We start from the raw sequence: 144,179 nt of genomic DNA on the forward strand, positions 1-144,179 counted from the left end.
GTCTGTGTGCCAGCCAAGTGATGTTCGTGTAACCTCCATGTGATATCTGTGTGATGTCCGTGTGGCATCCATTTTTAACATAACCTTTTACATTAGAAAATACTCTATGCACTTTTTAGATTTAGCACTAATAACAAAACTAGTAGATAGGTAGATAGATGGATAGATAGATAGATAGATAGATAGAGGGATAGAGAGAGGGATAGATAGATAGATTAGATAGATAGATAGTGGGATGGATAGATAGATAGATGATAGATAAATAGATGATAGATGATGGATTATAGATAGATGGATGGATAGATGATCGATAGATAATAGATAGATAGAGAGAGGGATAGATAGATAGATAGATAGATAGATAGATGATAGATAATAGATAGATAGACAGATAAATTATAGATAAATAGATGATTGATAGAAAGATAGAGGGATAGATAGATAAATGATATATAAATAGATGATAGATAGATAGAGGGATAGATAGATAGAGGGATAGATAGATAGATAGATGATCGATATCGAAAATAGATAGATAGAGAGAGGGATAGATAGATAAATAGATGATAGATAGATTGATAAATAGATGATAGATAGATAGATAATAGATAGATACATGGATAGATGGATAGATAGATACATGGATAGATAGATAGATGGATAGATAGATAGATAGATAGAGGGATAGATTGATAGATGATAGTTAATAGATAGATAGTTTGTACAACTATTTAGCAGAAATAGTAAATATTTTAAGGAAAAAAAATGATGTGGTGTCCCATCTATTTTTGGTAGCCAGCTAAGTACACCAGGGAGCTGCAGCCTGCAGACCGCGGCTGGCAGGTTTACCTTGGCTGGTAATCCAAAACAGAGGGCACCCCATGCTGTTTTTTTAAAATTATTTATTTTAAATTGAATATATAATAAATAAAAAAATGGAGTCCCCCCAAATTGGATCACTAGCCAAGGTGAAGCTGACAGCTGGAGTCTGGAATTCTGTAGCGTCACCTTTTGCTGCGATTACAGCTGCAGTCGCTTGGGGTATGTCTCTATCAGTTTTACACATCGAGAGACTGAAATTCTCGCCCATTCCTCCTTTGCAAACAGCTGGAGCTAAGTGAGGTTGGATGGAGAGTGTTTGTGAATAGCAGTTTTCAGCTCTTTCCACAGATTCTCGATTGGGTTCAGGTCTGGACTGTGACTTGACCATTCTAACACCTGGATACATTTATTTGTGAACCATGCCATTGTAGATTTTGCTTTATGTTTGGGATCATTGTCTTGTTGGAAGACAAATCTCCGTCCCAGTCTCAGGTCTTTTGCAGACTCCAACAGGTTTTCATCAAGAATGGTCCTGTATTTGGCTCCATCCATCTTCCAATCAATTTTAACCATCTTCCCTGTCTCTGCTGAAGAAAAGCAGGCCCAATCCATGATGCTGCTACCACCATGTTTGACAATGGGGATGGTGTGTTCAGGGTGATGAGCTGTGTTGCTTTTACAGCAAACATATCGTTTGGCATTGTGCCCAAACAGTTCGATTTTGGTTTCATCTGACCAGAGCACCTTCTTCCACATGTTTGGTGTGTCTCCCAGGTGGCTTGTGGCAAACTTTAAACAATACTTTTTATGGATATCTTTGAGAAATGGCTTTCTTCTTGCCGCTCTTCCATGAAGGCAAGATTTGTGCTGTGTGCGACTGATTATTGTCCTATGAACAGACTCTCCCGCCTCAGCTGTAGATCTCTGCACTTCATCCAGATTTACCATGGATCTCTTGGCTGCATCTCTGATCAGTAATCTCCTTGCTTGAGATGAAATTTTTGAGGGATGGCTGGGTCTTGGTAGGTTTACAGTGGTATGATACTCCTTCAGTGACGCCCCTGGACTATCAGGTCGTCACAGGGTACTGCACGCTCTTTCTCTTCAGTGCAGTATTCAAATCCCTCATGGTTGCAGGGGATTGAGGCAAAGGTGCCTGGAAATGTTAAAGAGAACGGTCAGCAGCCTGGTCCTATCACCAGTCCGGGGCCGAAGGCACGGCGGGGTACACGGACCCTAGGACGGGATGAACCTTCAGGCAACCCGGCAATTAACCTGTGGACAACGGAGCCTTCATGGACTGTTCCCACTGGCTCCAGAATCGGGGCACTAGCACAACGAGGGGGATAGGGCCTTCCATATAAGCAGCCCACTAAAATCCCAAGCGTGAGCCCTGAGAGCAGGCTCCCACACTTAGCCATAGTGGGGAGCAGGGCCCGGCAAGTTCCAGATTACCGGGCCACTACGGTGAATTTAAACTTTGTGCCAGGAGGCAGGTTACGGACCATCAGGCAGCACTGCAGGGGATGGGACCCGGACGAGCTCCCCTTGAGCGGCAGCAGCGCCTAGAGACTTGGTTTACCCGGATGTCAGCGTCTGCTTACTGGCTGAGTGAGTACAAGAGTGATCACCCAGTCACGGCACCCAGAATCATCATCCAGAGTCCAGGGGCTTACCCATACCCGTGAAGGGTAACGACATCTTGCTGCCCCATTCCATCACCCCGGGTACTCCCAACGGCAGCGGCGGTACTCCCGGTTACCGCACACCACGGGTGGCATCACTAACTATACTTATCCCCTGTAAATATCCCCCTTTTACTTTAGACTGTGGCCCCTGAGCCCCCAGGTCCGGAGACCCTTGAGCCGCGAACGGACACTACCCCCGGATCCGAGCGGTTCGATCCGCTGCTGGGGCGGCACACTTCCATTTCAATATGATCGCTTGGACAGTGCTTCTTGGGATGTTTAAAGTTTTGGAAATCTTTTTGTAACCAAATCCGGCTTTAAACGTCTGCACAACAGTATCACAGACCTGCCTGTTGTGTTCCTTGGTCTTCATGATGCTCTCTGCACTTTAAACAGAACACTGAGACTATCACAGAGCAGGTGCATTTATACGGAGACTTGATTACACACAGGGGGATTATATTTATCATCATCAGTGATTTAGGACAACATTGGATCATTCAGAGATCCTCAATGAACTTCTGGCGTGAGTTTGCTGCACTGAAAGGGGATGAATAATATTGCACGCCCTAACTTTCAGATTATTATTTTTTTAAAAAGTTTAAAATAAGCAATACATTTCGTTCAACTTCACAATTGTGTCACACTTGTTGTTGATTATTCACCATTACATTAAATTTACATCATATAGGAGGCTGAGGCTGCAGTATATACATTGCAGACTGCAACTGCTGTAAATACATTAAGAGAGTGTGACTATGGTGTTTACATCATATAGGAGGCTGAAAATGCAGTACATATGTGAGAGGGTGAGAGTGTATTAGTAACCTTTATCCACTATGAACTGCTGCAAAACGCTTATTTACTGTTCATTGTATGCATTGTTACTGACCAGCCACAAGAGGCCGCTGTTTTGCATCTGCATTCGACTAATTACTATAGTAACATCTCAACGGATTTCTCCACTGGACTTCGAGGGCTGAAGAGGCGGTGTGTGTGAGCTGCAGGGAAAGCGAGAGGTGTGCATAATGGAAAGGAGCCGCCGCAGAAACACTTAAGTGAATTGGGAGAAGACTCGTGATGAAGTTTAGCGAGGAGGACCGCGACAGATGTGAGCAGCATCCAGTGCTGGAGATCACCATTCTGCAGTTGCTGGCTATACTGGTTGATCAACAAGACAAAACAATCACTGATCTCAGGGAAACCAGCCAGAGAAAACACTGCCAGCAGCCAACGAGGGCGCTCAACACAGTGAAATCCTAGGTGCATTGCCCCCTGGGAAATATGCAAATTAAAAAGTCAGTGGGGCCTCTGTTAGGAGTCTCGACACAGAAACTAGCCAGCCAAGAAGTGGCTCTTTTTAGCAGACCACCATAACCACCATATTAAGTAGCCCTTAAGAGGCTCCACGGACTTTTTTGATTTGTATACTGGTTGATCGTGAGAGGACCTCCAAATCTCTTACTATGGCAGCTGGACACCATAATACCCGGGTACGGTAGGCTGGGCCCAAGACTACGTGCACGCTACACTTTATGTTTTGGTACCAAAACACCTATCTGTTCTGGTTAGGCCGACAATAGACACAATAAGACTTGCCGGCTCTGCTGTGTCAGTTTACAGTTACATTTAAAACCTTAAAGGGACAGCGCCACACGTTTGCATTGACTGTTGCTTTATAAGATTTCCAGGACTGTGTTGCTGAGCTGCGTGCTTTGCCTTCCCACTTTTACTATCTGCCTTCTCTGTGAGGCTTCAGCAATTAAGGGTATTCAGGGGATTTATGGGATTTGTTTATGTTTAGGTAGATGAGGTGTAAGCTCTTGTGCTGCACCACTGGTAGATCGTGTCCGCACACAATTACTCCTGCTTCCCAGAGGGATTACTAGGTATTAGGCGACTGTTCAGACAGTCCTTGGTTGAACAAAAGTTGGTAAGAGCTGTGGAGGCGCAGCACAGGTGTGTCGGACTTAGGCTTTGTATTTATATTGTTCTCTCTTATGGATGTTTTTCTGTTTTTGTAAAGTAAAGCAATCATTCACATTCACATCAATTCTGCTGCCTAGAGTCCTTTTCCTGGTGCGTGGTTTTGCTGTATACTGGGGAGCCCACCCTGTACACGACTTACAAATACATAGGATACTGAGAGTGTGACATACACATAATATAGGGGGCTGTGACTAGGGCATATACATCATATTGGGGGCTGTGACTGGGGCATGTACATCATATTGGGGGCTGTGGGGCTGTGACTAAGACTTATACATCATATAGGAGGCTGTGACTGGGGAATACACATCATATTGGGGACTGTGACTAAGGCATATACTGTACATTGTATTGGGGACTGTGACTGCAGGGCATTGGCCCGTTGCATTGGCCGCTCGGCTCAGCCCGGCCACGCCCCCCGCACGCATTGGCCGCTCGGCTCGGCCTGGCCACGCCTCCCGCACACTGTGCCCGCTCAGCAACTCCCCCCAAACACATTGGGCACCTATACACCTCCCCCCAGGACTACTCCTCCTATTATCCTCCTCTCCCCCAGGACTACTCCTCCTATTATCCTCCTCTCCCCCCCAGGACTACTCCACCTATTAGACACCTCCCCCCAGGACTACTCCACCTATTAGACACCTCCCCCCCAGCACTACTCCTCCTATTATCCTCCTCTCTCCCCAGAACTACTACTCCTATTATACTCCTCTCTCCCCAGAACTACTCCTCCTATTATCCTCCTCTCCCCCCAGGACTACTCCTCCTATTAGACTCCTCTCTCCCCCGGACTACTCCTCCTATTATCCTCCTCTCCCCCCAGGACTACTCCTCCTATCATACTCCTCTCCCCCCAGGACTACTCCTCCTATTATAGTCCTCTCTCCCCAGGACTACTCCCCCTATTATACTCCTCTCTCCCCAGGACTACTCCCCCTATTATACTCCTCTCTCCCCAGGACTACTCCTCCTATTAGACTCCTCTCTCCCCCGGACTACTCCTCCTATTATCCTCCTCTCCCCCCAGGACTACTCCTCCTATCATACTCCTCTCCCCCCAGGACTACTCCTCCTATTATAGTCCTCTCTCCCCAGGACTACTCCCCCTATTATACTCCTCTCTCCCCAGGACTACTCCCCCTATTATACTCCTCTCTCCCCAGGACTATTCCTCCTATTATCCTCCTTTTCCCCCAGGACTCCGCCTCCTATTATACTCCTCACCTCCAGGACGACTTCTCCTATTATACTCCTCTCCCCCCAGGACTACTCCTTCTATTATCCTCCTCTCTCCCCAGGACTACTCCTTCTATTATCCTTCTCTCTCCCCAGGACTACTCCTCCCATTAGACTCCTCTCCCCCCAGGACTACTCCACCTATTAGACACCTCCCCCCCAGCACTACTCATATTATCCTCTTCTCCCCCCAGGACTACTCCTCCTATTATCCTCCTCTCTCCCCAGAACTACTACTCCTATTATACTCCTCTCTCCCCAGAACTACTCCTCCTATTATCCTCCTCTCCCCCCAGGACTACTCCTCCTATTAGACTCCTCTCTCCCCCGGACTACTCCTCCTATTATCCTCCTCTCCCCCCAGGACTACTCCTCCTATCATACTCCTCCCCCCCCAGGACTACTCCTCCTATTATAGTCCTCTCCCCCAGGACTACTCCTCCTATTATACTCCTCTCCCCGCAGGACTACTCCTCCTATTATCCTCCTCTCCCTCCAGGAATACTCCTCCTATTATACTCCTCTCCCCCCAGGACTACTCCTCCTATTATACTCATCTCCCCCAGGACTACTCCTCCTATTATACTCCTCTCTCCCCAGGACTACTCCCCCTATTATACTCCTCTCTCCCCAGGACTACTCCCCCTATTATACTCCTCTCTCCCCAGGACTACTCCTTCTATTATCCTTCTCTCTCCCCAGGACTACTCCTCCTATTATCCTCCTCTCCCCCCAGGACTACTCCTCCTATTATACTCCTCACCTGCAGGTCTACTGCTCCTATTATCCTCCTCTCCCCCCAGGACTACTCCTCCTATTATCCTCCTCTCCCCCCAGGACTACTCCTCCTATTATACTCCTCACCTGCAGGTCTACTGCTCCTATTATCCTCCTCTCCCCCCAGGACTACTCCTCCTATTATCCTCCTCTCCCCCCAGGACTACTCCTCCTATTATACTCCTCTCCCCCCAGGACTACTCCTCCTGTTATACTTCTCTCTCCCCAGGACTACTCCTCCTATTATACTTTTCTCCCCCCAGGACTCCTCCTCCTATTATACTCCTCTCTCCCCAGGACTACTCCTCCAACACAAACACACTACACAAAATATACCTCCCCCAAAACACACACACACCCACACAAACCGCGCAACACACACACAGCACCACACACACAAAATGCTGCAGACACACAGCGCTCCACAAACAACACCGCTCTCACACACCCCCACACCCAGACAACACCCAGAACATTTACAGCGCCCTACACAAACACTTGGTAACTACACACAACAACCTCGCTATATATATATATAACAAAAATCATACATTAACTACACAATAAATTCTAGAATACCTGATGCGTTAGAATCGGGCCACCTTCTAGTATACATAATATAGAGGGCTGTGACTGCAGCATATACATCATATAAGGGGCTGTGACTGCAGCATACACATCATTTAAGGGAGTTGTGACTGGGGCATATGTCGCGGGCGGAGGAGGGGACGCTGCACTCTCCCACTGCTCGGGTCCGGCTGCTGCTGCCGCTGCTCTGTGGTGGCTCGAGCGGTGGGCCGGATCCCGGGGACTCGAGCGGCGCTCCTCGCCTGTGAGTGAAAAGGGTGGGGATTTGATTGTGGGGGATTTGAGTATTGTCCGTGACGCTACCCACGGTTGTGGTGATATTGGTGACACCACCGCTGCTCTGGACGGGGATCCCGGGAGCGGTGACAGGGAGCAGCTTTGTTGTTAGTTCTCCCCTCTGTGGGTAGGGGGTTGGTTGTCCCGGGGCCCGGGGATGGGGTAGGAGTGGATGGCAGGTGGGTTACGGGGCCTGGTGAGGTGCAGGGTCGCGGGGGCAGCGCTGTGCCGCACGGCATGGTGGTACTCACTCAGCCAATGATGAGGACACAGTTCTCGGTAAAACACACGGCTGGATGGACGGGTCCCACAGGCGGCTACGGTGTTGTTTCTCCCGGCAAGTTGATGGTGACTGCCTTTCACTGCACCTATGTACGGTAGATGGTTCCAATGGGTTCCCACCGGTAACCCGCTCCCCAGCTTGGATATGGGTTGGAGGAGCCCCTTTTGCCCGTAGGCTCTGGCCCTGGGAACGGTAGCCTTGGCGGTGGCTGTGTTTCCCTCTCTCGGTTGGACTGTTGCCTTCTGTCTGGTCTTGGCTGCTGGGAAACCCAGGAGGTCCCCTTCGCTAACGAATTTGGCAAATTCACGGCGCCTCCTAGCCTTGCCGGGGTCCGTAAGCCCCTGCCAGATGGTGCTGACTTCTCTTTGTGTACCGGTCCGGTACCGCCGGGCCACCGCCCGTCCACGGTCCTTACGGTAGACTCCGATAGGCCACTCCTGCAGACGGTCACCACCGTCTGCCAACCTTGCTGTACCGCCCGGGCCACACACCCGGACACTGTCAGTTAGTTGCTCCACTACTACTTTCCTCCCTTCCACTTTCACCTCCAAAACTAAACTGTCTGCTTTTCCTTTTGAACTCCTCGGTGGGGGGGGGCCAACCGCCTGGCCCACCCCCTGGTGTGGACATCAGCCCCTGGAGGAAGGCAACAAGGGTTTTGTGTCTGACTTCGGTGTGCCTGACCGGGAGTGTGGGGTGTGGTGGTGTTGTTCTCTGTGGCCCCTGGCTTGTCCAGGGCGCCACACATACACATCATATAGGTGGCTGTGACTGGGGCATACATATATAGGTGGCTGTGACTGGAGCATACACATCATATAGGTGGCTGTGACAGGAGCATATATGTAACACCCAAGGATATGGGGTACTCGGTCTCGGCCAATGTCTCTCTTTGGGCATGTCATGGTGGTGGTAGCTGCCCGGTTCCGTGCCCTGGGCCCTTTTTGGAATGGGGATATATTTACAAGGGGTTGGATTTGTGTTCATATGTGACGCCACTTGCGGTGTTGAGGCTAGAGGTATGGAGCCGCCGCTGCAGAATGTCACTACTGGGGCTGGTATTATTTGCAGCTTGGATGGTAGGCCCTCCGTAAGCAGGGCCGGGCCCCAGTGGATAAGTGTTGTGATGGGTGCCACACCAAAGTTCAGTGCAACTAGTTTTACTCACTGGTGGCTGATAATAACTGGTTGCCCGAGGCCGGCTGGTTTCACCTCCAGGTCCCCTTCGTTCCAGTGACAGTTTGGTTCTCTGGTACCTTCTTGCCCTGCACCTGTCTTTGGTAAATGGGTCCCCGTGGCGTCGCGCAACTGGGGGTGCCCGTCTGGTGGTTTATCCACTTCTGTCCGCCTGACAGTAGCATGGACCCTATGGTCATGGAGTCTCTGGTCCTATCCCCGACTCTCCCTTTGCTACTGAGTCTTCGGATTCTTTGGGTCAGCAAGGTTCTTGATGGTCCCCTCGCTGTCCAGGTGTTAACAGGTCGGCTTGGAGCTCTTTCCTGTCCTAGGGTCCTATACCCCGTCAGTGCATAGTTCTGGAACTACTCCACTGTACTCCACCGGCAACCACTTCTCCTGGGTAACAGGTCACTGTTAACCCGAGTCAGGATGTCTCCTCACGTCCACCTTCACTGCTCTCCTGTTGTCAACTCCCTCACTGTGTCTGCTCCCTTTCACTGCAGACTCCCTTATCATGCCTGTCTTTCTGTGTTCTAACTCTCCACAGTCTGCCCCTCCCACCTGGTCAACTAGTGGAATGGTCTGGCTCCACCTCTAGGCGGCCATCTATTGGTCCGACCCTAGCTAAGTACCATTGTATGGAGAAATTGTTGGGGAAACTGGGATTACCTGGGTTTTTGGTGTTACCGGCACTGGATCTCTGGGTCCCTAAGGGGTAGGCCCTGCATCCTTGTGGGGATGCAGAACCTTGTAGCACCCTGAGGCCTTCAGGGGTGCTACATTTCCCCTTGGTTAATTCCAGCACATCCTCAGGCTGCAAGTGAAACTGGTTACACTTTTTATTATTAACAAGTAAACCTCAACAGGTCTTCCCACGCAGGGGAGGTTCAATCTTTAACGTTTCAAAACCTGGAGTACCCCTCCCCGCACCCACCACCCCAAGGTCCTGGTCCCAGAACCCTGTCAGGAGGCAGGTCACCGGTTTCATTGGTGACCAGGTCTCGGCCGCCTCTGCTGCAGACCTTTCCTTCACCTGGCCTTTCCTGGTGGCGGTGTGCATTGGTTGAGTGTACTCTGATGGTCACTTCTGGTGCAACTATTTACAATCACACACGTTTGTATTGGCTGCTGCCAGTCCTGCAGCCTGGGTCCATTTTTATCAAAACATGAAAACTGGTAACTTTCTTTCAATTGTCCATTTTTCAAAAATATTCAAAAATTCAAAAAGGCAGTTTAAATCAAGACTTTTAACTTTTCAGGAACAGTTCAAGCAATCAACAACAAACAACAAACTTGTAGCACAGCAGGTCATGGCTACCAGGGGGTTGGAAAGGGGCCTTCTGGTTCACTTGGCCTCCTGGGATCATCACTTAGGGTCTGCGTGCACTAGTCCTGTGCACCTGCACTGCCTCCTGGTGGCAGCTGAGGGACTGGTGCTGCGGTGAGTGCTGAAGTGGGAGCGGGGGTTGGCTTTTCTGCAACAACCTCCACATCAAGGGCATACCAGCCCCGCTTTCCATAGTGCCGGGTGTAGGCCACTTTGTCTCCCACATGCAGATCCCAGTCAGGGTGTCCTTTGTGGAGATGGGGTCTCACATCCCGGCGGGAGATGAAGACTCCCTCATTCAGACTGGGTTCCACAATGAAACCCCATCCCCTTTTTAGGCTGAACCACTCCACAACACCCTGGTACATCAGGCCACGGGCGCGGTAGGTGGTGAGCCGCAGGCGCTGCTTCTCCTGGAGGTCTCTGGCCTCTGCCTGTGCCCGCCACACCTCCCACTGTTCCCGCTCCTGGGCCAACTGGGTGATAATAGCCTGGCAGCTTCTACGGGTGTCCTCCTCGACACGTGCACACTCCCAGGTGACGACCACTGTTTTCCCGCTACCTGGATCATGGTAGCTCGCTGCCGGAGCCCCGACAGCGACTGGGCACAGTACCTGGCGATGGTCATCACCACCAGCGGCGGCCTCCTCTGCAGCTCCCGATGACACGGTAGGCTGGACGATCACCACTGGTGTAGATGGTGCTTGCTCCTTCTCCAGCGAAGAAGGTAATGTGACCGCTTCTGGTCTGGCAGGGGAAACTCGCAACACTTTGTCCTTCTCCAGCGGAGAAAGTGATGCAACCGCTTCTGGTCTCTCTGGCTCTGGCGGTGACACGGCCTGGTCGAGGACGGATCCCGGTAGCTGGGTTGGTGCAGCCTGGTCAAGCGGCGCTCCACTTTCTTGAGCCCGCATGGCTGCCACCACCTCCATCATCTCCGCCTTCCACTCCTCAACTTGCTGCAGGTGTTCCGCACGCAGAGTCCAGCACAGTCGCTGGACCTCCGCTACTAGCCTCTCCGTGGTCCAGGTCCCTGGGTGACCTGGTGCGCTGGTACAATCCCCTGGAGCAGACATGTTGCTGGATACAGTACCGGAGGCATTCTGGTGCAGGGCCTCTGGGCTCCCTGCTTCCGGTTTCGTTTTAGATTCCGGATACTCCCAGGGGACAAGGCTTTCTTTTTCGCGCCTTTTGGTCTGCTGTGGCACAGTTATTTTCACAGCAAAATGGCGGCAGTTTTGCAAACAATAAAGTACAGTCCATAAAGTAAAATCTTTAAAGCACACGTCACCCGGTTCAGCCGGGTCCAGTTCAATCCTGTTCGTGACGCCAGGAAAAAAGGGGTTGTAGCACCCAGGGATATGGTGTACTCGGTCCCGGGTAATGTGTCTCTTGGGGGATGTCACGGTGGTGGCCGCTGCCCGGTTCCGTGCCCTGGGCCTTTTTTGTAATGGGGATATATTTACAAGGGGTTAGATTCGTGTTCATATGTGACGCCACTTGCGGTGTTGCGGCTAGAGGTATGGAGCCGCCGCTGCAGAATGGCACTACTGAGGTTGGTGTTATATGCAGCTTGGATGGTAGGCCCTCCGCAAGCAGGGCCGGCCCCCAGTGGATAAGTGTTGTGACGGGTGCTAGAAGAAGGGAGCCCACACCAAAGTTCAGTGCAACTGGTTTTACTCACGGCTGGCTGATAATAATGTGACACCCCTGGACTATTCAGGTCGTCACAGGGTACTGCACAAACTGCCCTACCTGTGCAGTATTCAAACCCCCATGGTTCTGGGTCTCTATCCTACAGTACTGCCTCCATCAGCATTCACAAATCCTAGATACACTTTGCACCACACCTGTCAGGCACACCAGTGGGCTGCTTAAGCAGGAATAGGGCTGCCCACCTGGGAATCAGAGAGGGAGGTGGGAGGTGTCAGAGGAGTGCAGTTGGAACCCTCGAGCTGTGAGGAGCTCTGAGGAAGCTGGGAGTTGGAGCTCCCAGGGGAGAAGTACACTAGGTCGCAGACGGTGGTCTGGACCTAGAGGAGTCGGACCCCCTGTTGCAGGGGATTGAGGCTAGGTGCCTGAGACCTGTCAAGGAGGATGGTCAGCAACCTGGTCCTATCACCCGTCCGGGACCAAAGGAACAATGGGGTACACGGACCCTAGGTCGGGGAGAAGCTTCAGGCAACCCGGCAATTAACCTGCGAAGAACGGGGCCTTTATGGACAGTTCCCACCAGCTCAGAGATCGGGAGCACTAGCGCAATGAGGAGGATAGGGCTTTCCTAGCAAGCAGCCCACGGAAATCCCAAGCGTGAGCCCCTGAGAGCAGGCTCCTCCACTTAGCCACAGTGGGGAGCAGGCCCTGGACAGCTCCAAGCTACCGGGCCACAACAGACAATCTAAAACTTAGTGCCAGGAGGCAGGTTACGGACCACCGGCAGTACTGTGGGGGATGGGAACCGTACGAGCTCCCCCCCGAGAGGCAACGATGTTCAAAGACTTGGTTCACCCTGTTGTCAGCATCTGCTTCATTGCTGAGTACCCGACTGACCCCTGCACTTCGTCCCCGCATCTCCCACCAGAGTCCCGAGGCCTACCCCTACCCGTGGAAGGCAACGTCACCAAGCTGCCCCACTCCATCACTCCGGGTACTCCCAACGGCAGCAGCGGTACTTCCCCATTACCGCACACCACGGGTGGCATCACAAACTACACTAAATCCCCTGTAAACACTCCCTTTCCGTCTGAGTGTGGCCCATAAGCCCCCGGGTCCGGAGACCCTCAAGCCACGAACGATCTACTCAGGCATTCATGCAGAGGAACAATTACAATGTTCTGGAATGGCCATCTCAGTCCCCAGACCTGAATATCATTGAAAATCTGTGGGATGAATTGAAGCGTGATGTCCATGCTCGGTGACCTTCAAACTTAACTGAACTGGAATTGTTTTGTAATCAGGAATGGTCAAATATACCTTCATCCAGGATCCAGGAACTCATTAAAAGCTACAGGAAGCGACTAGAGGCTGTTATTTTTGCAAAAGGAGGATCTACAAAATATTAATGTCACTTTTTGCCCATACTTTTGCACCGGTCAAATTTTGTTTAAATGTGGATTGCACATTTTCTGTTATTACAATAAACCTCATTTCAATCCAGAAATATTACTCAGTCCATCAGTTATTAGATATATGAAACTGAAATAGTTGCTGCAAAAACCAAAATTATTATAAAGAAAAAAGGTTAACATTAATAGGGGTGCCCAAACTTTTTCATATGACTGTATAGTGCTGCCATCACTACCATACAGATTAAACTTGGATTCATTCGACCACAACACCTTAGACCAATCTGTCTCTTTCCATTGGCTCTGTTCTTTGGCAAACTCAAGTTAGACTTTCCGGTTGTTTGCAGAGATGAAAGGCTTCTGAACTGGAATTTGTGCATTCAAGCCTTCTGCTCTTAGCTGTCACATTTTGACTCCATATTCTTCGTTCATTTTGTGCGGAATCTATTATGGACATCAGATACAGAATTTTTCTTAATAATGTGATCACCTTTGGAGGAAGTTTTCCGTGATCGTCCACTTCTAGGCTTGTCAGCTGTTCCATAACCTTCTTTTTCTTTCTTTATTATACGTGACACTTTGACTCTGAGAACAGTTGAATTTCATCGCTGCCTTTTTTTTGGCTCTTGCCTGACTTAAATCTCAGAATAATAAGCTAAATGACATCTGGTGATAAATTTGGCTTTGTCTTTGCCATGTTTTATCCAAAAAACACACAAACAAACCAAATAACAACAACTTTTTAGGCAAAATTAGACTACCAATGACAAAATATGCAAAACATATGGCCTAGAAAATGTGGAAAACTAACACATATAGGGATAAAACAATGTCAAACACAATTTTTGCATTAGAACCGACAACCATTTGCTTCCAAATTACTAAAATCACAAAAAAATAGCATCACAACATCCAGACAGAAGTAATCACACTATTAAAAAAAGGCAAAACTTTTGGTCGCTACTGTATTTTAGCTGGGTTTCTCACTTGAAACATTAAGCATTTATGAGATACATTTTAAAACACTAAAAAATAATGTGAGAAGAAGCATAACTGGCACAGGGTGTGACACGGTAACTAAGAATGGGGGCCCCTAGACTGGCCCTCTGACTAGGGATCCTAAGCTATCCCTTATCCCAGAGGTACGCCTGATGGTGGCTAGCTCTGGACTGCCAGCATAGCCCAGACTCCTGCTCAGGCCCAGGTCAAATACCATCCTCCCCCACCCGAGGGGAGGGCCGGGACAGGAGTGTTGAATAGTGGTAAAATTGCATTTGTTGTGTCAATTTACCACTGCAGGCAATCATCAGATGTAGCCTTTAGTGTTCCATCAGGGTTGACTTCTGCTGTAATGGAGTAGAGAAGACTTCAGCGACAATGATTACACAGCACAAAATTGTCACTTGACCACTGGACAGTACAGTGTCATTGGAGGTGCGGTGGCGGTGTGGGATGTAAATATGGATTTTTTTTTATGGGTTTCTTCTGCAGCTTAGTGATATTAAGAAGGTGTTGTCTAGTAGTAGACAACCCAATTAACCTCAGATACACGATAAAGAAGATCTGTCCACATTACTGATTTGTCTTCTATTCTTCATTAAACAATTATTGATATTATTGAAAAACATGGGATCAGTGGGGATTGATCCATGGTATCTGGACGGATGTTGGTCCCCATATAATCTATAGGGACCATAATTCGGTGTAAAGGGGTAGGAGCAAGTGCGTCATACTCACCGAATCACTGGCGTGGCCTCTCATTCTTCTTCTGAGATTGCTCATTAGGCTCATGCATATTCACTGCTTTCTTTGCCCACCGAAATCTGTGATTGGTTGCAGTCAGACAGCGTCCTCACACAGCTAGAACACCCATATCAAAAATGGACATCTAAAGGTGGCCTTATCCAAACCCATCCATATGTCCAAGGGTATTTTGGCAACCTCATGTCCAGCACAACCTTTCGTCTGTTGGCATCTTGGATTTTAGGAGCATTTACACGCATTTAGTGCTGTAGGAGGGAGTGGTATTATTACAATGTCAAGCCACAAATTGGGTTACATTTTGGAAATAATGATTTTATGTAAATAAATGTAGAAATCCATGGATTTTCTTAACACACAAGAGAGACTTTTTCTTATTATTCCAATCACTTTTATGACAAAACTACAATAAATATAATTGAAAATAAAATAACAAGGTTTCTATAGTAACCAGTAATGCTGGAAATGTATTTCTGTTAATGAAGCAGCTATAGTTCAACCGACCATGTGCACAGACGGAAAGAAGATTAAAGTAAGTCAGGGTTAGGAGAGGCCGCTGACACAGAATAATGCCGTGGCAGATGAGCTTAGGAAAAATCATCCAGAAAAATCAGACAATTCTCATCTGCATTGTCATCAGTGTGTCCTTGTCCATACTTTACATTTTTGTGACATCTGTATTTATAAATCAGCATTTTAAAACATACACAATCATAGGTTAATAATGTAAATGTATCCATGAAAAAACAGATAATCCGTATGAGATCCATTTTTTTTTGTGCTCACCCATAAACTTGTATAATTGAGTCTCATCTGTAGTCCAGCAGACAATAGTCTATGATGCCATTTTTAGCCTAAAGTATATAGTGTACATAGTGAGAGCAAAATACACTCCCTCTATGCCATTTGAACTCCAAATTGATAAGTTTTATTTTATGAGCGCTCGGGAAATCAATACAGCACACACAACTTTGTATGGTGTACTGGAGATTTCTGCTTTATTAGCACATGTGACTAGTTTAAATATCGTCACAAACAAAGAAGGTCCCTCTGAACAATGCACCAATAGGAACAGTAGGGGCGTGAATAGAAATGTGAAACTTCCCCGCCCATCGGTGCCACCCGATCACCGTGACATCAAGGATACTACTGGAACAAAATTCGTTTTATTCTCTCACATTAGTATTCACATGGATCCTTGTTATAGTCAGTAATTTAAGGTGCAAAACTCTGGATCCTGTCCTTACTGGTGCTAGGAGCTGTTATTCCATATTTACAGTAGATTATTTTAGTATTTTGCCTTAAAGCGCACCAATCACAAGGATTTTCCTGTATAACCTAAAGCCAGTGCTATACTGGCGCTAGAAGACCAAAACATATATATTAGGATGCTCTTAGTTGTTAGACCATTAATTTATATGTCCACGTACAAAAATCTAAACTTTATTAATTAACTAGCTGTACTACCCGGCTTCGCCCGGGTTAATAACTGCTGTTAACAAAATAGAATGTATTAACAAAAATGTATTCTGCACACAAAAACCACAAAACAAATAGATAGAAATGTAATTATTAAAAGGCAAAAACTAAGCTAATAGAAGCATTTTACAACATATATTTCAACATCACAGATATTCCACACAGATTTCACTAAATTGGCCAAGTAATGTGCTCCGTCTCTTTCCAGATCTGTCTCTTTCCAGATCTGTCTCTTTCCCCGTCTGTCTCTGTCTGTCTCTCTCCTCGTCTGCCTCTTTCCCCATCTGTCTCTTTCCCCGTCTGTCTCTTTCCCCGTCTGTCACTTTCCCCCATCTGTCTCTTTCCCCCTCTGTCTCTTTTCCCCTCTGTCTCTTTCCCCGTCTGTCTCTTTCCCCGTCTGTCTCTTTCCCCCTCTGTCTCTTTCCCTGTCTGTCTCTTTTCCCGTCTGTCTTTTTCCCCGTCTGCCTGTCTGTCTGTCTCTTTCTTTGTCTGTCTCTATCTCTCTGTTTCTTTCCCCATCTGTCTCTTTTCAGGTCTGTTTCTTTCCCAGGTCTGTCTCATTCCCCGTCTGTCTCCCCGTCTTTGTCTGTGTTTTTTCCTGTCTATTTCTTTCCCTGTCTGCCTGTCTTTGTCTGTCTCTATTTTTCTGTCTCTTTCCCCATCTGTCTCTATCAAGGTCTGTGTCTTTCCCCATCTATCTTTGTCTGTCTCTCTGGCTGTCTCCTCCTTCCCTGTCTCTGTCCCTGTCTGCATGTCTGTCTGTCTCTTTCCCCATCTGTCTTTTTCACCGTCTGTCTCTGTCTGTCTTTCCCTGTCTGTCTCTGTCTGTCTCTCTGTCTGTCTCTCTCTATCCGTCTCCCCACCGACATCTTATTACCTCACATATAAGCTTCTTATACTATGAATGTCTTTTGTTCCTATAGCAACCAATCACAGCTCTTACTAATAACCTGTAGTTCCAGGCTCCATTTACTTTAATGGAGCCATGTTTTTTGGAGAGTAACTGTAAAGTGTGGGGTTACATTTTCCTGTCAAAACATAGTCTATGAAGTTCCCTGGGTCACATGAGGTGTCTGTGCAAAATTTCGTGATTGTAATGCGACGGTGCGGATACACTTTTTGTTTCACTTTTTCCCTATTATGTAGATAGGGGCAAAATTGGTTGGTAAATTGGAACACATGGGGTTAAAATTTCGCCTCACAACATAGCCTATGATGCTCTCGAGGTCCAGACGTGTGAGTGTGCAAAATTTTGTGGCTGTAGCTGCGACGGTGCAGATGCCAATCCTGGACATACACACATACACACATACATACACACACACACACACACATACACACATACACACACACATACACACACACACACACACACACACACACATTCAGCTTTATATATTAGATTGATTAAAAATCAGACAAACAACAAGAAACACACAGTGTGCATGTCATGTGTGATTGATGCACACGAGGTAGAACAGTGTTTGGGGTAAGTAATAAGGGACCAATGTGCAGTGGTGGAATATACGTAGTATAGATGTTCAGAGCCGGGGATTCTGGGGGTTAATAACTCTCCCTCCACTCGGTCCTGCCTGACAATGGGGCTCTAAGCACCCTGTATATGTGGTGCCCCCATTCCACGGCGGCTATTCCTTTTATCCCTAACTAGTAACTACCTTCTGAGATACCTACCACAAACCTCCATAAAGTGCAAAGTGAAATAAATCTAGCACACAGAAACTTACACATCAGAGAAGGTTATTGACATGGTATGAAAAATTATATACCCCTCCCAGATGAGATTCTCGTCATGCAGGAGACAATAATAGGTGAAGTTAAAAGTAGCCCTTCCAGTAATTGACTGAGATATATCATCAAAGCATACACAGATCCAAAATTAGATTAGAGAGTCCAGGTATTGAAAGAAGCCTGGTCACGATGTCCCGTGAGGCTCAGCAGTTACATCCAGATGGGTCCTATGTGTGCTGAGGCTCACAGGACATCGTGACCGGGCTTCTTTCAATACCTGGACTCTCTGGATAGGGTGGCATTTCTGGGCAATCGGGATGCGATTGAGCTCCTGATAGCCATCTCCAATTCCCCTGATGAACCCCAATAATCAGTGGGGGGAAACGCGTTGGGGAAGGGATTAGGTCCTCTTGTTTATATAGCACCGGGATCCTTCTCTAACTGGGACCTGGTTTTGGGAACGTACTACTAATTAACTCTGGATTCTCCTTGTAGCCCAGGAGTACTACCACCTAATTGTAAAGTACCCCAATAATCTAATTTGTCTGATTTTTTATCAATTCATTAATAAAGTTTATATTTTTATGGGTGGCTATACTGGCGCTATCATGCTGTCTCTATACATACCTTTAGTTGTCAGCTCGGATGTATAGGTTTTGAAACACATGCAAGTAAAGTTTATAAAATGAGCAGTTTTTTGATTGACAGCAGCTGCCGATTAGCTGATAGCTGGGGTGAGCATTCATAGTGATTCCCGCCCCCTGCCTGTCCGTTATTTATGCTAATTCTATTATAGAATTGTTTTACTGCCTGATGAGTATGATAGTGCCAATATAGCACTGGCTTTAGGTTATATAGGGAAATCCTGGTGATTGGTGCACTTTAAGGCCTATTTTTCAGGCAAATTCCACCTGTAATCCACCTGAAAAAGAGCTCCAATATTGCGCCATAATACAGTATGAACATAATGCACAACAACAATGTTAAAACAACAATTGATGTCCACCTGCTCTGTCTTATATTGTATATTTTAACCTAGCAGAAGCTGTCTGCTTCCTATACCTGAAAGCATAGATTAAAGGCGCAGGGTAGCTATGGCTGCTTTCACACATCCGGCTTGAGCTCTGCGGCTCAATCCGGCTGTGCAAGCTATGCAACGGATGCGGTGAAAACACCGCATCCTTTGCATACGTTTTTCCTTTGTGGCCAGTCCGGTTTTTGCCGCTTGCGGCATGCTACTGAGCATGCGCAGTGGCAAAAACCGCATGAGGTGGCCGGATGCGGTTATTGCCGCATCGCGCCGCATCCGGCCGCCATAGGCATGCATTGAAAAATGCGCCGCATCGGCCGAATGCGGCGCAATGCGGGTTTTTTTGCCGCACGAAAAAACGTGCCAGGCAACGTTCCATCCGGCCGCCGCATCGGCTAAATCTGCCGCATGCGGCAAAAACCGGATAGAACGCAAGGCCATGCGGCACAATGCGGCACTAATTAAAGTCTATGCAGAAAAAACGCAACCGGCAGCAAAAAAAAACGGTTGCGATTTTCCTGCAAAGTGCCGGATTGTGCCGCATTGCAGAAACCGGAGGTGTGAAAGCAGCCTATGTCAGAAAAACGACCGCTGGCATTTTCTTGACTCGGCGGCTACACATAGCCTAAAACTGGTTGTGAAACACTGTATATTGGTCTTAGATCTTCCCTCATTTTGCAGACACTGGACAATGTTTCACCTTTTTTCTCACTGTTGGCGATGGGTCCAGATAAAGCAGGAACCAGTGAGGTAAGAAAGTGCCATTTAATAATGTTGCCATGTTGTTATACTGTCATATTCTTAGGTCACGTTCACGGCATTGCAGGACCTTAGCTATAGATGGGTATGACCACTAGCAACTAACTAACTGTGACTATATGTGTAAGCCGTGTACCTCTTTAGGATACAGCGAAGTCATGAACGGGAAATAAACAGCCCCAAAACTAGATTAACTAATGAAAGTACTTTACTACAATTTGGATATGAACGCAATAAAAACAGGGGAAAACACTCAGCAAAGAAGCTGAGACCCTTGTGCTATACAGCATGGCACCTTACAATATGTCAAGTACAATATATACACTATGCATTACCTACAGGCATGACTGGATAATCCAACCGCCATCTACCTATTAATGCCGTTAAACATGAAAAAATTGGACGGGTGTGAAATACAAGCTGCCCGCAGTAGAGCACAACAGCTTACAGACTTAAGATAAATTTACTCTAACCCCCATTTGACTATTCCCCTGCCCCAATATAAATAATAACTTAATAAAAAATAAACTTAAAATTAATACATATAATGTTCAACACAAGCTTCCTCCTGGATAAGCTCAATTATGGCCTAAAGTCTGTTTGCGCTCTGCTGTATCAGTCACCTGATCATGTTGTCTGCATTCCCAGTGGCAGGAGCTTTTCATTCCATGCCTCGTTCCCAATAGCTCACCACTTTATTAGGACGTCCCCTCCATCATTACGCTGCCAGTTATAAATCTGCTCTGCAGTGTGCTCAGCTTCAGTGCCTGCTCCTGCTGCTCTTAGTCCTGTCCCTCTGCCCCCTCCTGCGGCTTGCTCTCCCTGTTACTGACCTCTGGTTTGGCCCAGACCCTGACTCCAACTCCTCCATTGTACTGCGCTCCCCTCTCTTGGCTCTGACCCGGCTAGTACAACTCCTCTTAACAACCATTTAGTTGCCTAGGTCGCCGTGTGACTGGGCTCTCCCTAGTGGTTAGAATCGTTACAGACAGCTCTGGTTCTACAGTGTGGTGGCTCTCATTACACACACTGTGTGCTGACTCCCCTAGTGGTGATGTGCCGCCCCGCCACTCGAATAAAAAGGGGGGTATTTACAGGGGGGTGGTATATTAAGAGTTTGTGACACCACCCATGGTGTGTGGTAAAGTGGAGTGCCACCGCTGCGGCTGGGAGTACCTGGTGGAGATGGAGTGGGCAGCCAGGTGTTTAACCCCTCCACGGGTAGGGGGAGATGCCCCGGGATTCGGTGATGGCGACTGGGAGGTGTTGTTGGGGAGGTAAGGGTCACTTGCGTATGTCGCGGGCGGGGAGGAGGGTGTCAGCACACCGCGCTCACCCCTTCTGCTCGGGTCCGGCAGTTGCTCCTGGTGGCTCGAGCTGCGGGCCGGATCCCGGGGTGTCTCGAGCGACACTCCTCGCCCGTGAGTGAAAGGGGGGGTGTTTGTTGGGATTATAGTTCGTGACGCCACCCACGGTTGTGGTGATGGCACCACCGCTGCTCAGTGTGGGGGTCCCGGGGATGGTGATTGGAGCAGCCAGGTGTTGTGTTGCCCCTCCGTGGGTAGGGGTTGGTGATCCCGGGGCCCGGTGAATAGGTGTAAAGTGTAGGGCCTGGAGGGCACAGGGACGCGGGGGCCGCGCTGTGCCTTGCGGCACTGTGGTACTCACTCAGCCTCAGACACGGACACAGTTTGTACGGTAAACCAACGGCTGGTAGGACGGTCCCACAGACGGCTGCACCTGCACTCCCGGTAGGTGACGGTGATGTCTCTCTTCCTTGCACCTGTGTTGTCTGATGGTATCGGTGGATTCCCTCCGGTTACCCGCTCCCCGACTGCAATCTGGGCCGGAGGAGCTCTACACTTTGCCCGCAGGCGCTGGCCCTGGGGAAACTGGTGCCTTGGCGGTGGCGGTGTCTCCCCGGTAATGGTCGGGCTGTTGCCGTCAATCGGGACTTTGTTGCTGGGGGATCTGCGTCCCCTTCGCTGACGGATTCGGCAAATTGGGCGACTCCTAGCCTTGCCGGGGTCCGAGAGGCCCCTGCCCTGGTGCTGACTGTCCTTCGGAACACTGCTCCAGACCACCGGGCACACAGCCAACGGGGTCCTTCCAGGAACTTCCGAACCGTCCCACTCCGGACAGTCACCGCCGTCGCTGACCTTGCTGTTCTAGCCCTACACACAGCTGGGCTCTCAGGCTTTGCACTCTCTGCGCTCTCTCCACTTCTTGCTTTCCTCCTTTTCCACTTTCCTTTCCTTCACTTTCACTTCTGGTTGTTTACTCTAGCCCTCAGCTAGACTGCACTCTTCCCCTGCCCGGGGCTATCTGCCTGGTAACTTCCTGCCTCCAGAGTTGTGAGCTCCTTGGTGGGCGGAGCCAACCGCCTGGCCCACCCCCTGGTGTGCATCAACAAACTCTTGGAGGGAGGCAACAAGGATTTCTGGTTAGCAGGTGTGCCTACCTGGAGTGTGGGGTGTAGTGGTGTTGTTACCCGTGTCCCCTGGCTTGCCCAGGGCGACACATTCCCCCTTAGCAAAATGCAGACCGTCCGCGGGCTGCCGTCCTACACCGGTTTTATTTTTCTGTAAAAAGGGGATAACAGGGTTAAACAAAACATACATAACATTTTTAATCAACTCTTCCCAAGACGGGAGGCACATTTTCTTTTAACGTTTCAACGGTATACGGTCACGGTTTCCGCTCTCTCCCACCCAAGTAACCTGGCCCTGATGCTGCCCCTAAAACCCAGGCAGCACCCCTTGACCCACAGTCCAGCACACGGTACCCGAGCGGGATCTGTCCTTCCCTCCAGAGGGTAGCCACCGGTCCCTTTGGTGGCTGGGCCCTGGCCTGCTCTGCTCAGGGCCCTCCCTCCAACCTGCCTCTCCGGAGGCGGCATTGCGGAAACGGTAACGGTACCCAACATATTTACAAACCACTAACGTTTGTGGTTGCCCTGCAGAGTTCACGGGCTTGTCCATGGCTAGTTCCCATGCATAAACTTTTAACGGTCCCCACGGGGACAACGGTGCCGGCTCCAGCCGGTTGCTAATCACACAAAATCAGGTGAAAACTCGGTTCAATCAGTGTTTTTCCATTTTTCAAAACTTTTCAACTTTTAACTTTTTCAACAAACTCACAACACTCTTTTACATTGGCGGGCCCCTCTTACTCATAGAACGGTCTCCCTGTACCTAAGTGGGGGTCTACCTAGGTTGGAACGGGTGGACCTTCGGGGCCCGGTGTCAGTGGTGCTAGACAGTAGGGTAGAGGGAACAATCGGTTCCTCCTCCCTGCTAGAGTGTGGGGCAGGCGGAGGTGCAGGGGGGCTGGGTACAGGTTCATCCCTGGGCACTGGCACTGGTTCTGGCTCACGGTTAACCGCTTCCACTACTTCTTCATCCACGGGTTGTGGGAACAGTATCACTGGAAGTATCACCGCGCCGTTCTGTGTAGGCCAGTTTGCTGGGAAGTCACCCATGACAGTGTGGATTACCTCTGCTGCCTTTTCCACCGGTGGAGGAACTGGTACTTCAGCCTCTGCTTTCAACGCTGGGGGGCATTTTTTTAGATGGTCCCGAGAAACTGTGGCCAGGGTGCCCCCTTGGTCACGACTGATCTGGTAGGTCTTCCCATTGTCCCACTCGGTGGGTTGTACGACATAAGGGACTTGCTCCCACTGATCATCCAGTTTGTGGGCTTTTCTCTTCCGTTTCAGCACCACATCTCCTGGCTGGAAAGGACCTGCAGGCGCCTTCTGGTTGAACCGGTGCTCTTGCTGTTCTCGACTTCGACTGAGGTTGTTCTCCACATACTCCTGGATTTGCCGGTACTGGGCCCTCCTCCGACTTTCCCACTCTGCCGTTGAAGGGAGTGCTTCCGGAGCCTCCAACCCCATCTCCAGATCCACCGGCAGGCGGCCAGGCCGGGCCCTCATCAGATACGCTGGGGTGCACTTCGTCGAGCTGGATGGGATATTATTGTACATGTCGACCAAGTCGGGTAACTTTTCCGGCCACATGTTCCGTTCTTCCAGCGGTAGCGTCTTGAGGAGCCCCAGGACCAAGTGATTCATTTTCTCGCACATGCCGTTGGTTTGGGCATGGTATGGAGTGGTCCGGATCTTCTTGCAGCCGTACAACTGGCAGAATTCGTGAAACACTTCTGCTTCAAAAGCCGGGCCTTGGTCAGTCAGCACCTTCTCGGGGTACCCATGGGGTCGGCAAAAATAGGCCTGGAACGCTCGAGCAGCGGTTCAACCAGTCAAGTCATTAACGGGGACTACCACCATAAATCTTGAGTAGTGGTCTACCATGGTCAATGCGTAGGTGTACCCACTTCGGCTAGGGGTGAGTTTGACATGGTCCAGGGCGACCAGCTCCAGCGGCTGATGGGTGACGATGGGATGTAACTGTGCCCTCTGGCTAGTCTCGTCCTTTCTCCTCAGTGTACAGGGACCGCACTCTCGGCACCAGGCTTCCACCGATTCACGCATCCCACTCCAATAGAACCGCTCCCTCAACAGCATCTCCAGCTTCTTCCACCCGAAGTGGCCAGCACCATCATGGTATGCCCGCAGGACAGTAGCAACCTCAGCTTGAGGAACGATCAACTGGCATATTTTCTCATGGGTCTTTGGGTTGATCAGCTCACGGTACAGCCTCCCTTGGTGTAGGTAGAGCCGTTTTCGTTCTTTCCACAAGCGTTGGGCTTCGGCTGGAGCGGCAGGATCTATTCCCATAGCACCTTGTTCCACCAGGGTCTTGACAAGGCGGACAGCCGGCGCTTGGTCCTGGGCGTCCTGCCACTCTTGACTGGGCCGCGGGTCCAGATCCACCCTTTGCTGACATACTTGTACTCTCTCAGTAGGCGGCTGGTGAAACGCAGGCAACTCAATCTCCTCGAGATCATCATCCTCACACCCCTCTTCTGACAAATGGGGCATCCGGGAGAGTGCATCTGCATTGATGTTGACACGACCGGCTCGGTACTTTATGGTGAAATCATAGTTGGCTAACCGGGCTACCCACCGCTGCTCCAGCGCGCCCAACTTGGCCGTGTTCAGGTGAGTTAGCGGATTGTTGTCCGTAAACGCGGTGAATTTTGCCGCCGCCAGGTAGTGGCGGAACCGCTCTGTGATAGCCCACACCAACGCTAATAGCTCGAGCTTGAAGGAGCTATAGTTCTCAGGGTTCCTTTCGGTCGGCCGGAGTTTTCGGCTGGCGTAGGCAATCACCTTCTCCTTCCCATCCTGGACCTGGGACAAGACCGCTCCTAACCCCACGTTACTGGCGTCCGTGTGGAGGATGAACGGGCGCCCATAGTCAGGGTACGCCAAGACCTCTTCTCCGGTCAAGGCCGCCTTCAGCTGGCCAAAGGACTCCTCATGCTTGTCCTCCCACAACAGTGGGGTTCCAATGGGTCTACCACCTTTGGTCTGTCCCACGAGGAGATCTTGCATGGGGGCAGCCATCTTCGTGTACCCCTTTATAAAGCGCCGATAGTACCCCACCAGACCCAGGAACTGCCTTACTTCCCTCACTGTGGTTGGTCTCGGCCAGCTCTGGATGGCAGTGATCTTCTCAGGGTCGGGGGCGACACCATCCGCACTCACCACATGTCCTAGATACTGCACCCTGGGTTTCAGCAGATGGCACTTCGAGGGCTTCAACTTCATCCCGAACTTGGCAAGGGACGCGAACACCTCGGCCAGGTGCTCCAGATGGGCCTCATACGTCTGGGAATAAACAATCACATCATCCAAATACAGCAGGACGGTCTCGAAGTTTAAATGTCCCAGACAGCACTCCATCAATCGTTGGAAGGTCCCGGGGGCATTGCACAGCCCAAACGGCATGCTATTGAATTCGCAGAGCCCCATCGGGGTGGTGAAGGCGGTCTTCTCCCGGTCCTCGGGGGCCACGGCCACTTGCCAGTATCCGCTGGTGAGGTCAAGGGTCGAGAAGTAGTTTGCAGTTCTCAGTGCAGCCAAAGATTCTTCAATACGAGGCAATGGATAGGCATCTTTATGGGTTATCTGGTTGATCTTCCGGTAGTCCACACACATCCGCATGGTACCATCCTTCTTCTTGACCAGTACCAACGGAGCGGCCCAGGGACTACAACTGTCCCGAATAACCCCTGCCTCCTTCATATTCTTCAGCATATCTTTGGCACACTGGTAATGTGCAGGGGGAATAGGTCTATACCTCTCTTTGATAGGGGGATGTTCACCTGTAGGAATGTGGTGTTGGACCCCCTTGATCTGCCCAAAGTCTAGGGGGTGCTTACTGAAAACCTGTTCGTACTCCTGCACTACCCTGTGTACCCCTGCCCTGTGATGTGTAGGGGTATCATCAGTGCCCACATGTAACTGTTGGTGCCACTCCTTGGTGTCCCCCTGGGGTGGGGAAGTGCTGGTGGTAGGTGGGAGTGTGGATGGACGGGCTTCTTGGATAGTGTGAGGGTCCAGGGTGAGCAGCTTGGCAATGGTGGCATACCGGGGGAGCCTGACTTCTTCCTCCCCACAGTTCAACACTCTCACAGGCACTCTCCCCTTCTTCACGTCTACCACCCCTCGGGCGGCCACTACAGTGGGCCAGTGCTCGGAAGGCATGGGCTCCATCATCGCAGGGTAGTCACGCCCCTGAGGCCCTACTGCTGCCCTACACCAGATCATCATCTCACTCCTAGGGGGCACAGTCAATGGAGCAACATCCATCACTCGCACTCCACCAATCTCCCCTCCGGTTGAGCTTACATGCTGGCGGTACATCAGGGCGCAGATCTCACGCTGCACAGCCCTCTGTCGGCTCCCCGCCGCCGTGGCGGCTAGCTGCTGCAAAAGGTTCAGCACATCAGCCATGCAGTGTTCCATCACATTGGTTCCCAACACTATTTTCGGGTTATGATCACTAGGCTCATTCATGATCACAATCATACCCTGGTGTTGCAGTTCAGCTTGCCCCACTGTCATAGCCACCTCTTTATACCCCACCTGGGTCAATGGAAGTCCATTAGCGGCAATCAAATTTATACTATTGTCTGGAGGCGCCAGCTCGTCTGTGGCCCAATATCGCTGATACAATGTGTACGGTATGGTAGTTACCTGCGATCCAGTGTCCAAGAGAGCCATCACGGGTATGCCGTCCACAGCCACAGGGATGATAGGGCGGGCCCCGACGTATCGGTCTCGCCAGTCCGGGGGGCCACGGTGTTCTACTCCTGAGGATTGGCCCGGGGCCCCAGGGGTTGCTCGTTTAACGGGCACTGTCGGTAAACATGGCCCGGCTTACGGCACTTGTAGCAGATTGAAGGTCTGCTCCGCAGGTGGTTAGCGCTTCTCTGCTGCATCCAGGGAACATCTTCGGGACTGTCAGCAAGCTGTATCTGCGCTGGGGGGTGAGATCTGGTCAGAGGTTGTAGCGCAGCAAGGATTTTGGCAAGGTCTCCGTCCAGGCGACGGACCTGGGCTGCCAGTTCTTCCACTGTGCTGCTCGAGGCTGCGGGTAGTAAGGAGGCTGGTTTGGCTGGGGCCGCCACAACGGGAGCTGTCTCGACGGGCCACAGGACGGGTTCCAGAGCTTCAGCAGCTGGGGGCTGTAGTGCTTTGATAGCCCGCTCCTTTAACACAGCAAAGTCCACATCAGGGTGTTCCAGGGCCCACAGCCGGAGTTGTTTACGATCCTCAGGGGACCTCATCCCGTGCGCAAATTGCTCCACTAACATCTTATTGCTATCCGCCTCATTAATGGAGTTCACCCGCTTCAGCGTGCGGAGGGCGGTCTGCAGACGTAGAGCATAGTCCCGAATGCTATCCCCAGCTCGTTGCCGGCACTGGTAAAACTGCATCCTCAGCTCAGCTTCAGTCCGGGTCTCGAAGGCAGTCTGTAGCTTCTCGAAGATGGTGGCTACAGAGAGCCGGTCCCCCTCGGCCCAGGTCTCCGCTTCCTGCTCCGCCGCACCGGTTAGCTGGCCTAGCACTATCGCTGCACGTTGCTTATCAGTCAGGGGGTACAGCTCTAGCAACGGGTTAAGCTTTTTCCGGAAGGCCTGCAAGGCATCCGGTTTCCCGTCATACTGCGGTAGCCAGGCAGCTCCGGGCGCATAGGGCAAGGAAAACGGCATGACCTGAGCAAGCGCGGGGGCCGCGGCACCTCCCGCCAGTACGGCCGGGACCTGGGCAGGCCCATTCCCATCCGCGGGTGCCGCTGCGGCTGCGACCACGCTCCTCCAGCGGCTTCGTCGGGCGCAGACATCTTGTTTCCGTCCCCCTTAGCTCTTTCCGGCCCCTCCTCTCTCGGGGCGGAGTTTTGGCCTTCGCGCCTCTACTGCTCGAGAAGACGCTCGAGCGGGAACTTTTCGCGCCAAAGATGGCGGCTTCTGAAATTTTTCTGCCGGATACCTCCGGCGGTAACAAGGCGCACCTCTACCAGACGGCAGAGCGGTAAGATCCTGTTCGTGACACCAAGTTGTCGCGGGCGGGAAGGAGGGTGTCAGCACACCGCGCTCACCCCTTCTGCTCGGGTCCGGCAGTTGCTCCTGGTGGCTCGAGCTGCGGGCCGGATCCCGGGGTGTCTCGAGCGACACTCCTCGCCCGTGAGTGAAAGGGGGGGTGTTTGTTGGGATTATAGTTCGTGACGCCACCCACGGTTGTGGTGATGGCACCACCGCTGCTCAGTGTGGGGGTCCCGGGGATGGTGATTGGAGCAGCCAGGTGTTGTGTTGCCCCTCCGTGGGTAGGGGTTGGTGATCCCGGGGCCCGGTGAAGAGGTGTAAAGTGTAGGGCCTGGAGGGCACAGGGACGCGGGGGCCGCGCTGTGCCTTGCGGCACTGTGGTACTCACTCAGCCTCAGACACGGACACAGTTTGTACGGTAAACCAACGGCTGGTAGGACGGTCCCACAGACGGCTGCACCTGCACTCCCGGTAGGTGACGGTGATGTCTCTCTTCCTTGCACCTGTGTTGTCTGATGGTATCGGTGGATTCCCTCCGGTTACCCGCTCCCCGACTGCAATCTGGGCCGGAGGAGCTCTACACTTTGCCCGCAGGCGCTGGCCCTGGGGAAACTGGTGCCTTGGCGGTGGCGGTGTCTCCCCGGTAATGGTCGGGCTGTTGCCGTCAATCGGGACTTTGTTGCTGGGGGATCTGCGTCCCCTTCGCTGACGGATTCGGCAAATTGGGCGACTCCTAGCCTTGCCGGGGTCCGAGAGGCCCCTGCCCTGGTGCTGACTGTCCTTCGGAACACTGCTCCAGACCACCGGGCACACAGCCAACGGGGTCCTTCCAGGAACTTCCGAACCGTCCCACTCCGGACAGTCACCGCCGTCGCTGACCTTGCTGTTCTAGCCCTACTCACAGCTGGGCTCTCAGGCTTTGCACTCTCTGCGCTCTCTCCACTTCTTGCTTTCCTCCTTTTCCACTTTCCTTTCCTTCACTTTCACTTCTGGTTGTTTACTCTAGCCCTCAGCTAGACTGCACTCTTCCCCTGCCCGGGGCTATCTGCCTGGTAACTTCCTGCCTCCAGAGTTGTGAGCTCCTTGGTGGGCGGAGCCAACCGCCTGGCCCACCCCCTGGTGTGCATCAACAAACTCTTGGAGGGAGGCAACAAGGATTTCTGGTTAGCAGGTGTGCCTACCTGGAGTGTGGGGTGTAGTGGTGTTGTTACCCGTGTCCCCTGGCTTGCCCAGGGCGACACACGTACTCACTCAGTCCAATAACGCTGACACCGACAACTTTAGTAAACCAAAGTTCTGGACACCGCTGCCGCTGAGAGGAAGCACGTTTGGGTCCCGTTTCTGTTGGTGTTGCTTGTTGATCTGTGACCTTTCCCTTGGCACCTTGTTTCCTTCTGGTTGGTCCCTATCTTGAAAATAGTCGGGTCCCGCTCCCCAGTGTGGCTAACTGAGGGAACTTGCTCTCAGGGTTCACGCATGGGATTTTCTGGACCATATGTGTGGAAAGTCCTATCCCCCTTGTTGCGCTAGTACCCTGATTTTGGAGCGGGTGAAGAGTGGATCTTGAAGGCTCCGTTCTCGTCGGGTAAAATGTCAGGTTGCCTGAAGGTACTCTCTGACCTAGGGTCCACGTACCCCGTCGTGCCCTGGTCCCTGCCCAGTGATGGTACAAGGCCGCCTGCTGTCCTCCTGCCGTGCCCCTTGTTACGATGCCCTGCGACCGGGGGTCCAGCTCCTACCATGCCCAGACCAACGTCTGCTACCTAGTAGTTCCAAGGAGCCCGGCTCCTGACCTCCTCTTACCAACCCCCCCAAGTGGGCGACCCTATTCCCTTCAGGCTGCCCATTGGTGTGTCTGGTGGGTGTGGTGCAGAGTGTTCCTAGGATTTTAATTAGCTGGTTTTGGCAACACCAATGGTTAGGGACCCGTAACCAAGGAGGAGGTGGATATTGCACAAGAGGCAGATTGCATGATGCCCTGTGACGACCTGATAGGCCAGGGTGTCACAGTGACATCACACGTGATAAGCCTTAGCAACATCCAGGTATAACTGAGGTTGCTGTGGTCCACACAGAATCCTCAATGGCGAATTAGATGACGTCATGGAAACTATGGTCCCAAACGATGATTGTGCAGTAACTGCGGCCTGACAGAGTTACTATGCCTACCTAAACTAACTACAGGCCCTGACTCATTCTCAAATAGGGCGCCAAACTGGTGTGAGGTGCGTGCATGGTTATCCACTGTGATGGTGCAGTGGGCCTTACTTATCTTACCGACCCGGGTCTGCTCTGGACAATATGTCTGAAGTACACAGTCAGATGAGAGGCCTTAATAACAGATGAGCAATACTGTTTGTAACTATGGCTTGTCTGCTTGGCAACGTCCTATCAATTTCTCAAAAGCGCAAAAGCGTCCTTTCATTAATCTTCTCCCATCTGGTAAGGATTCAGATACGGGTAGGATCAGCTTCGCTTTGTCATGGCTCTGGTCAAGATGATACATTTTTACTCTCAAATATTATCTCTTTCTTCTTCTGCACGTCCTCTGTCTCTAAGGCGGGCTTTACACGTTGCGACATCGCTTCCGAAATATCGTCGGGGTCACGTCGTTAGTGACGCACATCCGGCGCCGGTAGCGACATCGCAACATGTAAATCCTAGGTGCGATGATAAACGATCGCAAAAGCGTCGAAAATCGCTGATCTGTATAGCGTCGTTCATTTCCATAATGTCGGGTCGACCGCAGATACGATGTTGTTTGTCGTTCCTGCAGCACCACACATCGCTGTGTGTAAACCCGCAGGAGCGACAAACATCTCCTTACCTGCGTCCCGACGGCAATGCGGAAGGAAGGAGGTGGGCGGGATGTTATGTCCCACTCATCTCCGCCCCTCCACTTCTATTGGCCGGCCGATTAGTGACGTCGCTGTGACTCCGAACGCACCTCCCCCTTGAAGGAGGGATTGTTTGGCAGTCACAGCGACGTCGCTGAGCAGGTATGTGCGTGTGACGCTGCAGTAGCGATAATGTTCGCTACGGCAGCTATCACCACATATCGCATGTGCGACGGGGGCAGGTGCATATCGCGCTCGGCATCACTAGCCGATACTAGCGATGTCGCAACGTGTAAAGTACCCCTAAGTTCATTCACTGCCAACTGCCAATGGCTCCCAAGATGGCCGCCATTGTACTTCCTGTGATGTACATTTTATAGCAGCTTGTAGCTCTGCCCCAGCTGCCCCGTATTGCAGTCTTTCATCTGTGCTGAGAAGTGGTGACATTTTGTCCCTTGTAAAGTAGTAAAGTATTATCACATCATTACAGACAACAAGCAGGTGGTAAAGTTACATACTTATTGTATGTAACTTTACCACCTGCTTGTCTGTAATGATGTGATAATACTTTATAAGGGACAAAAATGGCACTACTTCTCAGCACAGGTGAAAGACTGCAATACGGGGCAGCTGGGGCAGAGCTACATAGACAGAGATATATATTTATGCAACACAAATATATACGTCTTAAGCCTGCTTTACACCTTACGATATCACATACGATATCGTATGCGATCGTACCCGCCCCCATCGTATGTGTGGCACGTCCATTTTGTTGACCATGTCGCACAAACGATTATTTCCCGTCACACGTACTTACCCGTCTATACGACCTCGATGTGGGCGGTGAACATCCACTTCCTGGAGTGGGAGGGACGTTCGGCGTCACAGCGACGTTACGCAGCAGCCGGCCAATAGAAGCGGAGGGGCGGAGATGAGCGGGACATAACATGCCGCCCACCTCCTTCCTTCCGCATTGCCGGCGGGACGCAGGTAAGATCTGTTCATCGTTCCTGGGGAGTCACACACTGTGATGTGTGCTGCCTCGGGAACATTGAACAACCCAATGTGCAATTTTAAGGAAATGAACGACGTATATGCGATGAACGGTTTTACGTTCAATCGCAATCGCACATAGCTGTCACACGCTACAACACCACTAACGATGCCGGATCTGCGTCACTTACGACGTGACCTCGCCGACACATCGTTAGATTTGTTGTGGCGTGTAAAGCCCGCTTAAGCCATGCTTGTGAGGTGGTACAGGGGCTTGTATATGTACATATTTGTGGCCATGAACAATGGGGGCTGTTTCACCATCTCACAAATGAGTGATAATAACTAAGGTCCAGCAATGCCCTGCACATGAGGTAAGTGACATAGCTAATCAGAAGAGCTATACTACATTTCTAATTGGAGGTATTTGCTATTATTATTACTATTATTATTACACCTACTACATATTGGGATAGGATCTTGGAGATGGGAATAGCCCTTTGACCCATCGAGTTCGCTCTACTGGAGTTACATTTGAGATATCGTTCAGATGGTTTCATGTGAGGCACAGTTCCGAGCAGTTTTTTTTCATACCAAAATCTTCTCACCAGTCACATTTTGGCACATTGTGCCTATAAAAAGTCTACACACCACTGTTAGACTGCCAAGATTTTGACATTAAAAAAATTATACCAAGAAGAATAATTTTGGAAGTTTTTTCCATTTTTATTGTCACATATAATGTCACGCTAGGTACAGGGAAGTACCCAACATATGGCGAAAGGGAAGGGAAACATTGTGTCTAGGGAGGAGGGAGATGGTGACTCGTGACCAAACCCTGGATTCCCTCCCCGTCCTAGATAGGTTCCTCACCTATGCGCCGAGCTGGATACCTGACCCTAGGTTGACCCTGTATCCGGGCCCTAGGTGGGGAGCGAATGGGATGAACACTTTGTCAATCCCAGTGAGCACTAAAGAATACACAGAGATAACAAACAAGGAAAGGAAACAACAACTTATCTCCAGATGCCTCAGGAAGAGGAACTGGAAACAACCAGGTTACACCAGAAGAATGCGAGCCGACTGCTTGCACTGAAGACTTGTAAAGGGTAGAGGACTTATCACCAGCACTAAGTATGGGGAAATGAGGAGATATATATATAGACACGAAGGAAGTGCCGATGAAAAGCAGCTGAATGGGTGAGGAACTCCGCATGGTCCTTAAGGGGAAAGGGATGAAAACAAAACAGAGGAGATACATAGAATACCACATACATCAAGCAGGAATAATAGAAAGTCAGTGAAAGGATGAAAATAAAAATAACAAAACTAACATAATGTGGTTGCATAACTGTGAACACCTTCTTATAATTTGGGATCTGATTGTATTAAAAAAATTAGACAATCATATTTAAGCTCAGATTAAACAGTAGCCAGTACACGGCTGCCATCGGTTACAGTGATTTTGATTAATCCCATGCAAAGTTTAGCTGTTCTAGTAGGATTCTCCTGACATTTTCTTAGTTTTATTTTTGAACAAAAGCCATGGTTTGTAAACAGCTTACAACACAGCAAATGGATCTCATTGTTAAAATTAGTCAGTAGAAGGGTACAATCGTTTCATAGGTATTACATATACCATGAGACACTGTGAAGCCAATCATCAAGAAATAAAACACCACACCAGCGGTTTTTTTTAATTTCACAGCTAGAGTGCTGCTATAACGCGCCACTCCAGTGTTGAAAAAAATCTAAATGTTGGAGTGGAGCTTTAAATTTGACCCAACAGTGACTTTACCTTCAACTGGAAGTCTCTCAAAAATTAATAAAAAGAAAAGAAAATTGGTCAGGGAGGCTGTCAAGAGGTCTACAGCAACATTAAAGGAGCTGCAGGATTTCTAGCAAGTACTGGTTGTGTACTGAATGTGACAACAATCTCCCGTATTTTCCATAAGTCTGGCCTGTGGGGTTCCATGACAAGATGGAAGCCTTTTCGTACAAAGTAAGATATCCAACCCTGGCTATTTTTTGCCAAAACCTACATTAAGTCTGCCAAAAGCATGTGAAAAATGTGCTATGATCCGATGAGACCAAGTTGTAAGTGTTTGGCCATAATTCGAAAAGGTATGTTGGGCGCAAACACTGTACATCACCAAAAGAAAGAACATCATACCCACAGTGAAGCATGGTGCAGACAGCATTGTGCTTTGGGGCTGTTTTTCAGCAGCTGGAACTGGGCCTTTAGTCAAGGTAGAGTGAATTAGGAACAGTTCCAAATATCGGTCAATTTTGCAAGATAACCTTCAGCCCTCTTCTAAAATGCGGAAGATGAGGACGAATTTCAGGTTTCAGTACAACAATTATCCTAAGCATAGGTCCAAATCAGCAAAAGAATGGCTCAGCCAGAAGAATATAAAAGTTTTAGAATAGCCCATCTGTAGCCCAAACCTAAATCCAATGGAAAATCTGTAATTTGACCTGACAAAGGCACTGTACAAAGATGTCTATAACACCCATACCGGTGTCCCCACGCTGTCCTGCCTGCCCAGCCCAGAAGGGACTCCGGTACTCCCATCTTCCCTACTGCCCAGTGGTGACTGCTCTTTCCCTAGTTCATGCTTCTGTCTCCAAGGGTGTGCACATGTTGCACAGGCCTCCTGGGAATGCCTGTCGGGGGCATGCAATGACATGCCCCTTTTTTTAAAGAGCCAGTAAGCACTGACCCGAAAGTGCTTCTCAGCTCAGCTGAGAGGCATCTGGTATTTAAGGCACCTTCCCCTGAAGGGAGATGGCTGGGCAGCAAGTTCTATCTGTTGCTAATTCTCAGGCCCCTTTGTGCTGACACTACTGTTACTATGCTATGTGCTGTTGCTGGTTCCTATCCATGTTTCACTGCATGACAAGTCCGCTACTGCTTCTGCAAGTATCCACGCTGGCCGCCTCCTACGATATTTGCTGACGTTGCTGCAAGTATCCACCCCTGCCGCCTCCTACGATATCCTCTGCTGCTGCTGCACCCATCCATCCCGACCAAATCCACGACACCGGCTGAAGCAGCTGCTTGTACAACCGAAGACTGTTTGTATCCTTGGCACCATCTACTAAGACTCTGCTGATCTCCTGGGGCTGCCCTCTGTTGGCTACCAACCAGCGTGTGTGCCTATCGCCACGTCCGATGGCTTTAGTGAAGACTTGGTAGCTGATATAGTTCGCTCCTCCAGGCCAGTGATCGGTACCTTCGATTTAGTGGATCCACTGACCCTGTGCTCTTCTGGGAAGCATAACAATGCAGATTTGAGAGCTACTGCAAGGAACAGTGGGCACATACTGCCTATTCTACACTATGTGCAGAATTATTAGGCAAGTTGTTTTTTAGAGGATTTTTTTTATTATTGATCAAGAACTATGTTCTCAATCCACCCAAAAGACTCATAAATATCAAAGCTTAATATTTTTGGAAGTTGGAGTGTTTTTTTTTTAGATTTGGCTATCTTAGGAGGATATCTGTTTGTGCAGGTAACTATTACTGTGCAGAATTATTAGGCAACTTAATAAAAACCAAATATATTCCCATCTCACTTGTTTATTTTCACCAGGTAAACCAATATAACTGCACAAAATTTAGAAATAAACATTTCTGACATGCAAAAACAAAACCCCCAAAAAATAGTGACCAATATAGCCACCTTTCTTTATGATGACACTCAGCAGCCGACCATCCATAGATTCAATTGTCTTTTGGCCAGTGTGAACATGGTCTCACAAGCTCCATGTATACCATCTCATACTCCGGCTCACTTTTTTGTTTTTATGTAGTTTTTTTGTATTCAGTACAAACAGGGAGTGGCCCCCTTTTCAGTGAGCTGGGCATTTTATTCTGTGCATCCCCTGACTGTGTGTCCTGTTGGGACCCGGTCACTCTCAGCCCTTAGCCATATTGAGGCCTATTTTGGACCCATGGTAAGGTTTTAATATTAGAGAGTGTAGGTACTATCCCAACTGGGTACACCTTGACGTTTGGTGGGATAGCTTTATACTTTTTTTGATCAAAAACAGTGTTTACTAAGTACCCTATGTTTATATACACTAGGCTTTTATTTAGTTACAGCAGGGTATGTTTTCACAATTTTTTCCTTGGTTTCTCTTTGTCTTTTGGCCAGTGTGAACATGGTCTCACAAGCTCCATGTATACCATCTCATACTCCGGCTCACTTTTTTGTTTTTATGTAGTTTTTTTGTATTCAGTACAAACAGGGAGTGGCCCCCTTTTCAGTGAGCTGGGCATTTTATTCTGTGCATCCCCTGACTGTGTGTCCTGTTGGGACCCGGTCACTCTCAGCCCTTAGCCATATTGAGGCCTATTTTGGACCCATGGTAAGGTTTTAATATTAGAGAGTGTAGGTACTATCCCAACTGGGTACACCTTGACGTTTGGTGGGATAGCTTTATACTTTTTTTGATCAAAAACAGTGTTTACTAAGTACCCTATGTTTATATACACTAGGCTTTTATTTAGTTACAGCAGGGTATGTTTTCACAATTTTTTCCTTGGTTTCTCTTTGTCAGTTGCTTGATCTGTTTACGATCAACATTGCGTGCAGCAGCCACCACAGCCTCCAGACACTGTTCCGAGAGGTGTACTGTTTTCCCGCCCTGTAGATCTCACATTTTATGAGGGACCACAGGTTCTCTATGGGGTTCAGATCAGGTGAACAAGGGGGCCATGTCATTATTTTTTCATCTTTTAGACCTTTACTGGCCAGCCACGCTGTGGAGTAGTTGGTTGCATGTGATGGAGCATTGTCCTGCATGAAAATCATGTTTTTTTTTAACGATACCGACTCCTTCCTGTACCACTGCTTGAAGAAGTTGTCTTCCAGAAACTGGCAGTAGGTCTGGGAGTTGAGCTTCACTCCATCCTCAACCCGAAAAGGTCCCACAAGTTCATCTTTGATGATACCAGCCCATACCAGTACCCCACCTCCACTTTACTGGCGTCTGAGTCGGAGTGGAGCTCTCTGCCCTTTACTGATCCAGCCTCTGGCCCATCCATCTGGTCCATCAAGAGTCACTCTCATTTCATCAGTCCATAAAACCTTTGAAAAATCAGTCTTAAGATATTTCTTGGCCCAGACTTGACATTTTATCTTATGTTTCTTGTTCAAAGGTGGTGGTTTTTCAGCCTTCCTTACCTTGGCCATGTCCCTGAGTATGGCTCACCTTGTGCTTTTTGATACTCCAGTAATGTTGCAGCTCTGAAATATGGCCAAACTGGTGGCAAATGGCATCTTGCCAGCTTCACGCTCAATACATGGGCAGTTATTTTGTACCTTTTTTGCCCAACACGCTTCTTGTGACCCTGTTGGCTATTCACCATGAAACGCTTGATTGTTCGATGATCACGCTTCAAAAGTTTAGCAATTTCAAGACTGCTGCATCCCTCTGCAAGACATCTCACAATTTTTTGACTTTTCAGAGCCCGTCAAATCTCTCTTCTGACCCATTTTGCCAAAGGAAATGAAGTTGCCTAATAATTAAGCACACCTTATATAGGGTGTTGATGTCATTACACCGCACCCATCCTCATTACAGAGATACTCATCACCTGATTTACTTAATTGGTAGTTGGCTCTCAGCCTATACAGCTTGGAGTAGGACAACACGTATAAAAAGTATCATGTGATCAAAATACTCATTTGCCTAATAATTCTGCACACAGTGTAGCTGTGCCATGTAATAGACTCCTATATAAAAAGACTGTATGATGTCATTAATTAAAAGGGGACTTCAACAAAGTATAAGTTTAACAATGTGCATATTTATGCGACCACAATGTTTTAGTTCTTATTATTCTTTTTCCCCCTCAAAAGGTGTTCAATTTGTTTCTGAAATTATTCTTCTTGGTATGATTTTTGTACATGAAAAAAAATTTGACTTTTTAACAGGAGTGTGTAGATTTTTTTATACCCACTATAAGTCACCAAAAGATCAAACATTTATTACCACATTACCTCATATGACTGACTTAGAAGGAAGGTTTTCCTCTGTTGTTTCTGTGCTTGGGCTGCAATAGGGAAAAATAATTCAATCGGAATAGGCTGCTTTCACACTACGTTTTTTTAACGCAAAAACAGATCCAGTGCAAATGCGTTTTAATTTCAATGCATTTGCAATGGACTCGCGTCAACATGCGTTCACCTGCGTTTGCGTGCGTTATAGTGAGGATCCAGTGACTTGCAGTTTATTAACTCTTTTCAAAAAGCTGCTTGTAGCGTTTCTGAGCTGCGTCCAAATACTGCAAATTGCTGGATCCTGACTAAACAGCATGCAAACGCATGTGAACGGTGGTATGCTGATAGACAGGATCCTGTTTGGCCAGAAACCAGCCTGGAGTGATCGCAGTCTCTCTCTCTCTCTCTCCTCTCTCTTCTTTATCTCTCCTCTCTCCTCTCTCATCTCTCTCCCCTCTCTCCTCTCTTCTCTTTCCTCTGTTCTCTCTCTCTCTTCTCACCCTCTCTCCTCTCCTCTCTCTCTCCCCTCTCCTCTCTCTCCTCTCTTCTCTCTCTCACTCTCTCCTCTCTTCTCTCTCCTCTCTTCTCGCTCTCCTCTCTGCTCTCGCTCTCCTCTCTTCTCCTCTCTTCTCCTTTCACCTCTCTTCTCCTCTCTGCTCTCTTCTCTCTCCTCTCTTCTCTCTCCTCTCTGCTCTCTCCCCTTCTCTCCTCTCTTCTCCTTTCCTCTCTTCTCTCTTCTCCTCTCTGTTCTCTTCTCTCTCTTCTGCTCTCTTCTCCTCTCTTTTCCCTGCTCTTTCCTCTCTTCTCTCTCCTTTCTTCTCTCTGCTCTCTCCTCTTCTCTCCTCTCTCCTTCTCTCTTCTCTCTCCTCCTCTCTTCGCCCTCCTCCTCTCTCCTCTCTTCACCTCTCTCCTCTCTTTTCCACACTTCTCTCTCCTCTCTCTCCTCTCTTCTCCTCTCTGCTCTCTCCTCTTCTCTCTCCTCTCTTCTCCTCTCTGCTCTCTCCTCTTCTCTCTTCTCCTCCCCTCTCTTCTCCTCTCTCCTCTCTTTTTTTCCTCTCTCTTCTCTCTCCTCCTCTCTTCGCCCGCCTCCTCTCTCCTCTCTTCACCTCTCCTCTCTTTTCCGCTCTTCTCTCTCCTCTTTCTCCTCTCTTCTCCTCTCTGCTCTCTCCTCTTCTCTCTCCTCTCTTCTCCTCTCTTCTCCTCTCTGCTCTCTCCTCTTCTCTCTTCTCCTCCCCTCTTCTCCTCTCTCCTCTCTTTTTTCCTCTCTCTTCTCTCTCTCCCCTCTCTCCTCTCTTCTCTTTTTCCTGTCTCTCCCCTCTCTCTCCTCTCTTCTTTCTCTCCTCTCTCTCCCTCCTCTCTCTTTTGCCCCCAGCTGCGTCTGAATTTCCAGTCTGTCACATTTAGTTCCCCTCACTCCCGATCACATGACTCCAATACCCGCCCATAAACTTCAAGTGACAGGATCCTGCAAAATAACACATGCGTTTCTCTTTGCAAAAACAGGATCCGCTTTTGCAGCTAAAAATGTTCATGAGGTATGTTAAAAAAAAGTAGTGTGAAAGAGGCCTAACTCATAGGTTCAGCGATCGAGATGAGATTTGTAAGCGATGGCGATGGTTTTCTGGCAGATCACAATCAGATCATTGTTTATTATACAGGATGTGCCGGGGTAGTAGATCTGGGTTTGTGGACTTTTTATGCTTTTATCCTATCTTTATGACAGTACTTATAAATATTGCCCATTGTAGTTTAGAACTGGTAAGTTTTTGTCTTCTCTATTTATTGCTTGTCTTTTATACAGAAGTGTGACTATTCTCTTCATGGGATTGGAAGGAGCTGGAAAAAGTTCAATAATCAAAGCTATAAAAAGAGGTAAATGTTTGCAGATTAAATAACATTGTCATGGCTGGAGCCAAAATACTTCTAGTTACAAAGCAATCCTGAGATCACACATTGTGGTCTGAGCTAATAGATCGGGCACAAAACAATAGAGATACATCTAAGGCTGGGTTCACACATAGCGACAGAGACAACGATGTCGCTGTTACGTCACCATTTTCTATGACATAACAGCGACCTTGTAAGTCGCTATTATGATCGCTACTTAGCTGTCAAACACAGCGACGCAGCAGCGATCATAACGTCGCTACATGTGCAGAGAGCAGGGAGCCGCACACACTGCTTAGCGCTGGCTCTCTGCTCTCCTAGCTACAGTACACATCGGGTTAATTACCCGATGTGTACTGCAGCTACATGTGCAGAGAGCAGGAGCCGGCACTGGCAGCAAGAGCGGCGGAGGCTGGTAACGAAGGTAAATATCGGGTAACCAGGGAAAGGGCTTCCCTTGGTTACCCGATGTTTATCTTGGTTACAGCTTTCCGCAGCTGCCAGACGCCGGCTCCTGCTCCCTGCTCGCTTCATTTCGTCACTCTCTCGCTGTCACACACAGCGATCTGTGCGTCACAGCGGGAGAGCGCCTTTGAAGAAAACGAACCAGGGCTGTGTGTAACGAGCAGCGATCTCACAGCAGGGGCCAGATCGCTACTCAGTGTCACACACAGCGAGATCGCTAATGAGGTCACTGTTGCGTCACCAAAACCGTGACGTAGCAGCGATTTCGGTAGCGATCTCGCTATGTGTGACGCACCCCTAAGTCAGGACTGGTGAAATTAAAGGGAACCTGTCACTAGATTTTGGCTCCGAAACTAAAACTAGCACCTTAGACAGCGCCTGTGCTACATTCTATAAAGGTGCATGTTACCCCCTGACCCCCCCCTGTAGACCCTACAAATACCTTTATAAAGTCTCCCGCCCTGTATGTAAATTGCCCTGTTCAGTCTGATGAGAGTCCTAATCTGTGCCTCCTGTCCCTTCTTTTGCTGTCCTCCTGAGCTGATTGACGTGGATGACGCCTCAAATGCAAAATTTTGCCTCTGCGCAGTCACATTCCCGGCTCGCGCAGGTGCACTATAGGTGTGCCTGCATGAGCCGATGAGTTCTCTGCACATGTGCAAGATTTTGCCCAGCGATGTGCAAGATGCAGGTGACATCATCCACATCTCCGGGCAAAATGTCACGCCTGCGCAGAGAACTCTTTGACTCACGCAGGCTCAGCTGTGTTTACGGCTCCGTCCACAAAAGGGAAGAGCGAAGTGTGGCGGGAATGTGTCTGCACAGGTGCGCAAATTTGTCAGCTACATGGATGGCGCCGGAGGCATCTGAGGCAGATGAGGAGGGCGAAAGGAAGGACAGGAGGTGCAGATTAGGACACCCATTGGACCGGACAATTTACATATAGGGCTGGAGATTTTATAAAGGTGTTTGTGGGGTCTACAGGAGGTGTCGGGGGTAACGTGCACCTTTATAGAATTAAGCACAGGCGCTGTCTAAGGTGCTAGTTTTAGTTTACAAGGCCAAAATCTTGTGACAGCTGATGTGATTTATTTGGACTTTGCAAAGGCATTTGATACTGTACCACACAATAACCTTAAGACCGCTTTACACGCTGCGATATTGGTACCGATATGGCTAGCATGCGTACCCACCCCCATCGGTTGTGCGACACGGGCAAATCGATGCCCGTGGCGCACAACATCGCTCAGTCCCGTCACACTACTTACCTGCCTACCGACGTCGCTGTGGCCGGCAAACCGCCTCCTTTCTTTTGTCACTAAGCGGCCGCCCAATAGAAGCGGAGGGGCGGAGATGAGCGGGATGTAAGATCCTGCCCACCTCCTTCCTTCCTCATTGCCGGCGGCCGCAGGTAAGGTGAGGTTCCTCGTTCCTGCGGTGTCACACATAGCGATGTGTGCTGCCGCAGGAGCGACGAACTACATCGTACACGCAGCAGCAGCGATAATCGAGAATAGGGGGGCATGTCACCGATGAGCGATTTTGACCGTTTTTGCGATGATTCAAAATCACTCATAGGTGTCACACGCAACGACATCGCTAACGCGGCCGGATGTGCGTCACAAATTCCGTAACCCCAACAAGATCGCTTGAGCGATGTCGCAGTGTGTAAAGCGGCCTTTATACTAAAGCTCCAGAAGCAAGGACTAGGGGACACAATATGCAACTGGGTAAGGAATTGGCTAAAAGATAGGAAACAAAGTAGTTAGAAATGGTACATTCTCTAAATGGGCTATAGTCAGCAGTGGGGTGCCGCAGGGATCTGTGCTAGGACCAATTCTTTTTAATCCCTTTATTAATGACCTTGTGGATGGGATTGATAGTAAAGTGTCAGTCTTTGCTGATGACACCAAACTATGTAGGATATTAAAAACAGACCTTGATAGTACAATATTACAAAAAGATCTGGATAAGATGTCAGAATGGGCAGATACTTGGCAAATGAGGTTTAATGTTGATAAATGTAAAGTAATGCACCTAGGACGGAGTAATCCTATAGCTGCGTATACATTAAATGGAAGTAAACTCGGGACTACAGAACAGGAGAAGGACTTGGGTATTCTCATTACAAATAAGCTGAGCAGCAGCACTCAATGTCAGGCAGCAGCTGCAAAAGCAAACAAGATTCTAGGGTGTATAAAAAGAGAGATTAGATCCCGTGATCCCAACGTATTGTTACCCCTCTATAAATCACTTGTAAGGCCACATCTGGAATATGGGATCTAGTTTTGGGCTCCACATTTTAAAAAGGACATTCAGAAGTTAGAGTCAGTTCAAAGGCGGGCAACTAGACTATTACAAGGAATGGAAGGCCTCACATATGATGACAGGTTGAAAAAGTTAGCTATGTTTAGCTTAGAAAAAAGACGTCTCAGAGGAGATCTCATTTATATGTATAAATACATGTGTGGTCAATATAAAGGACTGGCACATGACTTATTTCTTCCAAAGACAGTACTAAGGACCAGGGGGCACTCACTGCGAGTGGAAGAAAGGTGATTCCGACACCTAAATAAGAAAGGGTTCTTTACAGTTAGAGCGGTCAGACTGTGGAATACACTACCACAAGAGGTAGTAATGGCAGATACTATAACAGCTTTTATATCAGGGCTGGACGATTTCCTCAGTACACACAACGTTTTTGGTTATAAATGACTTAGTGACCAAATGTATAATTGGTGGAGGAAGGGTGAACTAGATGGACCTAGCGCTTTTTTCAGCCTATGTAACTACCGGTATGTAAGTCAGTGATCCCCGGGTTACTGTTTCCTATTTATTAAGACATTTTTTTTTAATTTAGATTTGTTCAATACTAGGTCCCAGCTATTCTGAGACAACAGGGCGAGCGATAACTTAGGCAAAGAGCTGTACACTATGAAAAGAAACATCTTTTTAAAAAAAAAAAACCCAAAAAAAAACAGAGGTAATTTTTAATACGGAGTAAACTGCAAATTTGCTTGGTTAAGAGCGTGAGACAATTCCTAAACATGGCAAAGCTGCTTTTCAATGGACTGGATTGGTCACGTGTCCCTCCGTTAGCAGTCTTTTTGGGAGCAAGAGAGCTGTGCATTCTGTGGAATACCAAGGAGGAGATCCTGATAGCTGTATAACTGTAACTGCCACAAAATAATGCCCCAAAATGTTCAATGAAATAAAGATAACATGCAGAACACATTTCATTAAGAAGTGGAATCTGACTCCAGGTTTTTGCCACCTAATCTGTCGCGACAGGTACCCTCAATCCAGCACTGTGTCACTTACTGGGCTGCTTGCTGTAGTTTTGATAAAATCCCTGTTTTATTAGCAGGAGATTATCAGTAGAAGACTAGTAAACCTGCTGCAATGCAGTCCTACATATTCATGAATTCTGTATAATCCCGCTCCAACCACTGATTGGCAGCTTTCTACCAATCAGTGGTGTGGGCGGGGTTATACAGAGCTCAGCATTCAGAGAACTGCATCAGATAAGACAGAGATTTTATCAAAACTGCAGCGAGCAGCCCAGTAAGTGACACATCTTTGGAATCGGGGTCTCTACCCCTACATTTTACTGCTCTCACATGGAGTAGGAAAAATTTGATGACAGATTCCCTTTAAATGATACAACATGGTCTATGATGCATTAATTTAATATGCAGAAATAAAAAGAATATTGATCTTGATGTTATAAATTGTAACAAATAGATGTCTCCTTTACCCTCCCTAGGTCCTCCTGGTCAGATGTCTTCATTCAGTGACCCAGTCAGAACCGAGCTTCGTTTTGACCAGTTTGAGCTCACTCTCCTGGAACTTTCCAGCGGACAAAAGACGAAGGCAAATTGGCGTTCGTACTTCTCTCAGGCACACGCTTTTGTCTTTGTAGTGGATGCCAGCGACCATGGACATATTCAGGATGTAGCAACTGTTCTATCCAGTGTCCTAAAACACCCTCGAGTGTCTGGAAAACCACTTTTAATGTGAGTACTTTTTCCAGTAACATTTACAATATGTAATTATTAGGGATGATCGAATACCTCAAATATTCGGCTTTGCGAATATCCGACGAATAGGTCGCCGCTATGCGAATATTCGATGCGCAATGTAAGTCTATGGGAAGCCCGAATAGTTCCGAATAGTTGTTATTCAGGTTCCCCATAGACTTACATTGCGCATCGAATATTCGCGAATAGTCGAATAGCGGCGATTTATTCGGAATATTTGAGGTATTCGATCATCCCTAGTAATTATCATTATCAAAGATACCGTCTGAAGAAGAGCAGCCATGGAAATTAGCATTGAAAGTCAATATATGCTTTCTAATTTATCTAATTCCACTCTTTATTTACCCCTATTATGTAACTATTTTGTTCATTAGTAACATATTTTGCCTCACATTGTCTAATTTTCTACCGCTTTATGTTCACACCCCATACGGTAATTACATTTGTCTGTTGTGTATGTCCCTTTAATGCGGGCTCACGCTGTGAGTCTGCATTGTTTTTCACTCATGTCAGCTGACCTGGTCAGTAGACGTACCTCTAGCAGGCGCAGGTAGATCAGAGATCTACCCATGCCTCTTAACTAGCTAAATCCCACTGTCAATCCCTGACAGTGGGATTTAACAAGCATCGGAGGGAATTGCATCATTTTCTGCTGCTATTGGCGGCCCCATGACGTGATCATGGGGTGCAGATAGGATGTCATGACAGTTGGTCAGCTGATGACCCCTGTCACTGTCACAACGTAGTTCCTGTGAACGTCATCAGAGTGCCAGCATTCACAGGAGATCAGCATTTCTGCTGTACAGAGTGGTGCTAAAGCTGATACTGATGACCTGCAGAGTTTATGCCAGGGCTAAGTGCTCTCTCCATTTCTAATCGGGTCTAATCTCACCTATCAAGATTCCGTCACGACCCAGTACTCACTTGACCAGTGGCGCAACTAGAATCCGATGGTCCCTAGTGCAAAGTTTGAGCCTGGACCTCTCCTCATGTTGGTCAGATGTATGGACTGTTGTAGTGTTCTAAATCCTATAAAGACATACGAGTTGCCCCCCTCCTCCTTCATTGTGTAGTACTGACCCCCATCCTGTATTAATGTCCCCCATCCTGGGCCACTTCCTATTAAATATGTCCTCCATTTTGGTGTATGACCTCATCAAGGTTATATCCTGAAATATATAGCTCCATCCTGGTATTTATATCTCCATTATGGCCCCATTTTGGTATATACTGTATGTCCCCATCATGGCCCCATCCTGGTATATATGTCCCTATCATGACCTCATCCTAGTATATATGTCCCCATCATGGTATATATGTCCCCATCATGGCCCCATCCTGGTATATATGTCCCCATCATGGCCCCATTCTAGTATATATGTCCCCATCATGGCCCCATCCTGGTATATATGTCCCCATCATGGCCCCATCCTGGTATATACTGTATGTCCCCATCATGGCCCCATCCTGGTATATATGTCCCCATCATTACCCCATCCTGATATATATGTCCCCATCATGGTATATATGTCCCCATAATGGCCCAATTCTGGTATATATGTCCCCATCATAGCCCCATTCTGGTATATATGTCCCCATCCTGATATATCTGTCCCCATCATGGCCCCATCCTGGTATATATGCCCCCATCATGGCCCCATCTGAGTATATATGTCCCCATCATGGCCCCATCCAATTTTTACTTGCAGAAGAAACACCCCTCTCTCTTCTCTTGTTTTTCTGTTCTGTCTTTTATTTGGTGAGTGACTGCTAAGATGGCAGCAGCTTATAAGTATCATGAGAAAGCGGTGATCACATGTACGTGTAAAGAGCGAGGTCTTGATGGGTACAGCCAGATGTAGCCAGAGACGTGCCTTGGTGCAGAATGACTCCAGGGACCAGCACAATGTCGTATTAGTATCCCGTGTATACTATTCTTAGATTAATGACAATGTAATATACCAATACTGACGCTAAATGTTCCCTCTTTTTCAGCTTGGCAAATAAACAGGACCGAGCTTCTGCACTTCTAACTGGTGAGATCATTGAATTGCTGTCATTAGAAAAGCTGGTGAATGAGAATAAGACCCTGTGCAGAATTGTAAGTTTTACTTTCTTCCATTTTTTAAATATTAAAAGGAACTATCAGCACCTATTGTATCTTAGTTATATGATACTTACTGTAGTTTACACATGAAAAAGGTGCTGGCGGATTCCCATTAAATGTTTCTCAAGCTTCACGATTAGTAGAAGTTACCTGAATAATATTCTATTTTATAATGGTGAAGTGAATATTCATTCACCTTAACAGCAGGCACATGTGTTTGCTCAGCACCAGCTTCAGTGCTGAGAGAAGGGTGGGATTATGGTTATGGGGAGCAGTGAATATTCATTTTCTTTATTAGCAGGCACACTGTAAGCCCCAGCTTTTGCCTCTGCCTTCTGTGACCTTGCTTTTACCTCTTGTTATCTGCTTCTTAAGACGCAGCCTCCACTTTCCTCCAGAATTTTAGGAGAGAAAAGTGCGTCTTAATGCTCTCTTTCCGACAGTACATTATTTTACAGCAGCAATACAAAAAAACTAAGGTCAACTGGATCCTGCCGTTTGCCTCTTCTCATTACCACGATGTCGCTGTTACTTCACCATTTTCTGTGACGCAACAGCGACCTTGTAAGTCGCTGTTATGATCGCTGCTTAGCTGTTAAACACAGCGACGCAGCAGCGATCATAACGACATGCGTCGCTGTGGAAGCCATGCTGCACTTGGTAACTAAGGTAAATATCGGGTAACCATTACCCGATATTTACCTTGGTTACCAGCGCACACGCTTAGCGCTGGCTCCCTGCTCTCCTAGCCAGGTTTCACATCAGTTAATTACCCGATGTATACTCCAGCTACGTGTGCAGGGAGCAGGGAGCCGGCACTGGCAGCGTGAGAGCGCGGTGCTAGTAACTAATGTAAATATCGGGTAACCAAGGAAAGGGCTTCTTGGTTACCCGATGTTTACCGTGGTTACAGCTTACCGCAGCTGCCAGACACCGGCTCCTGCTCCCTGCTCGCTTCAGTTCGTCGCTCTCTCGCTGTCACATACAGCGATGTGCGCTTCACAGCGGGAGAGCGACGAGCAAAAAATGAAGCAGGACATTCAGCAACGACCGACGACCTCACAGCAGGGGCCAGGTCGTTGCTGGATGTCACACACAGCGACAGCGACGGGACGTCGCTGCTACGTCACAGAAAATGGTGACGTAGCAGCGACGTCGTTGTCGCCGTCGCTGTGTGTGACACCACCTTTAGTCTGAAAAGTTTCCTCAAATACTTATAATTAACAAACCAGATAATTTCCCTCGTTACTGGGACACAGGATTTAATTCATTTTACCAGAGTTACCACAATCCACGGTGAGATTGTTTTTCCTGGGTGATAGAAACTGTGGTAGGGGTGAATCTATACATTATATGATTGGTAAATGGGGCCTTGTGCTTAGATCTTATAGGATTTGGGGCTGTTTTGCCATCTTGTCGTAGATTCAGTGCTCAAATAATACAATGGGAGAATTGATTCACTGATTGTCTCACAAATACACCAAAAGTGAAAAATGAAAGCGGTAAATTAAATCTCCAGTTCATCTCTTGAATATGCAACTATTCAGCAAAACACATATCTGTTGCAAATTGGCCTCACCTCCTGTCAGAAGCCTGAACATCTTACTGCTTATTGTTATTTAATGGCCATGTATAATGCAGCCAAAGTAAAGGAGGAGGACAAATCTGCTTCTAAAGGGTAATCAGCAAAAGGAGGACTATGCTGCTTCTAAATGGTTACAGGGGGACATAGCTGCTTCTAGTGGCATTCATATTACAATCCATTTTTTTTCTTTTAATAGTAAATTGAGAGATTTTTTGGAGCCTTTCCTACCACAAAAATGTGAATATGCCCATTGCGGGCTATAAGCTTAACAATGTGGTAACAAAGCCTAATGGGTTTATCACTACATACATACAGTGCCCATAGCTGATACACTGAGCTGTGACAAGTTTTACCACTGAACTGTTTCTCCCATCGTTCGCCTTCCGTTTCTGCTCTATATTACACAGGGAACCATCTTAGGGCTCATTCAGATGTCAATTTTTCACATACTTGTTCTGTCTGTGTTTTTCACAGATAAAATTCTATGGGGCTCTTCACATGTTACCAGAACATAGTGGATCCGAGTTCACGAATCAAGCTCACCAATGCAATTCTATGGATCCATGAAAAAAACTAGACCATCCGAGCACCATAGATGTGATGTCTGATTTTCCTATTTGTTTGATAGACGTTTGATTAAAAAAAAACAACTGACTCTAACTTGTTGTTTTAGGAAATGCACTTGAACATTAGCAACAGATAGACTCCGACCCTATTGTTTGTATTGAAGCATCTAATGAGCGTGTGCAGAGATCATTGCGCAGGGAGAGAGAGCAGAGATCGCTATGACATTGTATATTATGATTTGTGGATCCCGTGTTATCAACAGTGTATAGAGGTGTTACCTGTCATCCTTCCTCTAATGATAAAGAACCTGCTGAAAACGCTTTTTGAAAGGACAAAATATAAGTCTAACTTTTTCTTAAGGACTATTTTGAAAATAGCTTCATTTTTAATGCAAAACGTGATATGTAGAGATGAACAGACCCATGGAAGTTGGGGTTCTGCAGGTTCAACCAGACTTAAAATTCTGTTCTGGACCCGAACCTCAAATGGGCAGACATTGTAGGCCAGATGGAGCGACGGAGCTCCAATTTAAACATTACTGCAAGCAGCAGTGAAATGATGTTTCAAGTGTTATCGGGTACAATTCAATATAAGATGAACCAAGAGCAGAGATGACAATATAAGTGATAGGAAAAAATATAGGGATTTAATTAAGGTGCTCTTCACCTCTATTGATCACTGAATTGCCGAATTTGACTTGTATCCCAGCACTAGGGATACCTAGGGTCAGGTATCCGGCTTGGCGCATAGGCGCGGAACCTATCTAGGGTGGTGAGGAAACCCAGAGACTAGAAGTAGGTTCGGTCAGGGGTCACCATCTTCCCTTCCCTTTTGCCGTTCACTTGGTACTTCCTCGTACTTAGTGTGACAGCTGTCCATAGCGTCACATCCGCAGTGGTAACCGGAGCGGTAGAGTGATCAAGAGGTGATGATCAACTTGGAGAACATTATTTTTGAAAATAAATTGTCCAAGACTAGCAATTATAAAAGTTTACATTGGGAGGAGTGCTGATTCAACAAGTAATGTGGTAGATGGCTGTTTACCGCCGCCGTGGAAGCAGCCAAGTTACTCAGATCCGGGTGTGGCTCGAGGGTCTCCAGACCCGGGGGTCGTGCGGCCACTCAAATTAAAAGGGGGTATTTACAGGGGAGTTATAGTTCGTGATGCCACCTGTGGTGTGTGGTAATTAGGAGTACCACCGCTGCCGTTGGGAGTACCCGGGGATGATGGAATGGGGCAGCAAGGTGTTGGTACCCTCCACGGGTAGGGGATGCCCTGGTACTCGGGGAAGGGGGTAGTGCTGTGGGGATGAAGGGGTAACTCTCGTACTCACTTAGTTCATAAGCAGACACCGACAACCAGGTAAACCAAGTCTCTGGGTACCGCTGTCGCTGAGGGGAGCTCGTCCGGATCCCGTCCCCAAGTGGTGCTGCCTGGTGGTCCGTGACCTGCCTCCTGGCACTTAGTTTAGACTTCAACTAGATGGGTCGGTAGCTTGAAACTAGCCGGGCCCTGCTTCCTACTATGGCTAAGTAAGGGAGCTTGCTCTCAGGACTCACGCTTGGGATTTTCTGGACCGTTTTGGTTGGAAAGTCATATCCCCCTCGTTGCGCTAATGCCCCGATTCTGGAGCGGGTGGGAATGGATCGTGAAGGCTCTGTTCTCCTCAGGTGAATTGTCGCGTTGCCTGAAGCTACTCCCCTACCTAAGGTCCGTGTACCCCGTCATGCCTTTGGTCCCGGACCGGTGACAGGGCCAGGCTACCGGTTGTCCTCCTCGACGGGTCTGAGCACTTCGCCACAATCCCCTGCGACCGGGGGTCCGACTCCTCTAGGCCCAGACCACCGTCTGCAACCTAGGCAGTACTTCGGGAGTCCCACTCCCAACTTCCTCTGAGCTCCTCTCAGCTCGAGGGCTTCTTCACCTCCTTCTCCACTCACTGATTCTTCTCAACTCTCTACACACCTCACCTCCCCTCCCTGACCCCCCAAGTGGGCGACTCCATTCCTCTCAAGCCATCCACTGGTGTGCCAGGTGGGTGTGGTGCAGGGTGTATCTAGGATTTTGATTTGCTGTTAGAGGCACCACTTAAGTAGGGACGCAGAACCAAGAGGGAGGCGGAATACTGCATGGAAGGGCAGGTAGTGCAGTACCCTGTGACAACCTGATAGTCCAGAGGCGTCACAGCTGCAAAGCCATTGCCATTCATTGCATAAATGTTGTGATGGTCACAAATTATGAGAAGGTGGCACAGTAGCATTACTGTGAAAGTGAGGGTAGGGCACTGGCTCTCAAGTTATTGACAGCTTTGGGGATAAGTCTGACCACATTTGACCACTTTGTTTGTGACCTCTCATAGTCTTGTAATATATAATTGTTAAATGTAAATGGCTTTTATGGCACTGTTTTTTTTTCAGTCATTCGGTGATTGTCATTGGTTTGAGAACTGTTAGAATCACGTGTGCTATTTGTATCTTGCACAATGAAGATGGATATTAATAATAACTACTCGGATAACTATATTACATAAAATATGTTGACAACTTTTTTTGCCTCTGTTTTCATCATATAGGAACCATGTTCGGCAAGCACGGAGTTTCATTCCAGCCATGACTGGCCTACCATAAAAGGTCTACGTTGGGTGTTACGATCTGTGGCCATCAACTATTCTATACTCAATGCTCGTATTTCACAAGACTGTGCAGAGCAGAAAGAAAGCAATCACCACAAAACATCCGTGAGGCCACAAAATCACAGGTAAAAAAATATTTCATAGACCTTATTATGGCTCTACAACAAGGCTGTATAATGTGTGACCAAGAGAAATCGATTAATATGTTTCCACTATCTGTAGTACCCGGCTTTCACCGGGATAGTCACTGTCTCTCTGTTTCTCTCCCAGTCTCCATCTGTCTCTCTCTCTCTCTTGCTATCTGTTTGTCTGTCTGTCTTTTTCCCTGTTTGTCTCTCTGTCTCTTTCTCTGTCAGTCTCTCTGTCTCTTTCTCTGTCTCTTTCTCTGTCAGTCTCTCTATCTCTTTCTCTATCTCTTTCTCTGTCTGTTTCTCTGTCTCTTTCTCTGTCTGTCTCACTATCTCTTTCCCTGTCTGTCTCTTTCCCTGTCTGTCTCTTTCCCTGTCTGTCTGTCTCTTTCCCTGTCATGCAATCATGTTGGAACAGAACTTGTTTCCAATATGTAGCAAAATTGAACGGCCCCATGGCGGCCATGTTTGTAGTCCTGGAATTTGTTTCTCGTTTTCCAGTTCATTGTATGGTAAAATGAAGGGTGTCATTCAAGACTACAACTTGTCCCACAAAAAGCAAATCATAATATGGCTAGGTTGATGGAAAAAAGGAAATATTTATGACTAGTGATGCGCGGACTCGCAGATAACTGGGAGCGGCGGGTCCATGTTATCTGGTTTCTAAAATCTGATTCCGATCCATATTCCAGTCCCCATATAAGTCTATGGGGACCAGAATACGGTGATTAAAGATGTTGATAGAAGGGATAGAGGGATAGGAACGCGCACGCTTGACTTACCAAGCATCCATCATGGAGGTACACTGCTTCCATGCAATCATTTACTTCTGGGGCCGATAATTAACCCTCATTGAATATTCACTGCTTTCCCCGCTCACCGGCGCCTGTGATTGGTTGCAGTCAGACGCACACCCACCCAGACAGTCAGCATGTCAGCTGACTGCAACCAATCACAGACGCTGTGTGCATCTATATGGTACAGTAAAAATAAATAAATAAATAAATAGTCATAGGGTCCCACTGTATTATGATACCCAGCACACATAAAGCCTATGGCTACAGGCTGCAGCTCCCAGCCATGCGCTCATCTTGGCTGTGTATCCAAATAAGAGGAACTGCCTGCACCTTTTTTTTTTTTTTACCTCATTTGGTCTGGAGGCAGGGATTGGACATGGGGCTCGCGTGACGTCACCCTGATCACTGACAGTTGTGGAATGGTGCCAGAATGGGAGGTGAATACAGTGTCTTTTATTTTAACTGGGGGAAACAAGTGGAATCAGGAGGGGTTGTCGTAGCAGTAGACAACCCTTTTAAGTGTTTACTACATATGATCGATCCTTTTCTTACATGGAACCCATCATGTGAAAAAATGAGCGGCTGCTGTAATCACACCCCTGTTAGTGACTGACAGCTGGCTCAGTATTAGACCAGGCTGTCAGTTAGTGCTGGGGGTGCGGTTAAAGCTGCCACTCACTATAAATTGAGCAGTGACTGAAACGGTGCCACCTCGATGACTGGAAGCTAAATACTATAGGGAGGAATAAGGTTTATTTCTTCCTGGCAGTGTAGAATTGAGTTATTACTGGATATGGAAGAATTCTTCATGTTTTTTCTTCTTTTCCAGTGATTTGTCAGGGTGCGACGTGACTCATGACAGCAGCTCGGAGCTTCTGAAGTACAAACATTCATTTCCAGGGGGCAAGAGAAGACCTCTAAAACCCATCCAAAACCTCTTGACTCAGGTACGCTAATGTACAAATTGCACATATAATATCATTGCAAAACGATTTATTCTTCAAATCGGATGCCATACGGAGCCATGGTAAGAAAGTCGATTTTTATGGAGACATTTAGATGGGAAACTGTAAATGGTCCTGTAACAATTAATAGCTGCTGAGTGAAAACTGATTGTATACGGATGACAAGAGAGAAAAGTCATCTCACTTTTCTGGATGAATTCCTATTTCATAGGATATTAACCTGAAAAGCGGAATCCAGTATAAGAATTTTGACTTTTCAGAATAGAATGGAGTAGTATAACTGGCATTCCAAGCATTTTTGATTATTTTGCCAGGTGAGTGTAGTCAAACTCCAGTCCCACCCCAGCTATGGCCGAAAAAACGCCAAAAACCACAAAATGTGTGCACATCTCCCTGTTGCACAAAACTTTAGCCTCTATTCATAGCTTTTGCCACAGTTTTCTGGCGCAAAAGCATTGGTGAATCAGACCCTTTATGAATAGGATACAGAGAACATTTTTTCACAAATATCAGAAAGGTAAATTTTGAGCCGAATTATTCCAAGCATTAAAAATAAAGTGCCGATGGTTTAATTGCAGTAAGGCCGGGGTCACATGAGCATATGACTCGGAAAAGTGCAACCCAATAAAAAAAATCGGATTGCATTTGGCCCAATGTTATTCAATGATGCAGGTCAGAGCTGACATTTTTTTGCTCAGCTGTATTCGGCATTTTGAAAAAATTGCAGCATGCTTGAATCAGAAGATACCCGCCAATACAAGTCTATGGGTATGAGAAAAAAACGGACGCACACAGACCATCAATATACTGTCTGATTTTTACGGATACATTACTATTTTGTAGCATAGAACAGTGTAAATAGTCCTGTAAATGATTTTAGAATAATAGCTGCTGAGAAACAAAATGTATTGCATGCCAATGCTAGGCGAGAAAAAAAATGAGAGTGGAGTTTTTATTTGATGGTCAGCAAATTGTAGAGTTAGAATAGCAGAAGCTATGACCTCAGGTGAACTCAATTGATCTCACTTCTGGAGTACCGGAATGCATGCACATTCTGGTAATCCAGGATTTAGTTCAATAATGCCGTATTATCGAATTATAAACTTCAATGGTGCCGGTAATCCAGGACCATTGAACTCAATGCCGGATTACCGGATTTCTGTTCAATGAGTTCACTTGAAATTACTTCACCTAAGTTCACAGCTGGGGTACTGTGGGAACCGCCAACTGTGACCTCAGGTGAACTCATCGACAATTCACAGCTGACATCAGGGTGTATGCCACACTTTCGCCAAAATGACAAAATGTTGATTTATATCAATATCCTTTTTAATTCAGGTCTATGAATCTTGGAGAAACTCAGTCTCCTTCATGAGGACAAAAGAAAAATCAATAAGCTATGATTGTACAGAGACAGCACCTATATCTACACATATATGAGACACACCTACTATAATTCAAAAAAAGGAGGGCAAAATGGCTGGTTCAGTAAAGGAGATAGGTTCTCTGCTATATTCAGAAAAACTGAGAAAAAGTCAGAAAAACAACATTTAGTCATTCTGGCAAAAGTGCAGCATATACCCCAATTCTACTCTCCAGTATTGAGATCAACCCTAAAAGTATTACCCCCATTGCTATCTAATGGATGCGGCACTTCTGGGATGGCTGCAGGCTGGTATATTTAGGCTGAGAAGGGCCAAATATCCATGGCCTCCCCAGCCTGATAATAGTAGCCCCCAGCTGTATGCTTTACCTTGGCTGGTTATCAAAGTTAGGGGGGGGACTCACTCCATTATTTAAATAAATAATTTTAAAAAAATGGTGTGGGATCCCTTCTATTTTTGGTAACTAGCTAAGGTAAAGCAGACAGCTGAGGGCTGTCAATCACTTTTTGCTAAAACACTGACATAAAAAAGACACACATTTTTTCACAACACATAAGTGAGCAAACATTTTATTACTTTTGATGAAAGTCTCCAACAAATTTTTGAATAGTAGGTGGAACTTAACAGGAGGGATGTCATCTAGACCAGAGCCACAGATCCATATGACTTGAGTCCATTTTATGACTCACCAATTAATGAATTTGGCACACCTTATTCCGTTGAACTCTGTATCAAGGCTGACGTACAAAACATCAGTCTTGATAAATTCCCCATAGGCTGTGACTGTGTGACTACGATTTTTCAGCATTTTTGCTGCATTTTCAATGTATTGTATTTGGAGTGTAAAATTTGCGTTACTTTACAGTACCACTATAATCTATGAGATTTCTGGAATCTTATGCACATGCAGTTTTTTCCCCCGGCATATTTTGAACTCTTTTGTGTTTTGCCAAAATAAGATGAATGGGTGAAAACGCAAGGATAAAACCTTAAAAATGCACCTAAAAACATAACAAAAACATGCGTATTGTAAACACAAATAAATGCAATATATTAACATATTTCTATTATAATTTCTAACATATCTAGAAAAACAAACCTGATTTCTGTCACTTGTGGTGATATATTTACTTTACTGACAATATGAGAATGTTAGAATAGTAACAATGTATCATCCAACAGTCATTGTGGCAATACTGACACCTAGTGTCCAGAACTCTGTATTGTCATTATTAGACTGACACAAAAACTATATTCAATACAACTTTGATTGCCCATGTACAATATCCAGATTTTTCATTAGATTAAGTTTTACTTTAACAGAAAAGATGAGTTTATTCTTAACTTTAACACAACATGTTGGTCAGATGTATGGGTCCTTGTAGAGTTTAAATCGTATAAAGACGTGTACATGTGTTGCCCCCTCTCACCTTCATTATGAAATAATGTCGCTTATCCTTGTAAATATGTCCCCCATCCTGGGCCACTTCCTGATAAATATGAAACTCATTCTGGTATATATGTCCCTATCCTGGTATATGTCTCCATCCTGGGCCCCTTCCTGGTAAATATGTCCTCCATCCTTGCATATATGTCCCCATCCTGGGATATATGTCCCCCACCTTGGTATATATGTCCCCCACCTTGGTATATATGTCCCCCACTTTGGTATATATGTCCTCCATCTTGGTAAATATATCCCCCATCATAGTGTATATGTCTTCCATCCTGGTATATATCCACCATCCTGGTGTATATACGTCCTCACCCTGGTGTATATGGGACCTTACCTGGTATATATATATATATATATATATATATAGTCCCCGTTCTTGCTCTGGTGCATATAAAACCTGAAAAAATCTTTCTGCTCACCTCTTATATTTTCACGTCACATGGCGTCCGTGCTGTCTATGTCGCGGGCAGAGGAGGGGACACTGCGCTCTCCCACTGCTCGGGTCTGGCTGCTGCTGCTGTTGCTGCTGCTCGGTGGTGGCTCGAGCAGTGGGCCGGATCCCGGGGACTCGAGCGGCGCTCCTCGCCCGTGAGTGAAAAGGGGTTTGGTTTTGGGGATTTATTGTCCGTGACGCCACCCACGGTTGTGGTGAGATTGGTGACACCACCGCTGCTCTGGACGGGGATCCCGGGAGCGATGGCAGGGAGCAGCTTGGATGTTGGTTCTCCCCTCCGTGGGTAGGGGGTTGGTTGTCCCAGGGCCCGGTGATGGGGTAGGGATGAATGGCAGGCGGGTTACGGGGCCTGGTGAGGTGCAGGGTCGCGGGGGCAGCGCTGTGCCGCACGGCACGGTGGTACTCACTCAGCCAATGAGGAACACAGAGTCTCCGGTAAAACAAACGGCTGGATGGACGGGTCCCACAGACGGCTGCGGTGTTTCTCCTCCCGGCAGGTTGATGCTGACTGCCTTTCCCTGCACCTGTGTAGTGTAGACGGCTCCAATGGGTTCCCACCGGTAACCCGCTCCCCAGCTTGGATATGTGCTGAAGGAGCCCCTTTTGCCCGCAGGCTCTGGCCCTGGGAACTTTAGCCTTGGCGGTGACTGTGTTTCCCTCTAACGGTTGGACTGTTGCCTTCTATCGGGATTTGGCTGCTGGGAAACCCAGGAGGTTCCCTTCGCTAACGGATTGACAAATTCAATGGCAACTCCTAGCCTTGTCGGGGTCCGTAAGCCCCTGCCGGATGGTGCTGGCTTCTCTTTGCATACCAGTCCGGTACCGCTGGGCCACCACCCATCCACAGTCCTTACGGCTAGCTCCAATAGGCCTCTCCTGCAGACGGTCACCACCGTCTGCCAACCTTGCTGTTCCGTCTGGGCCACACACCCGGACCTCGTCAGACTGCTCTTTTGCCACTTTACTCCTCTCACTCCTCAACTGATCTGCCCTGCCTTTCCCGCCTCCAGGAGTGTGAGCTCCTCGGTGGGCGGGACCAACCGCCTGGCCCACCCCCTGGTGTGGACATCAGCCCCTGGAGGAAGGCAATAATGGTTTTGTGTTTGGCTTTGGTGTGCCTGACCGGGGTGTGGGGGGTGTTGGTGTTGTTCTGTGACGACCTGGCTTGTCCAGGGCGCCACATTCCCCCTTAGTAAAATGCAGACCGTCTGCGGGCTGCCCGTCCATCACCGGTTTTATTTTTACAACTGAAAAGAGATAAAACGGTAACATATAAAAATAAGCATTCTCAATCTTCCCGCATCGGGAGGTACATTACTTAAACATTGCTAATGGTAACGGCTTCCGCTCTCTCCCACCCAAGCAACCTGGCCCTGATGCTGCCCCCAAGCAAATGGGCAGCACCCCTTGACCCCAGTCCAGCACAAGTTACCCGAGCGGGTTCTGTCCTTTTCAGGGGACCCACGTCCATGTGGAACTCCTGAAACCCCCGGAGGATCGCCACCGGTTGTGGTAGTGGTGGGCCTGGGCCATCCCTTTCTTCCAGGCCCATCCTCCAAATCAGCCTCTCCGGCGGCGGTCACGGTAAAGCCATAAAAACATTTTTATTTACATACCGCAAGTTCGTGGCTGCCCTGACAGTTCTCGGGCTTGTCCATAGTAGTTTCTACGCATAACTTGTAAACAGTCCCCACGGGGACAACAGTTGCCAGCAACGACCGGTTCTAATCAGGGTTGGTCAATCAGGTAACATTTTCGGTTAATCATTCCTTTTGTTATCATTCATTAAAACTTTCAAAACGGTGCTTTGGTGGTCCCAACGGGGACAACTTGCAACGGGACTCCGCTGACTTTGGGGCAGCTACCACCGCAGGGGGTCGGCCCACTCGGGGACCCGTCGGTACATCGGGTTCTCCTTCCACAGGCAGTTCAGTCCAGAACCACTGACGGCCGTTAAGAACGGTGGCGGGGGCAGCGTGGTCGGAACCCCCTCCTCCATCAGCGACATTCTCTCTGGACCTCCGGCTGCGGTGCCGGCCCCCGGCTCCCATGCAATCAGGGCTGGTTCTGGGGTTTGGGTGGACTGGTCGCGACGCGGCACAGCCGCAGCGGCCCCTTGCTCACGGGCCCCCAATACGGCAACCATCCTGCGCATCTCCGCCTTCCAGTCCAGCAGCTGCTGCAGGCTCTGCGCCCTCACCTTCAAGCAGAATCGGCCCAGCTCCCGCTCCAGCCACGCAGCGGTCCCGGCGGGGAGCTCACCCGGGCCGCAGTCTTCAAAGGCTACTCCTCCTCGGTTCACCCAGAGCTTAGACGCTCCGGTAGCGGGTACTCCCGCGCTCCAATTCGAGGACGCCGCCATCCCTCCATCCGCGTCCCCCTTAGTCTCTTTCCGGCTCCTCCTCTACAGGGGCGGGTTTAGGCCTTCGCGCCTCCACTGCTCGAGGAGACGCTCGAACGGGAACTTTTCACGCCCAAGATGGCGGCTTCTCAAATTTTTCGGCCGGACACCTCCGGCGGTCACAAGGCACACCTCTACCAGACGACAGAGCGGTAAGATCCTGTTTGTGACGCCAAGTTGTCGCGTGCTGTTGCTGCTGCTCGGTGGTGGCTCGAGCGGTGGGCCGGATCCCGGGGACTCGAGCGGCGCTCCTCGCCCGTGAGTGAAAAGGGGTTTGGTTTTGGGGATTTATTGTCCGTGACGCCACCCACGGTTGTGGTGAGATTGGTGACACCACCGCTGCTCTGGATGGGGATCCCGGGAGAGATGGCAGGGAGCAGCTTGGATGTTGGTTCTCCCCTCCGTGGGTAGGGGGTTGGTTGTCCCGGGGCCCGGTGATGGGGTAGGGATGAATGGCAGGCGGGTTACGGGGCCTGGTGAGGTGCAGGGTCGCGGGGGCAGCGCTGTGCCGCACGGCACGGTGGTACTCACTCAGCCAATGAGGAACACAGAGTCTCCGGTAAAACAAACAGCTGAATGGACGGGTCCCACAGACGGCTGCGGTGTTTCTCATCCCGGCAGGTTGATGGTGACTGCCTTTCCCTGCACCTGTGTAGTGTAGATGGCTCCAATGGGTTCCCACCGGTAACCCGCTCCCCAGCTTGGATATGTGCTGAAGGAGCCCCTTTTGCCCGCAGGCTCTGGCCCTGGGAACTTTAGCCTTGGCGGTGACTGTGTTTCCCTCTAACGGTTGGACTGTTGCCTTCTATCGGGACTTGGCTGCTGGGAAACCCAGGAGGTTCCCTTCGCTAACGGATTTGACAAATTCAACGGCGACTCCTAGCCTTGTCGGGGTCCGTAAGCCCCTGCCGGATGGTGCTGGCTTCTCTTTGCGTACCGGTCCGGTACCGCCGGGCCACCGCCCGTCCACGGTCCTTATGGATAGCTCCAATAGGCCTCTCCTGCAGATGGTCACCACTGTCTGCCAACCTTGCTGTTCCGTCTGGGCCACACACCCGGACCTCGTCAGACTGCTCTTTTGCCACTTTACTCCTCTCACTCCTCAACTGATCTGCTCTGCCTTTCCCGCCTCCAGGACTGTGAACTCCTCGATGGGCAGGACCAACCGCCTGGCCCACCCCCTGGTGTGGACATCAGCCCCTGGAGGAAGGCAACAAGGGTTTTGTGTTTGGCTTTGGTGTGCCTGATCGGGGTGTGGGGTGTGTTGGTGTTGTTCTGTGACGACCTGGCCACATCTACATCAGCTATGTGACTGAAGACTGATGAATCCTCCCAGTGTACACACTGTGCTCTGTGAAGATTCGCCGGTTTCTGGGCCAATAACGGAGGTCACATGACTGCAATTGTGTGATAGGCATGTTCCCAGCCAGACCCTAACTAGCGGCCTCACTCCATACAAGTATATAGAGAAAGGCCGTGCCCACTAGACGACCACACCTACTAGTCGGGCAAGCACATTCAATTCACTTGTATTGAGTGAGGCCATGCTCACTAGTTAAGTTCTGGCCAGGAACATGCATAGTGCTGCTCCCGGCTCAAATCGGCAAATCCTCGTAACGCATGGTACGTATGCTGGGAGGATTCATAGCTGCAGTCCCATAGAGTGACACACAGAGTGTCTACATTCTTATCATCTTAGACCGGACAACCCTTTTAAAGAGTGAAGGTCGGGGTTTTCTGTGATTCTGTGATCTGCCAGACAGAGTGGCTAGCTCCAAGTTTGTCCAAGGTTACCTTTTTAATCTAAAGGTACTGTCACACATAACGAGATCGCTAGCGAGATCGCAGCTGAGTCACCGTTTTGGTGACGCAGTTGCGATCCCGTTAGCGATCTTGTTATGTGTGACACTTACCAGCGATCAGGCCCCTGCTGTGAGATCGCTAGTCGTTGCAGAATGGTCCAGGTCATTTTCTTCAAAGGCGATGTCCTGCTGGGCAGGACACATCGCTGTGTTTGACACTGTGTAACAGGATCACAGTGACTGCTGAGATCGTTATACAGATCGCTACTGCGATCTGTATTGTTCTGCATCGCTGGTAAGATCTGACTGTGTGACATCTCACCTGCGACCTCCCAGCGACTTACCTGCGATCCCTATCAGGTCGCATCGTTTTTGGGATTGCAGGTAAGTCGTTATGTGTGAAGGTACCTTTAGGTCTCTGAGAGACACCAGCAATAAACAATACTTTACCTCTAGATTCATTTTTTCTATCAACAACCCCAACTAAGCAACTGAATTCACTTAACAGCAATGTCAAATTAGGTATAGAGCAACAAGCATAACTCTGGATCATTACCATCGTTAACCAACATACATTTTTGGGAACAACAAACAATGAATGAGCTGAAACTTTTTTGGTTCCTTTATTGGCACCAACTCCAAAGGTAACTCATAATTCTACAAGTAGCATACGGTATCTTTATACAGCCCAGCGATACCCCCCTATGCATGTCCTCTGCACAGTGGCAACTTTGGAAGATGCCTGAATAAGACCTATGGCCCCTGCAGCAGCTCCAAAACTCAGGAGTGAACCCACTGCAGATCTTTTGCCTTTACAGCACTCCTCAACTGTGTTTATATACCTTTACCATTATAATGACTGAGCTCTTGATTAATAACTGGACTTTATTGATTACTTCTCCAAGGCTACACCATAAAATTACTACGAGCCTTCTAACGACAGCCCCAACTTTTGTTTTATTCCCATACTCTTAACCTCACCTAAATTCACTCTCATGCCCTGTTATGTTGACCATCTTTTAGCTTGATGCCCTTGTTCAGCCTCTTCATTCCTACAAGCACTGTATGGGACAGTTCCTGTGAGCAATGCATGGTCCTGTTCATTATGGCACCGTACCCCAATGTTTGAAGGAGAGGGCCACCTAAAGGGCGGAGCCAGACCAGGGGGACTAGACAACCTGATGGGAGGTGACAGCAGTCAGTCTAGAGAAGTCTAGAGTAGTAAGTGAGAGTGGAAAGACGTGCCTAGAGCTGGGTCATGTAACGGTGGCCCAGGGCACAGGAGAGTGGTCACCAGGGCAGGTACACCCAAGTACCGCTGGAACCAGAGCACCGACGGGGCACAGGGCCCTAGGTCAGGCAACAGTTTCATACGGCCTGGAAAATGCCTGCACAGTGAGGGGACCTCCACAGACCTCACTGACTCATCCGGGGGCACCAGCAGTAAAGCAAGGATCAGGGTTCGGGACACAGACCAGACCTACAGGGTCCACACTGCCCACCATATGGACAAGGAGACTGCCACAAAAAGGGACAGTTGGGCCCCAAATCGCTCCATGCTACGGGGACCCAACCACACTGAGGGTGCCGGGGACAGAGCACCCGAGTCATCAACTGGCACTGGAACTACAGGGACCAGAACCAGCCGTCTGAGGGTCAAAAGTGATTAGAGACTGTTAACTGCAACCCACGGTGTGGCTTCCATTATTAACGGCGAAGGACTCTGTCACACCCTGGGCTCAGCCCTACCTGCGGATGGCCTACCACCATTGCTGCCATTATCACCAGCCCTAGGGGTAACCAATCCAGCAGCGGTGGTTTCCCCATATTAACCGCAGCCCGCAGGTGGCGTCACACCAATGACTTTAAACTCCCCTGTAAATACTCCCCATTAAAAAGCACCCAGGGCACGGGACCGGGCAACGGCCACGAAAGTGACACTCCCCAGTGTTACACTGCCCTGGACCGAGTACCCCATTCCCTGGGCGACACATTTGTACCTAGATCTCAAAAGTTGGCCGTTATAGCATAGCAATTAGTATTATCAAAAAGTTGGCCTTGTGGGATCTAATATCGTAAAGTTATCCAATTGATGTGTAGATGTCTTGAAGCTCCACTAGACATTCTATCCTTTCTTGAACGATATTTGAAGCATTTAGTAACCTGATTGTATCTTTTATATTTTTCATTGCTCCGTCTACTTTTCCATACCTTCTCATTGGGACTCTATCTTATTTTTTATTTTGTATAAATAGACTAGTCACAGTCTACGCAGCGTGAATAAAAAAAGAAAGAGGAAAGTGAAAGTTACAGAAAGTGCACCACCTCAAGTTCTGAAGGTAAATCATGGTGGGGAAGGTGACCAAAGGGCTGAAGATAAAACATTGTCCTCCAGCGGAGCTCACGTCTGCCATACTCTGGGACACAGAGCCGTAATCATGCCAGATACCCAAGATAATCCACAAGCAGCTGCTAAAGGTAAAATAATATGTTGAAAAATGTATTCCTCTTAACGGTTATTGCACAATGTTACAGAAGGCATACAGTTGTGCTCAAAAGTTTACATACCCCGGCAGATTTTTTGCTTTCTTGGCCTTTTTTCAGAGAATACGAATGATAACACAAAATCTTTTTTTCCACTCATGGTTAATGGTTGGGTGAAGCCATTTGTTGTCAAACTACTGTGTTTACTCTTTTTAAATCATAATGACAACCAAAAACATCCAAATGACCCTGATCAGAAGTTCACATACCCCAATACCGTATATTTCCCCCTCTAACATCAATGACAGATGGAAGTCTTGCGGTAGTTGTGGATGAGGCTCTTTATTTTCTCAGATGGTAAAGCTGCCCATTCTTCTTGGCAAAAAGCCTCCAGTTCCAGTAAGTTTCTGGGCTTTCTTGCATGACCTGAGCGCTTGAATTCTCCCCATAGTGGCTCAATGATATTGAGGTCAGGAGACTGAGATGGCCACTCCAGAACATTCACTGTGTTCTGCTGTAGCCAATGACAGGTCGACTTGGCCTTATGTTTTGGATCGTTGTTTAGTTGGAACGTCCAAGCACGTCCCATGCACAGCTTCTGGACTGATGAGTGTGTTGCGGGCGGAGGCCGCTGCTGCTTTTGGGGCCCGCTCGGATCTGGGTACGCTGCTGCGGCTCGAGTGTTAACCGGACCCAGGCTTACACAGCCATCCGTCCTCACAACCGTCGGAAAAGGGGATTATGTACAGGGGGGAGAATTGTCTGTGACGTCACCCGTGGGTTGCGGTGAGGGATGGTGACACCGCCGCTGACTGGTGATGGGACGCCCAAGGCTGATGGAGCGGGGCAGCAAGATGGGATCCCCTCCATGGGTAAGGGAGGTGTAGTCCCGGGGCCTGGTTTCGGTACACAGGAGTGATGGCTGCTGGAGATGGCACGCCGGATTGGACCGGGGAACAACGGTGCACTCACAGTTCAGTAATTTCACACAAGTCCAGTGGTAAGCCAAATTGTCAGTGACCGGCTGCCATTGGAGGGTGTATTCGGGTCCCACACCCGGTATAGTGAACAGGTGTCCCTTCCTCCTGCACTCTGTGTTTCTCTCTCCTGTTGGACGACTTTGCATGGAACGGAGAAGTCCACTCCCGCTACTGTATGTGTGTTGGGAGTCGTGGCACGCGGAATCTGACCCGTGGGATCTCTGCTGGTTCTGGTGGACACCCTATCCCCAGCGTTGGGCTTCTGTTTCGCTCTCTGGGCTTCTGGAGAACAAGGCCTGAAACCTTGTCCTCTGCTGGTTGATTAACAAGGGGCATGCAACCTTCCTCATCCTAGGGTCCAGGCACCCCGACTGTGCACGGACTACGGACCGGATTCCCGCTGTCGGCACCGGCGGGCTACGACCCTGCCCAGGTCCACTTAAGGTCTCCCGCGACCGGATCTCCGTCGCCTGTGGCCCTGTTCACTGTCTGCCACCTAACCAGGTCATCCAGGGTCCCCTACCCCTGACACCACTGCAACCGTCATATTCCTCTCCACTGCACTTTAACTTCAACTCGACTTGCCTGGATCAAAGTTAACCTTCACTGACGTGTTCCCGCCCCTGACACCTCAAGACCCCTAGGTTGGCGTTCTCATCTGCCTGATCACGCCCACTGGTGTGTCCTTATTATCATGAGGGTGTGGTTAGGCTTTTATGGCTGTGTGTTGTACCTGAGTGTGGGTTTCTGGTGGTGACAAGGAGGATGTACACTTTTGTCACTACCTGGTTTTGCCAGGGCTTCACAAGTGCAAATTTGTCTCCAGCATTTGCTGATAACATGCTGTATTCATCCTTCCTTCAACTTTGACTAAGTTTCCTGTGCTTTTGTAGCTCACACATCCCCACATAATCAGTGATCCACCTCCTTCCTTTACAGTAGGAATAGTGTTCCTTTCATCATAGACCTTGTTAACACCTCTCCAAATGTAACGTTTATGGTTGTGGCTAAAAAGTTTGATTTTGATCTCCTCACTCCAAATTACCTTGTTCCAGAAGTTTGGAGGCTTGTCTCTGTGCTGTTTGGCGTATTGGAGGAGAGATACTTTGTGACATTTGCGCAGTTATGGCTTTCTTCTGGTGATTCGACTATGCAGCCCATTTTTCTTCAAGTGCCTCCTTATTCTGCATCTTGAAACAGGCACACCACTAGTTTTCAGTGAGTCCTGTATTTCAGCTGATTTTTATTTGTGGAGTTTTTTTGCATCCTGAACAAATTTTCCTGGCAGTTGTGGCCGAAATTTTTGTTGGTGTACCTGATTGTGGTTTGCTTTTTCCAGAGCCCCTGATTTTCCATTTGTTAATCACAGTTTGAACACTGCTGACTGGCATGATCAATTTCTTGGATATCTTTTTGTATCCCTTTCGTGTTTTATACAGTTCAACTATCTTTTCCCATAGATCCCTTGACAATTCTTTTGCTTTCCCCATGAGTCACAATCCAGAAACTGGATGAAAGATGCAAGAATCTGTCTGGATCCCAGAAACTCACTCAGCTTTTATGCACACACTGATTACGAGCAAACAGGTCACAGGTGAGGATATTACCTTTATTAGCTATTCAAACTCATTTGTGTCAACTTCTGTGCATGTTATCAGGCCAAAATCACCAGGGTATGTAAAATTTTGATCAGGGTCATTTTTGGTTGTCATTATGATTTAAAAAGAGAAAACAGAGTACTGTAGTTTGACAATAAATGGCTTCACACAGCCACAAACCATGAGCGGAAAAAAATATTTGTGTTATCATACATATCTATCTATATATATAATTGCCTTATTCTGTCTCTCTGTCTGTCTGTCTGTCTGTCTTGCTCCAAAATTGTGTCCTTACGGTGACACAAAGCGGATTGGTCGCTGGGCTTGCCATGGCCCCGCCCCCCGCACCGATTGGCCACTCGCCCAGGCTCCGCCCCCACACGGATTGGCCGGCCGCTCGCCCAGGCTCTGCCCCCCACTCGGATTGTCCTCTCGCCCCGGCACCCTGCACGTATTGGCAACTCGGCCACGCCCCGCCCCCCTCACGCAATGCACGCTCGCTCTGGCCACGCCCCCCGCACACATTCCCCGAAGCGACATGGAGCCACGACTCCCAGGTGAGTACTGTACCCCCGGGAGCCCACATCAGCGTACGCCGCCAACCCAGCCAACACATACCCTCGCATTGCTGGGGTTGCCGCCGTATGCTGGTGTGGGCTCCCGTGCGAGCGGGGGACGGGATACGCTGGTAAACATGGTAGCATAGTTACCAGCGCATCAAGGTCCTGCAGCGGCGGAACATACACACACACACACACACACATAACAACACACACACACATCAGATCACACTCACTTTCACACACACCACACACACATCACATCGCATCCACACACTCACAACATCCTGGGATATCGCTTGCTTCTCGGCGGCGATACTGTGCAGTGAGCTTCCAGGACCTGCCGGAGGATCACATGGCCAGAAGCATGTGGTATCTCCGGATGTTGGGAGTGAGAGCGCGTATGTGCAATATCGTCAGTGTGTGTGTGTGTGTGAGTGTATGCAATTGGGTGTGTGTGAGTGTATGCGATCGGGTGTGTGTGAGTGTATGCGATCGGGTGTGTGTGAGTGTATGCGATCGGGTGTGTGTGTGTGTGTGTGTATGTGTATGCGATCGGATCTGTGAGTGTCGGCAGAGGAGCACGGCGTGCTGGAGGAGTCTTGGAGGAGAGAGGCTGATGCTGGGGAAGGCTAATGCTGGGGGAGGCTGGGAGGAGAGAGGCTGATGCTGGGGGAGGCTGGGAGGGTGTAGAATGATGCTTGGGGAGGCTGATGCTGGGGGAGGCTGATGCTGGGGGAGGCTGGGAGGAGAGAGGCTGATGGTGGGGAGGCTGGGAGGCGGAGGCTGATGCTGGGGGAGGCTGGGAGGAGAGAGGCTGATGCTGGAGGAGGCTGGGAGGAGAGAGGCTTATGCTGGGGGAAGCTGGTAGGAGAGAGGCTGATGCTGGGGGAGGCTGGGAGGTGGAGGCTGATGCTGGGGGAGGCTGGGAGGCGGAGGCTGATACTGGGGGAGGCTGGGAGGGGGAGGCTGATGCTGGGGGAGGCTGGGAGGGGGAGGCTGATGCTGGGGGAGGCTGGGAGGAGGGAGGCTGAGAGAAGAGAGGCTGATGCTGGGGGAGGCTGAGGCTGGGGTAGGCTGGGAGGAGAGAGGCTGATGATGGGGACAGAGAGGCTGATGCTGGGGACAGAGAGGAGAGGCTGATGCTGGGAGGAGAGAGGCTGATACTGGGAGGAGAGAGGCTGATGCTGGGAGGAGAGAGGCTGATGCTGGGGGCAGAGAGGCTGATGCTGGGGGCAGAGAGGCTGATGCTGGTGCAGCATGGGGGATGGAGCACGATGGGGGGTGCGCAGCATGGGGGATGGAGCACGTTTGGGAGTGCGCAGCTTGGGGGATGGAGCACGTTTGGGAGTGCGCAGCTTGGGGGATACAGCACGATGGGGAGTGCGCAGCATGGGGGATGGAGCACGATGGGGAGTGCGCAGCATGGGGGATGGAGCACGATGGGGAGTGCGCAGCATGGGGGATGAAGCACGTTTGGGAGTGCGCAGCATGGGGGATGGAGCACGATGGGGAGTGCGCAGCATGGGGGATGGAGTACGTTTGGGATTGCGCAGCATGGGGGATGGAGCACGATGGGGAGTGCGCAGCATGGGGGATGGAGCACGTTTGGGAGTGCGCAGCATGGGGGATGGAGCACGATGGGAAGTGCGCAGCATGGGGGATGGAGCACGTTTGGGAGTGCGCAGCATGGGGGATGGAGCACGATGGGGAGTGCGCAGCATGGCGGATGGAGCACGATGGGGAATGCGCAGCATGGGGGATGGAGCACAATGGGGAGTGCGCAGCATGGGGAATGGAGCACGATGGGGAATGCGCAGCATAGGGGATGGAGCACGATGGGGAGTGCGCAGCATGGGGGATGGAGCACGATGGGGGGTGCGCAGCATGGGGGATGGAGCACGATGGGAGGTGCACACCTCCCCCCAACACTCACACACGCGCACTGCACAACACACCACACACACACACTGGGAACCACAAACACCGCCCTACACAGACACCCACACACACAGACAACGCTGCACACACACAACACCCAACACACAAACACCGCGGCATACATAAATATACGCACATACTGCACAACACACACTGCACAAAACATACCTCCCCCCAAAACACACACACACACCCCACACCCATACAAACCGCGCAACACACACACACACAACGCTACAGACACACAGCGCTCCACAAACAACGCAACACACGCAACACACATACAACACCGCTCTCACCCCCCGCCACACCCAGACAACACTCAGAACATGTACAGCCCCTACACAAACACTTAGTAACTACACACAACAACATCTATATTTATATATATATATATATATATATATATATATATATATATATATAACAAAAATCATACATGAACTACACAATACGTAAATTCTAGAATACCCGATGCGTAGAATCGGGCCACCTTCTAGTATATATATAATTGCCTTATTCTGTCTGTCTGTCTTGCTCCAAAATGACGTCATTACAGTGACAACCGTCGCATTGGCCGCTCGGCTCGGCCCGGCCACGCCCCCCGCACGCATTGGCCGCTCGGCTCGGCCACACCCCCCACACACTGTGCCCGCTTGGCTACGACCCCCACACACTGTGCCCGCTTGGCCACGCCCCACACACACTGTGTCTGCTTGGCCACGCCCCCACACACTGTGCCCACTCGGTTACGCCCCACACACACATTGGGCACCTATACACCTCCCCCCAGGACTACTCCACCTATTAGACACCTCCCCCCAGGACTACTCCACCTATTAAATACCTCCCCCCAGGACTACTCCTCCTATTAGACACCGGCCCCAGGACTACTCCTCCTATTAGACACCCCCCAGGACTACTCCACCTATTAGACACCTCCCCCCAGACTAATCCACCTATTAGACACCTCCCCCCAGGACTACTCCTCCTATTAGAAACCTCCCCCTCAGGACTACTCCTCCTATTATCCTCCTCTCTCCCCAGGACTACTCCTCCTATAATCCTCCTCTCTCCTCAGGACTACGCCTTCTATTATCCTCCTCTCTCCCCAGGACTACGCCTTCTATTATCCTCCTCTCTCCCCAGGACTACTCCTCCTATTAGACTCCTCTCCCCCCAGGACTACTCCTCCTATTAGACTTCTCGCCCCCCAGTACTACTACTATTAGACTCCTCCCCCCAGGACTACTCCTCCTATTAGACTCCTCTCTCCCCAGGACTACTCCACCTATTAGACACCTCCCCCCAGGACTACTCTTCCTATTAGAAACCTCCCCCTCAGGACTACTCCTCCTATTATCCTCCTATCTCCCCAGGACTACTCCTCCTATTATCCTCCTCTCTCCCCAGGACTACGCCTTCTATTATCCTCCTCTCTCCACAGGACTACGCCTTCTATTATCCTCCTCTCTCCACAGGACTACGCCTTCTATTATCCTCCTCTCTCCCCAGGACTACGCCTTCTATTATCCTCCTCTCCCCCTAGGACTACTCCTCCTATTATATATAAGGATAAGGCTGCACATCAAACTTAGACAATGGTATAATGCCTCAAGCATATGGAAAAACATTGGAACATACAATGAAAAATGCTACTTGCTAATTTGAACACGTGAATAATGAATTGCATACCTGCCATGAATATAAGGAAAAAGGAGATATTTAGCAATCGCATTGATCAATGTAACTGAGCCCCAAGACCTCGTCAAGGTATATCTCTATATTGGGGTCCCTAGCTCTGTGAACCTAACTGTGTGTCATCTCATTGCAATTAAAAACTGCTGTGGGTGAAGAGGGGTAACTAAGGACTTTCTTATATAGGAGATGGAAAAAACATGGCCGAAAGGGGCGGAGCTGTGTTCACATTCAGAAAAAAAACTACATATAACTGAATAGGATAACTGAAGTGAGCACTAATATATATATATATTAAGAGTGCAAGCCAAAAAATACATACTATATCAGGATAAGGCTGCACATCAAACTTAGATAATGGTATAATGCCTCAAGCATATGGAAAAACATTGGAACATACAATGAAAAATGCTACTTGCTAATTTGAACACGTGAATAATGAATTGCATACCTGCCATGAATATAAGGAAAAAGGAGATATTTAGCAATCGCATTGATCAATGTAACTGAGCCCCAAGACCATGTCAAGGTATATCTCTATATTGGGGTCCCTAGCTCTGTGACCCTAACTGTGTGTCATCTCATTGCAATTAAAAACTGCTGTGGGTGGAGAGGGGTAACTAAGGACTTTCTTATATAGGAGATGGAAAAAACATGGCCGAAAGGGGCGGAGCTGTGTTCACATTCAGAAAAAAACTACATATAACTGAATAGGATAACTGAAGTGAGCACTAATATATATATATTGTTATCCTATTCAGTTATATGTAGTTTTTTTCTGAATGTGAACACAGCTCCGCCCCTTTCGGCCATGTTTTTTCCATCTCCTATATAAGAAAGTCCTTAGTTACCCCTCTCCACCCACAGCAGTTTTTAATTGCAATGAGATGACACACAGTTAGGGTCACAGAGCTAGGGACCCCAATATAGAGATATACCTTGACGAGGTCTTGGGGCTCAGTTACATTGATCAATGCGATTGCTAAATATCTCCTTTTTCCTTATATTCATGGCCGGTATGCAATTCATTATTCACGTGTTCAAATTAGCAAGTAGCATTTTTCATTGTATGTTCCAATGTTTTTCCATATGCTTGAGGCATTATACCATTGTCTAAGTTTGATGTGCAGCCTTATCCTTATATATAGTATGTATTTTTTGGCTTGCACTCATAATATATATATATTAGTGCTCACTTCAGTTATCCTATTCAGTTACTCCTCCTATTAGACTCCTCTCCCGCCAGGACTACTCCTCCTATTAGACTTCTCCCCCCCAGTACTACTACTATTAGACTCCTCCCCCAGGACTACTCCTCCTATTAGACTCCTCTCCCCCCAGGACTACTCCTCCTACTATCCTCCTCTCCCCAGGACTCCTCCTATTATCCTCCTCTCTCCCCAGGACTACTCCTCCTACCGTGTTTTTCCAAAAATAAGACCTCCCCCAAAAATAAGCCCTAGCAGGGATTTTCAGCATTTTCGGAGAAAGGCTTAAATATAAGCCCTCCCCCGAAAATAAGCCCTAGTCCCGGATCAATGATGAAGTGTCCATGCAGCTAAAAAAGATACAGATACTGCAGGACACTTCATTATACACAGCGGCACCCGGCAATTACACTCACCTGACACTGAGCGGCAGGACCTGCAGTGATCACTCACACACACACATCAGCTCACACACACACACACACACAATCAGATCTCACACACACCAGATCTCACACACAAACATCGGATCGCACACACAGTCAGATCGCACACATAATCAGATCGCACACATAATCAGATCGCACACACAAACATCGGCTCACACGCAAACAACAAATCACACACACACACACACACATACACACACACAAACATCGGATCGCACACACATCGGATCGCATACACACTCACCTCATCCAGTGACACCGATCTCTTCTCGCCTGGAGAATCCTGAGAGTCAGTGCGGTGCAGCGCGATGAACAGGACCTGCGGCCGGACACGTGACTTGCTCTCATTCTCTGCTGCCGTAAGTGCTGGATGTGATGTGATGTGGTGTGTGTGTGTGTGTGTGTGTGTCTGCAATCGGCTGTGTGTGTGTGTCGCGGGCGGAGGAGGGGACGCCGCGCTCTCCCTACTGCTCGAGTCCAGCAGCCGCGGCTGCTGCGGCCTGCCGCTGCTCGGTGGCTCGAGCGATGGGCCGGATCCCGGGGACTCGAGCGGCGCTCCTCGCCCGTGAGTGAAAGGGGATTGGGATTTAGGGATAGTTTATTGTCCGTGACGCCACCCACGGTTGTGGTGATTGAATGTACACCACCGCTGCTCTGGCTGGGAATCACGGGAGTGATGGTGTGGAGCAGCCAGTTGTTGTGTTGCCCCTCCGTGGGTAGGGGTTGGTGATCCCGGGGCCCAGTGATGGGGTTGGGATGGTGGACAGGCGGGTATGGGGCCTGTGGAGGTGCAGGGGCGCAGAGGCAGCGCTGTGCTGCACGGCACGGAGGTACTCACTCAGCCAGTAAACACGACACAGTTCTCGGTAAACAAACGGCTGGTTGGACGGGTCCTTCGGACGGTTACGGTGCTGACTTCCCCTGCAGTTGACGGTGACGGTCTCTTCCCTGCACCTATGTGTTGTTGTTTGGTAGCGATGGGTTCCCACCGGTAACCCGCTCCCCAGCTTGGATATGAGCCGGAGGAGCTCCACTCTTGCCCGCAGGCGCTGGCCCTGGGAAACTGGTGCCTTGGCGGTGGCGGTGTCTCCCCTTAACGGTTGGACTGTTGCCTTCAGACGGGACTTGGTTGTTGGGAGACAGTCGTCCCCTTCACTGACGGATTTGGCAAATTCGGCGACTCCTAGCCTTGCCGGGATCCGAAAGGCCCCTGCCCTGGTGCTGACTAATCTTCGTATACCGCTCCGGTACCGCCGCGTCACCACCCGTCCGCGGTCCTTTCGGCAACCTCCAATCAGTCTCGCCTGCAGACGGTCACCGCCGTCTGCCAACCTTGCTGTCTCAGTCCGGGGCACACACCCGGACCAACTTCAGGCTTCTTTCTGTCACTTTCTCTGTTGCTCTTACTTTAGCTCCTCTACCACTTCCTCTCACTTTGAACTCCCTAGCTGGACTCTGTTCTCACTCAAGCTCTGCCTGAGCTCAACTCTATCTGCCTGGTTCCTCCCGCCTCCAGGGCTGTGAACTCCTTGGTGGGTGGAGACAACCGCCTGGCCCACCCCCTTGTGTGGACACCAGCCCCTGGAGGAAGGCAACAAGGATTTTAGTTTTGACCTTGTGTGTACCTGCAGGGAATGTGGGGTGCGTGTGGTGTTGTGACCTGTGACCCCTGGCTTGCCCAGGGCGTCACATGTGTGTCTGCTATCGGCTGTGTTTTTCTGCGATCGGCTGTGTGTGTCTGCGTTCGGATGTGTGTATCTGTGATGGCTGTGTGTGATCTGCTGTGTATATCTGCGATCTGCTGTGTGTGTATCTGTGATCGGCTGTGTGTATCTGTGATCTGCTGTGTATATCTGTGATCGGCTGTGTGTGATCTGCTGTGTGTATCTGTGATCGGCTGTGTGTATCTGTGATCGGCTGTGTGTATCTGTGATCGGCTGTGTGTATCTGTGATCGGCTGTGTGTATCTGTGATCTGCTGTGTGTGATTTGCTGTGTATATCTGTGATCTGCTGTGTGTGATCTGCTGTGTATATCTGTGATCTGCTGTGTATATCTGTGATCTGCTGTGCGTCTGTGTGTGATCAGCTGTGTGTATCTGTGATCGGCTGTGTGTATCTGTGATCGGCTGTGTGTATCTGTGATCTGCTGTGTATATCTGTGATCTGCTGTGTGTATCTGTGATCGGCTGTGTGTATCTGTGATCGGCTGTGTGTATCTGTGATCGGCTGTGTGTATCTGTGATCTGCTGTGTGTGATTTGCTGTGTATATCTGTGATCTGCTGTGTGTGATCTGCTGTGTATATCTGTGATCTGCTGTGTATATCTGTGATCTGCTGTGCGTCTGTGTGTGATCAGCTGTGTGTATCTGTGATCGGCTGTGTGTATCTGTGATCGGCTGTGTGTATCTGTGATCTGCTGTGTGTGATCTGCTGTGTATATCTGTGATCTGCTGTGTGTCTGTGTGTGATCAGCTGTGTGTATCTGTGATCGGATGTGTGTATCTGTGATGGCTGTGCGTGCCTGAGATCTGCTGTGTGTGATCTGCTGTGTATATCTGCGATCTGCCGTGTTTGTATCTGTGATCGGCTGTGTGTATCTGTGATCTGCTGTGCGTGATCTGCTGTGTATATCTGTGATCGGCTGTGTGTATCTGTGATCGGCTGTGTGTGATCTGCTGTGTATATCTGTGATCGGCTGTGTGTATCTGTGATCGGCTGTGTGTATCTGTGATCGGCTGTGTGTATCTGTGATCGGCTGTGTGTGATCTGCTGTGTATATCTGTGATCTGCTGTGTGTCTGTGTGTGATCTGCTGTGTGTATCTGTGATCGGCTGTGAGTATCTGTGATCTGCTGTGTGTGATTTGCTGTGTATATCTGTGATCTGCTGTGTGTGATATGCTGTGTGTATCTGTGATCTGCTGTGTGTGATTTGCTGTGTATATCTGTGATCTGCTGTGTGTGATCTGCTGTGTGTATCTGTGATCGGCTGTGTTTATCTGTGATCGGCTGTGTGTATCTGTGATCGGCTGTGTGTATCTGTGATCTGCTGTGTGTGATCTGTTGTGTATATCTGTGATCTGCTGTGTGTGATCTGCTGTGTGTATCTGTCGCGGGCGGAGGAGGGGACGCCACGCTCTCCCACTGCTCGGGTCCGGCTGCCGCTGCTGCTGCGGCCTGCCGCTGCTCGGTGGCTCGAGCGATGGGCCGGATCCCGGGGACTCGAGCGGCGCTCCTCGCCCGTGAGTGAAAGGGGATTGGTTTTTGGGATGGTTTATTGTCCGTGACGCCACCCACGGTTGTGGTGATTGTGTGGACACCACCGCTGCTCTGTATGGGGATCCCGAGAGCGGTGACAGGGAGCAGCAAAGTTGTTGGTTCTCCCCTCCGTGGGTAGGGGGTAGTTGTCCCAGGGCCCAGTGATGAGGTGGGTGATGAGGGATGGCGGGGCCGGTGCAGTGCTTGGTGGGGTGCAGGGACGCGGGGGCAGCGCTGTGCCTCACGGCACTGTGGTACTCACTCAGCCTGAGACGGGGACACAGTTCTCGGTAAAACACACGGCTGGAAAGACGGTTCCCACGGACGGCTGCAGTTGCTTTTCCCCAGTAGTTGACGGTGACGGTCCCTTTTCCTGCACCTAAGATGATGTTGGTAGTGATGGGTTCCCACCGGTAACCCGCTCCCCGGCTTGGATATGGGCCGGAGGAGCCCCTCTTTGCCCGCAGGCGCTGGCCCTGAGAAACTGGTGCCCTGGCGGTGGCGGTGTCTCTCTCTAACGGTTGGACTGTTGCCTTCAATCGGGACTTGGTTGTTGGGAGACCCAGAGGTCCCCTTCACTGACGGATTTGGCAAATTCACGGCGACTCCTAGCCTTGCCCCTGCCAATGGTGCTGACTGCTCTTCGTATACCGCTCCGGTACCGCCGGGCCACCACCCGTCCACGGTCCTTTCGGCAACCTCCAAGCAGCCTCTCCTGCAGACAGTCACCGCCGTCTGCTGACCTTGCTGTCTCAGTCCGGGGCACACACCCAGACCAACTTCAGGCTTTCAACTGTCACCTTTTCTGTCACTTCTCTCACTGTCCTCCTTCTCCTTCCCCTCACTCTGAACTCTCAACTTAATCTCATATCTGTGATCGGCTGTGTGTGTCTGCGATCGGATGTGTGTATCTGTGATCGGCTGTGTGTGTCTGCGATTGGATGTGTGTATCTGTGATGGCTGTGCGTGCCTGTGATCTGCTGTGTGTGATCTGCTGTGTATATCTGCGATCTGCTGTGTGTGTATCTGTGATCGGCTGTGTGTATCTGTGATCTGCTGTGTGCGATCTGCTGTGTATATCTGTGATCTGCTGTGTGTGATCTGCTGTGTGTGTCTGGGATCTTCTGTGTGTGTCAGCTAGCAGCAGGGTAGGACGGCGTGCAGCACCGACCGGAGATCACAGGAGGACCTGGGAACCACGCAGACGTCCTGGTCTGGTGAGTATGAGTCTCCTGGGAAGTGGGGGGTCTGCTTTTTTGGGGGGTAAACTTACCCCCAACCGTGTTTCTCCAAGAATAAGACCTTCTCCAAAAATAAGCCCTAGCGCTTTTTTGGGGACAAAAAAAAATAAGACAGTGTCTTATTTTTGGAAAAACACGGTATTATCCTCCTCTCTCCCCAGGACTACTCCTCTTATTATCCTCCTCTCTCCCCAGGACTACTCCTCCTATTATCCTCCTCTCTCCCAAGGACTACTCCTCCTATTATCCTCCTCTCTCCCCAGGACTACTCCTCCTATTATACTCCTCTCCCCCCAGAACTACTCCTCCTATTATACTCCTCTCTCCCCAAGACTACTACTCCTATTAGGCTCCTCCCCCAGGACTACTCTACCTATTAGACACCTCCCCCCAGGACTACTCCACTTATTAGACACCTCCCCCAGGACTACTCCACCTATTAGACACCTCCCCCCAGGACTACTCCTCCTAGTATCCTCCTCTCTCCCCAGGACTACACCTCCTATTATCCTCCTCTCTCCCCAGGACTACTCCTCCTATTATCCTCCTCTCTCCCCAGGACTATGTGAAGCCCCACAGGTGTTGTGTCGGTGCATTACCTTCAGGGACTCCACGTGGATGAACAGTCTGGTCACAGTTAGGGAACCTTCTTTTGGGATTTTCGTGACGCCACTCTTGGTATTGCGGTCAGGGTGACCGCCACTGCAGATTAAGGGGTGCCTGGGGCTAATGGTGGGTGCAGTCAGTGGTAGTGGCCTCCCGAGAGTGAGGCAAACCCCAGGGCCCTGTGTAAGTGTGTGGAACCACAGGTCGCAGAATGACTCAGGCACAGTCCAGACAGTCTTTCAATGTTTTTACTCACAGTAGATGGCAGGGTGAGTAACCCGGGCATAGCTGGGATGAACCAGGATGGAACCAGGTATCCTTCCGGCTGGCTGATGAGGGTGACTACCAACTCGCCTTCCTTAGCCCTGTGTGTTTTTGTGGTGACCCTGACTTGAAGTCCCTACGAGGGTCACCCAGGGAAGTTGCTGCTGCCTGTTCTCCCCTCGTTTCGGCCCGTTTGCTTGTAGCCTGGACCAGGTCATTCCTGCTGCTTGACTCCTGTGAACTATGGGCCCTCTTTTTGCTACGTGGCTGCGGACTCTGTGGTGGTATGGTATGGGTCTGAAGTACCCCCACCGGCAGGTTTGGCAGAAGAAAGGTGAATCTATCTCTGCACTGGGACCTGTTTCCCTTGCGGGCCTGGTACCTCCCTGGCAGTCCCCTTCCTCTGCCACCCCTTTGCTCTCTCTAGCCTTGGGTGGATTTCGGGTGGCACTACCAGGTGACCGATCTCCCCCGTCGGTAGTCACTGTGCGTACGCTGTCATCTTGTGACAGACTCCAGGGTCTGCTGCATGCGATTGCTCTCCCTTAGCTGCACTCACTAACTGGCTCACTGCTCCTCCTCTCCTGTTCTTGCCTAAAGCCACCCAGCAACCAGGCTCTCTACCACACCCCTTGAGTGGACTTGGAGGCCACGACCCCTCCTGGAATCTCTCAGGGGTCCTCCCAAAGGTAGATGTGTGAGACCTGATTACTATGCGCCTGTGTAGTCACACCTTGGTCAGCTTTCTGGATCACCTGTATTGCACTGCCCCCAGCATGGGTGCAGTACTCAGTGGTGACTGATCCAGGTCAGGGGCGCCACATTCCCCCTTAGTTATCACCAGCACGTCCTCGGGCTGCAAGACAACATTTTAAAATGCATAAAACAGTAAAACATATAAAACATTGTAAAACCACCAGGTACCATACATCACCACCCTCCACCCACAAGTCCGTTAACCCACCCAAAACCCTCTCAGCAGGCAGGTCACCGGTCATTTTGGTAACCAGGTCTGGGCCACCTGCTTCCCCAGACCTTTCCTCCAATCTTCCTCTCCCGTCGAGCCGCGCCTTCAGCCACTTCTGGCAGGATGTAGAGGCGGCTTTCGTGGTCTGGTGGTTTCAGGGTATACCTGGCCTGGTGGAGCCGCGCCTTCAGCCTCTTCTGGCAGGATGTAGAGGCGGCCTCCACAATTGGTGCTGACCAGGTATCCTCTTTGTGGTGGAGAGCCAGGCTCCATAAACAGGCGTGCTCCCTGGTCACAGGTGAGCCAGGCCACTAAACAGGCTGGCTCTGGTGGTGGTACCTCTGGGGTAACTATGTACACTGCGAGAGTTTGTGGCTATAGCCACTTCATAGCCTATGGTCCTTATTTTTCAAAGTGCAAAAAGGGGTTTCTCACATAAGTTCATGTGGGCACATTTCTTGAACTTGTAAACGTTGCAAAACTGTAAACTGTAACTCTCTTCACTTTACTGTACTTGCTTTACACGGATTCCTCCTCACCAGGGCTTTGGCCTGTAGGGCTGTGGCACCTGTCATTCTCCACATTTCTGTCGTCGTCATCACCTGTAGTATCTTCTGTTGGTTCTTTGTCTTTGTTGGTGTCTATTTCCAATTCTTTATCTTCTTCTTCTGTTTCTGTTTCTTTTTCTCTGTCTTGTTCTATTGCTTTTACTGTAGACTTTGGGGTTGGTTGAGTGGAAATTGCTGGGCTACAATATGGATTTCTGGGACATGGCGTTACATCTAATGCATACCATCCACGTTCTCCTTGATGCTTGGTGAATTCCACTAGATCTCCCATCTGCAAGTTTCTTCCTGGATGTCCTCTTGGCAAGTGGGCTCTCACATCTCTCCGGCTGACAAAGATTCCTTCTCTGACACCAGGTGCGACTATGAAGCCGTATCCACTCTTCAAGCTGAACTCCTCTACAACTCCACGGCAAAGAGAACCTCTGACCTTGGATTTAGCTCTCCTTAAAGAATGCTTCTCCTCTAAGTCTCTGGCTGTTACCTCATACCGGTCTGGAGACTGCTGTGTGGTGGCGGTTGATCTTGCACGGGCGCGGTGCTGGGCTCTGGTTGTGGGGCTCCTCTGCACCGCAAGCTCCAAGGTTACATACATGCTTGGGGACAGTACTGTCAGCTCTTCATCAGCAGAGGGTGTTGGGCTCTCTTCATCCCAGCGGGAGTATGGCAGCATCTCTGGCTCTGGGCCTCTCCTCACCCTTAGTGCTCTTGAGCACTCCTCTCGTTGTAGCGCTGGGGATGGGTCCTCATCAGCAGGCCAGGGCGGTGGACTTTTTATCGTGGATGTTACTGGAGTCTTTTTGTGGGCATGCGGAGGGAGCAGATACCGGTCCACCATCTCCTTTGGGAAATGAGCCTCCAGATCAGCCTTGAGCCTCAGGTATTCGGGGTCCTCTCCCGGTGGGGACGGGAGGTCCAATTCTTTCGGCTGGGGAGCGGCGTCTGCTCTGGCCTTACAGGTCGGGGTAGATGACCTTGCGGTCTTGTCTTGGCGGGCCGCGCCCTGCGTGGCGGCGGCCTGGTCTTGGCGGTCCGCGCCCAGCATGGCGGTGGCCTGGTCTTGGCGGGCCGAGCCTGGTGTGGCTGCGGCCTGGTCTTGATGGGCCGAGCCCAGTATGGCGGCGGCCTGGGTTAGCATCGCTCCTGCGGCATGGATAAGCGTTACTGCTGCGGCGGGATCTTGGCGGGCCGGGCCTGGCATAGCGGCGGCCTTGGCTTGGCGGGCCGCACCCGGCGGGGCTGTGACCTGGTTCAGCGTCGCTCCTGCAGTGTGGATGGGCAGCGCTGCTGCGGTGAAATCTTGGCGGGCCAGCCAGGGCATCGCTGCGGCAGCCTGGTCTGTGCGGGCCGAGCCTGTCTGGGCTGCGTTTGGTTCAGCGTTGCTCCTGCGGTGTGGATGGGCGTCGCTGCTGCGGCGGGATCTTGGCGGGCCGGGCCTGGCATGGCGGCGGCCTGGGCTTGGTGAGCCGCACCTGGCGTGGCTGCGGCATGGGTCGGCGTAACCACAGCGGGCGTCTCTCCGGGGACCCTGGGCGTAGCAGCGGGGATCGGGGCACTCACGCAGGCAGGGGCATCAGCTGACTCACCCCTTGGCGGCATCTCCGGTGTCCGTGCAGTCGCTGCTCCGCGTGTCGCTTGCCTCTCCGTCCACTTCTTGTGGGCCTAGGCGACTCCAGCCAACTCTCTGAGCTCGGCGCGTCCTTCCCGGATCTGCTGTATCACTTGAGCTTCCAGCCTTTCGCACCACTGGTCCAGCTCCCAGTCCCACCAGGCAACGGAGCCCAGCTCTGGATCGCTGCGTGTGAACGCCATTTTCTCTGCACGATCTTCTCTCAGCAGCAGGCTTGTGACTTCCTCTTGCAGCTTTTTCTTTAATAGCAGACTTTCGCTTTCCCCTTCTTCTTCCACCAGCCTTGTACTTCGCCTCCGGGTAAGGTCAGAGCTCTTTCCATCACACCCGAGGTCAGTACACTGCAGGGGATCTCTCTCTGTAACTAGCCACACCTCTTCGTGGGTGGTGACTTCAGTTTTCGCACGCTGCTGTTGTTCCTTGGCGCTCTTTTCATGGTGGCAATATGGCGGCGCTTCCAATTTTTTAAGCGGACCGCCAAGGCACATGGTCACCTGTCTGTACAGGTCTAGTCCTTATCCTGTTCGTGACGCCAGATGTGAAGCCCCACAGGTGTTGGTGCATTACCTTCAGGGACTCCACGTGGATGAACAGTCTGGTCACAGGTAGGGAACCTTCTTTTGGGATTTTCGTGACGCCACTCTCGATATTGCGGTCAGGGTGACCGCCACTGCAGATTAAGGGGTGCCTGGGGCTGATGGTGGGTGCAGTCAGTTGTAGTGGCTTCCCGAGTGTGAGGCAAACCCCAGGGCCCTGTGTAAGTGTGTGGAACCACAGGTCGTAGAATGACTCAGGCACAGTCCAGACAGTCTTTCAGGGTTTTTTACTCACAGTAGATGGCAGGGTGAGTAACCCAGGTGTAGCTGGGATGAACCAGGCTGGAACCAGGTATCCTTCCGGCTGGCTGATGAGGGTGACTACCAACTCGTCTTCCTTAGCCCTGTGTGTTTTTGTGGTGACCCCGACTTGAAGTCCCTACGGGGGTCACCCAGGGAAGATGCTGCTGCCTGTTCTCCCCTCGTTTCAGCCCGTTTGCTTGTAGCCTGGACCAGGTCACTCCGGCTGCTTGACTCCTGTGAACTATGGGCCCTCTCTTTGCTACGTGGCTGCAGACTCTGTGGTGGTATGGTGTGGGTCTGAAGTACCCCCACCGGCAGGTTTGGCAGAAGAAAGGTGAATCTATCTCTGCACTGGGACCTGTTTCCCTTGCGGGCCTGGTACCTCCCTGGCAGTCCCCTTCCTCTGCCACCCCTTTGCTCTCTCTAGCCTTGGGTGGATTTCGGGTGGCACTACCAGGTGACCGATGTCACCCGTCGGTAGTCACTGCGCGTACGCTGTCAGCTTGTGACAGACTCCAGGGTCTGCTGCATGCGACTGCTCTCGTTGAGCTGCACTCACTAACTGGCTCACTGCTCCTCCTCTCCTGTTCTTGCCTACGCCACCTAGCAACAAGGCTCTCTACCACACCCCTTGAGCGGACATGGAGGCCACACCCCCTCCTGGAATCTCTCAGGAGTCCTTCCAAAGGTAGATGTGTGAGACCTGATTACTATGCGCCTGTGTAGTCACACCTCGGTCAGCCTTCTGGATCACCTGTATTGCACTGCCCCCAGCATGGGTGCAGTACTCAGTGGTACCTGACCAGGTCAGGGGCGCCACAACTACTCCTCCTATTATCCTCCTCTCCCCCCAGGACTACTCCTCCTATTATCCTTCTCCCCCCCCAGGACTACTCCTCCTATTCTACTCCTCTCCCCCCAGAACTACTCCTCCTATTAGACTCCTCTCCCCCCAGGACTACTCCTCCTATTAGACTCCTCTCCGCCCAGGACTACTCCTCCTATTATACTCCTCTCCCCCCAGGACTACTCCTCCAATTATTCTCCTCTCCCCCCAGGACTACTGCTCCTATTATCCTCCTTTCTCCCCAGGACTACTCCTCCTATTAGACTCCTCTCCCCCCAGGACTACTCCTCCTATTATCCTCCTCTCTCCCCAGGACTACTCCTATTATCCTCCTCTCCCCCCAGGACTACTCCTCCTATTAGACTCCTCTCCCCCCAGGAATACTACTCCTATTATCCTTCTCCCCCCAGGACTACTCCTCCTATTATCCTCCTCTCTCCCCAGGACTACTCCTCCTATTATCCTCCTCTCTCCCCAGGACTACTCTTCCTATTAGACTCCTCCCCCCAGGACTACTCCTCCTATTAGACTCCTTTCCCCCCAGGACTACTCCTATTAGACTCCTCACACCCCAGGACTAATCCTCCTGTTATACTCCTCTCTCCCCAGCACTACTCCTCCTATTATACTCCTCTCCCCCCAGGACTACTCCTCCAATTATTCTCCTCTCCCCCCAGGACTACTCCTCCTATTATCCTCCTTTCTCCCCAGGACTACTCCTCCTATTAGACTCCTCTCCCCCCAGGACTACTCCTCCTATTATCCTCCTCTCTCCCCAGGACTACTCCTATTATCCTCCTCTCCCCCCAGGACTACTCCTCCTATTAGACTCCTCTCCCCCCAGGTATACTACTCCTATTATCCTTCTCCCCCCAGGACTACTCCTCCTATTATCCTCCTCTCTCCCCAGGACTACTCCTCCTATTATCCTCCTCTCTCCCCAGGACTACTCTTCCTATTAGACTCCTCCCCCCAGGACTACTCCTCCTATTAGACTCCTTTCCCCCCAGGACTACTCCTATTAGACTCCTCACACCCCAGGACTAATCCTCCTGTTATACTCCTCTCTCCCCAGCACTACTCCTCCTATTATATCCCTCTCCCCCCAAGACTACTACTCCTATTAGACTCCTCCCCCCAGGACTACTCCACCTATTAGACACCTCCCCCCAGGACTACTCCTCCTATTCTACTCATCTCCCCCTAAAACTACTCCTCCTATTCTACTCCTCTCCCCCCAGAACTACTCCTCCTATTAGACTCCTCTCCCCCCAGGACTACTCCTCCTATTAGACTCCTCTCCCCCCAGGACTACTCCTCCTATTATACTCCTCTCCCCCCAGGACTACTCCTCCAATTATACTCCTCTCCCCCCAGGACTACTCCTCCTATTATCCTCCTTTCTCCCCAGGACTACTCCTCCTATTATCCTCCTCTCTCCCCAGGACTACTCCTATTATCCTCCTCTCCCCCCAGGACTACTCCTCCTATTAGACTCCTCTCCCCCCAGGAATACTACTCCTATTATCCTTCTCCCCCCCAGGACTACTCCTCCTATTATCCTCTTCTCTCCCCAGGACTACTCCTCCTATTATCCTCTTCTCTCCCCAGGACTACTCTTCCTATTAGACTCCTCCCCCCAGGACTACTCCTCCTATTAGACTCCTTTCCCCCCAGGACTACTCCTATTAGACTCCTCACACCCCAGGACTAATCCTCCTGTTATATCCTCTCTCCCCAGGACTACTCCTCCTATTATATCCCTCTCCCCCCAAGACTACTACTCCTATTAGACTCCTCCCCCCAGGACTACTCCACCTATTAGACACCTCCCCCCAGGACTACTCCTCCTATTCTACTCGTCTCCCCCCATGACTACTCCTCCTATTAGACTCCTCTCCCCCCAGGACTACTCCTCCTATTATAGTCCTCTCCCCCCAGGACTACTCCTCTTATTATCCTCCTTGCTCCCCAGGACTACTCCTCCTATTAGACTCCTCTCCCCCCAGGACTACTCCTCCTATTAGACTCCTCTCCCCCCAGGACTACTCCTCCTATTAGAAAAATACATATAACTCCGGCACTCCGGCACAAAGGAGTGCCGGAGTTACCGTATATACTGGCGTATAAGACGACTTTTTACCCCCTTAAAATAATGGCTACAGTGGGGGGTCGTCTTATACGCCGGATATATACCTGGGTGCTGTAGTGCGCCGCTCCACTCCGTTCCACGCTTGGATTCTGCCTCCATAGCGACGAGGGAGGAACTTCCTGTCACCGCTGCTGAATGGCAGAGCGCTGGCCAATCAGAGGCAAGCAGCTCTGCCTTGACGTCAGCGCTCTAGCAGGGAAGTTCCTGCCTCGTCGTTATGGAAACGCGATACACAGCCCGGCCCCGTACTGGTATATCATACAGCATATATACTGGTATATATACAGCGGATATATAGCGTATATATAGCAGGGGGCCGCACTGTGTGAGGAGGTGTTTTTTTTTTCACTGTCCAGTATAACCAATAGGATTAGTGCAGTAACGCCAGATTCCCCTCGCATCCATGCAGGGACATTAATGAAGAGCTTACATGCTGGCCCCTGCACTAATCCTATTGGTTATACTGGACAGTAAAAAAAACACCTCCTCACACAGTGCGGCCCCCTGCTCTTAGCATACTGAAGCATACTGAACGGGGGTAGTCTTATACAGTGAGTATATCCCAAATTCTATATTTTTAGGGCAGAAGTTGGGGGTCGTCTTATACGCCCAGTCGTCTTATACGCCGGCATATACGGTATATGTATTTTTCTGTAGTTGCTTTTTCTCCAGAGCACCCAACTAAGATAGTGAGCCAGGCTTGTTTTTTCTACTCCTCCTATTAGACTCCACTCCTCCCAGGACTTCTCCTCCTATTATACTCCACTCCTCCCAGGACTACTCCTCCTATTATACTCCACTCCTCCCAGGACTACTCCTCCTATTATACTCCACTCCTCCCAGGACTTCTCCTCCAACACACACACACTGCACAAAACATACCTCCCCCCAAAACAGACCCCCCACACACACACACGCACACAAACCGTGCAACTCACACAGCACCACACACACACACAATGCTGCAGACACACAACGCTCCACACACAACGCAACACACAAACAACACCGCTCTCACGCCCGCCCAACCCAGACAACACCGAGGACATTTACAGCGCTCTACACAAACACTTGGCAACTACACACAACATCTATATATATATAACACAAATCATACATTAACTACACAATAATTTCCCGAATACCCGATGCGTTGGAATTGGGCCACCTTCTAGTTCTCTGATAAGAGGCCAAGAAAGCAAAAAAATCTGCCGGGGTATTTAAACTTTTGAGCACAACTCTACATCAGGTTTGAGGACATGTAGCTCTTCAATTGGTATGACGTTCTGATATCTTGACTCAGCCATGGCCCATCACTATAAAACTAATGATTATTGAAATAATGTTATGTTTATGTTTATATACATAGGTCCCAAGAAAAGAAGGAAAAAGAAGAATCTCGTTCCACAAAGACAAATAAAATGTCTGGAAGTTGGAGCCTATAGTGGGGACATGGAAAACACGTTTGGTGAGTTCAGCGACTAATAAATTATTGGATACATTATGGAAGTCTTTCATTTTAGGCTACTTTCAAACTTGCGTCGTTTGGCATCCGTCGCAATCCGCCACTTTGGGAAATAGCGCAATCCGTTAACGGATGCGCGCTGTTTCCCGTAGACTTGTATTGATGACGCATTGCGACAGATGGCCTTGCGTTGTATCCGCCGGCCATTGCCCCGTTGCATCCGCCGGGCGGAAAGAATGCAGCATGTAGCATTTTTCTGCGCTTCCCAGAGCGTCAAAAAAACGCAATGTGCAGGATTCCGTTGGCGTCTGTCATTTTTATAATGGAAGCCTATGGTGGTGGAATCTGTCGGAATCCGTCATTTGACGGATTCCTGTGACGCGTTCGTCTTTACACAACTGAGCATATTCAGTTGAGTAAATCACTGAAAAAAAAGCTACAACGGATCGTGCTGTTTTGCAGGATCCGTCGCATCAGTTGTGTCACTATATGCAACACATCCGTCACATAACGCAATGTGACATATGTCGCACAACGCAAGTGTGAAATTAGCCTTAGGATGGCTTTACACGCTACGAGATCGTTAGCCGATGCTAGCGATGGCGAGCGTGATAGCACCCGCCCCTATCGTTATGCCGATATGTGAAGATCGCTGCTATAGCGAACATTATCGCTACAGCAGCGTCACACGTACTTACCTGCTCGGCGACGTCACTGGGACCGGCGAACTGCCTCCTTTCTAAGGGGGCGGTTCGCCTGGCGTCACAGCGACGTCACTAAGCGGCCGCCCAATCAAAGCGGAGGGGCGGAGATAAGCGGGACGAACATCCCGCCCACCTTCTTCCTTCTTCATTTCTGGCGTGTGGCAGGTAAGGAGAGGTTCCTCGTTTCTGTGGCGTCACACGTAGCGATGTGTGCTGCCGCAGGGGCGAGGATCAACTTTGCCCACGCGACAGCAGCGATAATTGGGAGAGGACCCCCCATGGCAACGAGGAGCGATTTTGGACGTTTTTGCAACAATCCAAAATCGCTCCTAGGAGCCACACACAACAAGATCGCTACAGCGGCCGGATGTGCGTCACAAAATCCGTGACCCCAATGAGATCGCTGTAGCGATCTCATAGCGTGTAAAGCCCGCTTTAGACAGTTACTGTCACTAATAAACTGTCTACTAAACTGCAGCTACTAAACTCCCATTCATTTAAATTAAAAAAAAAATCAATAATATTATGAAAGGGATTTTTTACAACATGTGAGAACAATAATAAAGCGGAGTCATAAAATAGGACTACACAGCTATTCTGACATTGATTTTCAAAGTAAGTACACTACAAAGTTCATCAAGTCGAAGAGATCTGTTTAACAATGTGTGCAGAATGAATTGTGGAATCTAGCAACAGATCTGCCTTAAGTAAAGCCCGCTTTATACGCTGCAATGTATCTTACAATGTGTCGGCGGGGTCATGTCGTAAGTGACGCACATCCGGCATCGTAAGGTACATTGTAGTGTGTAACAGCTACATGCGATTGCGATTAAACAGTAAAACGTTCATCGCATGCACGTCGTTCATTCCTCATGAATTGAACGTCAGATTGTTCATCGTACCCGGGGTAGCACACATCGCAGTGTGTGACACCCCGGGAACAATGAACAGATCTTACCTGCGTCCTGCGGCTCCCGGCCGGTAATGCGGAAGGAAGGAGGTGGGCGGGATGTTTACGTCCCGCTCAGCTCCGCCCCTCCGCTTCTATTGGCTGGCTGCCGCGTGACGTCGCTGTGACGCCGAACGTCCCTCCCACTCCAGGAAGTGGACGTTCGCCGCCCACATCGAGGTCGTATGGACGGGTAAGTATGTGTGATGGGGGTTAATCGTTTGTGCGGCACGTTCAACAAATTGAACGTGCCACACATACGATGGGGGCGTTGCAAATCGCATACGATATCGTATGCGAAATTGCAACGTGTAAAGCAGGCTTAAGACTAGATTCTTTAGGGGATACAAGAGGTATAGTTTTAAGCTGTAAAATACTTACAGTGCCTAAAAATATACATATGCGAATTTGGTGCTAAAATCTAGTGCAGACATTTAAGCACCAAATTTGCACCTCCTGGAAGAAAATGGCACCAAAATGGCTTCAAAATAGTTTTTCTGCATTTTTTTTTTGCCAAAAGATGCAGATTTAGTGCTGAAATTTATACACCATACTCCTGCACCCAATCTACACCTCCTGGCAAAAAAAAAATATCAACATCTCTACCGCATCATAACGCATACGGTAGTGATGTGTTTTTTTTTTCAGTTTATTTTTATCAGGAGGTGTAGAGTGGGTGCAGGAATATGGTGTAAAAAGTTTAGCACCAACTCTGCATCTCTTGGCAAAAAAAATGCAGTTTTCTGCCAGGAAATGCAAGTCTTTGAACTCAGTGGGAGTTCATTGAGGTCCCCTGAGGTCAGGTTACATGCGGTCACAGGTGAAGGACCGTGGGAACTGCCAGTTGTGTCCACAACTAAACTGAGTGACATAACTGCTCATCGCTGTAGTCATTCTCTGCCTGAAGCTCACAGCGGGCTCTCATTGTACTATGAGTGCTTGCTGTGCCTTCAGATGTAGCAGAGCTGGAATCATCGTGGATCCTCATAGTGTGGATTATGTCGAACCTGGGTGTTTTGGGGGTTAATAAATTGGTGAAAGAGGGAGGGGTTTTTTTTAATAAAAAAAAATTCTGTTTGTTTCTTTTTAGTTATGGGATTAGTGGTGGGCTCATAGACCCCTACCCATCACTAATCCAGGGCTTAGTGGCAGCTGTGAGCTGACATTAATCCTTTATTTCTCTGATTTCCACCGCACCAGGGCAATCGGAAGAGTCTGGAAAAGTGCCGGGATCGTTGCATCTAATAGATATGACGCACCCATGGGCTCTTGGGGGAGGGTTACCTGTCACCGGGCCGGTTTGGGTATGTCACAGCGGCCTGGCCTGGTTCCATGACCCCATCAGTGTCAATAAAGATGGAAAGATGGGGTTGATGGGAGTTGTAGTTATTCGTGATGCCACTTGTGGTGTACGGCCAGGTATTAGCCACCACTGCTGGAGGTCTTCTCCGGGGCGGATGACAGCACAGCTTGGATGGTATAGCTCTCCACAGGCAGAGCTTAGGCCCAAGGGAGGATTAGGGGAGTAGTAGTCCACTCTATTGAAGGAGCGTGCGGCGCGGGAAGAATTAGACGACACAACGGTTGCAGTTTAAGTTCTTTACTCACTGATATGTCACCGCCTTTGGACTGCCGGACTCCGCTGTCATGGGCTCCAGCCGATCCCGGATAGTTCGGAGGTCAGAGTGAGTCCTTCGTCCCTGCGCCGTGTTGTGCGAGTCCCTGTGGCTTGAAGCTACGCTGGGACCCAAGTACTGGGAATGGTTCCTTTACCGTCCAGTATAGCAGGCAGCGCGAGTCCACAGATGGGGCCGACCTATGGTCACGACCCCTGGCTCTACATGCTGCTGTGCCCCGGGCACAGTGTGTGGGTCAGAAGACTTGAAATCCTCTGCCCGGCGGATTCTGCTGGCGGGACTTGCAGTGCCCACCAGCCTAGGGCTCCGCACCCTGAAGTGTGTGCCGGTCCTGAGGGAGCTATCAGATCTCCCCTCTGCAACCATGTCCTCCTGCGTCTCACTTGTTTCCTGGTTGCTGACAACTGTAACTGACTGAATGTCTTACTCCCCTGTGTCAAGCTCCTCCCCCCAGGTTCCTGAACTAGTGAGCAGGGGGTCCACTACTTTAGTGATGGCCACCCTCCAATGTCTCAACCCCAGCCCAGTCCCAGTGAGAGGGCATATAACTGTATGGTGGTGGATTGTGGTTGTTTACTGGCAATGACCTCCTCCTTACCCCGGATGAATGCTGCACCACTGGTGAGGTGCAGTACCCTGTGGTGACTGAAGACTCAGGCTGCCACAAATGCAACAATCCTGACCGCTATAGGCTGCTATTTTAAGGCTGGGGGGCCCAAGACACATGGGTCTCCCCAGCCTGAGAATACCAGCCCCCAGCTGTCGGGATTTATCTTGGCTGGGTATCAAGATTGGGGGGGACTGCACGTTGTTTTTTTAAATTATTTATTTATTTAAATTTAAAAAAAAAGCCGTATGCGGTTCCTAGGATCGCCAATCCGATTGGTGATCTCAGGCAGGATTGGCACTCCTGAACCGATCCTATCCTTGGCAGGATCGTTCATCTCTACTCCTCACCCCTTTTTGGGAGGGGGTGCAGAAATGTATCCAAAAAGTCACTGACTTTATAACAGATTCTGGGCCTGCACGGTTTCTTTTCCTTTGTTGTGAGCAAACCCCCTATGATTTACAAACTTTCTATCCATAGACATCTAGTTTACGCGACTGGAGCACGTATAGGACTCTTTTAGAAAAATGATCTCACTCATACACTCTTGATTTGGTTCTCAAAAGTGAATGTTGTGATGGTGTTGGAGGATCGTACATCCTTGATTGACAACCCAAGCAAAAGTTTCTATAAACCTGGTATTACTGGATGGAATTCCTTTGCCATCCCCTCCTTCTTTTACATTTTTTTCCTCTCTTTCTCTTCCTTCTTTATGGTTCCTTCCTAGGTCAACCTGTTGTAGGCTGCTGCACCTCTTTAGAGTATCTCTAAAATGAAAATATGGCATTTCTTCACCTAGGGTGGATTCAGTGGAGAAGGCTCCAAGTTGTATCTTTGAGGATTCTGGTGATTTGGGCTTTTGTGCTGGGTTTCAGACATTGTTCCTATTTCTGTGCTTTGATTCTCTCATGGTCATTATTATCAATGCAATATTGACTCCTTTACTATGTTTTTCTTGACAGATCTTTACCGAAAAGCAATGCAAGCCCTTAAGCTGAAACAAGAACAACTAAGAGAAAGGCCATTACGAAGCAACCAAGAAGTCAGCCCACTGCAATAAGAGAAACCATCCATGGTGCAGGAACCTCAGCTCAAGTCATTTTTATATAATTTTACACTACCTAATAGATTTTTTAAAAACTTTTGATAACCTTAATAAAACAAAATAATCAGCACCCATCGATCAGCTGATTAAAGTTGCAGTGTTCCCTCATTGATTACCGGTCCCCTACAATTTGTAGTGACTGTGACTGGTACTACAGCTCCTTGTAGATCAGTCCTATTCAAGGGAATGGGACTAAGCATCAATATGAGGCATATCCACTACAAAATGTACAAAGCTACAGCTGAAAAACAATCAGCTGATTGTCAGGGGTGCTGTCATGCGGTGTTCAGCACTGCACACACCTGCTGGCATGGTGTCATCAGACTCTGTTCACACCACAGAGTCTGACAAGCAACCTGAGGCTTCTGGACTGTTCAGCCAGAGCTGGGCGTCGGTTGGTTCATGAGTTAATTCCTGAAGAGCAGGACCTAAGTTCTCAGGTTTCTGATTGCCAAGTGCAGCTGTCTCTTCCCTATTTATAGCACAGCTTCTTCCTGGAAGTTCCGATGATAGCTTCAGCTTTTGCTCTAGCAATCCAGCTCTTGGTGATTTTCCTGTATATGGTGATCCGTGCTGCGCTTCTGAGTGGTGTGAGCATTCCCCTGTTGTGCTTTACTTTCTCCCCAGTACACATATTGTCTCTCCTGTGTATTTTAAGTGAAGTGTGTATGAGTTTCCGTTATCCCTTGTCCATGTTGTTTTGTGTGGTTTTGTCTGTGTCTCGCCCTGAGGGTGGGTGAGAGGGGGAGTAAGATCAGGGTCCGGACAAGAGTTAGGGTCATGCTGGGGGCTCGGACCTGGTTACCATCAAGCCTACCTCCAAGATAAGGGACATTGCAGAGTATCAAGTCTGAGGGCCAGCCTAGGGGCCGCTGTCCTGTCTTCATATACCCCATGACAGGTGCTAAGAGATGGACACCCAAAAAAAAGCTATGATTTTTGCTTTAACAGGCAGGTGCCAATTGATACAATTAATATCAAAATGCATAATTCCATATCATTTTGATATTAAAATTAGCATTTTATAACACGTTTATAGCTAAATAACGTAGTATAAAAAACCCTCATTAATCCAAGTGTATTCAGTGTCTGTCCATCAACCCTGATTGATAGTTGCTGGTTGCACTGAGCAGTGTGAGATTTTAGCAAAGCAGGAAGAGGTACACTGAAAAGCTGTCAGATTAGATAGTCATGGGTTAAATTTAAACTTGCAAAAAGCCTAATGCAGCCATTCTGACATATACTTTCAAAATAAGTACATTAGCCTAATCATGTCTAAGAGATCTATTTAATAATGTATTCAGTATGTATTGTGAAATCCAGTGACACAAAAGGCTGAAAAAGTCAAATTATATAAAACAAGCAAAACAGTATCTAATATATAAAGCTGTGTATGTGCATCTAATATATAAAGCTGAGTGTATGTGTGTATGTATATGTGTGTGTGTGTGTGTGTGTGTGTGTCCCCGCTAAAGGAATCTGCACCGTTGCATTTACAATCACAACATTTTGCACAGACGCCCAATGTGACTCAGGGAACGTCATAGACTATGTTTTGACGGAAAAATTTAACCCCGCACTTTACAGTTACTCTCCAAAAAATGTGCCTCCATTAAAGTCAATGGAGCTGCAAGCTATAGGTTATTAATAGGAGCTGTGAGTGGTTGCTATAGGAGCAAAATAAACTGTTAGTATAAGAAGCTTATGTGTGAGGTAATAAGATGTCAGTGGAGAGACGGATAGCGACAGACAGAAAGATAGACAGACATAGATACAGACAGAGTAAGAGGCAGACAGAAAAAGAGACAGGGAAAGAGACAGTCAAAGAGACAGACAAAGGCAGACAGACAGGGAAAGAGACAGAGACAGGGAAAGAAACAGACAGGGAAAGAGACTGACAGACTGACAGACACAGAGATGGAGAGAGAGACAGACAGAGACTGATACAGAGACAGAGAGATAGACAGAGAGATAGATACAGACAGAATTATAGATACAGACAGACAGAGAGATAGACACAGACAGACATGGATAGAGACAGACACACAGACAGACACGGAAAGAGACAGAGATAGACAGACAGAGACAGACGGGGAGACAGAGAGATTGAGAGAGACAGACAGAGACTGGGAGAGACAAACCAAGACTGGGAGAGACAAACCAAGACTGGGAGAGACAAACAGAGACAGACAGAGACTGGGAGAGACAAACAGAGACAGACAGAGACTGGAAGAGACAAACAGAGACAGAGAATGGGAGAGACACAGAGAGACAGTTACTATCACGGGCAACGCCGGGTACTACAGCTAGTACAAAATAAAAGGGAGAAGTATTAAAAGATCTAAAAATCCGCAAAATTTATTTTGTTCCGTGAATGTTTGAAAAGTAAATTTTTAAACCCAGTATCTATTTTTACATCCTTAGTAGTAGAAGAACTTCCAGAAAAATGCTTAAGTACCTCATTGATTGCCATTATACTGGGGTACTAATCATGCCCAACTGAGCATTAACTGCTCGTTATGAGTACTGAGCACCCAAGCATAGTAGTGCACGCTCATCACTAGTAATGAGTACCGAGCACGCGAGCATGGTAGTGCTCGCTCATCACTAGTTACCAGTACTGAGCACCCGAACATGGTAGTGCTCGCTCATTACTAGTTACGAGTACTGAGCACCCGATCATGGTATTGCTCGCTCATCACTAGTTACGAGTACCAAGCACACGAGCATGATAGTGCCCGCTCATCAATAGTTACAAGTACCGAGCACCCGAGTATGGTAGTGCTCAATCATCATCCTAATCCTTAGGGCAGCTTTGCACACTACGACATCGCAGGTGCGATGTCGGTGGGGTCAAATCGAAAGTGACGCACATCCGGCGTCACTTGCGATGTCGTAGTGTGTAAATCCTAGATGATACAATGAACGAGCGCAAAAGCGTCGTTATCGTATCATCGCTGCAGCCTCCGACATTTCCATAATGCCGGTGCAGCAACAGGTGCGATGTTGTTCCTCGCTCCTGCGGCAGCGCACATCGCTGTGTATGAAGCCGCAGGAGCGAGGAACTTCACCTTACCTGCCGCCGGCTGCAATGAGAAGGACGTAGGTGGGCGGGATGTTTACATCCTGCTCATCTCCGCCCCTCCACTTCAATTGGCCGCCTGCCGTGTGACGTCGCTGTGATGCCGCACGACCCGCCCCCTTAGGAAGGAGGCGGGTCGCCGGCCAGAGGGACGTCGCACGGCAGGTATGTGCGTGTGAAACTGCCGTAGCGATAATAATCGCTACGGCAGCTTTCACTAGATATTGCACGTGCGACGGGGGCGGAACTATCGCTGCAGCATCGGTAACACATTGTTACCGATGTCGCAGCGTGCAAAGCCCGCCTTAGTCTATATTTAGATAATTGTCGTTCACAGTCCAAGGCACATATGAGTTTGCAGAGTTTTGGTCAAGAAACCCGTGGCTACTCCATAAGTTAATGCTCGGATTGTGTAACACTGAATTCAGCATTAGTTTCTAGCTGAGGTTTAGAGGGCTTTTCAATAAGTTAATGAAGTGACAGAAAAAGAAAGGACAGTGAGCTAATGAAGAAGGAAGAACCATGAATATATATGTATGTATACAGTATATATATATATATATATATATATATATATATATATATATACACAGTATATGTGTATATATATATATATATATATATATATTATATATATCCTACAGCACAACAGCCATATATGAGCAAAGCCTAAAGGTTACATTAACCTTACACTTGTCTGTGGCCATTTAAATTTTAGTTTTATTTTGTCATATGTAATTTTGACAATGTGCTTGCCAATTTTGGAGTCATGGAGATCTTTCCTTCCCTCCCTATATCTGATCACTTACTTGCTCATGTCACCAGCACCTCAAAAACATCTTCAGAGTCTGACCTTTTCTTATCTTTATATGGAGGAATAGCTCCAGCACTCAGGAGGACGCAATACAGGGAAAATTTATGCAAATGTGTTTATTGATTTTCTGCAAAAAGACAGTGCACCTCAACCAAAAGGCCTCCGCAGCCACTGCCACCATTGCCTTCCCTGACCGTGTCCTCATCTTCATTGGCTGACCCAAGTCGCTCCTCCTACCTCCTCCACCTACCTCCCAGTCATTTCATCTGCATCACTATGCAGATTGTCTGCAACTACAGGCACCTTACCCTTACCAGAGTTACTGTCTAAGAAGACTGACCTGTCTAAATTTCCTCAACCTTATGAGACACAAATCCTTGATAAAGGCTTTCAATAGCCAAAATGTTTGCCTTGCTTTTGGTTGAGGTTCCTTGTCTTTTTGCAGAAAATCAAATAAACACATTTGCACATACATTTTCCTTGTATTGTGTCCTTCTGAGTGCTGGAGCTATTCCTCCATATACGTAGCCTTTTTCTCCAAGCACCTACATTATAACAGTTGAGTGGGGCCCTGTCCATTGCTTTTCTTACCATTAACAGCAAATACTCATACTGTTGCTCTTATTCATTCTCGTCTGGACTACTGGATCTCTTTACTAATCGGTCTTCCTCTCACTAAACTCTCACCTCCCCAGTATGACCTGACTACAGCAGCCAGGATCATAATTCTGTCCAGCCATTACACCGATGCCTCCACCCTGTGCCAGTCCTTGCACTGATTTCCAATTTGCTACAGAATACTCGCCAATAAAGCTTTCAGCAGTTCTGCACCACCCTACATCTCCTTCTTCTTCTCTGTGTACCACACTACCTATCCCCTCCATTCTGATAATGATCTAAAATGTCCGAATCTCCCATGCTGCATTAGTTTTCTGGAATGAACTACTATATAAAATCCAATTAATTCCTACTATCCACTGTATTAAGTGCGTCCTTAATTACATCTCTTTAGATTGGCCTATCACTTCACCTCAATACTTTTACTGGTTTTTGTTCTCCCAAATCTTGTCCCATCATCTTTCCCCACACCCTCCCTGCACTCTGTAACACTTCATTCTGGATATATAGAGATGCTGGCCAGTGACCGGTTGATGTATTTTTACTTGACTACCCCCACTTATACCGATGACTGGATCACACAATACAAGCAATTTTTTTACTTTTTATGTCACCCCTATTTCCCTATAAATTGAAATCTTACGAGCAAGAACCTAAGGGGTACTTTGCATGTTGCGACATCGCTAGCTGATGCTAGCGATGCCGAGTGCGATAGTACCCGCCCCCGTCACACATGCGATATGTGGTGATTGCTGCTGTAGCGAACATTATCGCTACGGCAGCTTCACATGCACATACCTGCTCGGTGACGTCGCTGTGACTGCCGAAATAGCCCTCCTTCAAGGGGGATGTGCATTCGGCATCACAGCGACGTCACTAATCAGCCGGCCAATAGAAGAGGAGGGGCGGAGATGAGCGGGACATAACATCCCGCCCACCTTCTCCCTTCCACATTGCCGGTGGACGCAGGTAAGGAGATGTGGGTTTACACACAGTGATGTGTGGAGCTGCAGGAACGACAAACAACATCGTACCTGCGGTCGAACCGACATTATCAAAATGTCCGACGCTACACAGATCACCGATTTTCGACGCTTTTGCGATCGTTTATCGGCGCATCTAGGATTTACACGTTGCAATGTCGTTACCGGCGCCGGATGTGCTTCACTAACGACGTGACCTCGACGATATTCCGGATGCGATGACGCAGTGTGTAAAGTATCCCTAACTCCTCTTGTTTATTTGTTGAATTATGTGTTACTCTGTAATGTCTGATATTGTTTGTACATACACCTACCGCTGCAGAATATGATGGCGCTATAGAAATAAAAAAATATTATTATTATTGTCACCCGCCTTCAACACTGTCACGAGCCAGATACAAATGCTATATTTATGTATGTAAGACACAAAATACTAATACTGTATGATGTTTTTAGACTATTGTGTATAAAAAATGATGGGTTGCGCTATATGCCCAACAAATAGATTCCATTAAAGAGTTTTTGTCAGTGGTTGCTCTATTGTCTAAATTTGTTTATTATGATACTTTACTATTCTGTTTTATACAGTCCATTGTTAAATTAATTTTTGTAAAACTATATTGCAAAAACAAAATCGCAAAAAGTCTATATCAAAAATACAGAATCATGATGTTATCCTTTTACCAGTTCGCATCACGGCCCATTTTGGACTTCCCGACAGAACTTCAGTTTTCAAAACTAAATCTTATCCTAGTGATATTTTTGGGATTGTTTGTACCGACACTTTTGTAGTTTGTGTTGTTGGTAAATTTAGGTCGAAATGTTTTGCGTTAATTTATAAAAATGTCGTCAATTTTTAAAAATTTTTTCAAACAGACACAGCACAAAATAGTTAATAAGCAGCACTTACTATAAGTCCATTTTACGTTTTAAACATCCTTTTATTTTTTTTTTTAGCAGGTTAGAAGGCTTAGAAGTTTAGCAACAATTTTCTACAATTTCAATTACTTTTTTTTTAAAAAAAACGTATTTTTTGGACCAATTTAGTTTTTTAAGTACTTTTGGACAGTAATATATTAGAAACTCCCCCAAAATGATCCAATTTTGAAAACCTTATCTCTCAAAGTATTGAAAACCCGTCACATGCAGTTTTGCACAAGCTTCTCCAACTGTCCTGGTGACATTGGACTCTGTTCACTTTGCAGATTCTGACATGACGCCTGATGGTTTTTCTGGTTTCTGGGATAAACACAGGCAGACTCGGGTGTCGACCTGCTGTGTGCTGATTCATAGGCAGGCTAGCAAGAGTGATAATTTTGCTATCACATCTGCTCCCCTCCTATTAATTCTGTTGGAATCCTTCTACCCATGCCAGCTATAGTTTATTCTGTGTTAGTCTGTGAGGTGTGGTGTCCCAGACTCTCTCCGGTGAAAATTATGTGTAGTGGTGCTTTTTGTTTGGTGTGGTTGTGGAGTTTACCCCTGATATTTTGTACTTTCGGCTCTTCTTTTCCTCCTGAATCTTTTATTGTCTTATCCTTTGTGTATGCTGTGTGACAGAATTTTGGTTTTTACTTTCTGTCTTTTTCTGTGGTTTCAACACACTCCTGTCCAGGCAGGGCAGGAGGAGAGAGAATTAGGACTGGTCAGGAGCAGTCCCAGGAAAGAGACTCAGGCCTCTTCACCATAAGGAGTATCCCTGAGAATACAGATAGTATGGGGCCCCTAGTTTGAGGGACAGCAGCTTAGGAGCCCAGGTATCTGCTAACCAAATGTCATCATGATAAAACCACATGCAAGGTATGTGTACACAACGTCTTTTTCAGGCAGATCTCGCAACAGAAACTACCAAAAAACCCATCAGAAAATGCTTATGATAAAAAAATAGAGCATAAGCAATTCTACGTAAAAATGACTTGCTGTGCACATGTTCAGATTTTTGAACATCTTTTAACTGCTTCAGGTGTCTATAAATGTCAAGTGGTTAAAAAAGGGAACCTGTCCATTCTTCTGGTATTTTCTGCTCGGAAGATGCTCTGTACGTTACACTACAAGTCAATGGGAAAGCTCAAAAGGTGTCAGGAAGTTGCCAAGCCATCTTTTAGAGCATTTTACAATTGTTTTTGCTTAAGAAAACACTAGTGGTTTATTCTTCATTCAATGGAGTGTAAAAATAACTTGAAAACGACAAAAACAAAAGTCACAAAAAAAAACAAAGTGACCCCATTTTGAAAATGATACTCAAAATAATTCATCTGGGGGAGTAGTGAGCACTTTAACACCACAGTTTTGCAAATTTTTATTGAATTGACCCCCAAAAAGTGGTTGAAATTTGTTGGCTCCTTCTTGAACTTCAAAGAGACCTCTTATTTTATTGGGGTGTCCCAAGTTGGCAGGTATTGTATTAAAGGTAATTATATAGTATTTATAATTTCTGTATAATGGAAAAGGAGCTATAGACCGTAAAGTTATCGTAATAAAAGACAGTTCTCCGTTCTACACTTTTGAGGCTTAAGTGAAAATAGATCACAGAAACGTAAATCCCTCGCTCCTATTGCTCAACAGCGCAGAATACAAATGTAAAGAAACCAATCGTCTGCCATTACATAGTTCTTTACTGTATCTATATAATCGCGGACCTTCGGTTTGCTTTTCCCTTTGTTGAAAGTTTGTTAGGTGATCTATTTTTCACTTTAGCCTTAAAAATGTAACACGGTCAACTTTTTTTCTTACAATGGTATTAAAAGCAAGCAATAACATTTACAAAACCTATACATTTGACAACACTCGATTAAAGGTTTAAATCTTGGAAATTTTTCCAGAACATGGAGTTTTTCTCCCCAAAAATCATTGCAATTACTCATTTTCTAATACACGTGTTTATTTTCTTTGTGTATTGGAAAAACAAAAAAAAACTTGAAATAAAGGCAAATTGGACAAAACCACATAAAAACACAAAAATGGAAGGACAAAATTCACTGTCACAAGAGAGGGCAGAGGCGCCGGCCGTGCAGTGAAAAAGAAGGGTAGAAACCAGGGAAACAGGTATTAAGGGGCCCTGACGATAGGGAGAAGGGAATTGGGTGGCCCCTAAACAGTCACCTGAGACTGAACCCTGTACTTCCTATCATTCCTAAAGGGGTCCCTTCCCTTGTGTGCAATGACATGCCTAAGCCCTGGCTAGTGAGCTGGGTAGAAAGATGCTAGTCTTACTATTACAATAAGACAACACTGGGAGAGAGACACACAAGACGGAATAAAACAACAAATGGAACTACACAGCTTCCACAATGACAAACTTTCCTGGGAGGTCAGCATAGAAGAACTATAACTGGCACCTGGGAGAATAAGGAGTGAGTTAAATAATGAAAGGAAATGGCAGTAAGGTGCAGCAGTTGAGATGGAATCTCAGGAGGATCAAAAAGAAACTCTTAACACCTTCAACACTAAATAAAAAGAAATCCGCTCTACTTATGTTAAACAGGACCTACGATCTTCTAGTTGCCTTGACCTTCTAATCACAGATACTGCAAAGGTCTCAGCCGGACACAACACACTTGTGACACTCATCTTACTATTTAGTTTCACACCCTTTCGAATAAATAGCTGCAAACAATCGCATCCTATAACCATCAACAAGCTTCTTGCACCTCAAACCTGGAATTTTGGACCAAACGTCTGCTCCAGGTCTCTCATATTTGAAGGTGCCTTCTCCCAGTAGCAATTTTAAGATTTAACAACAGGTATTCAATGGAATTTAGAACCAGACTCATTTGGAACTCTCCAGCACTTTGTTTCCATAAATTTCTGGGGGCTTCTTGAAGTATGTTTGAGGTTATTGTCATCCTGAAAGACCCATGACCTAAGATGCAAACCAATATTTTTGACCCTGGGTATTACATTGTGACCCGTTGCCTTTTTTCTCTGTTTTTTTTTTTGTGTTGTTCCAATACACACAAAGGCAATAAACCTGTGTATAACAAAAAGTGTGTAAGTGCAATAATTTTGGCGATAAATAGTTAATTTTCTTTAAGGGTGCCAACACTTTCATCCATGACTGTGTAAGTCAGTGAAGTGCCATTTATTACATTTATTTTGTGCCTGTTCTACTTTTTGTCCCATATCCCTTCCCATTTTTATCCATGTTTTTATGCTTGTGTAATGACCCAGATGGGGCCATTACAAAGGTTTCTGCATTCATAGGAGTCTGTAGAATAATTTATGATTTGATGTATTGCCTGGTGTCATTGTGTCAAATTAAATGTAAGTTGTTGCTCTGTAATACCACTGGAGACCAGCAGGTGGTGGTATAAGTGTTGGTAAGGGACTGTATTGGAAGAGGTCTGATCCATAGCCTCTATAGCCTGGTCACTATGGTAACCAGGGAGAGATGACAGTTGGCAGTTGGCAGTTGAGACAAGCCATGCAGGAGGTGATGAGCAGGTGACAAGGGCGGCTAATGTCAGGTATCTCCCAGTCTTTTCAGAGCCCATCGCAGCAAGGCCAAAACACAGGTACACATTTCCCATAGCAGAGCACCAGTCCAGTTGCCATCCAACCAAAACCTGCTTGGAAATCCAGTGTCGCGGCTAAATGCTTAAGAAGAGGTAAGACATCATTGTGTGATCGAGTAAACCTATTGAACTGTTCATACCAAGGTGCGGTCTGCCTTTTTCTTACCTACCTACCTCATATTGATGTACCCTGGGAATGGATTTGGAGCGCCAAGAACCAGGTAGTAGCACTGTGACACCCCAAACTGCACAACACCGCAGAAAAGCCACACCTTCGCTCAGCACCTAAGTCTGCAAGTGTCTCTTGCATCTTCTACCTCGGTATAACGCATGTTTCATCTAAAATGTTGGCATCAGAAACAAGATATTTACTTCTGTGCCTTATGTTCACCTTTGGCTGAATTAACCAGATCTTAGAACAACTTTCATTGCCTGAGAATAAAAACCTGCCGCTGTGACACCCCACGAAGCTCAAGATCGGAGCTTCAGTCCGTACCTTGTGTACCCGTCACCGGGCCAGTGGTTTGTAGAAGTCGTGGCCTGACCTGGTTCCATGGCCCCAGCACAGTAAAGGGAGGCTAGCAAAGATTGTTCCTGGAGAGGTAGTCACCGGTTACAGTGGTGACTGAGGTCCCGACCTCCTCCGCTGCGGACCCTTCCTCCGACCTTTCCTCCTCTAGGAGCTGAACGAATGATGTCGACTACGCCACCTGTGGTGTACGGCCAGGGATAAGGCTGCCGCTGCAGGGTACCTCGCCGGGGGAGATGTTGGGGTGCAGCCGGAATGATATCGCCCCCCACAGGCGGAGTGGCCCCCTGGAAGGATAACGGGGAACTGGGAATCGCCAGATCACAAGGCAACGACAAACAGAGTCAGAGTCACTGGGTTGGGGGTTTCAGATTTTTGTTTATTCACAGTTCTTTCTTTACTGCACTGACTCCAGTCTTTCCAGGCAGGGCAGAGGGTAAAGTCTGGTAGAGCAGCCTGTAGGCTTTCTCCTTTTCGTGCGCTTGTGTGGTGATCCCCTCCTGATCTCTTGAGCTTTTGGGACCCACTACTCTGCTACTCAAAGCTGCGCTGGTTCCAAGGGGCAATGACATCTTCCTCTCTGTAACCCTCTTTTCCTCCATGCCACATGACTACCAGTCCCAGGCTCTCAACTCCTTCCCAGCTTCCCATTCCACATCTCTGCCGGCTAATGGACCTGGAGTCTCCTAACTGGCGCTATCCTCTCTCTCAGCCTAGGGGTCCTCAGCCATCCACTTGCCCGTTCCCAGGTAAGGAAAGGGTGTATAACCAGTCTCGACCTGGTGGCTCCTCTGCTCTGCCTCCCCAAAAGGGATGCTCCCAGGGAGCTGCACACTGCATGTCCACTCCCAGTGCTTCCCCACTTCTGCACTAAAGTGAAACCAAACTGTTCCTTTTGTAACTTCCTCCTGCCTGCACGTGCCCCCACCTAAGAAATGTTCCCCGTGTGTGTGTGTGTGTGTGTGTGTGTGTGTGAGGCTGAGTGAAGCAGTAAACAGACTTAACCTTTTCCTGCCAGGGTGGACGGACATTATAAAATACATAAAAATACATACAATACCGCATGTCCAATAAAAGTGGCGCACATTTTGCGCCATTTTCTGTGACCCATATGTGACGACATGGACACCCAATGCCTCTCATGGGTTAAAGTTTCTTAACATTCAGCCAGACGTATAGTTCTTATGTGTGCTAAGTCATGTTTGCTTAGCTATTGTTTCTCCAGACCCTTCCAGTAATCATTGTATTGTAGTTGTGTGTTGCTAATGTAATTATCTTAGTAGTCATTGTCTAGTCTGTGCATTCCAGACTACATCTATACCCTCAGTCTCTCTGTAGACATCATTTGGATGAACATTGTCCATGCAGCTTGAGATTCATCCAATGGGAGAGGTGATCTTGTCCAACCAATCGATGAGGACGCAGTGTATCCAAGTGGAAGACTGTGGCTATAAAAGGGATTTCTTTAAGCCACCAGGTTGTTGTTGATGGATGCTGATGGATCCAGTCTAAGCTCTTAGGAGTTGACTAGATTATCAGGATACCTTCTGGCTTCAATCTAAGGACTCCGGTTCCGGTTGGAGACCATATCCACAGTCTAGGGATTTCGACTCCGGCTGCCAGGATTGTATCATCATACCAGGACTACCTAAGGAGGACACTCAGGTTGGGACAGTTCAGTCACCTGCTACAGACTTTGCAGACCTCACACAGCTTCCTAAATCTGGCATTATTCCTTTCTCGGTGGGTGCCCGTTAAAGCAGGGTGCTGCTGGATTGGAGTAAATAGCCCTGGGACCTCTGAGCATGGACATTCTAAATCCCTGGTGAGCCAGTGGAAGGGTGAGACTCTGTTGCCTGTTACATTTGTGTTTTGCTGATTATGTGTTATGTGCCGTTAATTAAGGGGTTAATGGTGTGACTTTCCCTGCCTTGATTGACAATGGTTTCAAGTGACCACTATCTGGCATATGGCATTTGAAAAGTACCGAAAAGGAGCCCAGCTGACATAACCTCCAAAGGCCTGGCTCCACATCACTGCTACCAATGGAAAGTCAGTAGCCATACATGGCTACTGGAAACCCATGCTTCAGATTGGAGAGACCAAACTCCCACGTCAAGGGTTAGTGGTAATCCAGGTGCCAGAAATGACAACTTTCCTGTGATTCTAGACACTAATGTTCTCCGAAACTGCTATACTGAAGAACTGGAAGCCCTACGTCAGGCCCTGCTTTAGGTACCCAAAGACCTAGAAGGCTATCCATGAGATTATGCAGGTGTTGGCAGCTTAACAGAAGTTTGCCAACAAAAAATGGGAAATATACCGTGCCCAACCAGTTTGGTTACAACAAGAGACTCTAGTGTGGTGGAGAACCTGGATGGGAGTGCGGGGACAAGACTACCAGGCCCTTGTTGACACTCTTGTGATGAAGGATGTGCTACCTGTCCTAGCTGCAAGAAGCCTGATTACAGTGTCAAGTACCCATTCGTTTGATCAGTTTAGGAGACCAACCAGTGGACCCTCTTCAAATTCAACTGTATACCATTCGCGCAATGTAGTGCACCAGGAACACTTCAGAGACTGATGTAAAGGTGTCTTGAACATCGAAGTTTTGAAACAGTTCTTGTATACCTTGATGATGTACTCCAGGATGTGTGAGAAACACCTGCAATAACTGGCGGAATTGTTCCAGACCCTGGCCCAATAGGGGTTGAAGATGAAACCCTCCAAGTGCTTCCTCCGGAAGCTCCGAGTAAAATATTTAAGCCACATTGTGAGTGCTGCTGGACTCCAGTCAGACCTAGACAAACTAGCTGCAGTGAGAAACTGGCCTGCTCCTACCACAGTCAAGGAATTGAAGAGTTTCCTTGGATTCACCAGTTACTATCGGATATTCATCCCAAAATTTGCTCAGATATCGAATCTCCTCCAAGAACTCTTAAAAAGGCAGCCTAAAGACTGCCAAAAGGCCAGACTCCCAGTTGATTAGACTGCTGACAGAGAAGCCACATTCCAGCTACTGAAAGAGAAGTTGTCTGAGCCACTGTTCCTGGGGTATCCTGATTAGTTTACCCTTTAACCTATATAAGGATGCCAGCAAAACAACAGGCTTAGGAGCTGTGCTTTCCCAGATGCAGGCCGAAAATGAAAGGTTTATTGCCTATGCCAATCGCTCACTAAGAGAACCCAAGGAAAACAATCAGAACTATAGCTCTTTCAAACTGGTGTTCCTAGCTTTGGTCTGGGCAGTAACTGAGGAATTTAAGGACTATCTGGCTGCCTCACCCTGCACTGTATACATAGACAACAATCCATTGGCACATCTAAATTCAGCCCGTCTGGGAACTCTGGAGCAGAGATGGGCCTCCGGTTTGGCCAACTTCAGCTTTATTATAAGATACCGGGCAAACAAGATCAATGATAATGCCAATGCCTTGACCAAGCTAGCTGCTCAGGCCGAGCTCAAATCCTTGGATGATCAGTGGGATGATGTGGAGATGCCCACATTTTATACCAGCTTTGCCCAACAGATCAGACAGCAGATTCCTAGAACTATTGATGCCTCAAAGCAAGGTGATCTCCTGCCTCCCGCTGAAAAAGATCTTTGGCAGAATCTCCAGGCCAAGGGCAGGGTCATTGGAGAACTTCTGAATTACTTCTCCAGTGGACGGGTGCCAGAAGAAATATGGAGGAAGAGAGCTGATGCGAAGCTGGGATCCCTTTGGTGACAGAGAAAGCTGCTCTTTCTACAGCAGGGCCTATTGTATCAAAACACCTTGGATCCAGTCACTTTTAAAAGAATCTTCCAAGTGGTAGCTCCCAGAAGGGACGCCAAAATAGTTTTGGACATGTATCAAAACCAGTCTGGTCACTTTGGAGTCCTGAAGACAGAGGCCACTATAAGGTGACTTTTTGTTGGATCAACATGTGGCCAGGGGTGAAAGATATAATAAGCATGCACCTCTTCATCCCATAGTGAACAAGAACCCTTAGGGCTTGTAGCCATTGAACATGTCAAACAAGAACCCAGTCGATCTGAGTATACGTATGCTATGACGGTCATTGACCACTACACAAAGTTTGTAGTAGCTATACCCGTGACAGACCTTACTGCCTGGACCGCCACAGCTGTCTTGTGAAAAAGGTTCATCTTACGGTATGGAAGCCCTGAAGTATTCTCACCGATCAGGGGACGGCCTTCGAGTTTCAGTTGTTTTAGGAGCTGTGTGCACTATACAATTCTAAGAAGCTGAGAACTACAGCCTATCATCCGCAGGGAAATGGTCTATGTGAGAATATGAACCAAGTCCTAATCAGCACGCTCAAGGCAGTTCCTCCACACAAGTGAATTGATTGGCCAAGACTTCTCCCAGAGCTAGTGTATCTCTACAATAATACCACGCACTATTTCATTGGATATACCCCTTACTATTTCATGTTTGGGAGGCATGGACACTTGCCTGCTGACATTGCTCTTGATATGTCTGGACCAAACTCAGAACCTCTCATTTCTCAATTTGATTGGGTCAAAGAGCACCAGAGACACTTGGAAGATGCCAGAGAAATTGTGAACTCTAGACTTGAAAAGGCTCAACAAAGACATAAGCAAAACTTTTACCTGCATGCCAGTGCTGAGCCTACCCTACCAGTAAGCTGTATAGCAGATGGGAACGTGAGCCATATGTAGTTAGGGACAGTCTCTCCCTGAAGTCTATTTATCGAGAGGACCAAGGTATTCAAAAAGTCCACTGTAACTGACTGAAAAGGTGCCTGCAAGAGCCAATTCCTCAGCAATTGTCAAGAGTAATTGAGCCAACTAGGATGTCATCTTCTTCAAGATGGTTTTCCTTTGAGATGTCTTCTTTACTTGACCCGCTTCAATTGTCATTGTTGCCGCAGGTCCTGGTGAAGATGCCTATACCTATAAACTGTTCTAGTGGTGTCTCAGCAGAAACCTCTTGCCCCTTTGCCACCTTTAATTGAAGAAATTGTCTCTCCAGAGGACCCAGTTGCTTCACTTAGAAACTCTGAACCTACAAGAAGTCCAGTTCTGATGGAGAATTCTCAGGACACATTGCGAAGGTCTCAAGGGGAGAACAAGGGATGACTTCTCTCTTATCTGTAATGTTATAAGTTGTCCCAAGAGCGAAAGGGAGTTCCTCTTCTTCCAAAGTCTAGAGTCACCTCTTTAACAATAAGTATCTCAACCTACAGTTATGTGACGTTTGAAGCCTGTGCCCGGGGAAAGTACTCAGACTGATACTTCAGTTCCCTGTGATCCTGTGTTTCACTGGAAAGCACCCTCTTTGTGGTCTTTCTGGTTTTACACTTTAACCCCACTTGTTCAGTGCAAGTACTTATGCCCATTGTATGGACTCCTTCTGTCATTTGGGAGCCACCATGTGATAGTTGTCAAAATCCATTGTATGTTACTAAAAGACTCATTGCTCTTACAATATGGACTCTTTGCTAACTATGTGTTTTGTAGAATAGATAGGCGAATATACCATAATCCCAGTGTTGGATGTCTCAAGGGTTCCAGAGAGCTACTGCCACAGAAAAGTCCTACCTCTGAGGATCGTTGTGTAATGGATTAATTTCAATGTGTAGCTAGTGTGACGCCCTGACAAAATCAGGGTGTCACAGATGACTGCATCCATCTTCCAGGTGCATGATTCTCTCCTCCTTGCCTTCCAACACAACCCCACACAGGTACAAACACCAGCCACAAAAGCCTAGTCACCCCCCTAGTACAATAGGGACACACTAGTGGGCGGGGCCAGGCAGATGGTGACACCCACCTAGGGGTCCTGAGGTGTCAAGGGGAGGGAACAAGAGGAGAACGGTGTGCAGTTGAGAGGAGACAGAGGAAGTGAGAGGAGTGAAGTGGTAGTCGGGGGTTGTAGCTCCCGGACTACCGGACTACCTGTGCTGACTAGGTGGCAGACGGCAGAGCAGGGCCACAGGCGACGAAGATCCAGTCGCAGGAGACCTTAAGTGGACCGAGGCAGGGTTGTAGCCCGCCGGTGCCGACAGCGGGAATCCGGTCCGGAGGCCGTGCACAGTCGGGGTACCTGGACCCTAGGGCGAGTACAGCTACAAGCACCTTGTCAATTAGCCAGCAGGGGACAAGATTCCAGGTCTTGTCCCACCAGCAGCCTAGATAGAGCGAGACGGAAGGCCCAACGCGGGGGATAGGGTGTCTGCAAGTGCCTGCAAAGATCCCAAGGGTCAGATCTCGCGGGCCACAGCTCCCACAGCAAAGACACCGGGAGTGGACTTTTCCCATTTCATGCGGACTAATCAACACACAAGACACCAAACTAGAGTGCAGGAGGAAGGGCCCCTGTTCTGTTCACCGGTGTGCGGGACCCGAGCACACCCCTCCGGAGGCTACTGGTATCCGGCACTTGGTTTACTATCTGGACTCTGTGTGATTTATTCAAAAACAGTGAGTACACCGGTATCATCCGGTATCATCCGGTCCAGCCCTGCAGACTGCGTCCCAGCACTCCACCTACTGTACACCTGGGACCCAGGACAACACCTCCCCTACCCGTGGAGGGGATACTATCCTGCTGCCCCACTCCATCAGCCCCAGGCACCCCATACCAAGGCAGCGGCAGTGTCACCAACACTCACCGCAACCTACGGGTGGCGTCACTGACAAACTCTTCCCCTGTAAATAACCCCTTTATTGTGTTGTGGGCGACGGGTTGCTGCACGAGCCCCAGATCCGGCTGCCACTCGAGCCACAGCCACGATCCCGGATCCGAGCGTCTCGAGTAGCCCCCTGCCGTGGTCTGCACCCCCGCCCGCGACACTAGAATCCTAGGAAATGTGCTTACCTATGCACAAGGTCACAAGCAGTCCCGAATGTCCTCTAGAACGTATCAAGGTGATGAGACGTTTAGAGTAATTTACAGGTCTTGATGCACTTGGGGATAACTGTATCATGAAACTCTTCTGAAGGTAGATTGGTTCAATAAATTAAGTGGTTGGGATAACCATGGCCCCACCCTACTTGTGTTCTGAGGAGCTCAAAGACATGAGGAGGCCACTAGACTAGTCTTTGCCATAAATACTAGTATTAGTAAGAAGTAAATATACTTTAGTCAGAGCCTAGTCAGGGAACTGGGTATTCACCTGTGGCACTGTGGATGTTACGTCCCCACCGGAGTCCGCTCCAGTGACTTATGCTTCGATCACCAGGCGACGCCGTGTTCCTGCCGTGAATAGTGCTGGTGATGGAAGAGGAGTCGATGCCAGCGGCGCTGGTGGGTGCAGGCTCTGCTCATCCACTGGGCTGGGTTTCCTTGGGATCTACAGTACCACTGGCTGACTGTAGGTGGCATGTGTCTTCCAGCTGAAGTTACCATCATTCAGCTACAACCAATGGGAAGACACCACACCCTTCTTATTTCCCCTCCTGTCTGCTGACCACTGCCAGAGATAGTTCTGTATTTCTGGTTCCTGTCCCGCCCTGTCCTGTTTAGTGATTCTCGTGTTCTGACTTCTGCTTGTTTCCTGACTACCCTGCTGCCTGCTGTTTATGTACCTCGTTGCCTGATCCAGATTTGACCTCTGCCTTGTTTTCTGATTACGTACTTACCTGCGTGATTCTGTCCCTGTTTTGCATTTCCCGGTTCGACCCTGCCTGACTACTACTCTCATCGGACTGCAGTTTTCCACATGTAGTGATCACCAGGGCCCTGTGTAATTCCAAATCTCTGTATAGAGGTTAAAGGGTTTCAGGGTTCTAGGCGTCCTGCTTGGTGAGTGCCTTCCCTCTATCCTGTCCATTACAGCCCGTCTGAGTCTGTGGATCCATGCAGGCATTGCAATAGATAGATACTGTAGATAGATAGATAGATAGATAGATAGATAGATGGATAGATGGATAGATGGATAGATGGATAGATGGATAGATGGATAGATGGATAGATGGATAGATGGATAGATAGATAGATGGATAGATGGATAGATAGATAGATGGATAGATGGATAGATGGATAGATGGATAGATGGATAGATGGATAGATAGATAGATGGATAGATGGATGGATTAGATAGATTAACAAAAGAGATACCGCACATAGATGTATAGATATACAGAGATCGATAGACAGGTAGATATAGAGATAAAGATAGATAGATAAATTGATAAATAGATAAAATATAGTAGAAAGAAAGAAAGAAAATAGAGATAGAGACATAGTGATTGATAGATATATAAAAACTAGAGATAGATACTGCAGATAGATGGATAGATAAATAGAGATCGATAGACAGGTAGACAGATAAATAGATAGATGGATAGATAGATGAATAGATGGATAGATAGATGATAAATAGAAAGTTACAGCGATAATAGATAGATGATAGATGTTTCCATGGAATTTTGTCCAATAGTAACAGTGGCTTTGGTCGTCACGGCGGCAGCATCCATCATCTCCATGGCAACCAGCCTGATTCTTCCCTGGGCATCGTGAGGGGATACTCCTGTATTATGTGTGAGGAGGGGGGAACAAAGAGGGAGAAGGAAAATGTGGAGAGAGATGAAAAATTGCAAGGATCTGGGAGCAGAGTAAGAGCTGGAATTAATAATTGATGAGTACATGTAAATATAATTTACAGGAAAACAGGGAAATGATAAAGAGTTAATTAAACACTAGAATTAAAAATGATAAAAAAATAAAAAAGTAATCAACATATGTAAATAATAATAAAATGAATATCTGCATGAAGATAAGTGTGGCCATCGCTTCAGTCTGGTGTGGAGCTTCCAGGACAAGGGACCTGGAGGAGGATGAGGGAGCCCTGGAGCATTGTCCTGTATATCACCCTATAGACACAATAGAGGTGTACAGAGCGTGGAGAGCTACACATACAGAGGTATAGACACACAATGAGAAGACACATATACTACATATAGACCATGGAGAACATATACACACACACAGAGGTATAGACACACAATGAGATATCACGTATACTACATATAGACCATAGAGAACATATACACACACAGAGGTATAGACACATAATGAGAAGACATATATACTACATATAGAACATGGAGAACATATACACACACAGAGGTATAGACATACACACACAGAGGTATAGACACACAATGAGAAGACACATATACTACATATAGACCATGGAGAACATATACACACACACAGAGGTATAGACACACAATGAGATATCACGTATACTACATATAGACCATAGAGAACATATACACACACAGAGGTATAGACACATAATGAGAAGACATATATACTACATATAGAACATGGAGAACATATACACACACAGAGGTATAGACATACACACACAGAGGTATAGACACACAATGAGAAGACACATATACTACATATAGACCATGGAGAACATATACACACACACAGAGGTATAGACACACAATGAGATATCACGTATACTACATATAGACCATAGAGAACATATACACACACAGAGGTATAGACACATAATGAGAAGACATATATACTACATATAGAACATGGAGAACATATACACACACAGAGGTATAGACATACACACACAGAGGTATAGACACACAATGAGAAGACACATATACTACATATAGACCATGGAGAACATATACACACACACAGAGGTATAGACACACAATGAGATATCACGTATACTACATATAGACCATAGAGAACATATACACACACAGAGGTATAGACACATAATGAGAAGACATATATACTACATATAGACCATGGAGAACATACACACACACACACACACACACACACAGGTATAGACACACAATGAGAAGACACATATACTACATATATAACATGGAGAACATACACACATACAGAGGTATAGATACACAATGAGAAGACACATATACCGTACTACATATAGAACACGGAGAACATACACACACACAGAGGTATAGACACACAATGAGAAGTCATATATACTACATATAAAACATGGAGAACATATACGTATAGATACACAATGAGAAGATGCATATACTACATAGAAAACATGGAGAACATACAAACACAGAGGTATAGATACACAATGAGAAGACACATATACTACATATAAAACATGGAGAACATATACGTATAGATACACAATGAGAAGATGCATATACTACATAGAAAACATGGAGAACATACAAACACAGAGGTATAGATACACAATGAGAAGACACATATACTACATATAAAACATGGAGAACACACACACACAGAGGTATAGACACACAGTGAGAAGACATATACTACATATAAAACATGGAGAACACACACACACACACACACACAGGTATAGACACACAATGAGAAGACACATATACTACATATATAACATGGAGAACATATACACACACAGGTATAGACACACAGTGAGAAGACACATATACTACATATAAAACATGGAGAACATACACACACACACACACACACACACAAACAGAGGTATAGACACACAATGAGAAGTCACATAGACTACATATAGACGATGGAGAACATATACACACACACAGAGGTATAGACACACAATGAGAAGTCATATATACTACATATAAAACTTGAAGAACATACACACATTCAGAGTTATAGACACACAATGAGATATCACATATACTACATATAGAACATTGAGAACATATACACACAGAGGTATAGACACACAATGAGAAGACACATATACTACATATAGACCATGGAGAACATATAAACCCCAGGAGAACATGCAAATAACAAAGCTACAGAACAACAGGACACGTGTTGGTAAAGATATGGATCAGATACCAAACACTCAGCCACAAATGTGATGACATATCTGCTCTGAAACTTGGAACATTAGTCAGTCAAAAACAAATTGGCCAGAAAAGGAGGAGCGTCCTATTCTTAGATCTGAGGAGCGGAGTGACAGAACTGACCTATGAGATAAAGCGATGGTCTATGTACGTGCGGCAGCATCTGACAGGCAGCCAGGCCAACCCGGGGACGGGGATAAAAAATGACTCCATGGTAATTAAGACGGAAAAAGTCTCTGCACGACGTGCCGCCATAGTGTGGTTCGAATACCTAATGTACACTCAATAGACTCACTGTATACAACATGCTCAGTGTACAGCTACAATATGACTGTGGTAATGTACAGCACAACATACTCATTATGTACAGTATATACCATGGACAGCCATGGCATGCTCATTATATACAGTATATACCATGTACAGCACAATACACTCTTTATATACAGCATATACCATGTACAGCCATGGCATACTCATTATGTACAGTATATACCATGTACAGCACAACATACTCATATACAGTATATACCATGTACAGCACAACATACTCATTATATAAAGTACTAGCTGTACTACCCGGCTTCGCCCGGGTTAATAACTGCTGTTAACAAAATAGAATGTATTAACAAAATTGTATTCTGCACACAAAAACCACAAAACAAATAGATATACATGCAATTATAATGTCTGTCTCCCCCTCTGTATATATCTCTCTGTCTCTCTCTCTATCTGTCTGTCTCTTTCCCTGTCTGTCTCTGACTGTCTCTGTCTCTTTCTCCGTCTGTCTCAATCTCTTTTCCTGTCTGTCTATCTAGCTCTTTCCTTGTCTATCTATCTCTGTCACTTTCCCTGTCTGTCTCTTTCCCTGTCTGTCTCTTTCCCTGTCTGTCTCTTTCCCTGTCTGTCTCTTTCCCTCTTTCCCTCTGTCTCTTTCCCTGTGTCTGTCTCTTTGTCTGTCTCTTTACCCGTCTTTGTCTGTCTCTTACCCTGTCTGTCTCTTTCCCTCTCTTTCCCTGTCTGTCTGTTTCCCTGTGTCTGTCTCTGTCTCTTTGTCTGTGTCTGCCTCTTTCCCTGTCTGTGTCTGTCTCTTTCCCTGGCTGCATTGTGACACGCCAACATTCCATATAAGGGCATGGCTGCGCATTCTTCTGAAGTTCTGGCAGCACTGTGGCTCCCAGCTCCATTTGCTTTAATGGAGGCAGGTTTTTTGGTGAATAACTGTAAAGCGCGGGGTTAAAATTTCCCCTCAAAACATAGCCTATGATGCTCTCGGGGTCCAGAAGTGTGAGTGTGCAAAATTTTGTGGCTGTAGCTGCGACGGTGCAGATGCCAATCCCGGACATACACACATACGTACATGCACACATACATACACACACACACACACACACACACACACACACATTCAGCTTTATATATTAGATATACCATGTACAGCACAGCATATAGTATACACCATGTACAGCGCAACATACTCATTATATACAGTATAAACTATGTACAGCCATGGCATACTCATTATATACAGTATATACCATGTACAGCACAACATACTCATTATATACAGTATATACCATGTACAACACAACATACTCATTATATATAGTATATACCATGTACAGCCATGGCATTCTCATTATATATAGTATATACCATGTACAGCACAACATACTCATTATATACAGTATATACCATGTATAGCCACGGCATACACATTATATATAGTATATACCATGTACAGCACAGCATACTCATTATATACAGTATATGCCATGTACAGCACAACATATTCATTATATACAGTATATACCACGTACAGCCACGGCATACACATTATATACAGTATATATAATGTACAGCACAACATATTAATTATATACAGTATATACAATATATAGCTCAGTAGACTCATTATATACAGCATATAACATGTACAGTCATGGTATACTCATTATATACAGTATATACAATATACAGCACAGCATACTCATTATATATAGTATATATAATGTACAGGACAACATACTCATTATATACAGTATATATAAAGAATAGCTCAGCAAACTCATTATATACAGTGCCATGCACAGTCATGGCATGCTCATTGTATTTAATATATATAATGTACAGCCATGGCATACTCATTGAATACAGTATATACAATGAACAACCATTGCATATTCATTATATGCAGTATATACTATGTGCAGCCATGGTATGCTCATTGTATACAGTATACTGTATATAAAACAAACATCACATACTCATTATATGCAGTATATACCATGTATGGCCATGGCATACACATTACATACAGTATATATAATGTACAACCATGATATACTCATTCTATACAGTATATACCATGTACGAGGGGCTGCTGATAAGTCTTTGGCTTTACCCAGAAAGAAACGAGATTGGATGATGAAATCTTACATTTATTCCACATACTCTCCACTGATGTCACTTCTTACATCGGTATTCCAAGTTCTGTAAGCCTAGCAAAAAGAATGATTTCAGTTGTGCCCCAAACCAGGCATCCGTGGCAGCCATGGCATCAGAAATGTGAAATTTGGTACCATTGAGCAGTTTCTTCAGGTTTGGAAACAGATGATAGTCAGCGTGAGCTAGATCTGTTGAATAAGGTGCGTGGTCAACTAGCTGGAAGCCCAGCTCTGCCAGTTTTGCCGTGGTCGCTTGTGCAGTGTGAGTGGAGGCCTTGTCTTACAGGAACAAGATTCCTTTGGACAGCTTGCCGCACATTTTGGCCTTCAGAGCTGCCTTCAATTGGTCCAAAAGTTCAATGTAATACCCTGCATTGATGGTGGAAACCTTTTGAAGGTAGTCCACTAGCAGCACGCTCTCCTTATCCCAGAACACAGACACCATCACCTTACTGGCTGATTTTTGCACCCTGAACTTCTTTGGACGAGGAGAACCACTGTGCCTCCAGTCTTTTCACTGCTCCTTGTTTTCAGGGTCATACAAATAAATCCAGGTCTCATCCATAGTGACCAGTTCTTATCAATCCGGAAACGATGACAAATGGACCAGGAATTTTCACTCACATGCTTCTCTGATCTGTTGTCAAACATTTGAGGACTCACTTTGCAAATCGCTTCATGGATGTTCATGGATAATGACGCAAACACGTTCACGGGAAATCCTCATGATGTCTGCTATTGCTGTAGCTGAAATTCGTCGATTCTCCAGTATGAGGTTGTGCACAGCATTGACAATCTCCGGAACAACAACCACTCTCGGTCATCCAGGACGTTCCTCATCATTGAGGCTGAAGTGGCCCGTTTTAAATTTGGCAACCCAGTTCTTAACTGTGAATATAAAGGGCATTGATCCCCCAATGTCTGCGAGATATCACCATCCACCATCGTGGACTTTCCTTGCAGAAACAAGAATTTTATCCCTCCTCTGTCTCAGTTGCTGTGAAGATCGCATTAGACTCCGCCATTTTGTTTTCCCGCGTGTGTAGAACACTGTCGCCATAAACAACAAACACAACATTTTGAAAACATATATTAGACAAATAAGGCTTTCATGTGATGTAACATTCGTTACCATAGAAACAAAAAAAAACACAAAGCCATCCATGGCATACACATTATATACCATGTACAGCCATGACATGATCATTGTATACAGTATATATAATGTACAGCACAACATACTCATTATGTTCCGTATAAACAATATACAACCATGGCATACTCATGAAACAGTATTCAAGTCTACAGTATGCTCATTATATACAGTATATATAATGTACAACCATGGGATATTCATTATATACAGAATATATAGTGTAAAGCAACAATATACTCGATGTATACAGTGTACATAATGTACAGCCATGCCATACACCATACATAATGTCCTGTCACAGCATACCCATTGTATAAGGTGCATATAATATGATTACACTGTAGACGTACTGCATATGAGATAGTTAACATATATATACCCACTGTATAATCTTTGCATGCACCATGCTCTATTTATAATCACAGTATCGTCATAGCATGTGCAATGTACAGCCACAACATGACGTGTTCACAAAATACTCAGAATTCAACACTGTATACATGTTGCGTTCATAATTCAATACATACTTATAGCACACAGTACATAATATCCAAACATAGTATATTCCTGTTTTACACTACAATACACAGCATATTCAGTGTACCCATGCACGTTCAAAGAATACAGTATATATAAGTATAGACACATAACTACAAAACATACAGTGTGTCCACCCATATCCTGTCCACCGCCATTAACTTGAGAACGGCGGCAGCTATAGGCATAGAAGTGGTGTCTAGGTATAGTAAAGTAGCCATGCACTACGCAATGAAACTACCTATAGCGCCACCTGGTGGAAAACAATGGAGTTAGCATTTTTATCTCAAAAGCGGAACGAGATAGAGGAAAAAAAGTGAATTAAAAAATTGTAGGGCATCATCAATTCAATACGAATCGACACCTTGCATAGAGAAATGCTATGATATGAAACCCATGACCCCCCCAAAACAGTGAATGCTGGTCAAGCATATGGCGCTCATTGAACTTTGATGCTCAAAGTGGCCCCCGTCAGCTGCAATGCACATCTGGACTCTGCACAGCATACTGTATATTGCTGAATGTTGTGCAATATGGTAGGTGACACATTTGCACAAGCATCTGTGATACGTCGTCGTAGATCCTGCAATGTTAGTGGAGGGGTCGCATACACCTGCTGTTTGATGTGGCCTCACAGAAAGAAGTCCAATGGGGTCAGGGCAGGTGATCACGCAGCCACCATACCCAATGACTTGTAGGAAGGTCTCCATGAGGTGTCGCTTCACGTCCGCAGCCTTGTGAGTTTTACACGTTCTAATCATAGCATTTCTGTATGCAAGGTGTTGATTCATATTGAATTGATGATGCCCTTCAACTTTGTAATTCACTTTTTTTCTCTATCTCACTCCGTTTTCGAGATAAAAATGCTAACTCCGTTGTTTTCCACCAGGTGGCGCTATAGGTGGTTTCATTGCGTAGCGCATGGCTACTTTACTATACCTAGACACCACTTCTATGCCTATAGCTGCTGACGTTCTCAAGTTAATGGCGGTGGACAGGATATGGGTGGACACACTGTATGTAACTGGCTTATAGAGCACCACTAATTCCACAGCAGTACAGATATCATCACGGTCCCCAACAATCTAATTCCCTATCAGTTTGTCTTTGAAGTGTTGGAGGAAACCAGAGGAAACACACCTTGCAGATGTCCTTGGTGGAATTTGAACCCAGTACCCCAGCGCTGCAAGACAACAGTACTAACCACTGAGCCTCCATGATGTCTGTGTGGGATGCCTGTGTGTGTATATATAGCTCAATGTATACGGTATATATATATATATATATATATATATATATATATATATATATATATATATATATATATATATATATATACACACACACACATACAGTATATCATAAAAGTAAGTACACCCCTCGTATTTTTGTAAATATTTTAATATCTTTTCATGGGACAACACTAAAGATGTGACACTTTGATACAATGTACAGTAGTCAGTTGTGGCTTGATTCATACGTCCTTTGCAATGTTTAATCTGCCCAATCTCTAGAGTAAGATAATCTTCTCTGATGAGTCTAATTTTCAGCTTTGCCCAACACCTGGTTGTCTAATGGTTATATGGAGGCCTGGAGAGGCGTACAAGCCACAATGTCGTGCACCCACTGTGAAATTTGGTGGAGATCGGTGATGATCTGGGAATGCTTCAGCAAGGCTGGAATTGGGCAGATTAAACTTTGCAAAGGACGTATGAAACTGGGGAAAGACTGAACCCAAAGTGTGTTAAGAAGTCAGTGAAATGTGGTGGAGGGAGTGTCATGTTTGGGGAATGTTTTCTGTAGCAGGAGTTGGATCTCTCATACAGCTATATGACAACAGAGTGAATGCAAGTGTGTATCAGATCCTTCTTCAACAACACGTGGTTCCTTTCTTGCGTTCATCACTCAATCAGCCAGCAATTTCCATGCAGGACAAAGCCCCCTACATACAGCAAAATGGGTAAAGCAGTTCCTTGAAACAGAAAACTTTGAAACAATGAAATAATCAGCCCAGAGTCCTGATCTAAACCTAATAGAAAACCTCTGGAAAATCCTTGGTGACAAAGTTATGGTCAAGAAACCCACAACAGTCAAAGAACTGAGGAAGAGACTGGAAGAAGAGTGGACCAAAATCACACCAGAGCAGTGTGCGAGACTAGTGATGTCCTGTGGCCACAGATGTGCTGAAGTCATTCACAGCAACTACTTGTACGCGTCCTACTGATTAGTGACTGTTGTTACCTTGAGAAAATTTACTGATAATCTTTCTCTGTGCTATAGTCATTGCTGTTCTCATAAGTTTTATGTTGATAAACTTTGGATCTTTTGCAAAACACTGCTCTAGTGGCACGGTGCACCCCTTACAAAAAACCTTCAAATGTTGATCAATGTAGATTACATTATTTCTGAAAAAAGCAAGTGATCGAACGTTGTTCTCTAATTTTGATCTCCAATGTAAGTGTGTGTGTGTGTATATATATATACATATATAGTACAGACCAAAAGTTTGGACACACCTTCTCATTCAAAGAGTTTTCTTTATTTTCATGACTTAAAATTATAGATTCACATTGAAGGCATCAAAACTATAAATTAACACATGTGGAATGAAATACTTAACAAAAAAGTGTGAAACAACTGGAAATATGTCTTATATTCTAGGTTCTTCAAAGTAGCCACTTTTTGCTTTGATTACTGTTTTGCAAACTTTTGGCATTCTCTTGATGAGCTTCAAGAGGTAGTCACCGGAAATGATTTTCACTTTACAGGTGTGCCCTGTCAGGGTTAATAAGTGGGATTTCTTGCCTTAAAAATGGGGTTGGGACTATCAGTTGTGTTGTGCAGAAGTCTGGTGGATACACAGCTGATAGTCCTACTGAATAGACTGTTAGACTTTGTATTATGGCAAGAAAAAAGCAGCTAAGTAAAGAAAAACGACTGGCCATCATTACTTTAAGAAATGAAGGTCAGTCAGTCCGAAAAATTGGGAAAACTTTTAAAGTGTCCCCAAGTGCAGTGGCAAAAACCATCAAATGCTACAAAGAAACTGGCTCACATGAGGACCGCCCCAGGAAAGGAAGACCAAGAGTCACCTCTGCTGCGGAGGATAAGTTTATCCGAGTCACCAGCCTCAGAAATCACAGGTTAACAGCAGTTCAGATTAGAGACCAGGTCAATGCCACACAGAGTTCTAGCAGTAGACACATCTCTAGAACAACTGTTAAGAGGAGATTTTGTGCAGCAGGCCTTCATGGTAAAATAGCTGCTAGGAAACCACTGCTAAGGACAGGCAACAAGCAGAAGAGACTTGTTTGGGCTAAAGAACACAAGGAATGGACATTAGACCAGTGGAAATCTGTGCTTTGGTCTGATGAGTCCAAATTTGAGATCTTTGGATCCAACCATCGTGTCTTTGTAAAGGAAAAAGAGACTGAGTTTTATATGGCCATACATAATTAAGGGAAAAATATACAGTGCACCCAGAAATATATATAAATATTTTATTTTCACAATGTCATACAAAATAGGGGCACTGTCACAAAGATGGATTGTTAAAATTATAACAGTGGCTGGAGTATATAGACAACAGAGATATCCCATACAAGGACCTCAACGGCATCATATAATAACAGGGTAGTCCCAAGATTACAAGGGTATTGCATAGTACAGAGTCATTAATGAAGAAAGTCCCACAAGGCATACATCAGGACAATCATTCATATCCTATGTAAAAATTGGAACAATCGCTTACCCATATTAAAGTGCCAGTGCAAACGCCGTGTCAGGGGTCCAGTAGGAAGAGAGGGGAAGCCCCGACGCGTTTCGCAGAAGTGCTTCCTCGGGGGGCAGTGTCTTTGTGTGACGCAGAAAAGGTGAACGGATGGACTCTACATGCCTGGTTCCCACCGTGAAGCATGGAGGAGGAGGTGTGATGGTGTGGGGGTGCTTTGCTAGTGACACTGTTGGGGATTTATTCAAAATTGAAGGCATACTGAACCAGCATGGCTACCACAGCATCTTGCAGCGGCATGCTATTCCATCCGGTTTGCGTTTAGTTAGACTATAATTTATTTTTCAACAGTACAATGACCTCAAACACACCTCCAGGCTGTGTAAGGGCTATTTGAGTGATGGGGTGCTACACCAGATGACCTGGCCTCCACAGTCACCAGACCTGAACCCAATCGAGATGGTTTGGGGTGAGCTGAACCGCAGAGTGAACACAAAAGGGCCAACAAGTGCTAAGCATCTCTGGGAACTCCTTCAAGACTGTTGGAAAACCATTTCCGGTGACTGCCTCTTGATGCTCATCAAGAGAATGCCAAGAGTGTGCAAAGCAGTCATCAAAGCAAAAGGTGGCTACTTTGAAGAACCTAGAATATAAGACATATTTTCAGTTGTTTCACATATTGTTGTTAAGTATTTCATTCCACATGTGCTAATTCATAGTTTTGATGCCTTCAATGTGAATCTACAATTTTCAGAGCCATGAAAAAAAAAGAAAACTCTGAATGAGAAGGTGTGTCCAAACTTTTGGTCTCTACATATATATACTGTATATATATATATATATTATTCATGATTCTTAGTATATGTTGCCATGATATATGCGGTGTATACTGTATCGAGCTGCTAAGTTAGAAAGCAGACACTATAGCGGAGCCCGCCAGTAATAGGCAGCCATAACGTAGGCATAGTAGTGCCTGTGTCATCAGTCAGTAGGAGCAGTGCTGCAGAGAGGAGCTCCTGCACGGTAGAAGCAGGGCACCGATGCTATGTGTCAATGCATATATACAGTGCACTAGACCCCAGAGCCCATGAACAGCATTATTTCATTATTTTACTAAAATCCCCCGATTAAATACAATTTTCTTAATTCCGCCTTGTGTGTAGTGTAAGGAGGAGGTGGGCGAGGGCTGGCAATGGTCAGTTTCTATGGTGTACGTGTGCTGTCTACAGTATACTGCGCAGGTAAAATGAAGGGGCTGCATGCAGCAGTGGATGGAGCGGAGGTTGCCTTGTGCTTGCTGCTGTCACTGTCACCTGTCATCCAGCACCTTGGACAGCTCAGCACAGGACATCACTCGCCCTCCCCATCTCATGCGTATCCACACCACTGGTTCTCCCCTCTCCAAAAGGGGGGATTGCAAGAAAGGAGGATAATGTCTCTAGCAAAGAGTTAAAAGTGTCACATATGACGTCAGAATTCCAATGTGCCCAGAGATTTTTCTCTCCATCCTTCCCCATTTTCCTGCCTCCCTCCTTCGCTTCCTCTCTTCACTCCCTTGGTTTTCTGTGTGCACCCTCCTTCCATCTCTTCCCCCTCTCTTCTATTGCTCCCTCCCTCCTTCACCCTCCCTCTACACAATGTGCAGTAGTCAGATCCTGCTGCAGCAGATATAATGGAGCATCCCTCCTCCTCCTCCTCCTTGTGCTGAAGCTTACCCTTTCCCCCACTCCTTTATTTTTTCCCATTTCTGTTTCATTTCATCCCCCTCCTGTACAGAAGAAAGGACAAGAGGAGGGGGCGTGAGAGGGGTAAACACAGAACCCCCTCAAGTCTAGCAACTACCAAAAAAAGGGGGAGCAAGGTAGAAAAGGGGAGATCCCAATTTGCTACCTAGATCGCTCTCCCTCCCCCATCACCCTGGCTTGTAGGAGCCATGAACAAAATGTAGATGATGGAATAGGCAAGAAAAAAAAGAAGGAAATAGAGGCTGAAGAAAGGCACAATCCATCCGTCTTCTGGAATCGAATTCTGGATTCTCATGTTTTTTCTGCTACAGGGAAGAAAGAGGATTAGCCTCGACTATTGCTCTCACCCTGTTCTCTTCTGCCTTCTTGCAAAATTTGGAGTGGATCGATATACCCCCTTTTTTACGAAAGGAAGGATTGATTTAATTTTTTGGGAAATTTGGCTTTTGCACTGATTTTTTATTGAGGGGGTCACAGGAATTGGAAGCCTTCCCCCACCCCCCCTATCCCTTTCCCCCATCCATCCAAAACCCCTCTCCACTCCATGGTCCAGGTGGAAATGTTGAGTTTGGGGAGAGAGAGCTGGATTGGAGCAATTCTCTCAGCTTTGGCTACCCTCCTGCTAGTCTGTTCTGCACAAAGGTAAGATGATTGGGGTAGATGGGAGGGGTGCCGAAATGGAATGATATATTGGGAAGGACAGGGGACGGGGGCTACTATTGAGTATGTTGCGGAAGGCTTTCAGGTCACGATGTTCATGGATAAAGGTGTTTTAGCTAAGGGATACTAAAAGTGACAAAGGTGGAAGGTGTAGGTACGTGAGAAGAATGAGAGTTACGGGGGAGGGCTAATGGAGAAGGAAGTGCGGGCCAGGGTACAATTTGGGCAAGGAAGCCATGGTATTGTCTTTAAGGATTCCACCAGATAATATGTATGAAAATTGGCTATTCTGTAATAGAACTGTCCAAAAATGTGCTTGGGAAATGGTTACGAGAGGGGAATTACCTGTATACTCCAAAGGGAAAATGGGGAATAACGGAAAAAAATGGTTACGAGTGTGACAGAGATGAGGGTTTCATTAGAGGTGGCACATACATGCTTTGCCGAATGCTCCTCCAGGCTAAAATACATATCCCTATCAATGTTTTTTAGGAAGGAGTAGATCGATGGCAAGGCTTTGGACCTACTGGATCATAGAAGTTCATAAAAACACAGGACAAAGCCATTAGATGGATACATATTGGTTTTTTCAATAGCACTGTAAGGGGAGGAGCGAGGTAGACATGATGCTGAGGGACATGGGGCCTTGCTGTAGGTATGTGATACTTACAGATTAGCTTCATTATAAATGATAAGCCGAATATATGATGTAGGGGTCGGAGTTACCTCTGGTGGACAAAAGGACCTGCCACTTGGCATGAGGAGAATGGAAAGAGCATAGGAACAGCCTGGGCTCTTATTTTTGGAGGACATCAAAAACATAACCTAGAAATATGATGTATATATATATATAGATATAATATAGACATATACACCCATATATGTATAATGTACAGTGAAATTCCAGGGGCAGTACTCACATGGCGTTGGTGCACGAGGCTACGGGAGGCATACATATATATATATATATATATATATATATATATATATATACTGCTCATAAAAATAAAGGGAACACTTAAACAACACAACGGTATATTAGTGTTCCCTTTATTTTTTTGAGCAGTATATATATATATGTACTGTATATGTATACTGTATATGTGTGTGTGTGTGTGTGTGTGTGTGTGTGTACGGTACCAGTTAAAAGCTTGGACTCACCTGCTCATGCTATGGTTTTCCTGTTCTTGTTGGAATGTGCACGTGGTAGATTCAGACTGAAGACCATATAGAAGCATGTATAGAAACAAGGAGTATGCAAAGTAATAAGCATATGTGTTACACCTTAAATTACTCCCCTTTTGTTATGTTGTGATATTAGCTTTATACACCATTGCATTTTTTAAGAAGCTTCATCAGGTAGTCACCAGGAGTGGCTTACAATGAACAGGTCCTTCAGAAAACTTTTGCGAGCATTAGTTATGTTTTCCAGAGGCAGTGTTGGTACACAGTTCCATACAGTGCTGAGTCCTGTTCTAAGCAAGAACATGACAAGACTATGCAACTATGCAAAGAGAAACAACAGTTCATCATTACTGTAAGACATGAAGGCTAGTCAATCTGGAATATTGGTAGAATCTTTGAAGGTGCAGACATGAAAACCATCAATCTCTATGATGAAACTGGCTCTCAAGATGACTGTCCCAGGAAAGTAAGACTCTGCTGCAGAGGATAAGTTCATTAGTTACCAACCTCAGAACCACAAATTGACAGCACCTCCAATAACAGTCCTCATAAATGATGCACAGATATCAAGTAGCAGACACATCTCAATATCAATTATGCAGAATAGACTGTGAGAAACAGGTCTTTATGTTTGAGTTGCAGCAACGTTGGCACTATAGAGGACCGCACACAGGAAAAGATTAATTTGAGGCAAACAACCCAAGGACAGGACATTAGGTCAATGGAAATCTGTTCTGTGGTCTGATGAGTCAAACTTAAAGTGTAATATGCAGAATAGTGAGCAGATGGTTCCTACATGTGTGGTGCCCACTGTAAAACATGGAGGAGGAGGTGTAATGGTGTGGGGGTGCTTTGCTAGTGACACTCTGTGCTTTACTCCAAATTCACAGTTACCTAGCATGGGTACCATAGCACTGTGCAACAACATGGCATCCCATCTGGTTTTGCGCTTAGTCAAAACATCATTTATGTTACAACAGGACAATGACACAAAAAACACCTCAAGGCTAAAGTAAGGGCTGTGTGACCAAGTAGGAAAGGGTCAGATGACATGGCCTCCACAATCACCTGACCTCAGTCCAATTGAGATGGTTTGGGATGAGTTGGATGCAGAGTCAAGACAAAAACAGCCAATAAGTGCCCAGAACCTCTGGGAACTCCTTCAAGGCTTGGGAACCCAATCCAGGTGATGACTCGATGACAATGCTTGTGAGAATGCCGAGGAGGAGTAAAGCGCTCATCAGAGTAAAAGGGGGTATTTCAGAAACCTAAGGTGTAACACATATTCTGAAATGTTTCATACAAGTTTCTTTACTTCCTTATTTGCATATGAGTTTCTTCATGATTTTGCTGCTTCGAGTCTGATTCTACAATGTGCACATTCCTATAACACAAACAGTCTGCCAGTGTTCCTTCAGTTGTCTTTCTTATGAAACAACATTTTATATCTTGCAAAATCATTATAGCAAGGTCCACTATGATGCTACAGGGTATAAATATATGTTACCCATGTGGACACTCAGCATGATGGAATATATTGTAAGGTATATGTACATGTATATGTTAGTTTGCTGGAAAAATATGTCTAGATAATGTGTAAAATTTCTGATACATTAAAGAGTAAAATGATAATTTGTCAAGTTTCCCAATAAGGGAATCTGTTGGAGGAGAATGTTACTTCTCCTAATGGCAGAAGAACAGGAAGTCATTTGTGACAGAGTGACTGAAAGTGGATGGAAATGCAAATGGCGGCATTGCTCCTGCTACAGGATAGAGGATAACTTTCCAATCACTGGGGGTCCCACCAGCTTGGCCACCATTGATCCAGATACATGGGGAGACCCGGCTGAACTAAGCAATGGTGGATCATGTTCACAACCACTCAATTATTTATTTATGGTTGCGACAGAAATTGCCGAGTGCAACCTTTGGCTGATCTTCGGTGCTCCAATTAGAATGAATGGAGTGGTAATGCGCATGATGGACCAATGCCCCAATCAGCTGGGGCTCTTCAGAGACCCCCAGTGATCAGAAAGTTATGCTGTATCATGTAGATAAAGGATAACCTTCAAACTTGGAAAATTCCCCTTAAGAGTAATTCAAATTCTTAGATGATGGTGGCTCAGTGGTTAACATTGTTACCAGGAAGGGTTGCGGTCCTGGGTTTGAATCTGAGCTATGACAACAGGTCTATGAAGTTTAGGTGTATTACCTGTGTTTGTGTGGGTTTCCTTTATGTACTTCGTTTTCTTTCCTCACTAAAAAATTATTTTAAGAAGAAATCATCTATGAAATTAACCTTCTTATGTGTGTGTGCATGTGTGTGCATGTGTGTGTATAGGTGTGTATGTTTGTGTGTGTGTGTATAGGTGTGTATGTGTGCATGTGTGTGTATAGGTGTGTATGTTTGCATGTATGCATGTGTGTATGTGTATGTATGTGTGTCTGTGTGTGTGTGTGCATGTGTGTGTGTGTGTGTGCATGTGTGTGTATGTGTGTATGTATGTGTATGTATGTGTGTGGGTGTCAATGTGTGTCTGTGTATGTGTGTGGGTGTACGTGTATGTGTGTGTGGGTGTGTGTGTATGCATGTATGTGTGTGTGCATGCATGTATGTGGGTGTTTATGTGTGTGTAATGTGTCTGTAATGTGTGTATGTATGTTTGTGTATATGTGTCTGTTATGTGTTTATGTGTGCATGTGTGTATATGTGCTGTAATGTGTGTATGTGTGCATGTGTGTTTATGTATGTGTGTATATGTGTCTGTAATGTGTGTGTATGTATGTTTGTGTATGTTTGGGTATGTATGTGTATATGTCTGTAATGTGTGTGTTTATGTGTATGTGTGTATATGTATGTGTATGTATGTGGGTGTAATGTGTGGTATAACAGTTACTACTTGTTGATTCTCTTTTTCATAGGATTTATATATTTTATCTCAAAAAGCTTATTTTTTTAACCCAAGTATTTTTTTTTTAAAGCGCTTTACAATATATAATACAATGAAAACCACAATTACAACGACAGCACATTTACCCGTTTTCACCCAATCCATACCCCAAAGTTTAAACAATGCTTGATTTATATAGAATGCAATGATGTCTGGTAGATCTTGTAAGAAATATTGTACCTCCTATTGCAGCAGCCTGCAGCCTACTATATATGAAGACCAGATATTGTCATTTACATGTAAGAGATGCAAAATATATTGAGTTTCATGTACCCTATATGCAGTGGAGCATTGGATACACAAATGCATTGTCTAGATTATAGCCTATATCATAAAGACAGAATCAGGGGAATTCAGTCTCAATCGCTGGTGCAATCATGGAACTCTCTGTTCTTGGGTTCGGTTGTTGGGGCAACAACTTAATCAGTCAGAAAGATTTCTACCAAACAAAACATCAGAGGTTATCCTTATGCTATAGTGTAGTATAGTGGGAAAACCCCTTTATTTGTAGTAATGTTGTCTACTCAATGTGTAGTGCTAAAAATATTTATCCTGAAGTTTGAAGATCACATATTACACACTGCCAGTGCACCTCCACACAAGCATGATGTTGTCCTTCTTCATGCTGTGATGTCCAGCAAACATATCTATCAATCACAGCAGTGTATGTGATACGGTAGAGATCAGGGGCGGATATATCATTGATGCAACCATTGCAGCGGCACAGGGGCCAAGCAGTAAAAGGGCCCATTACCAACCCCCAAAGCAGAAGGAACTGTGCATTATGATATAATGTTCTTCCACAGCGGGCATTTTCTGTCTGTGTCCATCAGTGGTAGGGATTTAGGGAGTAGCCAATGTTTGCCGGGCACCAGACAGAGGGTTACAAGGACTGACAGTTGTCCATTAGCATCCTATTCTGTTAAATGGAAGCTATCATCAGATGACCTACTTAAATTAGATTTTTGTGTCCCATGTATCTAAAAACAAACAAACAAAAACATTTGGGCATTTTTATATTACGATATTTCTTGAAATAAGCAAACTTAGTAATCTGGTACTTTCACAGTGATCTCCAGGGCTTTTTGAGACTCATAATATTCCTGTCCTTTTAGTAAAGGTGGTGTCACACATAGCGACGCAGCAGCGATCACGACCAGCGATCTGACCTTATCAGAATCGCTGCTGCATCGTTACATGGTCGCTGGTGAGCTGTCAAACAGGCAGATCTCACCAGCGACCAGTGACCAGCCCCCAGCCAGCAGCGACGCGTGGAAGCGTAACTAAGGTAAATATCGGGTAACCAAGGAGAATCCGATATTTACCTTAGTTACTAGCGTCCGCCGCTCTCACACTGCCAGTGCCGGCTCCCTGTTCCCTGCACTCCTAGCCAGAGTACACATCGGGTTAATTACCCGATGTGTACTCCAGCTAAGTGTGCAGGGAGCAGAGAGCCGGCACTGAGAGCGGGATGCTAGTAACTAAGGTAAATATCGGGTAACCAAGGAAAGGGCTTCTTGGTTACCCGTTGTTTACCGTGGTTACAGCTTACCGCAGGCTGCAAGACGCCGGCTCCCTGCTCGCTTCAGTCCGTCGCTCTCTCGCTGTCACACACAGCGATGTGTGCTTCACAGCGGGAGAGCAACGAGCAAAAAATGAAGCAGGACATTCAGGAACAACCGGCGACCTCACAGCAGGGGCCAGGTCGTTGCTGGATGTCACACACAGCGACAGCGACGGGACGTCGCTGCTACGTCACAGAAAATGGTGACTTAGCAGCGAAGTCGTTGTCGTCGTTGCTATGTGTGACACCACTTTAAGAGTTTTCTGGAGGCTTCTCATCATAAGAGGCAGGATTACAATAACAGATAACACATCATTACACAGCTGATAACTCAGGGTTCCCCCATCACAATAGGTGATGTCACAGCTGACCCTGCTCCCTTCACAATAACCTTTCCACCTGCTCACTAGACACTTAGGGGTGCTTCACACACAGCGAGCTCACTGCCGAGATCGCTGCTGAGTCACGCTTTTTGTGACGCAGCAGTGACCTCATTAGCGATCTCGCTGTGTGTGACACTGAGCAGCGATCTGGCCCCTGCTGCGAGATCGCTGCTCGCTACACACAGCCCTGGTTCATTTTCTTCAAAGGCGCTCTCCCACTGTGACACACAGATCGCTGTGTGTGACAGCGAGAGAGCGACAAATGAAGCGAGCAGGGAGCAGGAGCCGGCGTCTGACAGCTGAGGTAAGCTGTAACCAGCGTAAACATCGGGTAACCAAGGTCGTTACCCGATATTTACCTTAGTTACCAGCCTCTGCAGCTCTCACGCTGCCTGTGCTGCCGGCTCCGGCTCTCTGCACATGTAGCTGCTGTACACATCGGGTTAATTAACCCGATGTGTACTGTAGCTAGGAGAGCAAGGAGCCAGCGCTAAGCAGTGTGCGCGGCTCCCTGCTCTCTGCACATGTAGCTGCATTACACATCGGGTTAATTAACCCGATGTGTACTGTAGCTAGGAGAGCAAGGAGCCAGCGCTCAGTGTGCGCGGCTCCCTGCTCCCTGCACACACAGCTAAGCGGTGTGCGTTGGTAACTAATGTAAACATCGGGTAACCATACCCGATGTTTACCTTAGTTACCAGTCTCCGCAGCTTCCAGACGGCGGCTCCGTGCAAGCGCAGCGTCGCTTGCACGTCGCTGCTGGCTGGGGGCTGTTCACTCTTCGCTGGTGAGATCTGCCTGTTTGACAGCTCACCAGCGACCATGTAGCGATGCAGCAGCGATCCTGACCAGGTCAGATCGCTGGTCGGATCGCTGCTGCATCGCTAAGTGTGAAGGTACCCTTAAATACAAAAGCAGGATCAGGATCTGACCTTTGTAGCTGTGTACAGGTATTGTTTCCTGAAACCATAGGAAGTTACAGGCTAAAAAGCTTCAGTAGCTGGTATGAAAATAGAGTTTTATTTTTTATTTTCAACACATATACATATGTATATATACAGTACAGACCAAACGTTTGGACACACCTCCTCATTCAATGAGTTTTCTTTATTTTCATGACTCTAAAAATTGTAGATTCACATTGAAGGCATCAAAGCTATGAATTAAAACATGTGGAATGAAATACTTAAAAAAGTGTGAAACAACTGAAAATATGTCTTATATTCTAGGTTCTTCAAAGTAGCCACCTTTTGCTTTGATTACTGCTTTGCACACTCTTGGCATTCTCTTGATGAGCTTCAAGAGGTAGTCACCGGAAATGGTCTTCTAACAGTCTAGCAGGAGTTCCCAGAGATGCTTAGCACTTGTTGGCCCTTTTGCCTTCACTCTGCGGTCCAGCTCACCCCAAACCATCTCGATTGGGTTCAGGTCTGGTGACTGTGGAGACCAGGTCATCTGGCGTAGAACCCCAACACTCTTTTTCTTAGTCAAATAGCCCTTACACAGCCTGGAGGTGTGTTTGGGGTCAATCTCCTGTTGAAAAATAAATTATGGTCCAACTAAACGCAAACCGGATGGAATAGCACACCTAGATGCTGTGGTAGCCATGCTGGTTCTGTATGCCTTCAATTTTGAATAAATCCCCAATAGTGTCAGCAGCAAAGCACCCCCACACCATCACACCTCCTCCTCCATGCTTCACGGTGGGAACCAGGCATGTAGAGTCCATCCGTTCACCTTTTCTACAAAGACACGGTGGTTGGATCCAAAGATCTCAAATTTGGACTCATCAGACCAAAGCACAGATTTCCACTGGTCTAATGTCCATTCCTTGTGCTCTTTAGCCCAAACACGTCTCTTCTGCTTGTTGCCTGTCCTTAGCAGTGGTTTCCTAGCAGCTATTTTACCATGAAGGCTTGCTGCACAAAGTCTCCTCTTAACAGTTGTTCTAGAGATGAGAAGGTGTGCCCAAACGTTTGGTCTGTATGGTATATATATAAAATTTATATATAACATTGCCGGTATTAAAAAAAAATACATCAAGGCCCTGATGTTAGAGTTGGATGTGGAAAGAAAACCTGTATTTTCTTGATTTCTGGTAACTGTGTTGGCATTTTTGCAGCTGTTCTTTTTTTCCACTAGTTTTCCATTGCTTTTGATGGTGAAAATAGTGTACTATGTTGCTTTATTCTGTCCAGTAAAATAAAAAGAAACCAGAGAGACGTTTGCCAGAACCATTACCATTCAATCAGCTCCTATCCATCATAAATCCTGTAACTTCAGAAACAATGGTGGAGCTGTAGACCCTAGTGGGTTGTACATGTAGAGTGTGCAAGTCTCATTGTTTGGTTCTACTGTCTAAATGTGTGAACTAAAGCCACGAGTAACAAGGATGAATTAAATCTTAACTGGGGCTCTTTTGTCACGGCGCAGACTAGGGAAGGTCCAACATGAAGCCAAATATACAACTAAACAGGGGTAACACCATGACAAACAAGGGGTACATTTGGGACACTTTAACAATAGTGGGCCCTAGTGCTAGTGAGTGGGAAGATGGACACCTTCTTCACTTACCTACTGCTGTACCCTGCGCTCCTTGCTAGTACCTATACAGGTTCCTCACCTGTCGCCGAGCAAGAACCTGAAGCCCTGAATGACCCTACAATAGCCCTGGCTAGGGTGTGTGTAGGTAAGGAACATTAGTCCCACTGCTGCACTGAAACAACACACCAGGAAAGGGTGACAGACAGGGGGAAAACACGATGACAGACTGCTGTAGTCAGCACCAAGACTGCAGCCACACCATCAACTTCATCAGAGGGTTCCAACAGCTCCTTCCACCTCCTGGCCAAGCATCCAAATGAATCAAGACTAACCGGCACCCTCTGCCGGTAGCAGAGAGTATATAAAGGGACTGGGAGTGGTCCCAAACCAGAAACACCTGACCAGGAGTTAGAAGCCGCTGGAAAGCAAACTGACATTAACCCTATGACTGCCAAAGGAAAGGAAGCACGTTTAATATTTAGAGTCAAGAATGGAAATGACTCTCAAGTCCTGAATCTGTCACTAGTCTTATAATGCAAAGAGACATCCGTGACACCTTTTTGGAAAAGCAGGACTTAATTTTTGAGACTATGGACTTTAGGTAGGGGTAGGTTGGTGATTTGCTCTTGCAAAATTGAAATTATGATGTAGATGAGTTATCTTGTATCAGTGAAGGGTGGTTAATTTGTATGTAAGAGAAAGAAAACGATGTCATTAGGAATCTTTGTCAGTCGCTTGTAATTCTGTCTCATCAAATTTCAGAAATCTCTTATAGCTTGAGAAGATATCCAAAATATCAAAAAAATGTTTCAGTGACCCTTGGATGCAATCCTGGTAGATCTCATCTCTTTTGTTATTCGGGGATGAAGCAAGACTGTTGTCTCCACCGCTAACAAACAAAAGGTTGGAGAATTGGAACAATGATCCGTTTTGGGTTGCGAAGCACAAAAGCTCAATAATGCAACGCAACAAAGTCACCCAAGGCTAAGATCAGTAACTACCTCTATCCAATCAAACAATAAAATCATTTTTCTCAGCTGAAGTCAGCATGTTGTAAGGGTTAAGACAAAGTTCAGACATGCATGTGTTGTCACAGTCCAATCTTTTGCTCATTTGCTATGTTTATTTGCTCAGCACGGCTGTACCCACTAACCTGATACATCGTTGGATTCAGAATCTCTTTGCCTACATCATGCTGCTTCCAGATGAGATAGCAAAACCATTTTTTAAATATATCCAATGTGTTAAAATCAGTACATATCCTATTACTTTGTCTTATTCTCATCCAGTTTTGTGGATCACCCTTTGCCATCAAACCCATGGGGATCTGTATCTGTCAAAACCATTTCTCTAATTCATCTGTATTTGACTGATCCATTGCTAAGTGAAAAATAAAGTTCATACCATTCACCTTCAAGTTTTAAAGGTCAGCAATATCAAAAAATGATCTAGTGTTTAAACGGATTTTTTGTCAAAACTGTTGGATTTTTATAATTATAAATATACTGTATATACTGTAACAATCATTATAAAAAGTACAATTTTTTTCACATTAGCCATAGGGTCTTTTTTGACTCTATTTTCCTGTTGTTTAAGGAAACAACACATGTACACAGCCACAGTGGTCAAATCCTGACCTTATGTTTTCTATTGAAGCATCTAATGAGCCTGTACAAAGGTCATTGGAAAGAGGCAGGAAGGGAGTGGCAGTCAGGTCAGCTGTGACATCACCTATTGTGAGTGGTGGATCCTGTGTTATCACTTACGTATATATTGTATTTTATGGATTATAAGACGCACGGAATAATAAGGAAGAAAATAGGAAATAAAGCATTGTTAATACTAAAAAATTGGGTCCGTCTTAAAATCCAAGTCTGTCTTACAATCTGGATATGGCTTACTATGGGACGTGGTGGAGCATGGTCACAGCTGAATGAAGCTGGCAGCGGCAGCACAGCATGTAGCGGGGCCTGAGGCTGGGGTGTGTTGCAGCAGGGTGATATGGCCTCTATTGATTTCAGGTCAGTGGATACAATGGGCCTCAGGATATTGGCTGCACATGCAGCACATGCGCAGATTGAGATCTCAGACAGCTGAGATCTCAATCTGCACCTGCGCCGCTTTCTCAGCCATTTTCTTGAAATCCATCACGTCAGAAGCGGCACATGTGCAGATTGAGAAATCGGCTCTCTGAGATCACAATCTGTGCGTGCGCTAAGTCTGCAGCCATTATCCTGATGCCCATCGCATCCGCTGACCGAAAATCAATGGAGCCTGTATCTCGCTGCTGCAACACCCTCTACTCGCCTGAGTCCTGTAGCAAGCTGTGCTGCCGGCGTCGACGACTTCTTTCAGCTGCGACCCCGCTTCACCATGGCCCTCAGTAAGCTATATCTGGATTTTAAGAAGAAAATAGGAAAAAAATAATTTTTAATACTAAAAAAGGGGGTCCATCTTAAAATCCGAGTCTGTTTTATAATCTGGATATAGCTTACTGCGGGCACGGTGAAGTGGGGTCGCAGCTGAAAGAAGTGGGTGGCGGCATGGCATGCTGCGGGCCCTAGGCTGGGAGGAGGGTGTGTTGTGGCAGTGTGATACAGGCTCCATTGATCTCACGTCAGTGGATGCAATTGGCTTCAGGAAAATGGCTGCAGATGCAGCGCACGCGCAGAGAGCTGAGATCTCGATCTGTGCCTGCGCCACTTTCACAACCATTTTCCTGAAATCCGTAGTGTCAGATGTGGCGCATGTGCAAATTGAGATCTCAGATCTCACCTCTCCGAGATCTCAGTCTGCGCATGTGCAGCATCTGCAGCCGTTATCATGTAGCCCGTCGCACCCACTGACCGAAGATCAATGGAGCCCGTATAATGTTGCTGCAACACCCCCTCCTCTCAGATTCCTGGCCTGGTGGCATATTTTTTGATCTGTAAGTTCCCATAATATTTTTATAGGTCCCATTTTAGTTATTAAATAATTTTTCTTCCAATATTCTCCTTTTTTGAGTCAACTTTAACTTTTACTCCTAATTTACAGCTATGCAGCTCCAATTAATTTGTAGTGGTGGCCATTGACGAGCACTGCAGACACACAAAAAATGGAGATAGTTTGGATTCTGCCATGTCATAGTAGTCTATGGCCCTTCTGAATCCCTTATCAAATGGAATCCCCAGATGACCTGAACAAACACAATGTGAACAGGGTTTAAGGAAAAATATTACAGTGCACTAATGATTTGCAGTTGATGGGAATATACAGTAGTGTGAAATAGTTTTAAGAAGGTGTAGAAATAGTGCAAAGTAGGAATGTTTTTAATTTTTTTTTATTAATTTACAAAAATGTTATGTGAATGAACAATAGAGAAATCTAAATCAATTCAATATGTGGTGTGACCGCTCTCGGCCTTTAAAACAGCATCAAGTCATCAATTCTTTTAAGGGTACTTTACACGCTGCGATATCAGTACCAATATCGCTAACGAGCATACCCGCCCCGTCGGTTGAGCGACACGGGCAAATCACTGACCGTGGCGCACAACATCGCTTACACCCGTCACACGGACTTACCTTCCCTGCGACGTCACTCAGGCCGGCGATCCGCCTCACACGACAGCCGTCCAATAGAAGCAGAGGGGCGGAGATGAGCGGGCGGAAGATCCCGCCCATCTCCTTCCTTCCTCATTGCCGGTGGACGCAGGTAAGGAGAAGTTCGTCGTTCCTGCGGTGTCACACATAGCGATGTGTGCTGCTGCATGAACGAGTAACAACATCCTACCTGCAGCAGCAACGAGATTAAGGAAATGAACGACATGGCAATGAGCAACGATTTTTCACGTATTTGCGCTCGTTGATCATCGCTCATTGGTGTCACACGCTGCGATGTCGCTAACGGCGCCGGATGTGCGTCACTAACGACGTAACCCCCGACGATATATCATTAGCGATGTCGCAGCGTGTAAAGCACCCTCTAGGGTACGTTCCCACAATCAGTGGTACTTGCCTTTTGAAGCAGCACATTTTTGCTGCTTCTAAACCTCTGCGTTTTACAGTACAAGCACAGAGGATGGGATTAATAAAAAGCTCAAGTCGATTGTGCTTCTTTTTTACACTGGGTAAACTCCCCTGCCGTGTGTCTGGCATGGTGCATCCAGCCCTAACACAGCCTGATCTATACAGGCCTAATCCAGCTTTGTGCTTCCAGCCCTAACACAACATGATCAATTCAGGGCTAATCCAACGTGGTGCATGCAGCTGTAATATAACCTGGTCCATACAGGCCTAATACAGCCTCGCCCATCCAGTTCTAATACAGACTGGTCCATAAAAATACAGCCTGGTCCAAACTGCTCTAATCCAGCCTGGTGCATCCAGCACTAATACAGCTTGGTCCATACAGGCCTAATCCAGCCTCCTGCATCCAGCCCTAATACAGCTTGGTCCATACAGACCTAATCCAGCCTTATGCATCCAGCTCCAAACCAGCCTGGTCCAGCCTTCTGCATCCAGGCCTAATACAGCCTGGTCCATACTGCTTTAATCCAGCCTTGTGAATCCAGCCCTAATACAGCCTGGTCCATACAGGCCTATTCCAGGCTCGTGCATCCAGCCCTAATATAATCTGGTCCATAGAGGCCTAATCCAACCTCCTGCATCCAGCCCTAATGCATCCTGATCCATATCGACCTAATACAGCCTTGTATATGCAGCCCAAATACAGCCTGGTCCAAACTGCTCTAATCCAGTTTGGTGCCTAATAGAGTTGAGCGCGGTTCGCGGTTCGAGGTTCTCCAGTTCTAGGCTCGAGTGATTTTGGGGCCTGTTCGAGATCGAACTAGAACTCGAGCTTTTTGCAAAAGCTCGATAGTTCTAGATACGTTCGAGAACGGTTCTAGCAGCAAAAAAACAGCTAATTCCTAGCTTGGTTTCCGCTGTAATAGTGTAAGTCACTCTGTGACTCACACTATTATGACATTTCAGTGTATAGTGTGCGGGAACAGCGCCTTCAGATCACTGCTGTATGTATAATGGCGATCGCCATTTTTTTTTTTTTCCTTGTCTTCCTTCCCTAAGCGCGCGCGTCTTGTGGGGCGGGCCAGCATGTCAGCCAATCCCAGACACACACACAGCTAAGTGGACTTTTAGCCAGAGAAGCAACGGCATGTGTGATAGGATGTCCATGTCACATGTCCCTGCATTATAAAACCGGACATTTTCCTCCAGGACGCCATTATCTCTTCTGCGTCCTTGGTGTCAGACATCACTGGCGCAGCTCCGTCCTGAGTCCTATCGCCGATACAGCTGTATGCGCTCCATACACAGCGCTGGACAGCATAGGGATAGCACTTTCCATCAGTCCTTTTAAGGGCTCGTACCGGCAGGGTCAGAGCCATAGGTGACAGGTCCTGAAAACAGCGACAGCGTCTGTGTAGCTACGGTCAGGGATTTCCTCGCTGCATTTCCCCATTAGGAGGGAATAGAAAGGCAGGCTTCCATTCCTCTACTCAGAGCCCCACAACCCTGCCACTGTACCCTCCTGTCCTCTGCATACTCCAACTCATTATAACTAAGCCATTATACTAGCAAACACTCAGTGTACCTAGTGGCATCCTAAACGTGGCTATTGGACTTTGCTATAGTCCCACTAGTGCAAAGACATTTGCAGCACCTCTGCCTGCATTGCACACTCCAACTCATTATAACTAAGCCATTATACTAGCAAACACTCAGTGTACCTAGTGGCATCCTAAACGTGGCTATTGGACTTTGCTATAGTCCCACTAGTGCAAAGACATTTGCAGCACCTCTACCTGCATTGCACACTCCAACTCATTATAACTAAGCCATTATACTAGCAAACACTCAGTGTACCTAGTGGCATCCTAAACGTGGCTATTGGACTTTGCTATAGTCACACTAGTGCAAAGACATTTGCAGCACCTCTGCCTGCATTGCACACTCCAACTCATTATAACTAAGCCATTATACTAGCAAACACTCAGTGTACCTAGTGGCATCCTAAACGTGGCTATTGGACTGTTGTCTAGTCCCACTAGTGCAAAGACATTTGCAGCACCTCTGCCTGCATTGCACACTCCAACTCATTATAACTAAGCCATTATACTAGCAAACACTCAGTGTACCTAGTGGCATCCTAAACGTGGCTATTTGACTTTGCTATAGTCCCACTAGTGCAAAGACATTTGCAGCACGTCTGCCTGCATTGCACACTCCAACTCATTATAACTAAGCCATTATACTAGCAAACACTCAGTGTACCTAGTGGCATCCTAAACGTGGCTATTGGACTGTTGTCTAGTCACACTAGTGCAAAGACATTTGCAGCACCTCTACCTGCATTGCACACTCCAACTCATTATAACTAAGCCATTATACTAGCAAACACTCAGTGTACCTAGTGGCATCCTAAACGTGGCTATTGGACTTTGCTATAGTCCCACTAGTGCAAAGACATTTGCAGCACCTCTACCTGCATTGCACACTCCAACTCATTATAACTAAGCCATTATACTAGCAAACACTCAGTGTACCTAGTGGCATCCTAAACGTGGCTATTGGACTGTTGTCTAGTCACACTAGTGCAAAGACATTTGCAGCACCTCTACCTGCATTGCACACTCCAACTCATTATAACTAAGCCATTATACTAGCAAACACTCAGTGTACCTAGTGGCATCCTAAACGTGGCTATTGGACTTTGCTATAGTCCCACTAGTGCAAAGACATTTGCAGCACCTCTGCCTGCATTGCACACTCCAACTCATTATAACTAAGCCATTATACTAGCAAACACTCAGTGTACCTAGTGGCATCCTAAACGTGGCTATTGGACTGTTGTCTAGTCACACTAGTGCAAAGACATTTGCAGCACCTCTACCTGCATTGCACACTCCAACTCATTATAACTAAGCCATTATACTAGCAATTTTTGCTGCAAGTTTAAGGGCCGTAGTTGCATTGTCAGGGATATTTATTCTTTATTATTCTGCTGTTAATAAAGCTAGACCACCACTGCAATCTACACCACCTCTCAATTTTTACTACCACATTTTCAGTGCACAATCTTGTCGCAATCAACATGAGTGGCAAAATGACAGATGCTGGTGGAAAGGGGAAGAGGCTTGGTGGAAAAGGCAAAAAAGGTTTTGTCCGTGGGGAAGGTGGCAAAGCTCGATTATCATCTGCTGAAGATAGACCATCTACCAGCAAAAGTAAGATGTCTACTACTTACCGTGGACAATCCGATGTGCTCCCTTTTTTACGGACACGAACAACAGGAACAAAGGTAGATGATGGCCAAAAAAGGAAAATGCTTGAATGGATCTCAAGTGGTCCAACAAGTGCCCTCTCAGCCACTTCAAGTACCGCATCCAAAAAACACCAGTCCTCTGAGTTGTCATCCCAATCAAACTTGCTTTCTCCCAGCTCTGAAGTCTCCATCAGCCCTGCACAGTATGGTGGAACTGAGATGGCTGAGTCTGCAGAGCTGTTCAGTCACACTATAGCCTGGGAATCAGAGGTCTGCTCCCAAGCTACAGTGAGTACAGAACAGGAAATGGTCTGCAGTGATGCCCAGAACCTTTGTGACTCTGATTCAGGCTGTGAGGACCAAGTTTCTGAGCATAATGTTGACCCTTTGTCACAAACTGTAACACCTGTGGTTATAGACAATGAGGAACATACTGATGAAGATGAGACGCAGATACCCGATTGGGATGACAACTTAAATATTCGGTCAGGGCAAGAAGAGGCTCGGTCTGAGGGGGAGGGGAGTGCAAACACAACAATTGATGATGAAGTTCTAGATCCCACCTACTGTCAACCCACAGTCAGGCACTCGAGGAGGTCAACAGAGGTGGTGGAGGAGGATGCAACTGATGACGAAGTTACCTTGCGCCTTCCTGGACACAGTCGGAGTACTGGTAGCACGTCTACAACTGCATCCTCAGCCACCACTCTGCCTCTGAGCATTATTCGGGGTGGATCAACAGGTCACATGGCCTCTAAGCCTTGCCTAGCCTGGTCCTTTTTTGACATAGAAAAAGATCGCCCAAATTATGTGATCTGTAAAATTTGTCATGGTTCTCTTAGTAGAGGTCAAAACCTCAGCAGTTTGACAACTTCTTCCATGAATCGTCACATGAATAAATATCATATGGCCCGGTGGGAAGCTCACCGTGCTGCAATGCGGCCTAGCGGAGCGAACCATCCACCGCCTGCCCCTTCCAGTGCATCCGCGCGCTCGTCATCTTCTAGGACTGTGGGGACAGCTGTCACACCTGTTTTTCCACCCACAACTTCCACCACTGTAACCGCAACAGGCAGTTTGCTTGGTAGGTCGTCAGTTGGTTTGGAAGGGGAAACAAGTGAGTGTGTACAGCTCTCTCAGACATCGATAGCACCAACGTTGGATGAAGGCAACATCATGTCTCCGCCTGCACTTTCCTCACAAACCTGCATTTTTCCAGGGACACCCTACTCAACACCGTCTACACACAGCAGCCAGATCTCTGTCCCTCAGATGTGGTCAAATAAAAGGCCACTTCCTGCGACCCATGACAAAGCTAAGAGGTTGACTCTATCCCTCTGTAAGCTGTTGGCTACCGAAATGCTGCCTTTCCGCCTAGTGGACACACAGGATTTTAGAGACCTTATGTCTGTCGCTGTGCCCCAGTACCAAATGCCTACTCGCCACTACTTCTCTAAGAAAGGTGTGCCCGCGCTACACCAGCATGTTGCACACAACATCACCGCTTCCTTGAGAAACTCTGTGTGTCAACGGGTGCATTTCACCACCGATACTTGGACCAGTAAGCATGGACAGGCACGTTACATGTCGCTGACTGGGCACTGGGTAACTATGGTGATAGATGGTGAAGGGTCTGCTGCACAAGTCTTGCCGTCCCCACGACTTGTGTGTCAATCCTCTGTCTGTCCAAGTTCCGCCACTGCTTCTGCATCCTCCACCTCATCTGGCTCCTCCACCTCCGCCCCAAGCCTGCCTGGTCAGGCCACCAGTGTTCTCACTGCGCAGAAGGAATCACGCACCCCTCATTACTATGCTGGCAGCAGAGCACAACGGCATCAGGCGGTCTTTAGCTTGACATGTCTTGGGAATAAGAGTCACACAGCTGAGGAGTTGTGGTCAGCTCTGCGGTACGAGTTTAATAAATGGTTGTCTCCACTCAACCTGCAGCCTGGTAAGGCCGTGTGCGACAATGCTGCAAACCTGGGTGCGGCCCTTCGCCTGGGCAAGGTGACACACGTACCTTGTATGGCTCACGTGTTGAACCTTGTCGTCCAGCAATTTTTAACACAATATCCCGGCCTAGATGGCCTTCTGAACAGGGCACGAAAACTGTCTGCTCACTTCCGCCGTTCAAGCGCCGCAGCTGAGCGACTTGCATCGCTCCAGAAGTCTTTCGGCCTGCCGGTTCATCGCCTGAAATGCGATGTGGCGACACGCTGGAATTCAACTCTCCACATGTTACAGCGACTGTGGCAGCACCGCCGAGCCCTGGTGCAATACGTCATGACGTATAGCCTGGGCCAACGAGATGCAGAGGTGGGGCAGATCACCCTGATGGAGTGGTCTCAGATCAAGGACCTATGCACCTTTCTGCACAGTTTCGACATGGCGACGAATATGTTTAGCGCTGACAATGCCATTATCAGCATGACCATTCCAGTCATTTACATGCTGGAGCACACGCTAAACACTATTCGGAGTCAGGGGGTGGGACAACAGGAAGGGGATGAACTACAGGAGGATTCATATGCGCAAGACACAACAACATCACCAAGGTCCAGACGTTCATCATCACCAAGGCGCCAGGCATGGGACCATGGGGGACAGGGATCAACAAGGGCGCATGGTAGCAGGCGAGATGTTGAGGAAGGTGCAGGAGAACATGAAGAAATGGAGGACGAACTGTCCATGGACATGGAAGACTCAGCAGATGAGGGAGACCTTGGTCAAATTTCAGTTGAAAGAGGTTGGGGGGAGATGTCAGAGGAAGAAAGAACGGTTAGCACCTCTATGCCACAAACACAGCGTGGACTTGGTCCGCATGGCTGCGCAAGACACATGAGTGCCTTCTTGTTGCACTACCTCCAACATGACCCTCGTATTGTCAAAATTAGAAGTGATGATGACTACTGGCTTGCCACACTATTAGATCCCCGGTACAAGTCCAAATTTTGTGACATAATTCCAGCCATAGAAAGGGACGCACGTATGCAGGAGTATCAGCAGAAGCTGTTACTCGATCTTAGATCGGCTTTTCCACCAAACAACCGTGCAGGTGCAGGGAGTGAATCTCCCAGGAGTATCTCCAAATGAACATCGATGCCATGACTTTGCAAATGGAGCCTTGCTCCTTTTGGGCTTCAAATCTAGAAAAATGGCCAGAGCTATCCAGTTACGCCTTGGAGATTTTGTCGTGTCCAGCTGCCAGCGTTGTCTCTGAACGTGTCTTCAGTGCTGCTGGGTGTGTGCTGACAGATAAGCGCACGCGTCTGTCCAGTGACAATGTGGACAGACTAACGTTCATCAAAATGAACAAGTCATGGATCCAGAAGGAATTTACTACCCCTGTGTCATCCTGGGGAGAGTAAATGCTTGTGGATTTGGAATGTGCTTGATGCAAATCTAGCTGTGAATTGTACAACTGGGGCACAACTGCTGCCACTGAAGGGGTGAGTGTGTGTGGGGCCCAATTTTTGGAAAAAAGGGAGACTCCGCTTGGAGTAACCCTTGCTTGCTGTGTTTTTAAAAGAAGCCAAGATGAACAGAGCTGGGATCAGGAAAGACTTTGCTACCTACCCCGGTGTCATCCTGGGGACGGATAAGAATGGCGTATTTTTGAATGTGCTTGATGCAAATCTAGCTGTGAATTGTACAACTGGGGCACAACTGCTGCCACTGAAGGGGTGGGTGTGTGTGGGGCCCAATTTTTGGAAAAAAGGGAGACTCCGCTTGGAGTAACCCTTGCTTGCTGTGTTTTTAAAAGAAGCCAAGATGAACAGAGCTGGGATCAGGAAAGACTTTGCTACCTACCCTGGTGTCATCCTGGGGACGGATAAGAATGGCGTATTTTTGAATGTGCTTGATGCAAATCTAGCTGTGAATTGTACAACTGGGGCACAACTGCTGCCACTGAAGGGGTGGGTGTGTGTGGGGCCCAATTTTTGGAAAAAAGGGAGACTCCGCTTGGAGTAACCCTTGCTTGCTGTGTTTTTAAAAGAAGCCAAGATGAACAGAGCTGGGATCAGGAAAGACTTTGCTACCTACCCCGGTGTCATCCTGGGGACGGATAAGAATGGCGTATTTTTGAATGTGCTTGATGCAAATCTAGCTGTGAATTGTACAACTGGGGCACAACTGCTGCCACTGAAGGGGTGGGTGTGTGTGGGGCCCAATTTTTGGAAAAAAGGGAGACTCCGCTTGGAGTAACCCTTGCTTGCTGTGTTTTTAAAAGAAGCCAAGATGAACAGAGCTGGGATCAGGAAAGACTTTGCTACCTACCCTGGTGTCATCCTGGGGACGGATAAGAATGGCGTATTTTTGAATGTGCTTGATGCAAATCTAGCTGTGAATTGTACAACTGGGGCACAACTGCTGCCACTGAAGGGGTGGGTGTGTGTGGGGCCCAATTTTTGGAAAAAAAGGGAGACTACGCTTGGAGTCACCTTGCGGTGTTTTACATGATTTTAGAAGGGCGTGCCATGCCTATATCTGTGTGTCCTCCTCTTTCTCCTTGTCCAGCTGTTTTGTTTTCGCATGAGTATATGTCCTTGTCACTTTCCCATGTGTTTGTGTTGTGTTGTGAGTTGTTTGTCACCTTTTGGACACCTTTGAGGGTGTTTTCTAGGTGTTTTTATGTGTTTGTGATTGCCTGCCATTGTTTCCTATGCAGTTCGAGTTCGGTTCGTCGAACGTTCGACGAGCCGAACTCGAACGGGACCTCCGTTCGGCGAACCGACCTCGAGCCGAACCGGGACCGGTTTGCTCATCTCTAGTGCCTAATAAATACTGGTCCAAACAGGCCTAATCCAGCCTTGTGCATCCAGCCCTAATACAGCCTGGTCCATACAGGCCTAATACAGCCTCAAGCATACAGCCGTTATACAGCCTAGTGCAGATGACTGCCATAATACGTAAATGTATTAAACGTAATGTAAACGTAAACATGGGAGGGCTAGTGGACACGTTCAGTGGACCACCACAGCACATCTCTGATGATGATGAAACACAGGTCTCACTGCAGAGGCTTTCGACAGTGTGCAGTCCTGCAAACAGGGCAGAGGTGAGGAGTGAGTGGAAAATGATACAGTGGGTAATGAGGTCCTAGAACCCACATGGAGCAAAGGCCATCCTACTGACGTGCGCAGTTCGGGGAAAAAGGAGATGGTCATACTGGACCACCATCACAGCAACAGAGGGAGCAGAGTGCAAAAGCACAGTGGATGGCTTCTAGCCAATACATCGGCTGCTACAGCCCACTGCGTTGAAGAAATGAGCACACCAAAGCAAGCTTTAGGGAGCTCCCTCGCTTGGCAGTTCTTCAGGCAATGTGCTGACGATAAGAGACGGGTGGTTTGCACACTGTGCTGTCAGAGCCTGATGCGAGGCATGAATGTACTGAATCTGAGACCACCTGCATGACAAGGCATCTGAATTCCAAGCACGAGCTGCAGTGGAGTAGACACCTAAAAAACCAAGAAACATCTGAGGCTCCTCCTGCTGCCACTTCTTCTGCGGTCTCGGCCTTTTCCTCCTGCTCAAGATCAACAGGGCCACCTGCCTCCCTGCAAAGAAAGGATGTGACAGCACCATCACCAGCTGTGTCACCGAGTATCTCCACATCATTCCATTGAAGCGTTTAGCTGTACATTCCCCAAACCCTGGAGAGAAAGAGAAAGGAGAAAGTACTCCCCTACCCACCCACGAGGCCTGGTCCTGAATGGCAGCATTTCTAAATTCCTGGCTTTTGAAATGCTGCCATTCCTCCTGGTGGAGACTGCCAATTTTAAAAATCTTATGGTGGTGGCTATACCCAGGTACATTGTACCCAGCCGCCACTGCTTTTCCAGGTGGGCCATTGGTGCCTTGCACATACATGTTGCAGCCCACATCAAGTGTGTACTGCGCAATACCA

General features: G+C 47.4%; 2 protein-coding genes across 2 annotated transcripts in view; both read left to right on the forward strand.

The window, feature by feature from the left end:
- Positions 1-17,918: 17,918 nt before the first annotated feature.
- On the forward strand, positions 17,919-90,693 carry LOC142251861 (uncharacterized). The gene is made up of 10 exons (XM_075324910.1): positions 17,919-17,962; positions 19,934-20,002; positions 40,114-40,184; positions 44,431-44,680; positions 46,700-46,805; positions 51,537-51,721; positions 53,351-53,468; positions 63,240-63,462; positions 85,641-85,739; positions 90,596-90,693. The coding sequence occupies exons 1-10, from the start codon at positions 17,919-17,921 to the stop codon at positions 90,691-90,693; spliced, it is 1,263 nt and encodes a 420-aa protein (XP_075181025.1).
- Positions 90,694-121,622: 30,929 nt separating this feature from the next.
- The window catches only part of LOC142251359 (gamma-aminobutyric acid receptor subunit beta-4-like), a 327,605-nt gene continuing 305,048 nt past the window's right edge, over positions 121,623-144,179 (forward strand). Inside the window, exon 1 of the mRNA XM_075324070.1 lies at positions 121,623-122,357. Coding sequence (XP_075180185.1) covers positions 122,260-122,357 — 98 coding nt within the window. The 5' untranslated portion in view covers positions 121,623-122,259. The remainder of the gene's footprint in view (positions 122,358-144,179) is intronic.

The sequence above is a fragment of the Anomaloglossus baeobatrachus genome, chromosome 9 (assembly GCF_048569485.1).
Source record: "Anomaloglossus baeobatrachus isolate aAnoBae1 chromosome 9, aAnoBae1.hap1, whole genome shotgun sequence".
Lineage (NCBI taxonomy): Eukaryota > Metazoa > Chordata > Amphibia > Anura > Aromobatidae > Anomaloglossus > Anomaloglossus baeobatrachus.

Excerpts from the sequence above, each read along its gene's own strand:
- LOC142251861 (XM_075324910.1), top strand. The coding sequence starts at position 17,919 with ATGTCATGTGTGATTGATGCACACGAGGTAGAACAGTGTTTGGG. Across the intron at positions 20,003-40,113 it reads ATAAAGCAGGAACCAGTGAG|AAGTGTGACTATTCTCTTCA; the intron begins GTAAGAAAGTGC and ends TCTTTTATACAG. Across the intron at positions 53,469-63,239 it reads TCCAAAACCTCTTGACTCAG|ACTAGTCACAGTCTACGCAG; the intron begins GTACGCTAATGT and ends TTGTATAAATAG.